At 32.5% G+C, this 121,896-nt stretch overlaps 1 protein-coding gene across 1 annotated transcript; it reads left to right on the top strand.

Moving 5' to 3' along the window:
• Nucleotides 1-826: 826 nt before the first annotated feature.
• Nucleotides 827-99,666, top strand: LOC126885274 (retinaldehyde-binding protein 1-like). Its single transcript, XM_050651761.1, has 7 exons — nt 827-958; nt 28,354-28,569; nt 36,851-37,010; nt 62,016-62,077; nt 76,072-76,265; nt 80,689-80,805; nt 99,318-99,666. Exons 2-7 carry the CDS (start codon nt 28,371-28,373, stop codon nt 99,573-99,575), a joined length of 990 nt encoding a protein of 329 aa, XP_050507718.1. The 5' UTR covers nt 827-958; nt 28,354-28,370; the 3' UTR covers nt 99,576-99,666.
• The last annotated feature ends 22,230 nt before the right edge of the window (nt 99,667-121,896 follow it).

The following is a 121,896-nucleotide window of genomic DNA, read 5'->3' as shown; positions in this document are numbered from 1 at the left end:
TGCATATTTGCATGTTAATTGTGCATATTCAGCTTGTTTTAAAATGCATATTGCATGCATATTTTAGACATTTTTTAGTGCATATTTTCCAGTCTCTATTTATAAGTCAAATTGTAAAATTGTCAAAATTCATGTAAGTCTCACTTTCCGCCCACACCGTACTTACATATGGCCATACATTTTATTTCTTTTTATTATAACCATAAGATAGCTTAATTGTTCTTCTTTCATGTCCAATTTGTAAAATTTTATTTGATCCCTTAGTTAAAGAATTACATTGACATAACTCAACCATGCACTTCGCCGAACGCTAGTTTACAGTGCGCCAATGTTTGTGAGAAGGGCGACTTTAGCGCTATAAATAAAAAATTATAGAAGCTATAGATTTAAATTTAAAAAAATTTTTATATAAGGTTTGTTTTGTAAAATTTTCTGAATTTTTCAAAGGACAAGCCAGTTTTTTTCTAAAATTTATGTTTTCGGAGTTATTTAAAAAAACATGTAATTTCGCAGTTCATTTGTTTAATAAAAAATGAAGCACCCACTTCTTGTTTATTAAACATTTCTCAATGAAATTACAAACAGTTCTATCTTGTTTGATTTTTCCGAAGTGAAAATCGGTATGCACTCCCCTAATAATAAACATAACACGTAAATAATATTGCTAAAATATTCATTGATGAAACCAAGTTGGTTTTTCTTAATATATTTTTAACTATTGTAATTAACTATATATTTATTATAATAATTAGTAGTAACGATTCATAAACTCGTAAGCCTCTTCTTTACTTTTCATATACCTACTGGTAGATATGATTAACTAGTGTTCTACTCCAACTCTGTATCACTAAATGAAACTTTTAATAAATTTATGTTACCCATTAATGATATTTGAATTAGTTTAAAATTTATTTTGTTGGATGCTACGTGTCTTTTGTTTTGAATAAGCGTGTATCAGGTAAGTTTTTCTTATATTTAAATATGTTATAATTTTTTAACGTTCTTCTTCGTGTGCCTCATGCAATGATTATGGGCCATTTTACGCTGTCTGCAGTGGTTCTAAATTGTTGTCTCCTCGGTCCTCCTTTTCCTTCCACTTTTCCTTGTATAATCAGTTTCATCGATTCATATTTTTCATTTCTTAATATATGGCCAAAGTAGCTCAATTTTTTTTCCTTCATGGTGTTAAGTATTTATTTTTCTTTTTTCATCTTTCTTAATGTTTCCGTGTTTGTTACGTGTTGTGTGCATGATATTTTCTACATTCTTCGATAATACCACAACTAAAAGCTGGTAGTAGGGGAGCAAATTATGCTAAATATGCAGTCTCTCGAGCGTTATGGGGACCTATTGGGTTGTGAAGAGTAGGTCCTAAAACCAAAAAAAGTTAAGTAAAGTTTTCCATTTTAGTGGGCGCTCGACATTTTTTAATTTAATTTTCCATTTCCAACAATCGTTTTTTCCGATTATAACGCCATCTATCCATAATTTGAAAAAATGTTTTGAATAAAAGTGACTTATTTATACGTAAAAAATCCAAATCTGCACATATTTTTTAGTTTTTCGATCTCTCATTCATTTCGCGAAATATTCGCTTTTTTCTTGTGAAACTTTGGGACTCACCCATTTCCTTACGCCCGGCTCAAATCGTCAGATTTTTGAAATATACACTCTTTTGCATGTACTTAACTTACCTTATCTTAATCTGACAATTTCGAGTTTTTTTAAGGATAGATTTTTGTTTTCGGGCCCCCCTTAACGAACTCTTCTGTGTTAAGAGCCAATATATGGTATAGGTACATCTGCAGGGTAACAAGTTTCTCCCCATATGATAATCTGACGCGCTCGAGTAACTGCAAAAATTCCCGCTTGGGCTCCCCTATCATAAGGTCGATTTGCACCGATCTGTTTAAGAGGATCGGTACGTATTTTCGGCTGCAATGCTATTCAAATGGGGATTAATTTTTTTTCGAATCTTGAGAAAACTAATAAGTATTTTTGAAAAATTTAAACGCAGAATGAAAGATTACGTTATTATCGAGGGCCGAAAGTCCCTGAGAATTTCTATAATGTTTATTTTAATAAGTTACAGGGGTGAAAAACTAAGAGAAAATTTAGTGTTATTTTTAATTTCAAATATCTCATACAAAATAAACTTTTTATTTATTCTAAGGGAATTTCGGTCCTCGGTAATAATTTAGTCTTTCATTCTGCGTTTAGATTTTTCAAAAACATTTATTGGTTTTTTCAGGATTCGAAAAAAAATGAACACAATGTCCGTGGTAATATTTTCCAAATCTATCTTTGTCATACAATGCACTCAGTCGAATAGAATATTGTCGTATATAATATCACAAGAGAGAAAATTTTGCCGGCAATATTTTCGACTGGTATGAAAGTTTGTTGCCTGGCAATTTTCGCGAATTAAATTTTGACTTAAATCACGAGACGTCAGTCGAGTGATTTTGTCAAAATTTCTTAAGCGAAAATTACCAAAAGACAACGAACTTGAATGAAACCAGGAGAAAATTTTGCCGGAAATAATTTTCTCTCGAATGATATTCGACAAAACTATTTGACGAGACAATAATTAATGCACCATATCAACGAAATATAATCTTTATTTATTTGTTATTACCATACACTTTCGTGACGGATCTGTCATAATTTTGTCGCTGAGATTTCACGTCGTTAAGGAGTTTTTTCAGTAGGAAACGAAGCGTTGCTATGCCGTTTTATCAGTTAAAAACAGTCTAGTGAAATAGTCAGGATAATCTCGGTCAGACACTGACAATCAGTGACAATTTTAAATATTTAACATGAATCGGGAATTAGTCCTGTCGCCAGGGGGGGTACAACGGCCTCTTTAATTCAGATGGACTTACTTAAGTTTTATTTATGTATTTTGACCCGTAGAACACGAATTTTTTGGGTAACAGTTGATCCGGATGTCGATAAGATTGTTATAAACAAAGAACTTGAGGAATCACATAACAGCGATTTTTCGCAAAACAAAACATTTTTTTGTATTTTTTGGGTGATTCTCAGCAAAAAATGGACTTACAACTTTTTTCGTAGGATGCATAGTTTTCGAGATAAACGCGGTTGAACTTTCAAAAAATCGAAAAAGTGCAATTTTTGAACTGGAATAAATTTTGACTAAAAAATGAAATAGCAATTCTGCTTACTGCATTTGAAAGTTCAAGTCAAATTCTATCGGTTTTGATTATTTGCATTGCTAAAAATTAAGTTTTTATTTGTTAACCAAAGCTATAAACACATACTGTTTCCCGTGCCCAATGCATGCGTTTTAATGGACGTAATATACGTAGAAATTCTGTATGCGCGCCTACTCGTTCGATTTCAAATTAGAAAATGCATTGAAAACATCATTGAATCACGATGTGTTTATAGCTTTGTTTAACAATAAAAAAAATAATTTTTAGCAATGAAAATAATCAAAACCGATAGAATTCGACTTGAACTTTCAAATGCGATAAGCAGAATTGCTAGTTTATTTTTCAATCAAAAGTTATTCGGGTTCAAATATTGCAATTTTTCGATTTTTTGAAAGTTCAACCGCGTTTATGTCGAAAACTATGCATCCTACGAAAAAACTTGTAAAAACATTTTTTGCTTGGAATGACCCAATAAATACAAAAAAATGTTTTGTTTTGGGAAAAATCGCTGTTATGTGATTCCTCAAGTTCTTTGTTTATAACAATCTTATCGACATCCGGATCAACTGTTACCCAAAAAATTCGTGTTCTACGGGTCAAAATACATAAAGAAAACTTGGGTAAGTCCATCTGAATTAAGGAGGCCGTTGTACCCCTACTGGCGACAGGACTAAATGTTTTGAGTTGTTGATTAAATAATATTGATATACAGGGTGTCCCGAAAAGATTGGTCATAAATTATACCACACATTCTGGGATCAAAAATAGTTCGATTGAACCTAACTTACCTTAGTACAAATTTGCTCATAAAAAAAGTTACAGCCCTTTGAAGTTACAAAATGAAAATCGATTTTTTTCAATATATCGAAAACTATTAGAGATTTTATATTGAAAATGGACATGGGGCATTCTTATTACATGAACATCTTAAAACAAAATTATAGTGAAATTTGTCCACCCCATAAAAATTTTATGGGGGTTTTGTTCCCTTAAGCCCCCCCAAACTTGTGTGTACGTTCCAATTAATTCATTATTGTGGTACCATTAGTTAAAGACAACGTTTTTAAAACTTTTTTGTCTCTTAGTATTTTTTCTATAAGCGAGTTTTTATCGAGATACGGCTTCTTTTTTAATATATTTACATACAAATTTTATGGGGGTTTTGTTCCTTTAAACCCCCCAAATGTTTGTGTACGTTCCAATTAAACTATTATTGTGGTACCATTAGTTAAACACAGTGTTTTTAAAACTTTTTTGCCTCTTAGTCTATTTTTGATAAGTAACCTTTTATCGAGATGTGGCTTCTTTTTCAAAATATACCCAAAAATGTACATTGTAAATAAATTTTCAGATTATTAACAGCTCTCTATAATCGTACTTAACCATATAAAAATATGTGGTGGATTCGACAAATATTCAAAATATCTCGATAAACACTAGTTTAGCGAAAAAGTACTAAGAGGCAGAAAAGTTTTAAAAATATTGTGTTTATCTAACAGTGCAACAATAATAATTTAATTGGAACGCACACAAAAGTTTGGGGGGGTTTAAGGGAACAAAACCCCCATAAAATTTTTATGGGGTGCACAAATTTCACTTTAATTTTTTTTTAAGATGTTGCTACTATAAGGATGCCACATGTCCATTTTCAATAAAAAATCTCTAGGAGTTTTCGATATATGAAAAAAAATCGATTTTCAGTTTGTAATTTCAAAAGGCTGTAACTTTTTTTGTGTGCACTATTGTATATAGGTAAGTGAGGTTCAATCAACTTATTTTTGACCCCAAAATCTCTGGTATAATTTATGACCAATCTTTTCGGGACACCCTGTATAGTGTATTTGATAAGTAATTGATTTAAGACTACGCTGGGCTAATTAGCAAAATACAAGGAAAAGTTATTTACCGGCAATTTTATTGCTGGAATCGAATCTTATTATTGTATGTATTATTAATATAGGTATGCAAAGTCCGCAGATAGTGTACTACTTTTTTTATAAACAAAATGGCGCCCGAAAATCGTGTTTTTTTCAATTTTTGCTCTAGAACTCTAAAGATGTTAATTTTACACCAAAAACACTCAAATAAAAATTCACCGCAATTAAATTCTGCATAGAGACGTGTTTTTCCCGATTCATTTCCACGAAAACTTTCCCCGGAAAAAGCGGGCTTTTCCAACAAAATCTTTAATTTTCAACTAAAATTTTAGATAAGTAATTGTTAAACAATAATTAAATAACTTGGTAATGTAAAAGCTCTTTTCACATAGATTATAATTCCAGAAGCCCATGGAAATTGAATGAACCGTTTAGCAACCATTGAATTGTTAATGAAAAATTTACGGTAGCTATAATAACGACAATATTTATGGTGCATAAGAATAACTATGATTTTTTCATAAAAATGCACTATAACTATCTAATGTACTTTACAGAATTAAAATCGGAATATTTAAGCGGCCTCAGGAATATTTTAAAGTTATAAACAATTTTTTGGCTTATAAACAAATAGAACATCTCGGGAACTGTTAAACTAAATTAAATTATAAAAACGGTATTCGAAAAACAGCGGTAGGACGCTTCTTTTAAAAGAAAAAACGTTTGATTATTACGAGTGGTTCCTGAGATACAACCGGTCAAATTTGACCGGAATTTACGGCAAAGATATAAGCAATAGGATCATAATTTTCAAACCATCACCTTTTTATTTTTATCCTCTTTCTCCACACCAATTTTCATATCTTTAAAATACTTATAACATATATTATTACAATAAAAACTATCGATAATACGTGTGAAAATTGCCAAAAATAGCAAAATTCCAATCAAAAATTAGGTCGGAGAAAATGTAACCCTCAAAGTTCAAAATCGGTATACCTTAAAAAAATGCATTTTCTCGGCTTTCCATGGAGTAATTTCCTTCATTCTTTTTTTCTTCCCTAATAACTCGAGTAGAGCTATCGAATTAACGCATTATTAAATGTCAAACTTGCTTTTGTTTTGTTATAATAAATTTATTTAATTATAAGAACAGAAAACTACATATTTTTTCCAGTTGTAGGCTTTTTTTTAGATAAACTTGCTACAAGTGTACCTTTTAAAGTTAAAAACATAAATATTCTCATTTGAAAGCTGTATACTTATTTAAACAATTTTTATTTAAACAAATTAAAATTTTGTGTTATAATAAATAAATTAATTTATTATAACAAAACAAAAGCAAGTTTGACATTTAATAATGCGTTATTTCGATGGCTCTACTCGAGTTACTTGGGAACAAAAAAAGAATGAAGGAAATTACTCCATGGGAAGCCGAGAAAATGCATTTTTTTAACGTATACCGATTTTGAACTTTGAGTTTTACATTTTCTCCAACCTAATTTTTGATTGAAATTTTGCTATTTTTGGCAATTTTCACACGTATTATCGATAGTTTTTATTATAATAATGTATGTTATGAGTATTTTAAGGATATGAAAATTGGTGTGGAGAAAGAGGACAAAAATAAAAAGGTGATGGTTTGAAAATTATCTTCCTATTGTTTATATCTTTGTCGTAAATTCCGGTCAATTTTGACCGGTTGTATCTCAGGAACTACTCATCATAATTAAACGTTTTTTCTTTTTAAAGAAGCGTCCTGCGGCTGTTTTTCGAATACCGTGTTTACAATTTAATTTAGTTTAATATTTCCCGAGATATTCTATTTGTTTATAAGCCAAAAAATTATTTATAATTTTAAAATACTCCTGAGGCCGCTTAAATAGTCCAATTTCAATTCTGTAAAGTACATTAGATATATATAGTACCTTTTTATAAAAAAATCATAGTTATTCTTATGCACCATAATTATTGTCGTTATTATAGCGACCGTAAATTTTTAATTAACAATTCAATTATTGCTAAACGGTTCATTCAATTTCCATCGGCTTCTGGAATTATAATCTATACAAAAAGGGCTTTTACATTACCAAGTTATTTAATTATTGATTAACAATTACTTATCTAAAATTTTAGTTGAATATTAAAGATTTTGTTGGTAAAACCCGCTTTTCCCGGGGAAAGTTTTCGTCGAAGTGAATCGGGAAAAACACGTCTCTATGCAGAATTTAATTGCGGTGAATTTTTATTTGGGTGTTTTTGATGTAAAATTAAAATCTTTGGAGTTATAGAGCAAAAATTGAAAAAAAAACACGATTTTCTCACGCCATTTTGTTTATAAAAAAAGTAGCACACTATCTGCGGACTTTGCATACCTATATTATTAATATATACCATCATAAGATTCGATTCCAGCAATAAAATTGCTGGTAAATAACTTTTCTCAAAAATGGCATATTCTCCGATAATCAGCCCAGACTAGACGTGAATTTTATAAAAAGTTATTTATTGTGTATTATTTATGGAAGATAGAAGCAGAGAATACATCAAGATATATTCTGTGATCCAAGTATTTTGTTGCTAAAGATGTTCAAAATTCTAAGCGTTCCATAGTAACAATATATTATTAAAAAATCACTTTAACACTTTTCCTCTTTTCTCGAGTTTTTGTTGTAGGTACATATAAACTATTACAATAACTGAATACATAGTAAGTGAAAAAATTATCATATTTATTAACTGAATTAATAATTTTGCAATCAATTTGCATTTATAACATCGTCTCTTATTAATTAGGTTATACTTACTATTTTAGGGCTTAATACTGATGATGGATTACCTGTTAATCCGAAAACGTTTTGTTTTGTGATGTAACCCTTATTGGGGTCTTTTAAATATACCTTTTACAAAGGATCTTGTATTTTTTTATTTATGTTGTGTGATTCCGCTGTCTTTATCATTATTGGTCGAGTCGCTCTTTACAAGTTCTAGATTTAACCTCTGTATTTTGGTTTATGTTACCATATTTTACTATTTAGGCAAGTTCCTTCTTGGTTTTCCGTCGTTCTCCTGCTTGCAAAACTCTTTGGACGTTTCTTTCTTGTGGCATTCATAAAACATGCCCCAACTATCTAAATCTCTGTGTCCCAATTTTCTAGGTTATTTTGGGTCTCTTGTACTTTTTCATTACTTTCTGGTTTGTTCTTCTGTGCCATTCTTTCTTACCCTCCTCTATGTTAACACCAAAAACTTTTCTTAAGATTTTTGTCTCCCAAATATCTTCCTTTTGTTCTGCTTTCTGATTCATTGTCTAAGTTTCACATATATGTTACGGTCAATGATGTAAATTGCACATTGACGTTAATGGCCGGGCATTGTCGTGAATGTCCATTTTCCTTGGTTATTACCGACAATGCCCGGCCATTAACGACAATAACCTTAAATATTGGTCAATGTTGTAAAAACCTAACGTAAAATTAGATTTTTCATCAATAACCGGTCAATAACGACAGTGGCCAGAAGCAAATGGCCAATGTTGATAAATCGATGCCTCAGAAGCCAATCGGTGTAAATCAAGTGTTTAAAATGAACTAAGATATTTCTGATAGTAGTTGCAGAAATATATAAGTAGTTATTAAAAACAAATAAAACATTTTTATGTATCATAACATGGCTAACATATTCATCAATACAAACAAGGAAATAATAATATTTTTATATACAGTATGGTGCAAATGAAAGGAATAAATTCGTTATTTCGTAAACCGGCGACTTTAAGGATAAATCCCGAAACAGGTCGATTTTTATTTTTAACTTATGATATTTTGGCATATATGACATACTAGTGACGTCATCCATCTGGGTGTGATGACGTAATCGATGATTTTTTTAAATGACAATAGGGGTCGTGTGCTTGATTTTAATTAATGTTTAAACTTCCAAGAGGCAGGTGGCTGGTGGGAGCTGGCTTGATCATTGAATTTCATTCTATAGTGCTTTGTTGTTTTTTAATACCCGGTGTTCTCAAAATATTTTTCGCTTCTTTAATTTCACTTATTCGGCTATTGTATTCGTCACAGTTTAAAAATGATTTATTGTCATCACGTTTTCACTTGACTATTAAGTTTATATAATTATTAAAACGAGTGCGCACATCGTTGATATCCATGATAACACTTATTAAATAAATTTACGAGTAATTTCAGCACGAAAACAATACACAATATACACACATGAGGTAAAAAATAGTACACATATCCTATCTTTTAGTCAAAATTTTAACATTGACCGATTAACAACGGGCATTGTCGACATTGGCCGGGCAATGATAGAAATGTTATAAAGAATTTAAAATTATTATCAATGTCCAGTTTCTATGGACAATAACGTTAATATCCGTCCATTGTCGACAATGACCAATTCAACCGGCCATTGTCGATATTGGCCGGCCAATAACGTTATTGGCCAGATTTACGTCATTGTCCGTAACATATACAACACCGTTGGTATCATTATTGTGTTAAAAGTTCGAATCTTGATTGTCCTGGATACCTACGTTTTTTGTCTTCAACTGTGCTTTTAATAACTCTATTGTTTTGCTACCTTTCAATAACCGTTTATCTATTTTACATACAAATTTTGTGAAAAAGTGTCAGATATAAGCATACCTTTACTTCTCTGCTTAATATTAACAAATCCTAAAATTCCATTACCATAATATCTTAACATTATTTATTATATTATTTTTTCATCTACTACTGGCTTATATTTGATTGTTTTTTTTGGTATGACCAAGTATTGTGTTTTTCTAGACACATTGTTTAACGTTTAGTATTTGCAAAGCAAATGAGGTAGTTGCATGGGGATCTGTATATGTATGATTATAGTGGGAACATCTATGTAATTAGTTTGCTAATGTGTTAAATATTGTTGATCATATATTCAAAAGTGTCGTAGACAAATTGTCTCTTTGTCGTACACATAAGTTTATGTTGATCTGTACCGTATTTTCCTTCCCTGTAAGACTTTTTCTACAGAGGTTTCAGTATACATAATATATTCGGCGAGGATTTACGAAAATATCTAAATAGTAGGTGCATCATATTCTAGAACTTTTTGATCAATTACATTAAATAGATCTACTGCAACTATGTTTGAATTCCATTTTCTAAAGTCCTGCTAGTATTATATGGAAAATGGAAGTTATAATAGGTTCTTTCTAGCCTGTTTGTATGTAGTGTTTAGTATTATTAACCCATTCTAATTGTTGATGGTTTTTGGTTGTTGTCTGGCTATCATAGTTACTGCTCTCTTGGTAATTCATTTTATCTGCTGATTGCAAGTAAACCTCGAGTCTAATATTACTTCAAGGTACTTTACGTCACTAACCAGATTTATATTTTTAACATTCAGGCTTATAGGACCTAATCTCTCTAAATTTAGTCTTCTGGTAAATTTCATGATTTTGAAGTTTTGAGTCTGGCGTATTCTATCTCTGACAGCACCATAAAATTTGCCATGTGCTAAGCTCACCAGGTCATCCTCATAGCCCAGAGCATACTATTTGGCATTGCTGAGAGTCGCTAGATTCGTCAGAAGTCGTCATTGCTAGATTTAAAAAAAAACAGTCGATAAGACTCCTCTCATTGGACAACTTTGGCTAACTGTACCAGGTGTCCCGATTTGCGCGGGACGTCCCGATTTTCAGGGGTCTGGGGACGCGTACCGATTTGTACCTGATCGGGACACTAAATGTCCCGATTTTCACCCACGAAAACCAATTTCAGGAGGACTTGCAGTGAATTTTATAAATATGTTATAAAAACAAAGCACTCCTAAAAGCGGCAAAATCGAATGAACAATATAATTTTAATGAAAAATAAATAATTTTCCGCAAATCGCCAGGAAATTTTGACATTCCTGTCAAAATTTCTTGAAGAAAAAGTCAGGACTTCCTTACTGTAAGGAAATGTCATTTCCTTACTGTAAGGAAATGATATTTCCGTACAGTTGTTAGTGTTCTACATAAATGATAGAATATTTTTACTCATGCGATAATCCATAAAACGTCTGTATGCATTTTCGTACTTTTCTCTTGATTTCTTTGGCAATAATTCTAATGAAGCAGTATTCACTGCCTCAACCAGCTCTGGAGGAGTCCCAGGAATGGAAATTTCATCATCACTTATCATTTTACTTTCGAGAACACCAGCAATTAAATTTATAAGCGTCAAGTTTGACAATTCAACTTCAATACGTTTCCATAGTAACCCAAGTAATTTTATTAGGAATTTCAAAGCACCATTTATTTGGGAATAAAATTATCGCGTTTTTTTTTAAATCAATCAATATCTGTCGAATTTTAAACGATTTGCGGAAAAATAGTATGTTTACCTCGTAGGAAAAGCCACATTCCTTGACTCTGTGTTGCTAAGTCTCGGCTTGCGCCTCGACTTAGCAATCTTCACAGTCGTCCAGGAATGTTAAGCTTTTCCTACCCGGTAAACAATGTACTATTACTAAATCTACGACATTTTTTTGTAATTTATTCCGATAATTATTATTATGTAGGATTAAATACAGATTCTAGAAACACCTTGAAGTCCAGTAAATGAACGGGAAATACGGCGATATCGTGTAATTTTCAGGATCAACTCCGAATTACATGAAAATTTGGACGGCTTGTGCGCCATTGGTTGTTTTTACTCGGGGGTGACAGTCACCCCCCGATAGGTATTTGGGGGTGAAAAACCGCGCGTTTAAAATAAGTCCGGAGTTGGAAAAATTGACTAATTCTAAGCAATTTTAATTCTATAGAATTTAACTTAGTTAATACTTTTTGAGTTATTTACTATTGAAAATGTTTATTTTTCCACAAAAAAATCATGTTTTCAGTAGATTTTCACAAATAACTCAAAAAGTAAGTATGTGATCAAAAAAATATTCTTAACAAAAATGTAGCATAATATAAAAAAAATGAAAAAAAATGTTAACTCGTAAAGTCTATAGAACCAACAAACGCAAAGTTGTAGCTCATGAAAAATACGTTCTAATTCGTCAAATTACAAATCAAATATTTCAACGTGAAATAACCAAGAAATGAAGCACTTTTCGGCAAAATCAATTAAACCTTTTCTAATAAAGCTTTATTTTTATATTTTAAAAAAGTTTCTAACATCAAAACTAAGCGATTTATACTCAAAATCAAGTTGACTTTTTTTTTTGGGTAAAAAAATCGTGAAAATCTCCTCTGTTTAGCACCCCAAATGAAATTAATCGTTACCGCTTTACAAACAATTTACTTACTTATATATTTTTTACATGATTGAAAGGGCCTAAACGAGCCACTAATCACGAGTGTATGCAAAATATGAACAACCAATTTTAACCAATTTTTGTCTTACAGCAAAAAAAAATAATTCTATCATATTTATAAAAGCAAAACCTACCTACTTTTTATTCCTTGAAATTTTTAATATCCCTAATAATTTTTAAATTATTTTGAAAATAGGGGATTTTCCAATATTTGAGGAAAACTTATTTTTACTGTAAAACCAATTTTTTTTTTCAAAACTAAGCATTCCCAACCGGTAAACCTTACAGATCGTATAAACAATACACATATAAAGTAAATGGTAAAGGGGAACGATTAATTTTATTTACGGTGCTAAATAGGGGGAGATTTTCACGATTTCTTTTTACCAAAAAAAGGAGCCAACTTTAATTTGAGCCTAACTCGCTTAGTTTTAAGACTGCTAGAGACTTTCATATACAACAAAATTAAAGATTTTTTTAAACACTTTAAAAATTTTTAATAGGTTTTGCCCGAAAATTGCTTAATTTTTTGGTTATTTCAAGTTGAAAAATTCGATTTGGAATTTGACGAATAAAAACGTATTTTTGATGAGCTACAACTTTGCTTTTACTGGTTTTATAGACTTTCTGAACATACAATTTTTTTTTGCTTTTTTAAGCTACATTTTTTCTAAAAATATTTTTTTCGATAAAATTACTCGAAAAGTATTGACTTAGTTTAAAAATTATATAGAACAAAAGTTTTTTAGAGTTAGTCAGTTAATCCATTTTGGGACTTACTTTAAACGTGCGTTTTTTTACCCCCGAGCAGGGGTAACTGTAACTGTCACCCCCCAAGTAAAAGCAACCAACGGCACAAGTTCAACTTTGAAGTAGACAGTAAGTACAACCTTAAACCAGATTTTCATAAAATTCGGAGTTGACTCTGAAAAGTACACTCCAAAACGGTCATTCTTGTTTATTTGTCCCGATCTACAACCATAAATCCCGATTTGTTTTTGCTTATGTACCGATTAAAAACAAATCGGACCTGGCAACACTAGGGCTGACACTGTATACTCAGTAACGTTTCGCGTATAACACGACTATTTAGCATAAAATCTATTCATCTGCAGCTTGTTTCATCTATTCTTTTGGACGAATCAGCCTTTTTATTGTTTAATGTAGATGTTGTCTAATGCTTCACTTATATCGAGAAATATACCAAACATCACGTCTTGATCTTCCAGGACGTACTCCATTCCCTGTATGGGATGGTCCATTCTCGTTTTGTAGAAAATCCTTCCTTATATACACACTGCTCCTGATGTATCGAACTTTCTGCCAATATAACATCCCTAATGTGCCTATCTAGTAGTTTTTATAGAGTTTTCCGTACAAATAATACTAGGATTGTGAGCCTCAATGACAGATATTTCCTACACTTTTTTGTCACGTTTGTGTATATAAGATAAACTGTTGAGACTGCTACTGGTATGTACGTAATGCTAAAATAACCTATATGATCATAAGTAATGTTTTTTATAGGTTACTTCCTTTCTGTAGAAGTATTCTTCGTCTTCTTGTCTGAACACACAAACACACAACTAGGGATGAGTCTTAGCCACATCTTATTGCCCTCCATGTTCTACGATCTTGTGCTTTCATTTTTAATCATTGTACCCCAATCCTAGAAATTGTAGAAATATTATCAAATACCGTAAAATTAACAAACTCATAAAAAGAAAAATTAAACAGGTCAAAGAATCCTGGCTCGGGAATTCATGTAAAGAAATAGAAGACCTCCAAAAAAAACATGACCGTTTCAACCTCCACAAGAAACTTAAATATACCTCCGGAATTAGAAAACAGAAAAATTCTCATATACTTAAAACCGCAGACGGAAAAATTTGTGATCACGAACAATGCAAAAATGGGAGAGACACATCAGTGACCTTTTTGACGATGCTTCTCGAGAAAATGCTCCAAATATGTATTACCTGTGACAACTAATTAGACAGAGGTCCCAGTATACTGAAGTCGGAAGTCATAAAAACAATGCAACAAGCCAAAAACAATAAAGCACCTGGACCAGATCAAATCCCTGTTGAGCTACCTAAACTTTTAGATGAGGGAAACATTATTTACTTGACTACTTTCTTCAACAAAATTTACAACGAAGGAAAAATACCAGATGATTGGTTGGAGTCACTGTTTATAACATTACCAAAGAAAAGCAGGCCCACGAAATGTAGCGATTTTAGACTACTAATCAGTTTGATGACTCACTCACTTAAGATACTTTTACGTATTATACAAAACCGAGTATTCCTTCTGTGCGAAACTAGAATGGGTAATAAGCAATTTGGATTTAGAAATGGTCTAGGAACTAGAGAAGCACTATTTTGTATGCACGTTCTCTTAAAAAAGTTGTGAATTCCGAAAGAACGTTTATGTTTGTTTCATCGACTTCGAGAAGGCATTCGACCGAGTTCAACATGATACACTTTTCGATTGCCTACGGGCAGCAGGACTTGACCACTACGATATAAGACTGCTGAAATACTTATATTACAATCAAGTGGCCTCTATCCAAATTGGAGACAGTCGTACTGACAAAACTACCGATAAAACGTGGAGTACGACAATGCTGTGTTTTATCACCCACCCTTTTTAATCTGTACTCTGAAGAAATCTTTAGGGAGGCTTTGGATGACAGACAAGAGGGAGTAAGGCTAGGCAGAGAGGTAATCAACAATATTAGATAAGCTGACGATACAGCCATACTAAATCTAGTCAGTGAAGCAAATTATCGGAAAGGCCTTAAAATCAACATTTTAAAAATAAAGTGGATGGCAGTTGGAAAGATTAATATAGATCAGGTTCAGCTTTCTCTTGATGGAGAGGAGTTAGAACGGGTGAATCATTTCAAGTACTTTGGCAGCTGGTTAAATGTAAATTGTGACTCTGATGAAGAGATAATAACTAGGATCAAAATATCACGGAAGGCTTTTATGACCTGGAAACCAGTATTATGTAACAGAAACCTGTCGATGAATATTCGAAAGAAGGTCCTGAAATGTTATATGTGATCTATCTTATTGTATGGTTGTGAGACATGGACGTTAAAAACCACAATGCTAAACAAAATAGAAGCATTCGAATTGTGGTGCTATTGACGAATCCTAAAGATTTCGTACACTTCCAATGAAGATGTTCTTCAAATTATGCATTCAGAACGACTGCTCATAAGCATTATAAAGAGGAGAAAAACAGAATACTTCGGCCATATAGTTCGAGGACCCAAATACCATCTGTTTCGCCTTATAATACAAGGAAAAGTGGAGGGAAAGAGATTAATTGGTCGAAAGAAACTTTCATGGCTGCGTAATATTAGACAGTGGTGTGGCTGCGCAGTAGAAGAATTATTTCGCGCAGCAGCCGATAGAGAGAGGTTTCAGGAAATTGTAAACATGATGACGGCCAACGTTTGAATACAGACACGGCACCTAAAGAAGAAGAACCCCAATCCTAGACAATCTGCTTCGACATCATCCTTCCATCTTTTCCTGAGAAAGCCTATTGATCTTTTACCTTCTGGTCTCTCAAAACTGTTTTAATTATTCTGTTGCCCTCTGAGCTTACCACACGAATTCCCTATATTTCCTGGTTAATTATTACCACTATTTCAGCATTGCGGCTTATTCTCCAATCTTCTGCTTTTTCGTCTCTTTGAGGGCCAAATATCATTCTGAGAACCTTTATTCCAAATAACACCAGCTTAATATTTCTCGTTGCTTGATAGTCTAGGTTTTATTGCCATAGATAACAACTGGGTGAATAATAATTGACATACAGTGCTACTACAGATTTTTTAGTAGCGCAGATTCCAGAAGTGTTGAAAGAGAGTATAATGCTCTGTTCCCAGCAATTATTCTTGTTGAGATCTCTTTTTCTGCTTGGTTGTCATTGGTGATTACTGCCACATATTAGATTAGATTATGACAGGCATAATTCCCCAAAAATGGCTAGAATCAACTTTTATAAGTCTTCCAAAAAAACCCAATGCGAGAAAGTGCGAAGACTATAGAATTATAAGCCTTATGAGCCATTTACTTAAAACATTTCTAAAGGTCATTCACAAAAAAATATATACAAAGTACGAGGAACAACTAACAAGAACACAATTCGGATTTCGTGATGCTCTGGGAACACGGGAAGCCCTTTTTGCTGTACAAGTGCTATTTCAGAGATGCAGGGATGTAAATTGTGATATATACGTATGCTTTATAGATTACCAGAAAGCATTTGACCGAGTAAAATATGACAAATTAATAACTCTAATGCAAGAAATTGGAATTGACAACAAAGATCTGAGAATTATCAGAAACATTTATTACAATCAAACTGCCAAAATCTAAATAGAAGACCAGTTGACTAATAAAATTGCAATAGAACGAGGAGTACGACAAGGCTGTATTTTATCTCCACTACTATTCGATATTTACTCTGAATGGGTATTTAAGGAAGCTTTAGACGGTTGTGCGAGGGGAGTATTAAAAAATGGTGAATGGTTGAATAACATTAGATATGCAGATAACACCATAGTTTTTGCCGATAATCTGAATGATTTACAGATATTAACAAATCGTATAATAGAAGTCAGCAACAGATACGGACTAGCTCTAAACATAAAGAAGACCACATTTATGACAATTAGTAAAAAACCAATACCAAACGCTCAACTTACAATCAACCAACAGAATATCGAAAACCAATATACATATCTGGGCACGAATTTAAATAGCCAATGGGACCACTCGATAGAAATTAAACAGCGAATAATAAAAGCGAAAGCAGCATAGCGAATGAGACCCATTTTCAACAGTCGAGACATATCTTTAGAAACAAAATACCGTCTGTTGAAATGCTATATATTCACAGTTCTGCTCTAAGGAATGGAAGCCTGGACACTAACTGTTGCATCTATGAATCGGCTCGAAGCTTTCGAAATGTGGTGTTATAGGCGCATCTTACGTATATCCTGGGTTGACCGAATTACTAATGTGGAAGTCCTGCTTAGAATGGGCAAAGAGTGTGAAATTCTCATAACCATCAAAACAAAATATTAAAATATCTAGGAAATGTAATGAGAAATCGAGAACGTTACGGCCTTCTCCAACTGATTCCCCATGGAAAGGCAAATGGTAAAAGAGGACCGGGAAGAAGATGCATTTCCTGGCTTCAAAATTTACGAAAGTGGTATAACACGACTACCACAGAACTGTTCCGCCCTGCGGTAAACAAAGTCAAGATAGCCATGATGATCGCCAATATCCGGAATGGATAGGCATTTTAAGAAGAAGATTAGAGGTCGTTAAGGTCCTGCAGCCTCTCCGCACTTCGACCTATTGAGATATTTTGTGCATGTTGCCCACAGATACTTAAAGTCCGTTATTATTTTGAAGTTGTGATCATTAATAGTTATGTTTTGTTTAATTCTACGCCTTCAATTTTTGATTACTCCGATGTATTTTGACTTTTCTTCATTTATTTTAAGGCCTAGATTACCTGATTGCTCCTAGAGTTATGAAAACACCTCTCGCAATCTCTTGTAGAACGACCCACTGAATGGGCTTTTGCCATTAATTTTATCCTCGACGGTCAGTTTTCTAGCCCTTCTCTTCTTCTCGCTTCTTTTTCTTTAAGTTCCATCTTCTACAGAAGGTTAGAAATCATCATGGCAATGCGGACCCTGTCAACTGCCGCTCTAAATAGCTCTGCACTACTGCATTCGAACCATTCCCGTAAGTTCTTAAGCCAGGATGTTCTTCGTCTTCCCACATTTCGGTTTCCTCGGATTTTGCCTTGCATAATAAGTTGTAATAATGAGTATTTTTGCTCTCTCATCACATGTCCCAAGTACTCAAGTTTTCGTTTTTTGATAGTTAGTATTATTTCCGGTTGATTTCCTATGCTTCTAGTTACTTCGACGTTTGACATTCTTCTTTGAATCCATGATATTCGTAGGATTCTTCTGTAACGCCAAAATTCAAAGGCGGCCAACTTATTTAAATGGACTTGTTTCAATGTCCACGCTTCCAAGCCATAAAGAAGAGTAGAGAATACGTAATACCGAAGCATCCTTAGGCGTAGTTCTAACCTTATATCTCGACAACAAAGAAACTTTTTAAGTTTAATGAATGATGCACGAAAAAATAACAGAAGAGAAGAACGAGGCATTTAGGACCATGCAACAACCGAAAACTAGGGGACAACAATAGATAGATACAAAAACTTAAGGAGAGAGGAAAAACGCATACACCGAAAAAAGAAACGAGATTCGGAAAATGACATATTAGAACGGCTCGAAAGCCATATGAGTCACGGAGAAACAAGAAAGTTCTATCATCAAATAAATATTATTAGAAAAGAATTCAAACTGAGAATCAACTATTGTAATGATAAGGAAGGTAACTTACTTACCAACAAAGAGGATATCCTGTTACGATGGGTAGAGCACTTTCGAGAGTTGCTGGAAGGAGAACCTACTAACAATATAGAGCTGGAATACCGAAATGAGGAACTCGTGGAACCCCCCTCGGTAGAAGAAGTGAAAATATCTATAAAAAAACTAAGAGACCACGAATTCCCAGAAAGCGAGGGCATCCCAGCAGAGGTATTTAAGCACGGTGGAGAGCAGCTCACCAAGGTGATGCGAGAAATTGTTTGTAAAATTTGGTCTGGGGAGCAAATGCCTGAAGAATGGAGCTTAAGCTTAATATACCCGTTACACAAAAAGGGAAACCAACTGGAATGCAATAATTACCGCAGAATAATCTCCTAAATACAGCATACAAGATATTTATTGTCAAACATTTTGTACGAGAGATTAAAACCTTATACCGAAACGTTTCGAGGAGAATATCAGGCAGGATTCAGGCGTGAACGTTTAACCTTTAACCAGATCTCTACACTACGACAGATCCTGGAAAAAGCGCAAAAGTTTAACATAGATATGTACCATATTTTTGTCGATTTTAAAGCTGCATATGACAGTGTCTTAAGACCAAGTCTCTACAACGCTATGAATGAGTTAGGAATTCCAAAAAAACTCATATGTACGATAAAAGTGACAATGGCGAAGATGATATCAGCAGTAAAAATTCAAAACGACTCGTCAACCCCATTTGAAATACATAGGGGGTTAAGGCAGGGAGATGCGCTGGCGTGTCAACTTTTTAATGTAGCGTTAGAAAAAGTCGTACAAGACGCTAATTTAGATAGCAGCGGCACAATATTCAATAGATCTGTCCAAATTCTAGCATATACAGACGACGTGGACATTATAACAAGAACCAGAGCGAAAACTGCGGAAATCCTAACCGAGCTAGTAGCAGCAGCAGAACGAATGGGGTTACATATAAATCGAAACAAAAGCAAATTCATGGCGACTAACACAAACACAAGAGCTGAAAATGTTGATGCAGATCTAATCATCAATGAACAAAACTTCGAAGCGGTCAAAGAGTTCATATATCTGAGAACATCGGTTAACCCCAATAATAACACATTGGGGGAAATAAAAAGACGAATAATAATTGCAAACAGGTGTTATCATAGTCTATCAAAGTACTTAGCTAACAAACACCTGTCTCAAAAAACTCGTATAAGGCTGTATAGAATATTGATAGTCCCCGTTCTCACATATGGATCAAATATCGATTTTTGAAAGAAAAGTGCTACGCAAGATGTTCGGAGGTGGTCTGTGACAACGGAATATGGAGGCGTAGATATAACTTTGAACTGCAGAATATCTACAAGGATACGTTTGGTGGAAAAGATATTATCACTATAATTAAGCAAAACCGCCTGCAGTGGTCAGAGCATGTAGCCCGGGCCCCTGAATCGAACATGATAAAAAAGATTCTAACAGCGCAACCCGTGGGAATGACAAGACGGGGTAGACCAAAGCTGAGGTGGATGGACGGGGTAACACAAAATGCCGAGAAGATCGGAGTCGGCAACTGGGAAATGCAAGCAAGGGACAGAACAGAATGGCGTAGAAAGCTTGAGAAGGTCGAGACCCTCTAAGGGCTGTAGCACCAAGATCATGATGATGATGAATGATGCACGTGCTACTTCAATACGTATATTAATTTCTTTGGTTTGGTCTACGTTTGCATTAAGTTCTGTAAATCATTGTTGTTATCTTCTCGCTATGTATCCCAAAAAAATTTTAAAAACGTACTCAATGGAAAATATTTGTAAAATCCTTGAGTGGAAAATTTTTATTGTGTATTGTGTAGTATATGGTTTTTAAAATTTCCAAAATTAAAATTATATTCAATTATCTTTATTATGATTCATTTTATCAACCACTAGGCAATGAAAAATTTCCGTCAAAATAGTTATATATTTTTGAACAATTACTTCATCACTATCATTAGGGACCAGGTACTAAACAAAGTACAACATATTATACAGTAGCCAAATGTAAAAGTGAATATTTATTTGCAAAACAGGATATCAATATGAAAAGTAACTTAAAACAGAAACAGACAGAAAGTCACCATAACCAGATAAAATAAGCAATTGGACTTCGTTAGTCCTAGGTTTTTAACCACCGCGACCGGAAGTCGATAGTTGAACTCTTATTGTAACTTTGTATCGATTGATATACGATTTCTCTAATTTGGAGTCATTTTTGCCAAACTTCCGGTTATAAAGTTTTAACTGGAAATAACATGTGAGTATTCGAGCTCTACTTTTCAATACTCGTCACTTTAAAAATTACTTCCGGTTGTAACTCTGGACCCGGAAGTCAGAGGTCAAATTTCTCATCTTTGATACTATCTCTGGTTTATAAGCATTCATTCGAGATCTCATTTGTCATTCTATCTGTCCTATTAACGGAGGAGTTGTGTTTACGGACGGACGGACAGATGTGGACGATTCAAGGTTTCCACATTGGAATGTTGTAAAATGGGCGAAAACAATTATGAACTATTTCAATACAAAAGTGTGGCAATAATATACGAAATCACAAAATTTATGGTTAAACTTATGATCACAAAATTAATATGTAACAATTAATTAAAAATATAATAGAGTCATAAAAAGCTGTAGATTAAGTATAGCAGTGTTCATTGTTATTGAAAAAGATAAGCACACACCTTCCAATTATTATAGAAGCATAAATGATATGAAAACAATGCTAAAGTTTTCGGTTGCAAACGATTTTTTATTAATGACAAATTGACTCACCCTCCCCAAACAATAATTGTAAAATTGATCACCATAGTGATAGTTAATAAAATAAATACTTTCACAGCTTTAATAGAATAACAAGAATTTTGGACCTAGATACTCATGTACTTAGGGAACATCCATAAACTAGGTCGTAAAAAATTTAGACTTTATCTCCCCCCCCCCCACTTCGTCGTAAAGCTTCTTCACAGTTGAGGTCCCACTCACGTGACAATTGAAACTTATGACTCCCATTTCAGTTATTTAAAAAAAAACCAATATTACCTGTGGATTTTTTAAAACTATAATATAACACTTTATTTACGAATGTATCATAACAAGAATAATGATTTAAGGTTAATAATCCACTTAAAAATAATTTAATTTAATAAGACCATACGAACACAGTGTTTAGTGACGAACGTAAATACACTTAATAATATAGCATATATAATATAAATTATTAATTTTAAAGCCTTTTTCTTTTCCCAAGAATTCGTTGATGTCATTAATAATATTATTTTGTTGTTCTTTATTTTCTACAGGGAAAGCTACTCCATAATATAAATATCCAGTAAAACCTGTGTCAACGGCCACTTGCTAAAAGCGGTCACTTGTCCAAAGCGGTCACCTGCACCAATATTTCCCAAACCGATTATGCAGATTCACTTATTTATTACCTGGTATTGACGGCCACCTTTATAATACGGATACGGCCAAATAATCTCAAATTTTAATGTCCATTTCATAGAAACTTAACTGTTAATATCGGCCAAATTTGTGTCTATATATTTGTTTATGGAAATACCCAGTAATATCGTATATACACTTGAGTCCACGAGTCTTTAACCGTGCGTCATTAATACCTGAAGAGATAAAACACATACATTTTATCTATTCTGCGTTCCGCAGTCACTTTGCAGTGTGGGCAGCATATCACAATATAAAACTTATGGGACCTTGCAGCTCAGTGTTGCCGGTTTTAAGCAGACGAACTTAAAGTCCGTCTAAATAGAATATTCCAGAAGTCCAAAACATCTTGATTTGAAAATGTGTGGGTTTTATTATTTTTAAATAATTCATAGGTAGGTACTCTGAAAGATATTTGTACGATATTAAAGATATATCATTTGAATATTAATTATAATTAGCCTGTGATTAATATTATATTTAATAGTTATTTATGATATAAGTGTTAAAAGTACAATTTTAAAGCACGCATGTGAAAGTTTGCAGAATGAGCGAAGGGAATTCTGCAATTCACATGAGCATGAGTGCCTTAAAAATTAACTTTTTAACACGTGTGCTTTGTACGCACGTAAGAAGTTATACTTCTGATTTCAACGAAATAAATATACTTTTAACAGGTTATTTGTATTTAAAGATTAAACTAATTTTTACTTACTACTTTCCAAAAATTTTTATTAAAACAATACTAAAAATAAAAAAAAGTTAGATAACACACGGATTCGAACCGGCGACCTCTCGATCTCCCGTCGAACGCGCTACCACCGAGCTAAACTTCCTTTGCTTTGACAGCTTACAAGATTTCTCATACATACTGACAAATTTAATAGACCAAGTGAGGTATAAAAATACTTACTTAAATTTATTTAATATAAATATTAATATTTCTTGGCAACACTGTTCTTCATAAGAGTCTGTACTGAAAGGTGACCGTGGAACGCAGTATAGCATCATTCTCTTCCACGCATGAAACTAATGGCAAACCAGCTACCGCCTGTTATTAAATAAAAACACATGCTATTTTTATGAACGATCTAGCCTCAGTACATTGAAAAGAGATAGGTACAAAAAAAGACGATTGGGGATAATTTTCACATTTTAAGTACAATTTCTGACGTTTTGGTTCGTTTACTTTTGTGGCTGTCAGTTTGTTGAAGTTTTTGCTGTTATTTTGTCGATTTTTGAATTTTGAAGTTTCTTATAGTATACAAACAGTTGTTTTCACAACTAATTTTATATTGGAGTTTGAAATTTTATGATAAGTTTATGTTATTTTACGATTAATTTTGACAACGTACAAAGCTAACCTCATTGACACAGTTAAGGAATGCTTGTGTTTAATGATCGGCCAAAGTGAATAAAATAACAAAAAGAAAATATGTTATTGAATTTTTTTATAAATTGTTTGCTTATTTATTAATCAATGGTATTAAAAGAAATTATTGAGCTACTTCAAATGTAGCTGTAATTCTGCACCAAAATGTTAAAGCAAAAGTTAATTTGACATTTTATTTTTTGATAACGTCAAATTTTAACCCGTGATCGGAGGAGTGCTACTTACTGTCACGTGCTGTCACTTGCTGTTGCGTTTAGTTAATTTCAGACTTATTTCGTATGCTTTAAATGATGACGCACGGGTAAAGACTCGTGGACTCAACTGTATGTAAAAAATGATGAAGTAACCTGCATACACTTGACTCCAGGATTCTTTACCCGTGTGTCATCATTTAAAGCATACGAAATAAGTAGGAAATTTACTAAACGCAACAGTAAGTGACAGTAAGTAGCTACTGCTCCTATCACGAGTTATGATTTGACGTTATTCTTTTTCTCATGATCATCTTTCAGTGCGTCACAGTTTTTCGATTTCTTTCTAACTCATTAAATTGTATGTGACAGAAAAAAAGGCACGTCCGTGATTACAGACAGTTACAACCTTTATTCTAGTTATTGTAGTTGTCGATAGATGGCGTCATAATAAAAAGAATAATAATTAATTAGATAATAATTAATTAGATAATAATATTACAAATATAATCTGTCCAAGACATACAAACATCTATTTTGACTGACATATAAACCAACATATAAACAAACAGCCCAAGATCTGCATTTTTCGGCCATAATTTATTATTTGCTAAATCGTAATCAAAAACACCGTATACAAACTTCACGGATTGTCAAAACGTTGACCTCCAACTACACTAGTGCCGCCAAGCGGGATCAAATGCGTACATAGCTGTCATTACACTTAAGTGCAGGGTTCTTTACCCGTGCGTCATTATTACCTGGCGAGATTCGCGATGAAAAACAAAGTAGCTGACCTCTGGTGGAATAAATTTAAACTACTATAAGTGGTATAAACAAACCAGAAAATTGTTGATTTGAATGGAATTTGGTCATTATTAAGAAATTTTTAGTAAATTTCAACATTATGAGTACACTAAAATATTTTAAATCAAATCGGTATTGTTCTATTCCTCAATTGAATGTCTGCTTATACGATTTATATCGGCCATTTTCTTGCATTCGACCTGTCCTCTATATTCCGTTTCAATCGCGAATAAAACACATACTTTTTATCTAGCATCATTCACTTCCACGCATAAAACTAAAGACAAACCAGCTACCGCCTGTTATTAAGTAAAAACACATGTTATTTTTATGAACGCTCTAGTCTCAGTATACTGAAAAGAGATAGATACAAAAAAGACGCGTATGTTTTCAGATTTTTGTGACGTTTCTGGTTTGTTTACTTTTGTGGCTGTCAGTCTGTTAATTTTTTTGCTATTTTTTTTGTCGAATTTTTGCATTTTGAAGTTTTTTATATTACACAAACAATTTTTTTCACAACTAATTTTATATTTGGAGTTTGGAATTTTATGATAAGTGTTTTATTTTGTTAAGGAAGTTTTGTTAAGTGACAGTTGAGGAATGTAAGTTTGTGTTAAGGTTCCGCCAAAGTGAATGAAATAACAAAAAGAAACTATGGTATTGAATTTTTTTATAAATTGTTTATTTATTTATTTATCACTAATGATATTAAAAGAATTTGTTAAGCTATACTTCAAATGTAGGTGTAATTCTGCACCAAAACTTTAAAGCAAAACTTACATTTTATTTATTTATTTGATATTGTCCTTTTCATGAGCATTTTTCAGTGCGTAACAAATGATAGGAAAAAGGGTAAGTCCGTGATAATACACATTTATGACATTTATTCTAACATGACATTTTAGTTAAATCTGACAGTTGTCACATTTTATTTTCAATTTGGAATAAAAACAAATCAAATATGTTTCTTGCATTTATAAAATGGTATTTTCTTTGATTTGTATAGTCTTATAAATTATACAGATTATATTTGTAATATTATTATCTAATTAAAAAATTATTTTTTTTATTATGGCTCCATCTATCGACAACTACAATAACTAGAATAAAGGTTGTCAATGTCTGTAATCACGGACGTGCCCTTTTTTCTGTCACATACAATTTAATGCGTTAGAAAGAAATCGAAAAACTGTGACGCACTGAAAGATGATCATCAGAAAAAGAATAACGTCAAATCATAACCCGTGATAGGAGCAGTAGCTACTTACTGTCACTTGCTGTTGCGTTTAGTAAATTTCCTACTTATTTCGTATGCTTTAAATGATGACACGCGGGTAAAGAATCCTGGAGTCAAGTGTATGCAGGTTATTTCATCATTTTTTACGTACAGTTGAGTCCACGAGTCTTTACCCGTGCGTCATCATTTAAAGCATACGAAATAAGTCTGAAATTAACTAAACGCAACAGCAAGTGACAGCACGTGACAGTAAGTAGCTACTCCTCCGATCACGGGTTAAAATTTGACGTTATCAAAAAATAAAATGTCAAATTAAGTTTTGCTTTAACATTTTGGTGCAGAATTACAGCTACATTTGAAGTAGCTTAATAATTTCTTTTAGTACCATTGATTAATAAATAAACAAACAATTTATAAAAAAATTCAATAACATATTTTCTTTTTGTTATTTTATTCACTTTGGCCGAACATTAAACACAAGCATTCCTTAAATGTGTCAATGAGGTTAGCTTTGTATGTTGTCAAAATTAATCGTAAAATAACATAATCATAAAATTTCAAACTCCAATATAAAATTAGTTGTGAAAACAACAAAATGCAAAAATCGACAAAATAACAGCAAAAAATTCAACAAACTGACAGCCACAAAAGTAAACAAACCAAAACGTCAGAACTTGTACTAAAAATGTGAAAATATCCCCAATCGTCTTTTTTTGTACCTAACTCTTTTCAATGTACTGAGGCTAGATCGTTCATAAAAATAGCATGTGTTTTTATTTAATAACAGGCGGTAGCTGGTTTGCCATTAGTTTCATGCGTGGAAGAGAATGATGCTATACTGCGTTCCACGGTCACCTTTCAGTACAGACTCTTATGAAGAACAGTGTTGCCAAGAGATATTAATATTTATATTAAATAAATTTAAGTAAGTATTTTTATACCTCACTTGGTCTATTAAATTTGTCAGTATGTATGAGAAATCTTGTAAGCTGTCAAAGCAAAGGGAGATTAGCTCGGTGGTAGCGCGTTCGACCGGAGATCGAGAGGTCGCCCGTTCGAATCCGTGTGTTATTTAACTTTTTTTTTTATTTTTAGTATTGTTTTAATAAAATTTTTTGGAAAGTAGTAAGTAAAAATTAGTTTAATCTTTAAATACAAATAACCTGTTAAAAGTATATTTATTTCGTTGAAATCAGAAGTATAACTTTTTACGTGCGTACAAAGTACACGTGTTAAAAAGTTCATTTTTAAGGCACTCGTGCAGGAGCGTCATTTGAAATTTTAATAGGGGGAGCAAGCATTATATATACAATACATTTATATGCAAACATAATACAAAATTGATCTATTTTTTGTAAATTTCAGTCATTTTTAGGGTCAGGGGGGGGCAAATGCCCCCCTGACCCTATCAAATGACGCCCCTGTACTCATGTGAATTGCACAATTCCCTTCGCTCATTCTGCAAACTTTCACATGCGTTCCTTAAAATTGTACTTTTAACACTTATATCATAAATAACTATTAAATATAATATTAATCACAGGCTAATTATTATTAATATTCAAATGATATATCTTTAATATCGTACAAATATCTTTCAGAGTACCTACCTATGAATTATTTAAAAATAATAAAACCCACACATTTTCAAATCAAGATGTTTTGGACTTCTGGAATATTCTATTTAAACGGACTTTAAGTTCGTCTGCTTAAAACCGGTAACACTGATAGATAATTATAAAGTAATAAGATAATAATACTAGAAAAGGTACCTACTTATTTATAAACATACTAAATGGAAAACATTAACAAAAACAACCAAAAAAGCTTATAAAAAATATTAAAATTTGATTGAAAAATATTGAAATGATACAACACTTTACATAATATAAAAACTTAAAAAAACAGAATCTACATCTACAAGTTGTTTAACAAAACAATATTTTAGGTTAAGAATTGGACGGAGTAAGAACAGAATAATGGTCAGAAGGTCAAGAAAGTCTTCCCAAATATTTTGTGCGCCTGTGCGAACTTAAAATCCGAAACAAAATCCTCGAACGTCGAGAGGGTATCCCGGACATGTTCAGGATTTTTTTCTGTACTGCGTGAACACTGAATTAAAAATCCGTATTCAGAGGGAAAAATTCGACCTCCGCGAACGCTCGATTTTGTAATGCGTAGGCGTTCTCCCTCTGGGTAGGTTCGGGTTATCCAGCGCGAACAAAGCTTATAATAGACTCACACCCCCCCCCCCAGCCAAGTGCCACTCCCTCTTCTCTACGACGTAGTTTACGGATGTTCCCTTCCACTGTTTTATTATGTGAAAATATTAGAAAAATCAACGAATATAAACATCAACATTTTTGTTTAAAAACTAGATTTTTCTTAGACTTAATACTACTTAGTTCAGATATTATAGTGTTTTTATTTGTTTCAGTATTAAAATAAAACAAAATGTCAGGAATATGGGATACACTTGATTACATAGCTCGAAAAAAGGAAATAGCTTTGGACAAAGAAAATTTATTGTCAAGTGAAAAGTTTGAGAAGGCAAAACATAGTTTGCGAGAAACGGATAGTGTCAAAAAAGAGAGTTTAGTTCAGTTAAGAAATTGGATACAACAAAACCGAGATATTGAAAACTGTATAATAGGTACGTATGTACTATTAATAATTACTAAGTAGGTAGTTTTTAAAATGATGAATGGGTTGCATTTATGAATCTAAAAACTTAAGGTATTATAAAAAAGTAATTGCAAGACGCCATTTTCAAAGAGCTATAGTTCCCTTAATCAGGCCGCACATCAAAGAAACATGAAACGTGAAATATTAAACGTGAAACACGAAACAAATAAATTGTAAAAAAAGTAACCGTTGCATGTGATATGCTAATCGATGAAACAAAAATAAAGTTTGTATAGTCGGCAATGGATAGTCACGTGGTCGATACTGTCGGCGCCGCTCTTTAATTGCTTTTTAATATTAAACAAACGTGAAACAATTAAAAAGTTAAGAACGAAACCGTTTCAAGTCCGGTTTTAGTCTTTTTCTAGTATATCAAGGGGCGCCTTTAATGAAACTAAACTTTTTCTTGAAAGATTTCACCCTTTAAAGGGGGTAGTTTGTGTTTTACGTAAAACACGTTTCATGAAAATAAAACACAGGTAAACAAATCTTGAAGTCCGCCTCCCAATGAAACGAGTGTGATTCATGCTCATAAAACACTTTTATTTTCGGAGAGTTTCGTAAATGGCCGGACGTCTATTTTTTTAGCAGTGTTTTATTTCCATGAAACGTGATTTACGTTTCATGTTTCTTTGATGTGCCTTAGGCCATTTATGAAACTTTCCGAAAATAAAAATGTGTTATGAGCATGAATCACACTCGTTTCATTGGTAGGCGGACTTCAAGATTTGCTTAGCCGTGTTTAATTTTCATGAAACGTGTTTTACGTTTCATGTTTCATGTTTTTCGTTTCATGTTTCGTTGGTGTGCGGCTTGCCTGAAGCATTTTCGAACTAGGTGAATTGGATTAACTTATCTTAAAATTATCTGAGGAATCTCCACTCTTCGTTTGTCAGGAGAGTTTCTTGACACCCTGTATATATAGTGAAGGTTAACGCGAATGGTGAACGAGTAAAAAAATATTGGCACATTTCGCAAAAAGGAAGAAAACAATGGTATATTTAAACTATGTTCTATGGTCCTTATCTCCATTACTATCAGCTATATTCATGGAGGATTTCGAACAAAAAATTGTACACAATGTGAAATAAATTAATTTAATTTAAATATTTCATACTTTATAAGCATTTATATGAGTTCTTGGGCATTATGCAAATCATAACTGCATTGATTATAGAATATCCTTAATTTTTCATCAAAAATGGTTAATCGTTTTTTTGAAGTTATACTTCTTTAGGCGCGATTGAGATTGAGGGTGAATTTATATTGATCTGCGCGCATGAGCACACCGACAGTATGGTATTAGTCGTTATACGGGCTCTGATTGGGTGTTGAAATGATCTGTCAATAATAAATAATTGTGAGGACAGAAACAAAAAAGTTTATAATTGTAGTGACATTTAAATAGTTTTTAAAAGCAACAGGTACGTAATAATTGTAAATGTATCATAGGTACCTACCTATTTGAACCTACCAAAATACATAGTATGTAATAGTTTTATTTACATAATTTGATTACCATCAAAATTTCTATCAATTTTCACCTAATATATTGTTTTCTTACTCTATGTTTTGTTGTATTTTTTCAATTCTAAATCATTTCAATTTAAAATCAAAATAATTTAATTTAATTCAAAAATGTCAAAAGCTTAATCCGTTTAGTTAGTCGATCTTCGCACATAATGACACATTGCCTCCGTGGCGAAGCGTTTAAGGCGAATAAACCCCAATATACCAACCGCGTTGATAGCTGGTTCGAATCCCAATAAAAACTTTTATTTTTTTTATTTTTTTATACATTTTATGAATGTAAGTATATTTATTATATAATTTTATTTTCAGAAAATACGTATTTAGTTAAGAAATTTCCGACAATTAATGTTCAGAAATCATTTGTGGCATTTTTAATGTGTTTGTGTGTGTTTTATTCTTTTATTATTTTAATTTTTTGCACTGTTTTAATAAAAATGTTTGAGAAGTAGTAAGTATAAATTAGTTTAATATTTAAATAAAATATAAATAAAAAGTATATTAATTTCGTTTAAATCATATAATAGAAGTATAACTTCTTACGTGCGTACAAAGTACACACACACACATTATTTTTTTAACTGAGCACAGTTCAAACTCTCCGCTGAAATAAAATTAGATGACTATGATATAACTCTGCTATAACTTTAGAGCAGAGTTGATTTAATGATTTTATGTAGATACTAATGTTGAAGATTGTTAGAATATTATATAAATATTAGGTTTATGTGGTTTTTATGTTTATAATAGGTTTGTTCTAGCATCAGTTTCAAACGGTTTGAAACCATCAGCGAATAGCGGACAAGCACGAGTAGAGGGGATAGCACTGGTGACTGTATTATGTTCTCTCACTGACCAACTGTTTGCTGACGGTTTCTAACTAGTTTGACTGTTTGCTAGAACAAACCTATTATGTTGCAATTATTGATGAACTGGAAATTTTATTTATAAATAACTAATGTTTCGAAAACACTGCTGAGGAAAGTCATCACATATGGGAAAGAAACATGGACTGTAAAGGTCGCTGCATATTATCATGCACGTAGCGATTCCAGCACGTAGCGATTAGTTTCCGAAAAATATGATTTATTGTTTTTAAATATAAACAATTCACACTGTCCGAAATGTATCATATCAGACACCTTTCGTTTACGTTCACTAAAATCATATTTTTGGGAAACTAAACGCTACGTGCTGGCAGGGATAACCAGACTCATGAGCTGAAGAGAAGAATCGGTCTTGGGTGGGCAGCATTTGGAAAACTGAGAGAAACTTTTAAAAGTGAGTTACCCACATGTCTAAAGAGAAAGGTATTCGATCAGTGCGTCCTCCCAGTCTTGACGTACGGATCAGAAACACTTACCTTAACTAAAGCCTCGGCTACCAAACTAAGAGTCACGCAGAGAAGAATGGAGCGGTCAATGTTAGGAATAACTCTGCGAGACAAAATCAGAAACGAAGAAATCAGGAGAAGAACAAAGGTGACTGACGTCATCGAGAGGATAGCCAGGTTGAAGTGGAGATGGGCAGGACACGTAGCCAGAATGACAGATGGGCGATGGACGAAGAGGTTATTGGAATGGAGGCCAAGAGAAGACAAGAGAAGCGTCGGTCGACCGCCTACAAGATGGACTGACGACTTAAGAAAGGTAAATAAAAACTGGATGAGGGCGGCGCAGGATAGATGGGGTTGGAAACGAGGGGAGGAGGCCTATGTTCAGCAGTGGACTTTTGAGGCTGGATGATGAAACGCTACGTGCTGGAAACGCTATGTGCATGATCATATGCAGCGACCTTAACGTAGAACGATGAAAGATTTTTGGGAATATTCGAGCGTAAAATACTCCGCAAAATATTTGGTGTTATAAACGACCAAGGGCAGAGGAACAAAAGATTTAACTTCCAATTATACCAACTCTTTAATTAACTAGACATCGTAACGTTAATTAAAATACAGCCGACATTTGATAATGGCCGCCAATTCTGAAGGAACATAGAATGGGCCACTTTTCAATAATCTTTTTTTTTCTCTTTTTCTGTGCATGCATAGAGTCATATTCATTTTTGCTGTATGTCCAGATTGTCCAGTGACTAAATACTTATGAGTGATACTGTATATGTGTAGACATAACATGCTGTCTGGTGAATGCCAGACAACACGACTGCTAAGAATTGTCGAGCCAAAGATGATGATAAGTGTATATTTATCTCATTTATAACACTGGTAAACACACAGTTTGCTGCCGAAATTTTTTTACTATTTCTAGATAATTTGGGTCTGATGAATCCAAAAATGCCACCAGATTTGCTCCATCAGATCGTTTGCAGAAAATACGACAACAGATCACATTCCTAACATATAGGGTAATTTAACACAGTACTACATACATATAGGGTGTCCCAAAAGTAGTGGAACGGTCGAATATTTCGCGAACTAAACATCGGATCGAAAAACTGAAAAATGTGTATTCAATCATTTTCAAAAATCTATCCAATGACACCAAACACCAACCCCCACTACACCCCTAGAGGTGGGGTGGGGGGGGGGGGGGTAACTTTAAAATCTCAAATGGAAACCCCTAGTTTTTCTTGCAGATTTGGATTCGTTACGTAAAAGTAAGCAACTTTTATTCAAGACATTTTTTCTAACTGTGGATAGATGGCGCTATAATTGGGAAAGACGATTTATCCTGATACCATAGGTAAATTATAGAAACGGTCTAATATCTCGGGAAATACACTTCCAAATGAGAAACCAAAAAACAGGTTTTTAATATTTTTCGAAAACCTATCGACAAACACCAAAAATGACCCTTCAACCCACCCCCTGGAGACGGGGTGGGGGGTAAATTTAAAATCTTAAATAGCAACCCCCACTTTTTATTGCAGATTCGAATTCGTCATGAAAAATTAAGCAACATTTATTCAAAACATTTTTTAAAATTGCCAATAGATGGCGCTAATAAATCGTATTTTTCCAATTAAAGCGCCATCTATCAACAATTCTAAAAAATGTTTCGAATAAATGTTGCTTATTTTTCATGACAAATCCGAATCTGTAATAAAAAGTGGGGGTTTCTGTTTAAGATTTTAAAGTTACCCCTCACCCTACCTCCAGGGGGTGGGTTGGAGGGTCATGTTTAGTGTTATTCGATAGGTTTTCAAGAAGTATTAAAAACTTTTTTTTTGGTTTCTCATTTGGAAGTGTATTTCTCGAGATATTAGACCGTTTCTATAATTTACCTATGGTATCAGGATAAATCGTTTTTCTCAATTATAGCGCCATCTATCCACAGTTCGAAAAAATGTCTTGAATAAAAGTTGCTTACTTTTACGTAACGAATCCACATCTGCAAGAAAAACTAAGGGTTTTCATTTGAGATTTTAAAGTTACCCTCCACCACACCTCCAGGGGTGCAGTGGGGGTTGGTGTTTGGTGTCATTGGATAGATCCGATGTTTAGTTCGCGAAATATTCGACCGTTCCACTACTTTTGGGACACCCTGTATAAGTAGTGCTGCTACCCATCAAATAAACAAAACAGGAACAAAAAGTAAGATATTTATTGTACAATAATATACTTACAACAATCATCACACATATCTGCCAAAAAACCTTTAACTTTCATCTAACCTAACCAGCATCGCAGCACAAATCTGTTATTCGGTGTGCTTTTATATGATTTTCTTGTAAAGACTTTACAGGGGCGGTCCTTTTGAATACTCCAGCAGTAATCCGCCGTCATGTGAGTGCCCCATCTCCCCTGGTACCTCCCTTCCATCGTTTTGATATCATGGTGGAAGCGTTCCCCTTGTTCCCCACTTAGGTCACCAAGATTTTCTCGGAAACGGTCTAAGTGGTTGTGGAGGTAATGAACTTTAATACTCATATGACAACCGTGTATATTTCTTCCACTATATCCCGGTAATTTTCCGATTTATTGTTTCCAAGAAAATTTTCCACAACTTTGACAAAAGGACACCATGTATTACATTCAATTTCAGTCATCGATTCTGTAAAATGCGAATCTTTTATAATTTGACGTATCTGAGGCCCATTAAATATTCCGGCTTTCAATTTTTCTTAACTACGTGCAGGGAATTTGCTAGATTATTCAAAATAGAATATTCAAAACAAGGACGATTCTGGTCTAGAGCGTTTACAAATGGTTTCATCAGCCCTCTTTTAATATGTAACGGAGGTAATATTATTTTCTCTCGGTCGACCAATGCTTCGTTAACTACCAGTGGCGTGCTGGAACTTTTCAAGCGGCCCGGTGATTTTATAGAAAAGCGGCCTCCCATCCTCATTTTACCTTCTATTATCAGGATGTTTTATTGGATATTTAAAAAAACAAAAAAAAAGCAAAAATATAAATTATTTTTGAATCAAACATAAAACTTTGAATTCAATGATTTTTTTCTTAATTTGCTATATTTTTTCATTTAAGAATAATAAATCTTACAAATAATAATTGGCATGTATGACAATATTGTATGCAGTAAGGCAGAAACCATAATTTCCTAAATAAATATAATATGAATTTGATGTAATTAAGGTACATGTAAAATAAAATTGAGAATTTTTCAATTATGTATGTATTAGGTTGCATTTTAGTAAATCAATTATACAAGAGAGTACAAATACAAGTACAGTGCAAATACTTTAATTTGACAATATTTAAAATGTTAATAGAACGCAATAATCTAAATATTCTTTTGCAATTATTTTATAAAATAATTACTTAACTCTCGATCAATAATTTCCGCATTAAAATAGATTTTTGAGCAAATTTGTCGATTATTTCATCATTTTTAAGCTCATACAAAGCTTATTTTTCTATAGCTATTAGCATAAAAGTGATCTTGTGTTAAAGTACTTCTTAACCGATTTTTTATGTATTTCAATGTTGAAAAGCTTTTTTCTCAAGATACTTGTGTCAATGAAAGAGTTAATAAATGCTTTATATTATACTATTTAAATTTGGATAAGCACACTGATATAAGTTAGACTTATGCAAAACAGCGTAACAGCAAGCTATACAATATTTACACATTTTAGTACCACACGGAGTTGAGGTTTTCACGATATCAACATTGTCATTTGTTACTTCATGTTCATTATCACTTGGATTAATAATATCATCCTTCATATTTTCTGTAGGCTGAACATATTCATCATTAACTCCATCTTCTATAATCTCATTATTTTGCAAAATCCTATTTTTAATATAATCCATTTATCAGCAAAATCCATAAGTTCTTCTCTAATTGCAGTCACAGATGATAATATGGTAGGATAAAACTTTCTTAATTTTTCAGTAAATGATTTAAATGCCATCAAAAGTATACCATTTTTTATTGTATCAAAATTTCTAGGATGTAGAGTGCTTATATCATTATAAAACAATTTGATTTGTCTTGATCAAATCGCTTTTAGATACTTTCAATAATTCGGTCAAAAATGAGCAAGACGTTTTTCCATTTTTTAATTATGCAGAGTACCTACATACATGTTTGACGGAAATTGGAAAACCATAAATATACTTGTATGTATGAAAATAACTAATATTATCTGTAGCAATCTATTTATGTATATAGACCATAGAATCTTACTCATTTACTTAAACTGTACTACACAATTAACAAAAAATTTGATTTTTTTAAATATTTTATTAATATTATTAGCAAAATTAACCGATTAGACATTAAAAAAATTTTTTTTGTTACATCTAAAAATTTTTGTGAAAACCTATTTGACCGGCCTCAAGAGGCCGCGGCCTCTCGGTGATTGCACCGATTCATTTATATGGCCAGCACGCCACTGTTAACTACGTTAGCTTCTTCTTGAATCAAAGCATCTCTAGAACGCCATTTTCTTCTACTCCAGTGTTGGTCCTTAGCCCTGCTATCCCAAAGACATAGGACACAAGGATATTTTGTATAGCCACCTTGTTGTCCCAGGAGAAATTTCACCCTCTTAAAATCAACACAGATCGCCCACTGATGTTGGTCATACTTGATATCTTTTAGCACCAGCGGTATTGTTTTATATTCTTCTTTCATTTTTGTAGAATGCCTAATTGGTATACTTCCATATTTGTTGCCATTATGTATAAGGGCACACTTTAAACTTCGTTTGGAACTGTCGATAAAAAGACGCCAGTGATCTGGTGTATACTCCGATACACCCATTTTTTCTAACAGTCCTTTAAAATTGTTACAAAAAACCATATCATCTTGCTGAGAAAAAAAGGCAAAAGATCTTTTTCTCTATTATGGTAGTAGAAGAAGATTCTTTTCCTTTAGTCTGGATGCAAGCAACTCGGAAGAATCCTTTGGAAGGTTCAAATTTCTGATACGATCGCTTAGCTCTTCCTGAGTAAAGCGCTTAGGACGTGTTTAATTCCCTTCTAAGTCACTGTCATGTTCCTGAAATCTATTTGTCTTAGAATTATACTGGTGGAATATACAGAAATGTTAGAATATTTAAGTATTTTATGAGTATGTTATATCTCTAAAACTAGAGCTGATACAAAGAAAAGGTTTGTATTTTTGGAACCAGCACAGATGAATTAACCAAAATCAGTTGATTATTTTTCGGCAGCAAGATAAAAATTTTTTTTTGGTGGGCTGTAATAATTGCTCACCAATGTTATTTTATATTTGTACAATTCAGAGTTAAAAAAAGCCTTAATGGATAAACATTTTAATTTTCAGATGACAGCTTCCTATTAAGGTTTCTTCGTGTCAAAAAACACAGTATTCCAATGGCGCAACAGACTCTTTTAAAGTACCTTAACTTTAGGCAAAAATTCAGGCATGTGTTATGTAATTTGGATTATAAAGAAGATAAAACCAGTGAATTATTTGATGCTGGGTAAGTATTAACCTTTTGTTTTTCTTTACCCATAACCCTATTGTTTTAGCCATAACCCTAAAGCGACAGTTCGTAACCCCACAAAAACGGACAATTCGTAACGGTGACCCTTCGTAATATCGACGGTTCGTAACTGCAAGTATTCGTAACGGAATATTTCGTAACGCGAACATTTAGTTTTTTAGCAAATTTAGCATTACCATATCGTCGCCTCAAAGCAACAGTAGGATATGTCAAATATTGTAGTTTCGAGAAAAACGCAATTGAAATTTTTACGAATTTTCCATTACTTAATAACTTTTTTATATTTGGATGGATTTTATGGAATTTTGTTTGAGTATATAACTTTACAGGCCTTACATAAATATTTATATTAATTCATAAAAAAGTGAAAAATAATTGGAAAAAACTTACTTGTCCTACTGTTGGTCTAAAAGTTAATCTGTTTTTTAACGATATCCGTAAATATGTGTTATAAAGTGAGGACGTTTGAGTTGGAATAAATTCATTATCTCTAGAATGGGAGCATTTGGAGAGAAATCCTGAGACAGGTCGATTTTTATTTTTAAATTATGACTTTTTACCATATATATCATACTAATGATGTCATCCATCTGGTGGTTATGACGTAATCGATGATTTTTTTAAATCAGAGTAGGGGTGGTGCGATAGCTCATTTGAAAAGTTATTTAATTATCTATTTATTAATATAAACGTTAACATAATTATTTATACAGGGTGCCCAAAAAAAAATTTTATTTATTAAATTAATTGAGACAAAAAGAAAAGTGTATGTAATTCATTTACTTTAAAATAGATTTGAGTGCTGTCAGAAAACAAAAAGAAATGTTTATTTCATAAATAAATATTGTTTTTCGCTTAAATGCAATGTTAAATCTGCCACCCACCTGTCTCTTAGCAGCTTGAACATTGAATTTAAGCGAAAAGTAATGTTTATTTTTGAGATAAACATTATCACCTGTTTTTCTGACAGCAGTAAAATATATTTTTAATTAAATAAATTGCTTACATTTTTTTTTGTGTCAAATAATTTAATAAAAAAAATATTTTTTGAACACACTGTATAAATAATTATGTTAATATTTACATTACTGAATAGAGAATTAAATAACCTTTCAAATGAGCTATAACACAACCCCTACTCTCATTTAAAAAAATCATCGATTACGTCATCACAACCAGATGGATGACGTCAGTAGTATGATGTATATGGCAAAAAGTCATAATTTAAAAATAAAAATCGAACTGTCTCAGGATTTCTCTCCAAATTCACCCTTTCTCGAGATAATGATAATGAATTTATTCTAACTCAAACGTCCTCACTCTATAAATAGTATAGTATAGTTGATCCAAAAGATGGCATAACCCAGACATCCAAAGTGAAAGTTATCCTTTAACACCAAATTGTTCTATATGGTCCACATAATGTCCAGAAAAAAGTCACACCATTTTGAGCGTCGGGTTTGGGGGGGGGGGGGGGAGAGGGAGGAGAAATCGGTAAATTTGTAGTTTTTTAAGTTTTTCGCCAATATTTCTAAAACTATGCGGTTTAGCATGAATAACTCTCTATACAAAATTGTTCTACATTAAATTTGAAATAAAAAAGGCTCTATGCATAATCTTTCTAAAATGAATGGTTCCAAAGTTACGGAGGTAGTATAGTATAACTGGTCCAAAAAAAGGCCTAACCCAAACATCCAAAGTCAAAGTTTTCCTCCAACACCAAAATGTTCTATATGGTCCACATATTGTTCAGTAAAAAGTTACACCATTTTGAGCGTCCGGTTTGGGAGGGAGATGGGAGAGAAGCCGGTAAATTAGTAGTTTTTTTACGTTTTTCGTCAATATTTCTAAAACTATGCTTTAGCGTAAACAATGTTACATACAGAAATGTTCTACATGAAATTTAAAACAAAAAATGTTCAACACATAATTGTTATAAAATCAACGGTTCCAGAGTTACGGAGGGTGAAAAGTCGAGGTTTTCGATACTTTTTATATTTTTTGGGCCATATTTATGATATAACTATACCAAAAACCCAGACATCCAAAGTGAAAGTTATTCTCCAACACCAAATTGTTCTATATGGTCCACGTAATGTTCAACAAAAAGTCACACCATTTTGAGCGTCGGGTTTGGGGGGGAGAGGGGGGAGAATTCGGTAAATATAAATAGTATCGAAAACCTCCACTTTTCACCCTCCGTAACTCTGGAACCGTTGATTTTATAACAATTATGTATAGAACCTTTTTTGTTTTAAATTTTATATAGAACATTTTTCTTCAGAACATTCCTTACGCTAAAGCATAGTTTTATAAATATTGACGAAAAACATAAAAAACTACTAATTTACCGACTTCTCCCCCATCTCCCCCCCAAACCGGACGCTCAAAATGGTGTAACTTTTTACTGAACAATATGTGCACCATATAGAACAATTTGGTGTTGAAGGAAAACTTTTACTTTGGATGTCTGGGTTAGGCCTTTTTTTGGACCAATTATACTATACTACCTCCGTAACTTTGGAACCGTTCATTTTAGAAGGGTTATGCATAGAGCCATTTTTATTTCAAATTTAATGTAGAACAATTTTGTGTCGAGAGTTGTTCATGCTAAACCGCTTAGTTTTAGAAATATTGACGAAAAACCTAAAAAACTACGAATTTGCAGATTTCTCCCCCTCTCCCCCCCCCCAAACCCGACGCTCAAAATGGTGTGACTTTTTTCTGAACATTATGTGGACCATATAGAACAATTTGGTGTTGAAGGATAACTTTCACTTTGGATGTCTGGGTTTGGGTCTAACTATACCATACTAAAACTTATATAGTCGAGGAAATGAAGCATTTTGGCTCGCAATTTTTTCGTCCAGCATGGATTTACTTGAAATTTTCACATAAGGTAGGGAATAGTCCAAGGATCATTTTCTATATCATGCTACTGTACGCTAAAATCTTGGGGGTAGTTGCCACCGCATCTCGGGGGTGGGAATTTTTTATTACAATTTAACCATGCAAATCGATGTAAAAAGTAATTTTAAGAAAAAAATGTTTTTTACATTTTCTTCGTAAAACTAATATTTTTCGAGTTATTCGTGGTTGAAAGTAACAGTTTTTCGACGGAAAAATCGACTTTTTTAGAGGGTTTTTTGAGAGTAACTCGAAAAATATGCATTTAATCAAAAAAATTGTAGATATCAAAATTGTACCTTTAACTAACACAAACGAGACTGTTTTTCTATAATATTTTTACGACCAATACAAACCGAGATACGGCATGGTAAAAGTTAGCTTTTTTCGTCAAATGCATAATTTGAAATAATCAAAGCCAAATAACGGAAAACTTTGCATTTTCCAGGAAAACTTACATAATGTTTTTTCAAGCATACAACAAGATCTTTCAAAAAAAAATAATAAAAAGTTTCTAGCATAAAAATTGAGCAACTTATGATCAAAAAAAAATGTCGGTACCTATTTTTCTCTTCGAAAAAAACAGTGAACACAACCCCCTAACTACCCTTGTAACTAAAAATTGGTCTTCGCCTTTCTGTAATTCCTTTTATGTTTATATTATCAATACACCCAAAAAGTTTGACCTATTTAAAAGGACTAATTTTAGAAAAATTGGAGTTTAAATAAAAATTGATTTTTTGCAATTTTGCATTTTTTATCATTTTCTTTAAAATATCTACGAAAATACTGGAGATACGAACAAAATGACAGATTACTGAATTGTAGCTTTTTTAATAGATAAATTTTCTTATGCATAGATTTTCATTACAGTGAACAGTTAGCGAGATATAGCTGTTTGAAACATCTATTTACGAGCAAACATCCCCTTATTCGAGCCCTTTAAACCCACCTCAATTAAAAATTAAGGGATCTTGCGGAATTTAATTTACACAGCCTTATTACTCTTCAAAAATCCTACGAAACTGTTATTGAAAAAACTTTTTATCGCCAAAAATGAAGGAGCTATGTTTATAAAACTATTTTTTTTTCGAAAAATTCGAATAGTCCCTTTTGGAGCATTTTCAATGTACCTAATATATAATACCACAGAGCCGGTTCGTATACTGGATGACTAAAAAACTATTTGTATGTGTATTTTTATATATCTGTAAATTCGTATTTTTGTGTAAATAAATATTTTTGTAATTCTTTAATTCTACTTTTTTTTCTGTATAGATCTATTAAATTGTCTACTTATAAAAATTGTAGTGTTATTAAGGGTGGTTTTTAAGGGTTGAAATATTATGATATTATATCCCAAAGCATAAAACAATCATTATTTAACCAGTCAAAACCAAATTTTACCTCTATTAAAATTTACAATGTTTTTATATAATTTTTGAAAATAAGAGTAGTTTACACCCCTAAAAATAATCAACACCCTTGAGCTTGATATAGAAAATGAAGTACAGGGTAAGATGATCCTAACCCCAAATTTTTATATAAGTTGATGCAAGCCAAAATTATTCTTTTAGGATAAGTAAACTTTTCATATATAGCTCCAACAAGGGTGGTTTTACGGGTTGAAATATTGTGATATTATATCTTAAAGCCCAAAACAATCATTATGTAACTAATAAGAAGCAAATGTTGACCATATTAAAGTTTGAAATGTTATTTTGTAATTTTTTACAATTAGGGGTGGTTCTCACCCTTAAAAAGCCAAAAGCGTACAACGGCTCAATATAGAAAATGAACTAGAGGATGAAATAAGCCTAATCCCAAATTTTTGTACAAATCAATGCTGGACGAAAAAATTGCGAGGTTTTGCCATTTTTCCAGCTTCATTTCCTCGACTAATAGGTATTGTACTGAAGTTTTGTTTAAAATTTTACACATTTTATTATAAAAAACAAAACAATTTTGTTGTTCAAACATTTTATTAGATAAATTATAAACTCAATATACATGTTTTCCGACAATTTTAAAATTTGACAACGAAAATGTCAAACAAAAGAGAATGAAAAATTAATCAGAATAGTTGTGGTCACATCGGATGCAGATAACGATGTGAAAAAATTATGGTGTCTCTTTGGTATTAAGTTATCGTTGCACATACTCATTAAATCATTCCTTTTTTTTAGCGGTATCGGTGGTGCTTGCTCATAGGCAAGAACTAAAGTTGGCTTTTCTCTCTGGTTTCTTAATTTCCAGGTGCGCCTTTCTTGACTTTAATCCATTTGATGTCGTTGATTAAAACTTTTTGGCCTTTTTCATTAACATTAAAGTTCGCTCCCATGTCTTTGGCTATTTTTTTTCCAATCAAAAAATTCTTCAGTTGACATCTCAGTAACTTCATATGGCTTACCTTTCTTTTTAGCTGACTTAGCAATGGTGGCCAATTCAGATGGAACATAAATTGGACCATTTTTAAGTATTCTTGTTCTTTCCTTTTCAACACAATATACTAAATATTGACTTCTACTAGATATTTTAGATTTTTTATAACTTAAATTGGCTGAGGTTGAATTATCCATTTTTATTATCACAATACAACTTTTAATATGAATGTAATAGTAGAACTGTGGTAAGATTTCTGAGGATAATAAATATTGTGGGTGCAAGCCGTTTAATATAAACAAAGACAAATATTCGCAATTGAGTAATAACTATATTAACAGTAGGATGTGCGTAAGATAACTTAGTGTTGCATTAATATTTTGTGACCAAAATTAGTAAACGACAAAATACAGTAGTAGGATATGTATATTGTCTTAGTGTTACTATATCATATGAGTTAAAGAGAATTAAGCTACACAAGGATATGTAATATTGTGAAAAAGGTATTCCACTTTTTATTTATCTTAGTGTTACATTCAACAGAAGGGTTTATTTCCAATCATTTGAAATGGTTATCCCAAAAGTAATTTTTTTACATATCCTACTGTTGCGTTGAGGCGACGATATGTAGATCAAAATATATTTAGCATACTTTGTAGACTTTACTAAAAATTATTGGAACTTTTCTCAAGACCATATTTTGTATTCACCATTTTACAACATAGGTGACATGTGTGTTGTACAACATACAACAAAAGAAATTAGATAAATAACAAAAATAAAATTAACTTCTTTACAATTTGTAAAATAAAATAAAAATATAAATCCTAGTAAATAAAATCGACGAAGCTGCGGTTCGCTATTGGTACCTGCGAGAAATAAATATTGGCGATATTGCAGCTGCTTCTTAGGCGGCGTTCATACTCGGGCGATAGCCGATAAGCGATATTTTATCGCCACGATATATTGCTAGGAAGACACAAATAGAATGGACGATAAATCGCCGCGACCATGCGATGATGATGCAAGCACAATTCACTTAAGTTAAAACTATGACCTCAAATGATAGTACGTTCTTTAACTGTAAAATATTGCAAGACCTCTAAATTCTAAAGAACCGCTCCGATTTAGAACAAATTTTGCAAATAAGCTCGTCTTGTCCTCCTCTTCAAAAGTGATATGACTACAATGTGTGCTTTTTATTTGTAATGGGTGAAAACTACTATTTTTTTACCGAAAATTAAAAACAGCCGATATAAGCGTTATTTAAATCTAAATTATGTGTAGGTATGTTAAATAGTATGTTAAATATAGGAATTTTATTGTTTCTCATATTGACATGTATTTTATAGTTTGTAACTATTTTTAAACCCTTAAAAACTACCCTCTAAATAAGGATTTGTATAAAAAATTATTTTGTAATTTTAAATTAGGTAATTATGTGTTTTGTAGTGATTTAAATTTTATTTTATGTTTGCAATTTAGTTTATTATGTGTTGCCTATTTTCAACCCGTATAAACTACCCCTACAAAGACATTTATTAGATCATTCCTTCACGGTAAAATATTGCAAAGCCTGTGAATTTTAAACAACCGCTTGGGTTGACATGAAATTTGGCATTCACATAGCTCATAAGTCAAAGAAAAAAGTGATATAGTACCGATGTGTGCTTTTGCCCTGGGGGTGAGTTTCACTTGTTATCTGGGGTGAAAAAATATAGGTCCAAAATACGTCCGGAAATGGATAACTGACTAATTTTAAGCAACTTTTGTTCTATAGAGTTTTTTCACTAAGTCAATAATTTTCGAGTTATTTGTGAGTGAATATATTCATTTTTCAACAAAAGAACCACGTTTTTAGACGGTTTTTTGCAAATAACTCAAAAAGTATTTTATCGAAAAATATTTCGAGCACAAATATAGATTATGAAAAACTGAAAAAATCTGTGTATGTATGAAGTTTGGAGACCTAGTAGAACCAGAGTCGTAGCTAACGAAGTTCCAAAATACGGGGTGTTGAGATTTTTCTTATAAAGTGAAGATTTATTGATTGCTCTAAAACCGGTTGAGATATTCAAATGAAATTTGGTCGGTTTTGGGTTACTATTAAAAATTTCCCTAATTCACCATTGGTATTTGTCACGCATACGGGTACTAGTCTGAATAAAAAAAATAGTACGCCACTGAGGTATTTCAAATTAAAAAGCATTTTTAGTTACTTATTTAATTTGTGACACAAAATACAGGGTGGTTCATCTTATTCGCCTCGGTGTCTGTACGGAAAACCATTCAATATTTTAAAAAAAGTTCTTCACAGGTATATACAGGGCCATTAATACTACAATCTAAAAATAATGTAAATTATACAGGGTGCTCCAAAAAAGAGTGGCATATCAAAGTTTTATTTTTTCTTATGGGATGCCCTATATCTGATGACGTTATTGAATTGACCTTAAAAAATAAACTATACTTTCATAAGGGTTCCCTATACCTAAATACAGAGTGTTTTGATTTATTCCAATTTTTATAAAAATGTAAGGTTTTAGAAAAAAATAAATATCTACGAATCTAAGAATCAGTAACAAATTCTTTCTTGTTATAAATATCTTCCGTTATAAAGAATAGAATATCGAGTATGTCATTTAAAATAAGCACACTCTGTGTGATTAAATGATAATGTGTTGGTGATGTGTTTGTTGTACATAACCACGACCTTACAAATTAGGAAATATTTAAATATTTGAAAAATGAAGGGAGATAGGTATAGGAAACCCTAATAAGAATTGAAAGCTAAGTAAATTTTCTACGCGAAAGACTAGTAAGATACAGCGTGTTATATTTAAAATAAGTAAGTTATTACAGCTTGAATTTGTTAATAGAAAAATCTAATATTTTGACCACCCTGTAAAAGATAGGTATACGAAATCCTAATATAAATTGAAAGCTAAGTAAATTTTCTACGCGATAGACTAGTAAGATACAGGGTGTTCCATTTAAAATAAATAAGTTATTACAGCTTGAATTTGTTAATAGAACAATCTCATATTTTGACCACCCTCTAAGAAATTTTGTTGCCGTAAGCATCTGTTTAAGTATGCTAAATAGTCTATTATTAAGATCCATTAAAGAATTTGTTACTGATTCTTAAATTCGTAGATATTTATTTTTTCTAAAACCTTACATTTTCATAAAGAGCGAAATAAATCAAAACACCCTGTATTTAGGTATAGGGAACCCTTATGAAAGTATAGTTTATTTTTTAAGTTTAATTCAGTAATATCATCAGATATAGGGCATTCCATAAGAAAAAATAAAACTTTGATATACCACTCTTTTTTAGAACACCCTGTATAATTCACATTATTTTTAGATTGTAGTATTAAAGGCCCTGTATATTTCTGTGAAGAAATTTTTTTTAAATATTAAGTGGTTTTCCGTACAGAGACCGAGGCGAATAAGATGAACCACCCTGTATATCTTCCCTTTTTTCATACGATGCGCCTTTTTCAAGAAAAAAAAAATAAAATACTTATATCAACGCTTAAAAAGTATTCGACATAAGTTTCAATATGGTTTTTTAACGATAACATCTGTAATTTTCAAGATATTTCATTGTTCCAAAGCTTATTTTGTGGGGAATTGTAAGTGCTAAAAGGTTTCAAAAGTTGGACTTTATGGAGGTCTTTGATTTTTAAAGCATGCGATTTAAAGAGCTTAGAAAACTGCTTCTCACACTTACGTGCAAACTTAAAATATAAATACCTCACTCAGGTTTTATCATAGAGATATTGAAAAAACTTAAAAAGTTTCAGTATGAAAAATACTACATTTTAGGATTGATATATATTTTTCAAAATTTTTTTACTGTTCAAGTAATTTTGAAAAAATGGAAAACATTTATAAAATATCAAAAAATAATTTAATACTAAATTGAAATTTTTTTCAATCCTAAGCACTTTAAACTGGTTAAAATCTCAGAACACGTATTCAGTTTATAAATAAACCTAATTATGTATGGAATAATGTTAATTTTTATTTTTGTGGAAAATTCACCAATTTAAGTAATTATTCTTTTGTTTTTTCAACGACATAATCGTTTTGTTTTTGTAGTAACTCCGCCATTTTTTATCCAAATTACTTTTATCGCAGCACCTTTTAAAGGTATCCGTAAAATCTTTAAAAGATGTCTCCATAATTTTTTCTAAAAATACTGATTTCTTTCGTTATTTAATGGTAAAATGTTTGATTCACGGTTAATTCGAAAAAACCCCGATTTTAATTAGGCTGTAACTTAGGTTGTGTTATTGCTATAATAATTTAAAGAATACCACTCCATTCATTAATTTAAAAGGTTTCTTTTTGACTGTAACGGCTTTTTCGTGAAAATGCATAATTTTAGATTTATTTTTGAAAATCCACTTAAAACATGGATTTTTCATGTAGGAAGTCATCAATTTTGATAGTAAATAACTTAATAAATATCAATTTACCGAAAAAGTCGTATATAAGATTTTTTACTCAGAATTGAAATATCTATCAATTTCTAAATTTATTTTGAGGTTAAATATTACCACCCCCGAGAAGGGGTGGTACCCACCTCCAGAGTAAAAGCACACCTCGGCAAAATATAACTTTTGTTCTTTGACATATTATGTATGTGTATGCCAAATTTCAAGTCAATCCAAGCGGTTCTTTAAAATTTGCCGCAAAAACCGTCAAAGAATGTACTATGACGAAGACGTAGTGGTTTATTGATTTAGGCGTAGAATAAGAAGAAAAAGAAAATACTGGGTACATCTTTATAATCTGATCAACGCTTACCATAGCTCAGCTGTTGTTTCCAGAGAGCTATATCAACACGAATTATTAAAGTTCAAAGACCTGTAGATATCTTTTATTTCTGATGCAATTTCCCTTCATACAGTGCTCGTCAGATCTGTCTTACTGTAAGCAGGAAGGGACTAGTTCCAAATGCACCGCCTAGCCACAGCATAGAAAACGCAACAGCAGTGACACACTAGTAGGCGGGAAAAGTTCGCGCACTATTACTGCGCAGATCGTCGGCCATTTTGTGCGTAGTACCAGACTGTGTAGAAAATCGACAGTGTTGCCGATTTGTACATAATTATCAGATTTACTTAACTTTTATGACATTCATATTTTTTAACATAATTTTATACGTATGCCTGTGGGAATTATGTCAATAATTGGGACATAACACAAAATATTGACGATGACTGGTGTGATGTATGCAAATATGTAGTATTCGGAACGCACTCAAGTTGGTAATATTGTAAGAGTGACGTGACAGTGACAAGGACAGTGAAGCGGAAATAAAACCATTCTGAATCTAGACACGATAGATACAAGTTGTTTCATTATAACCTATCCTCCAAAGTTAACCTAGGAACCCTACCACGTGTTACATTATAACATTACAAATGGCGATTCTATTGTTAATCTTTTGCAGAAATTCCAGAAAATATTCAAAAAGCATCTCTTACGTGCAATAACATACTGCAGCAATGCAGAAATAAAAAAAATCACGTTTTCTTAGATATCGTTGTCTGTCGACGTTTAAATGCGATCTGTGAGCAAATATTAAATTAGTGTTAGCAAAAGTGAAGGAGTAAAAGAATGTTACTCCTTTCAAACACACAAAAAATGTTAAATTATTTTAATCACATAAATATTTTCACAAGATGAGGATGAGGAAATATTATTTGAAAGCGTTCCAGATGTAGTTTTATTATAGTATAATATATTACATATAATTTTGTTACAAGTATTTTTGTTGAATAGAATAGATTTTTTCTTAATGTATTTTTATTACCCTTAGAAACAACCAAGATAAAAAAATTTAACATAATTTTTGGCAAAATCTGATCATTTAGCAGTGGCTTAATATAATTTCATATATTGACATCGGCAACACTGATGAACCAACACATCACATCACCACTGAGATGTACTACGCGAAAAATGGCGACCCTGTAATTTTCAACTTCAAAGGCGGCATCGGGGAGTGTCCTTGTTGGTCTCGTTTATTATGCTGTGGCCTAGCTTTCACTAATACTCCAGGGTAATAAGCTAGAAATAGACCATGTTCGGGACACTCAAAGATCCAGGTAGCTGACTACTTTTTTAGTTATTGTATACCTATAGGATAAAAACCTACCTATTTCCTGCCGCGTCCGTTTTTTAATTATTAACAATTTAGTGCAAAAATCGCGATTTTTTCGATTTTCTGCACCCCATTCAAAAGCTAAATAGTTGACAAAATTTAATTTTTAGAACATTAAAAAACCTTCAAAATGCCGATTTTTGAAAGTTAAAAAGTTAATTTGTTGCTACGCAAACTGCAAAATAAGTGAAAATCGTTATTTGTTAATAACTTTTACTAAAACTACCTTAGAGCTTTATTGTTTCACCCAAAGTTGGGTATTGGGGTACTTAACAAACCCTCAGAATTTGAGACCGATCCATTAATTAGTTTAAGAGTTATTCTAATTGTTTATCCCAGGGACCTTTATTTGCAATACCATAAGGCAGAAAATAATGAAGATATAGCAATTCTGCGTATGTCAAATGATAGTAGAAAACTGATACTATCAAAATGTACTAAAAAACGATAAAAAAATTATCTAATATAGTCAAAAATCCTAATGCAAAATTTGTGAAATTTTGTAGTTTAAAAACATTTAGAATAACTTTAAAAATATTGTCCGTAGAAAAAGTCATTTTACATATTAGAAAGCTGGTATTTTACACGAATTTTTAAAAATGTAGTTCAATTGGTGACTAGTCGTGGTAAGTGAAGGGGAGCTGGGAGCCGACAAATGCACGAGTTCAAAAACTAAAAAAAGCAACTTAAAACTACTATCATTTTCTATATCTCGGGATCTACTGAATATATTTTGATCGTTCTTTTTTTAATCTGTATGTAATTTTCTGTACATTACAAATATGCAATTTGTCTAGACATTTATTAATTAATAAACAGTATAATTTGTTTAAACAATTTTTAAAAAATAATTTTTTCCCAAAAATCCATGATTTTAATCATACTATCCCTATTAATCATAGAGAAAGTTAAGGAATACTTCAATAAATAAATTATCTTTAATAAATAATTATCTAATAAAAATAATTTATTTATTAAAGTGTACTTTAACTTTTTCTGTGATCAATAATAATACTATGATTAAAAAAATAGATTTTTGTAAAAAAAATATTTTTTAAAGAATTTTTTAAACAAATTAGACTGTTTATTAATTAATAAATTTATAAACAAATTGCATATCTGTAATGTACGTAAAAATTACATACCAATTAAAAAAAAGAAAGATCAAAATCCATTGAGTTGATCCGGAGATACAGCAAATTATATTCGTTTGAAATTGCTTTTTCGGTATTTTAACTCGCTGGATTTGTAGGTTCTCCCTAGTAATCGTTTGCACTACATTTTTGAAAAATCGTAGAGGGTGCAGTGAAGGTATAATGTTTGTGCAAATTTTTTAAGAAAAAATACAAATCCCATTCTTTAAAATGGCATTAATGAGATTCCTTAATTATTATAAACAAATTAGCTGCGAATTAAAAAAACATATGGCTAACTTTGTCCCAAATGAGCCCAGGCTAATTATTTTCATTTGAAAATTCGTGTAAATTCGTGTTAAAATACTATCTTTTCGAATATATAAAAAGATTTTTTCTACGGACTACATTTTTAAAGTTCTTCTAAATGTTCATAAACTACAAAATTTTAAAAATTTGGCATTAGGATTTATGACTATGTTAATTATTTTTTATCTTTTTTTAATAAATTGTGATACTATCACTCTTCTACTTTCATCTGGCATACTCAGAATTGCTATATCTTCATTATTTTTTGTCTTATCTTATTGCAAAATAAAGGTCTCTGGGATAAACAAATAGAATAACTCTTAAACTAATTAATGGAGCGGTCTCAAATTTTGAGGGTTTGTTGGTACCCCAGTATCCAACTTTGGGTGAAACACTAAAGTTCTAAGGTAGTTTTAGTAAAAGTTATTAACAAATAACGGTTTTCACTTATTTTGCAGTTTGCGTAGCAACAAATTAACTTTTTAATTTTCAAAAATCGGCATTTTGAAGGGTTTTCAATGTTCTAAAAAACTGAATTTTGTAATTTTATGTCAACTATTTAGTTTTTGAATAGAGTGCAAAAAATCGAAAAAATCGCGATTTTTGCACTAAATTGTTAATAATTAAAAAACGGACGCGAACTCTAGGCAGGAAACAGGTAGGTTTTCTTCCTATAGGTCTACAATAACTAAAAAAGTAGTCAGCTACCTTGATTTTTGAGTGTCCCGAGAAAATCCTTATAACCCTGGACTATAAATTAATGAAAAGAATCACAGAACTGTCTTCTTTTCTTCCCGACATGTTAACAGTTTGGAATATCGTAGGCAACAAATCGCGAGGGCGACGGACATGTAGCATTTCGAACGATACATCACTTGCGATATGTTATGCAATCGCGCGGAAGTGAACCTTTTTTATCGTCTCTATTTAGATTTTAAGTATTTGTTTGTGCGTATCGCCTACCGGATATCGCTTACGATAGATCGCTTATCTTTTATCGCCCGAGTATGAACGCCGCCTTATTATACATCTTAGATCTGTCTAACGTTTTGGCTCAGGTTAGAGCTTGCCTACAGCCTGCTACTCTCTGATAAGTAAAGCTGAATTAGTTATAGTTATATGGTTGAAACACAAACTACTATTAAATGATACAATACACCAGGGAAATAAGGCAAACATATACCATGTTCGGGACACTTGAGCAGCCAGGTTGCAAATGGTTTTTTGGGTACTATATACCTAATACATTATAAATATAAAAATGCCCGTCACAGTCTGGACGAGAAATTTAGTTATTAACAATAAGGGTCAAAATTGAGAGTTTTTTCGTTTAAATCGCTACAGGTAAAAATAGGGTCATTAAATGTCTTATTTATAATATTTTCCTTTTAGTAGGTAAGTCAAGGTTTAAAATACGGTTTTTTTAATTTTAGTACGATTATTTGTTGCTTCGGATATTGCAAAATAATACTAAAATTTCGAAAATAAAAAATTTGCTTTAAATTTTGCGAAAATGAATTTAGGACTTTCATATTGCACGAAAAGTTGAGTCAAACAGTCCATACAAAGCACACAAATTTTTAAGACGATGCGTCAATTAGTTTAAATTTTATTCAATTTGTTTATTCCAAAGAGCTTTTTTTCGCAATGTTATTGTTCAGAAAATAATAATGATACAGCAATTCTGTGAAAACAACATGAAATAAGAAAAGTCATATTTTCAAAGCATTTAAAAAAATCATTAAATGTTATTTTATCACTCAGAAAACATTTTACTAAAATAGAGTCATTTTTGGCTTATAAACAATTTGAATAACTTTGTTAATATTGACTATAGACTAAAACTACAATGGAATTTGAAAAACTGGTATTTTTATATGAATTTTCAAAGAAAAACTTTTCGTTTAGGTTAAGTACGGTCAAAGCTAGCCACTTTTTTTATTAAATTGGAGGCTACTTTGTTTATAACAATTAAGCAACCTAACTAGAGCCATTTTGAAGTTGAAGATATATAGGTTATGTGTAAAAGTTTGAGTAAACTTTGACCCTCAACAGAGTGGTTAATAAACCTTTAAATCTGGCGTCCGAACGGAATTAATTCGTGGTCGGTGGAGGGGAATTACTAAAATACGTGCACTCAAAAAATGAAACTGATTCTGCAAACATATGCTGCGATTAATATCGCTGGAACTTGTTGATGGATTTTAATCATAATTTTTTAAATTTGTATGTACTCGTAGTCTTATAGAGTACATTATGTACACACAACCCCACCTAACATTAGAAAATGTTAGGGGGAACTCCCCTTATCACTCAGGGATATAAAAAATAGATTACGACCGATTATAAGACCTACCGAATATACATATATAATTTCATAAAAATCGGTCCAGCAGTCTCGGAGGAGTATGGAAACTAACACTGTGACTTGAGAATTTTATAGATGTAAATATATAGATGGCTATTAACTAATAGGGGTTGGTGATAGAAGAGTGAAAATTAAGGGTTGTATGTATTTTATAATTCTACATCATATAAATTTAAGGTAGATAATTTTGTCCAAGAAAATAAAAAAAATGTCAGGGGGGCAACCCCCCTTATAACTTATGGATATAAAAAATAGATTAAAACCTCTTGAACGTCCTACAGGATATAAGTGTAAAATTTTATAAAAATTGGCCAAGCCGTTTCGGAGTAGTATGGTAACTAACACTGTTACAGGAGAATTTGATGTATATAGAAGTAACTGCGAATTAAATAATAAAAGTGGCTAACTTTGAACCTAATTAACCTAGGCAAAAAGTTTTTTTCTGAAAATTCGTTTAAAAATACCAGATTTTGAAATCCTAAAGTAGATTTACATTATAGTCAATATTAACAAAGTTATTCAAATTGTTTTGAAGCCAAAAATGACTCTATTTTACTAACCTTTTTTCGGAGTGATAAATATGACTTTTTAATGATTTTTTCAACACTTTAAAAATATAACTATTATTCTTGCATGTGGTTTTCACAGAATTGCTGTGTCATTATTATTTTCTGAACAATAACATTGCGAAAAAAAAGCTCTTTGCGATAAACAAATTGAATAAAATTTAAACTAATTGACGAATCGTCTTAAAATTTTTTGTACGTTATATGGAATGTTTGACTCAACTTTTCGTGCAATATGAAAGTCTTAAGGCCATTTTCGCAAAAGTTATAGCATATTTATTTTTGAAATTTTAGTCTTATTTTGCACTTTCCGAAACAAAAAGGATCGGACCAAAATTCAAAAAGTGAAATTTTAAACCTTGGCTCATCTACAAAAAGAAGAATATTATAAATAAGATATTTAATTACCCTATTTTTACCTGTAGCGATTTAAACAAAAAAAAAGGCCATTTTTGACCCTTATTTGTTAATAAATAAGTTTCTCATGCGAATTGTGACGGGCATTTTTGTATTTATAATGTATTAGGTATATAGTACGCAAAAAATCCATTTGCAACCTCGCTGCTAGGGCTTCCAATCCCGCAGTCTGAGTTCAATCTCGGTATTTGCGGGACTACGAATTTTCAATCCCGCGGGATCTCGGTATTTGCGGGATCCCGCATATTGAAAATAGTCATATTTATATAAGGCAAATAAAACAATAAATTAATCAACTAACTCCACATTTATTTAAGTACATATTACTATTAGTATGAGATCAAAACTGTTTTTTCTTCACAAACAGTAAAAATACTGAAAAAACAAAAAATCTATCTTCTTCAAAAATACACCAACAAAATTTTAAAAATCAACCAAAAAAACCCATTTTTAACTGAAAATTAATATAGTTTATTAATTTAGTTGCTATATTAGTTAGCTATAAGTTACTATTATTAGCTAAAGCTTTCAATTGAAAATGTTTGCAAAGGAAACACAACATATTGGATGGTATGAATAAAAACGGAGTATAAACTCCGAGTACATTCTCATGAGTATGAGCATAAAGTGTAAGTTTATACTACATTTCATATGAATAAAAATATGTTGATGTGATGAGTTTCTACTCAACGTACATAAGAGTAGATACTACCGCGTGGAGTATGTACTCCAAAATTTGGAGTATAAACTACATTCTCATTTTTATTCATACGAGCCAATATCTAAATCTAAACTGTCATCTGCCAAACTCCTGCATATTTTAGACACAATATAGCCAGCAGCAGAAATTCTTTTTAGGCTTTATATGTATGTAAATGTAAGATATTTTCCCATTGACTCTCCAGATTCATAGAGTCATTTCTATTTTTAATAATGGACTCAAGTGTATTACCTCGAGATGGCGTCGGGAAAAGTAATTACATTACATGCTGACGATATATAGGAAATTCTAACTCCTGTTGCAATGTAAGATCAAGATCGGACCCCATGATGGAACCTCTACATTGTTTCTCACGTGTTTCTTACTTGATCAGCCTCTTCGTCATCATTGCTCTCAGATGAATTTAAAAGTCTGAAGTTCATTCCCATTACAAAATCATTAATTTATTTTTGAATAAACTTTTCGGTGGGAGATGAAAAGTTTCATTGTCACACGACGCTTGGTAACTACGAGGCTTGAGATAAATTAGTAGTGCAGTCACATTTCTACGTCGTTGTAAAATACGGCGCAAAGACAGTTTTTTGATCATTTTGAGCGTAGCTACAGCAGTAATGTACGCTTTTTTCAGTCCCGCTAATACCGCGGATCCCGCTTCTGTAATCCCGCATCACGCGGGATTGGAAAATGACGCGGGATCCCGCAATACCGAGATCTCGGTATTGCGGGATTGGAAGCCCTACTCGCTGCTCAAGTGTCCCGACAAAAACCTTATTTCTCTGGACTAGTAGCCTACCGGATATCGATTAGGATATATCGCTTATCTTTTATCGCCCGAGTATGAACGCCGCGTTATTATACATCTTATATTTGTCTAACGTTTTGGCTCAGGTTAGAGCTTGCCTACAGCCTGCTACTCTCTGATGAGTAAAGCTGAATTAGTCATAGTTATATGGTTGAAACACAAACTACTATTAAATGATCCAAGTAGTATAGTATTATGCTACTAAATTACGTGTAGTAAAATGTAAACTTTACTTGACAATGTCATCATTAACTTTAAAGATGGATTTTGAATGTTCCTGAATAACTGTTACTTGTATAATTAATTGCCTTAATTATTAATTCAGTTAATTAATATGATAATTTTTTCACTAGGTATGTATTCAGTGATTGTAATAATTTATCTACTTTACAACACAAACTAATAATCAATCGAGAAAAGAGGAAAAGTGATAAAATGACTTTTTAATAATATACTATATTGTTACTATGAAACGCTTATACGCCAGTCAATGAGATCAAAAATAGGATATTACTACTACTAATAGCCTCTACTTATCTCCTAATTCAAAGTCTACCCTAAGCCGATGTGTGCTTTTATCTTGGGGGTGGTTCCCACCCCTTCTCTGGGGTAGAAAATTTCTTAGTTAAAATAACCACGGAAGTGGCTAGAGAACTTAATTGTAAGCAAAAACTGTTCTATAATTTTTTTTTGAAAACTCAATATTTTTTGAGTTATTCGTGATTGAAAATTTTCCATTTTCATTGAAACATAACACCTTTTCGAACGGTTTTTTGCAAATATCTTAAAAACTATGCATCTAACTAAAAAAACTATATAAAACATTTTTGTAGCTTATAAAAAACTAAAGAGACTAGTTCCTTCATAAATCTTCTAGTTATAATATAAAAAAGATATGGTAGGTGAAAATAGTTTGTTTTTTTTTGGTGCATGCACAAATCTTTGTATTCAACTTGAAATAGCAGACAAACGGTCGATTTTAGTTGTCTAATGTTACCAACACCTATTGCAGTGCTTAAAAAGATTTTTAAAATGGGCAGTATTAAAGGTATATTGCATTCAAATTAAGCGAGATATGCTGCAAAAAATTGATGATTAATGTATTTTAAGAAAAAATGAGAAGTATATTTAACCTCTCATCGACCAGAATTTTAATGCATCATTTTACTTCTACAATACCTTTTATTAGAGTATTATGGACGGGTGCAAAAAGTTGGACGGGTTTAAAATGAATGGTTTTTGAAAAAAAAATAAGATCAATTTATAGAGCGCATTTTTATATTTCCTTAAAAATCTTCTTTTTGTACATGTAACGTGAAAATGATAAGAGATACAATAATGAAACATAAAACAAAATTTTTACTCAACAAAATCCTACATTTTTTTGTGGTACCTTATTTTCGTATCTATTTTCGAGTTACATGGAGAAAAAGGAAGATTCTTAAAAAAAATTAAAAATGCGCTCTATATTTTGATCTTATTTTTTCAAAAACTATCCATTTTAAACTGGTCCAACTTTTTGAACATAGAAATAACACTATAATAAAAAGTATTCTAGAAGGAAAACGATGCATTTAAATTCTGATGGATGCGGGGTTTAATGTACTTCACATTTTTTTTAAATTCCATTAGTCATCAAATTTTTTTTGCAGCATATCTCGCTTAGCTTGAATGTAATCGACATTTAATGTGGCTCATTCTAAAGGTCTTTTCAATCTCTACAAAAGATATTGGTGGCATTATACAACTAAAAACGACCGTTTCTCTTGTATTTCATGTTAAATACACCGATTTCAGCATGCACAAAAAAAAAACAAACTCTTCTCACCTACCATATCTCTGTTTGTAATATAAATAGATGATATATGAAGAAACGAATCTCTTTATTTTTTTACAAGCTACAAAAATGTTTTGTATAGTTTTTTTCGTTAGATGCATATATTTTAAGGTATTCGCAAAAAACCGCCCGCAAAGGTGTCATTTTTCAATGAAAACGGCAAATTTTCAACAACGAATACCTCAAAAATGATTGAGTTTTCAAAAAAAAAAATATTGAACAGTTTTTGCTTAGAATTAGGTTCTCTAGCCACTTACGTGGTTATTTTAACCAACATTTTTTTCACCCGCGAGAAGGGGTGGAAACCACCCCTAAGATAAAAGCGCACATCGACATAGGGTAGACTTAGTTTCTTGAGCTATTCTCTACTAATTGTGAATATATCAAGTAAATCTATGTGGTAGGATGGAATTCGGAGCCAAATAACCCCATTGACTGCCCTACTACAATTTTGAACATCTTTAACAACAAAATACTTGGATCACTGAATATATCCTGGTCAATTCTCTGCTTGGATCATACATAAATAACGAACAATTAACTTTTTATTAAGTTCACGCCATAAATAAATTATTTATCAAATACACTATATATCAACATTATTTAATCAACAACTCAAAATATTCCCGATGCCATGTCATCATCATCATCATCATCATCATCATCATCATGGTGCTACAGCCCTTAGAGGGCCTCGACCTTCTCAAGCGTTCTACGCCATTCTGTTCTGTCCCTTGCCTGCACTTTCCAGTTGCCGACTCCGATCTTCTCGGCATCTTGTGTTACCCCGTCCATCCATCTCAACTTTGGTCTACCCTGTCTTCTCATTCCCACGGGTTGAGCTGTTAGAATCCTTTTTATCATGTTCGATTCAGGGGCTCGGGCTACATGTCCTGCCCACTGCAGGCGATTTCGCTTAATTATAGTGATAATATCTTTTCCACCAAACGTTTGCTTGTAGATATGCTGCAGTTCAAAGTTATATCTACGCCTCCATATTCCGTTCTCACAAACCGCTCCGAATATCTTGCGTAGTACCTTTCTTTCAAAAATTGATAGAGCGGATTCATCTGTTTTAGTTAGCGTCCATGCCTCTGAACCATATGTGAGAACGGGGACTATCAATGTTCTATACAGCCTTATACGAGTTTTTTGAGACAGACGTTTGTTAGATAAGTACTTTGATAGACCATGATAACACCTGTTTGCAATTATTATTCGCCTTTTTATTTCCTCAGATGTGTCATTATTGGGGTTAACCGATGTCCCTAGATATATGAACTCTTTGACCGCTTCGAAGTTTTGGTCATTGATGATTAGATCTGCATCAACATTTCCAGCTCTTGTGTTTGTGTTGGTCGCCATGAATTTTGTTTTATTTTGATTTATATGTAACCCCATTAGTTCTGCTGCTGCTACTAGATCGGTTAGGATTTCCGCAGTTCTCGCCCTGGTTCTTGTTATAATGTCCACATCATCTGCATATGCAAGAATTTGGACTGATCTATTAAATATTGTTCCTCTGCTATCTAAATTAGCCTCTCGTACAATTTTTTCTAAGGCTACATTAAAAAGCTGACACGCCAGCGCATCTCCCTGCCTTAACCCCTTATGTATTTCGAATGGGGTTGACGAGTAGTTTTGAATTTTTACTGCTGATAGCATCTTCGCCATTGTCACTTTTATCATAGATATGAGTTTTTTTGGAATTCTTAACTCATTCATAGCATTGTAAAGACTTGGTCTTAAGACACTGTCATATGCCGCTTTAAAATCGACAAAAATATGGTACATATTTATGTTAAACTCTTGCGGTTTTTCGAGGATCTGTCGTAGTGTAAAAATCTGGTTAATGGTTGAACGTCCGCGCCTGAATCCTGCCTGATATTCTCCTAGACACGTATCGGTATAGGGCTTCAATCTCTCGTGTAATATGTTTGACAATATCTTGTATGCTGTATTTAGGAGAGTTATACCGAGGTAATTATTGCATTCCAGTTGGTTTCCCTTTTTTTTGTAACGGGCATATTAAGCCTAAACTCCATTCTTCAGGCATTGGCTCCTCAGACCAAATTTTACAAACAATTTCTCGCATAACCTTGGTGATCTGCTCTCCACCGTGCTTAAATAACTCTGCTGGGATGCCATCGCTGCCTGGAGATTTGTGGTTCCTTAGTTTTTCAATAGATATTTTCACTTCTTCTACCGAGGGGGGTTCCACGAGCTCCTCATTTCGGTATTCCAGCTCTATGTTGTTAGTAGGTTCCCCTTCCAGCAACTCTTGAAAGTGCCCTACCCATCGTAACAGGATATCATCTTTGTTGGTAAGTAAGTTACCTTCCTTATCATTGCAATAATTGATTCTCGGTTTGAATCCTTTTCTAATAGTATTTATTTGATGGTAGAACTTTCTTGTTTCTCCGTGACTCATATGGCTTTCAAGCCGTTCTAATATGTCATTTTCTGAGTCTCGTTTCTTCTTTCGGTGTATGCGTTTTTCCTCTCTTCTTAAGTTTTTGTATCTATCTATTGTTGTCCTAGTTTTCCGTTGTTGCATGGTCCTAAATGCCTCGTTCTTCTCATCTGTTATTTTTTTGCAGTCTTGGTCGAACCAGTCGTTTCTTTCTTGGGTTCGGGATATTCCCAAGGTGCTTTTGGCTGCTAACTTCAGAGCCTCCTTGCAGTTGTTCCACATTTCCGTGCTTGACTGGTCGACTGCCCAGGTGTGTTCTAGGATTTCTTTTATATTTGACTGGAACTGTTCCTCTATGTTTTCATTTTTTAGCATATGTAAATTATATTTTACTTGTCTAGTGCCCCTTTCTTTCTTGGCATTGGAAATTCTTTGTCGTAACTTGGCTTCTACCATGAAATGGTCTGAGTCAATATTTGCGCCTCTGTAACTTCTCACGTCCATTAGGTTTGTAAAGTGCCTTCTGTCAATTATAACATGATCAGTTTGATTTGTGGTATTTCTATTTGGTGATATCCAAGTTGCTTTATAAATATTTTTATGATTAAAACATGTACTTCCCACAATTAAATCTTTGGAAGCTGCCATACTAATAAGTCTTAAACCATTGTCATTAGTAACGTCATGAAGGCTGTGTTTACCAATATAATCTTGGTAGCAAATCTCTTTTCCTATCTGGGCGTTCATGTCTCCAATGATTATTTTATTATCGTTTTTGGCACAGTTATCATATGCTCTTTCAAGGTTTTCGTAGAATTGATCTTTAATTTCTTCGTCTTTTTCCTCGGTTGGCGCGTGCACGTTGATCAGGCATATGTTGAAAAATTTTCCTTTTATTCGAAGGATACATAACCGATCATTTATGGCTTTAAAACCAATAATTAAATTTTTTATTTTTTTTGATACTAGGAACGCGGTTCCGAACTCATGTCGGTTCGGGTTGCAGCTGTAATAGATATCATGTTCTTTTTTCTGCATAATGCCGGTTCCTGTCCATCTCATCTCTTGAATGGCTGCAATGTCTATTCTATATTTTAGAAGTTGATCTTGGAGCAGCTTTAGTCCCGCTGTTGTATACAGCGTTCTTACATTCCAAGTACTGATTTTTAAATCATTGTCCATAGTTCGGTGCCTGGGTCGTCGTCTTGAATTCAGTCTGGCTTTTCTATCTCGAGATTTCGTAACAATAGTTTTTTTAAGAGATGAGGGAGTTAGCCTCATGCCCAACCCCCTTTTCGGAGGACCATTTCTCCCTTCCTCGTCAGCCCTGACCCCACCTTCCACTGGGGTTGGTTACTCAGTCTCCAATAGGGTTGCTCAGGTTTACCGGGGTTCACCCGTGTGATCCGGATCACACTTCTCGGAGGTGAGGATAGGAATTGAGTAGGAGAGGCTAGAGGTGTTATCTGGAAGCAACACCTTATGATGCGCATCACTACCCCATTTAAACCCCCCCGATGCCATGTCAGATATTTAAAATTGTCACTGATTGTTACTCTCTGAATGACAATATTAAATGCTATTCGACTGAGTGCGTTGTATGACAAAGATAGATTTGGAAAATATTACCACGGACATTGTGTTCCTTTTTTTCGAATCCTGAAAAAGCCAATAAATATTTTTGAAAACTTTAAACGCAGAATGAAAGACTAATTATTACCGAGGGCTGAAAGTCCCTTAGAATAAATAAAAAGTTTATTTTGAATGAGATATTTGAAATTAAAAATCACACTAAATTTTCTCTTCGTTTTTCACCCTTGTAACTTATTAAAATAAACATTATAGAAGTTCCCAGGGACTTTCGGCCCTCGCTAATAACGTAATCTTTCATTCTCCGTTTAAATTTTTCAAAAATACTTATTAGTTTTCTCAGGATTCGAAAAAAATTAATCCCATTTGAATAGGATTGGAGCAGAAACTACGTACCCATCCCCTTAACATTAGTTTTGCTCAGATCTTAATAACTCCCTCTCCAAGTAGTTGTTTCGTTTAAGAGGGAAAGTTCGACAAAGTATTCTTTATTATTTTCAATAGGTATGTGGAAGTTGGAGAAAGCGTTTTTATGTGCAAAACATAACAAGTGTTTATCATAACATGCTTTAAATCAATTGATGAATATAGGTCTGGATCCCGCGTATAAAAAAAAGTTGATTAATAGCAAGCCGAAAATTTGTTAATAGCTAAAGGGTGTCTAGTCGGATAAACTTTGATATATGGTAACACTGGAACAGGGGTAGTTTTAATTGTGGAACAGGTTAAAAATTTGGAACGGTCACACCACGGAAACGGCACATTTATTTTGTCCGACAGAATAGACTTAAACTCTCCGAACAGAGATTAAACTCTCATGCAAAAATCAGACTGCTATTTATCACCTGTCATAATTCCTGTCATTTGACATATTCTACATGTTCCACTCATTAAAACGCCCATTTGGTGATACATAGCAGTCTGATTTTTGCATGAGAGTTTAATCTCTGTTCGGAGAGTTTAAGTCTGTTCTGTCGGACAAAATACATGTGCCGTTTTCGTGGCCTGACCGTTCCAAATTCTTAACCTGTTCCACAATTAAAACTTCCCCTGTTCCAGTGTTCCCATATATCAAAGTTTGTTCGACTAGACACCCTTAAGCTATTAACAAATTTTCAGCTTGCTATTAATCAACTATTTTATCATACGCGGGATCCAGACCTAATAGGTTATGGAAATATTTACGCAGTTTTGTTACTAAAATAAAAACAACTTATAAACACATCGAAGTATTTCGGAATTTCCTGCTACATTTGACTCTATTTTAAGTAGTTTCGTAGCAGTTTTCAAAACAATACTAATAGTGGATAATTAATAAAATAAATAAACAATATATTTTTGGTTTATTCCAGATACATAGTTGTTAGCCCTTTTAGAGATCGAGATGGAAGAAGAGTGGTTTTTTATAATTTTAGTAAGTATTTAAAATCTTCTTTAATTTCTTATTTGTAGTAAATAAGGTTATCATACTAAGCAAGCGGCAGCAACCCCTAAAATTACGTTATAACTATCACGAAAATCAACTTTAAGGTGAATGATCAATTTTGGTGATTCTTTATGTTTTCGAGGTCGTTGGATCTGAATATGCAGTTTATTTTTATCTGGAGTTGGTCGACCATATTCAAAAATCAAATTTTATGCAAAAATGCGAAAAATCAATTTTGATGATTTTTCAATTTTACCTCGCTCTAGCTTTCGTTAGTGTAAATATTTCCTTATGAAAATTTTACTTTGTCGTCTTTGAAGTATTTGGATAACAACGAGCTTTGTCCAAAATGCTTAAACAAACTAAAAGAGGAGTTGTTGATTTTTAAAAATTTTGTCGTCAGATTTCGTTAGTTTCATGTTTACTTAAAAAATTTTAGTGACAAACTTTATAGTTTATAATTCACACAGCAATAAATTATAATTCATGAAGAAGTTTTCTGAAAAATTTTAAGTCAAAATATACAACAGAAAAAAAGTTATGAGACTTTATAAACGAACGGCATACCCCAAAATATGCTTATTTCCCAAGATTCTGTGTGGTGTGATGACCACGGTGTGGTGAACGGCTAATTTTGGTCATACTTTATGTTTATGATGGTGCTGAAAACGAAAATTATGTTTATTTTAAATTTTACGTGGGGGAACATTGGAAAAATTGAAATTTTACCCTAAATATTATCAAAATAAAATCATATTTTTTTTTCATTTAACTCGCTACAACTCTGTTCCAGTTTAATATTTTTTTTGTAATTTTTATAGTATATATTTCTTACCTTTCTGAAGACAATGTTACCTGTTTCAATCTTTCTGTGTTATTATAATAAAAGTTATGAATTGTTGAATGCAAAAGTTGCAGATTCCTGAATTTCAGAGTTTAATCGCAAGAGTTGAGTGACAAAACTTGAAATTTCATCTTTTTAATCAAGTTTATGTTAAAATATAGGGTACAAAGAATAAAATGTTTTTTAGAAAAGAAATGGCGCAACTTTTGGTTTTAAGAATAACGTGATTTCACTTTCTTTTTGTTTTTAAGGTAAAATTGCGATTTTGACAATGTTCCCCATCTAAAATTCAAAATAAACCTCATTTTCGTTTTCAGAACCATCAAAAACATAAAGTAAAACAAAAATTAGCCATTCTCGCTTAATGAATCCAAATTAAGCGTTTTTTGGGGGAGTGCCACTCGTCTATAAAGTCACATAACTTTTTTCCTATTGTATATTTTGACTTGAAATTTTCCAAAAAACTTCTTCATGAAGTATGTTTTATTGCTGTGTTGGTTAAAGTTATAAACTAAAAAGTTTGTTACTCAAATTTTTTAAGTAAACATGAAACTGACGAAATGTGACGACAAAAGGTTTAAAAATTAACAACTCCTCTTTTAATTTGTTTCAACATTTTGGACAAAGCTCGTTGTTATCTAAATACTTTAAAGATCACACAGTAAAATTTTCAAAAGGGAAATATTTAGAGCGACTAAATATACAGCGAGGTAAATATGAAAAATCATCAAAATTGATTTTTCGCATTTTTTCATAAAATTTGATTTTTGAACATGTTCCACCAATTCTAGATAGTTTTTTAGAAAAGAAATGGCGCAACTTTTGGTTTTAAGAATAACGTGATTTCACTTTCTTTTTGTGTTTAAGGTAAAATTGCGATTTTGACAATGTTCCCCATCTAAAATTCAAAATAAACCTCATTTTCGTTTTCAGAACCATCAAAAACATAAAGTAAAACAAAAATTAGCCATTCTCGCTTAATTAATCCAAATTAAGCTTTTTTTTGCCTTCACTAATATGAACTAACTTCATATTGCCATCATATTGCCATCATAAGAATGACCAAAATTTGCCATTCACCTATCATGGTCGCTTTTTCGATGTCTAAGCCTCAAATTAAGGGTGTGGCGCTCGCCTATACCGTTTCCTTCATGATACATGCGCTACATTTAACTATTTTTTTTTTTTGTTATAAAAGGCCTAATTTTTCAATTCTTTTTAACCTTCGGATGACCAAGCGGGGGAAATTGTGACCCCAGCGTATGTTTTTCTTTAATTAATTCAAAAGTATTTTCAATTTTTAACTCATTATTTTTTTATTTGACTTTAATATCATTCTAGATATCCTCAAATTTTGAAATAAAAAAAATTCCCTATATTTAACGAATAAAAAATATATTCTGAAGTTGATGTTTAGTAAAATACCGTCTATTATGTGTAATTCCAAGTAGTTTTACGCTAATGACGTCGACTTTGCAAAGCAACAAGACACTTACTCAACATACACACTACACATGACATTAATACTCACGTTTTTGACATTTTTGACCTGGGGTCATTTCCCCCCCCCCCCTTGGTCATGCGTGTAACAAAAAAGGTTGGTCATGGGAAGGTTAATTTCCATTTCGCAATCAAGATGTAAACATCAATTCGACTTGTGTGAAAGATCCCCCTAAAAGAGTAAGTGACTCTTCGAATTTCCTTTTTTAGCATTGTACTTATTCTTTTGTTTCGTAAATTTTAGTTTTGCATTTTCTCGTCGAATTAGGGCCCTAGGTCATTCCAGTTGTATCCTAGTTCAGGACTATTTTTCTAGTTTGGGACGGTGTTTCTTAAGGTGAGTGTCCACAATGAGATTAAAATCTCTTGAGATTTTGGTCTCATGAGAAATTTATTTCAGATATGTTTCTATAGAATATGAGATATATCTCTATAACACCTGAGTTTATGCGACTGGAGAGTTACTCTCACATGAGACAAGTTGTCTCTGATAGCACTTTGGTCACAGCATCATAAATAAACTATACATAACCGTTAAGTCTCTTACTGGAAATAGAAGGACTCATACGTAATGGTTGAGGGGTTGGATTAAAAAGGAAGATTAACGAAAAATCAAATAAGAATATAATTATCGGAAAAACTACAACGGAAAGATCCTGCATGTTATATAAACTTTCTTGGAATGTCTGCCGCTAATTTTCAATATTTGCTGAATAAAATAAAATTTGCATTCCAATTTCCTATTCCAATTTTCAGTCCCACAAATTGGAATAGGACTCACACAACTCTATTAACTGCCATATCATGGTTCTTATCCAGTCACATTACATTCTCTTCTTTTAACATCCCTTTGATCATTCGGTTCACTCATTTTTTATTTTTATCCCACAACACTACAGTTTGACTCACATACAGCATGTAGCATGTGCAATTAAAAATTGGGAAAGGAATATAATTTTGAGACTCAAGAAATCGAAAAAAGAATGGCTAAAGCTGTGCTAAGTGCTGGAGGTCTAAATAAGATGCTGAGGAGATGAAAGAAAATATCCACAGGAGCAGAAAGAAGAATATATGTATACAAGGGTTATCCTACCAACGGTGCTTTTGCTAACGAGATCTGGATCTTAAGCAAAAACCATAAAATTGAAGCTAAATAGAAATAGACGGGAGCGGAAGAAGAATGCAGGTGATTGATTAGTGGGGTAAAGCTCAATATATCCGCTATGGTAATAGATAGCAATAAAAGATAATAACAAAAATTGTCGCAAACTTTGAGCTTCACGTTACAAAATTAGTTAGAATGTTACAGGGTATTCGATAACACAGCGGCAGACCAAATTTTGTTTTTTTTTTAAATAGAATACCGTATATTTTATTTTATATTCGAAATCCTATTAACTTCTCCATCACAAAAATATAAAGGTTTGTTATGTTCTACAGGGTATTTACAAAGTTATAACCAATTTTGTATGAAAATCGTAACAAGTTCAACTCCCTGTATAAATAAAAATAAGCACAACAGCAATGGTTTAATAATGTCATATTTTTTTATTTATTGTCAAAATTTTCAAGAATTATTGATACTGCTAATTTTCTGCATATCAAATACAGGGTGAGTCAAAACGCAAGTACATTATTTTCTCAGTAATGTTAAATAGAACACCCTGTATTTTATCTCATTATTGAAAAGTAACATTACTGTAATTTAATTTTTATATAACATTCCCTATGTCAAAATTTATTAGTTTTCGAGATATTTTCATTTTTCAGAGCAAATTATTTTAGGTGACTAAATTTATCTAAATTTTAAGTAAGCCATGACTAAATTGACAATTGACGATTACTGAATATCAATCCGGTAATCAATGTAACAATGTAGCAAATAAAGAATTAAAAATAAAAATAAATAACCATTTTCAATTTCATTCTGGTGGGATATGTTATGTGCCATTAGAGTGAAAACTTAGTCTTTTAATTAAAAATAACTTATTAGTAATATAGGTCTGGATCCCGCGTATGAAAAAAATGTTGATTAATAGCAATCTGAAAATTTGTTAATAGCTTAAGGGTGTCTAGTCGGATAAAATTTGATATATGGGAACACTGGAACAGAGGCAGTTTTAATTGTGGAACAGGTTAAAAATTTGGAACGGTCAGACCACGAAAACGGCACATTTATTTTGTCCGACAGAATAAACTTAAACTCTCCGAACAGAGATTAAACTCTGATGCAAAAATCAGAATGCTATTTATCACCTGTCATAATTCCTGTCATTTGACATATTCTACCTGTTCCACTGATTAAAACGCCCATTTGGTGATAAATAGCAGTCTGATTTTTGCATGAGAGTTTAATCTCTGTTCGGAGAGTTTAAGTCTGTTCTGTCGGACAAAATACATGTGCCGTTTTCGTGGTCTGACCGTTCCAAATTTTTAACCTGTTCCAAAATTAAAACTTCCCCTGTTTCAGTGTTCTCATATATCAAAGTTTGTCCGACTAGACGTCCTTAAGCTATTAACAAATTTTCAGCTTGCTATTAATTAACTTTTTTTCATACGCGGGATCCAGACCTAATACATTTTACAAAAAAAAAACACAACCACAACATGCAACATTTTTGAAACAATTAAAAACTACTTTTTTATGTAGATGTAACAAATAAAGAAAGAAAATTAGTAATACATTTTACAAAAAAAACACACAAACACAAAATACAACATTTTGTGAAGACAATTAAACACTACTTTTGTATGTAAATGTAACAATGTAACAAATAACGAACGAAAAATAATTTATCAGTAATACATTTTGCAAAAAAAGAATGTGTGTGTACTTTGTACGCACGTAAGAAGTTATACTTCTATTATATGATTATATGATTATAAACGAAATTAATATACTTTTTATTTATATTTTATTTAAATATTAAATTAATTTATACTTACTACTTCTCAAACATTTTTATTAAAACAGTGCCAAAAAACACATTAAAAATGCCACAAATGATTTCTGAACATTAATTGTCGGAAAATTTTTTAACTAAATACGTATTTTCTGAAAATAAAATTATATAATAAATATACTTACAATCATAAAATGTATAAAAAAAATAAAAAAATAAAAGTTTCTATTGGGATTCGAACCAACTTACCACGCGGCTGGTATTTGCGTTGTATTGGAATTCACCCGCATTAAAATTTCGCCACAGAGACAGCTTGTCATTATGTGCGAAGATCGTCTAACTAAACAGATTAACCTTTTGACATTTTTAACTTATGTAAATCAAATTATTTTGATTTTGAATTGAAATGATTTAGAATTGAAAAAATACAACAAACCATAGAGTAAGAAGACAATATATTAGGTGAATATTGATAGAAATTTTGATGGTAATCAAATTATGTAAATAAGGGCTGGTTGTTCGAACGCTAATCAACAATGATCATTATCAAATATTTAATCACTGTCAATGTCTACTTTGTTTGGGTTGCTGAAAACATAATTGATTACAATTATGAAATTACTAAATCAATTATGTTAATAACTGTTATGTTAATTGATTAACTAATCTCATAATTATAATCAATTATGTTTTCAGCAACCCAATAAAAGTTGACATTGACAGTTTTGGTGACAGCAATTAAATATTTGATAGTGATCATTGTTGATTAGCGTTCGAACAACCGGCCCTATATGTATTACATACTACTTATGTATTTTGGTAGGTTCAAGGTAGGTATCGGAGCCCGTATAACGACTAATAAATTTCGCAATCACTTGCGTCGTGCAAAGTGACTATGTTCAAATATCATAACAAAATTTGATCAACTATTTATAAAACACTTACCAGTGAAAGATTCTTTAGCTTTGAATAAGCGAGATCTGCGGCACTCATACTAGGCACAGTTTGATGAGCTTTCACATTGGCATGCAACAATCATCTCTTCTATGTAAATAAGTCCAAAAATATAATATGAAAACTATTTAAAAAGGCAGTATAACCATTAACTAACTTTTTGTTTGTTGTTTCTCTTCCTACAAATTTTAAAACGCAACAAGCATACATTATAACCAAACCATGCACAGTCCCACAGCTGTGCCACAGCTGCCATATTGGATAATTTTTGTCATGTCATTTGAACATCCAATCAGAACAAAGTTATAATGCGCATGCGCCCGGTCGCTAGGTTTTCCCATATAAAATTTCACCGTCATTACGCCCGTAAAGAAGTATAACTTCAAAAAAAATGTTTGAAAAAATTAGAAGTTACTTTTAATAAAATATTTTTAATTTACATAACGTGTTCAAAATTATCTCCTAACGCATTTATGCACGCCTAAAAACGATCATTGAATGAGCTACTTACTCTACGAAGCATTTGTAAATTAACACATCGAAATACACTTTGTATTCTATTTTTCATCTCATACCTTGTTGTTGGAGGTATTTTATAAACTTCATTAGTAACGTAACCCCAAAAAAATCAGTCCAGTTTATTAAATTCTGGTGATTTGGGTGGCCACGCTACTTGTCAATTGAAAAATGAAAATATCTCGAAAACTAATAAATTGAGACATAGGAAATGACATCTAAAAATTAAAGTACGGTAACAGTACTTTTCAATAGTGATATAAAATACAGGGTGTTCCATTTAAAATTACTGAGAAAATATTGTATTGCGTTTTGACTCACCCTGTATTTGATATAAAGAAAATTAGCAATATCAATCTTTCTTGAAAATTTTGACAATAAGTAAAAAAATATGACATTAATAAACCATTGCTGTCTTGCCTATTTTTATTTATACATGGAGTTGAACTTGTTACGATTTTCAGATAAAATTTGTTATAACTTTGTAAATACCCTGTATAACATAACAAACCTTTATATTTTTGTGATGGAGAAGTTAACAGTATTTCGAATTTAAAATAAAATATAGGGTGTTCCATTTAAAAAAAAAAACAAAAGTTTGGTCTGCCACTGTGTTATCGAACACCCTGTAAAATTCTAACTAATTTTGTAATGTGAAGTTCAAAGGTGGCTAAAATTTTTGTTATTAACTTTTATTGCTGTCTATTACTATAGCGGATCTATTGAGCTTTACCCTATTAATCAATCACCCTATATATACAGGTATAAAAGATGGGCATATCTGGAGAAGAAAAATGAAGAATGAAATAATACAAATGTATGGATAACAAAAAGTTTCAAACATTGCGAAATAGATAGACTAAATAGATAGTGGATAGACTAATTTCGGGGCTTTCTTATGGAGTTTTTGGTTTAAAATTTTATTAATTGTTTATTCGTCATAGCCATTGTTTACTGCTATTTGTTTAATGATAATAAAAAAATATGAAAACGGGAAGATAGGGCTTGTGTCCGATCCCACATAAATTATTACTTTAATACAAAAAGTTTGTGTTATTGTAATAAAGTTTATTTGTGAAAAGTGCCGTAGTTATTTCTAGCTTAATGTTGAAAAAACCCAACATTAAATTATAAAAAAATATCAGTATTATTTTGTATTTTGACAACGACACCCTACTTGGGCGTCGAAGCGTTAATAAAATAATTTTTTTTTGTAAAATTGTGGTTTATTTCCCATTGACAATAGTTGATTGTTTAATGATGTTCAGTTCTATTTCGAAGTTATTTTTTGACATGGGAATTTCTGTCAGTCTATGTGTCATGCTATGGTAGGCTGCTAATTTGTGTTCCGTAGGATGAGATGATGAATTGTGTATAGTTGTGGCAGTATGGGTAGGTTTATGATATACGGAGAACTCATGTTTGTTGTGTAGGCTGGTAATTGCTACATCTAGAAAGTTTATGGAGTTATTCTGTTCTGTTTCTATTGTAAACTCAATATTACTATGAAGTGAATTAATGTATGATAGAAATTGGTCAAATTGTCTGTTAGTTCCTGTAAAGTATACTAGTATATCATCCACGTATCTCCACCAATATAAGAACTGTTTAAATACGGGATGTTTAGAAGTTGTTGTTTCAAGCTGGTTCATAAATATATCTGATAGCAATGGGTTTAGAGGATTACCCATAATAAGTCCTGCACTGTTGTTTGTGTATATTTGATTATTGAATTCAAAATAGTCTTGACTTATGCAAATTTCAAGAAGTCCACAAACTTTTTAGATGTAACAATTACCAGGCTACACAACAAACATGAGTTCTCCGTATATCATAAACCTACCCATACTGACACAACTATACACAATTCTTCATCTCATCCTACACAACACAAATTAGCAGCCTACCATAGCATTATACATAGACTGACAGAAATTACCATGTCAAAAAATAACTTCGAAATAGAACTGAACATCATTCAACAAATAGCAATAAACAATGGCTATAACGAACAAACAATAATTAATAAAATTTTAAAGCGAACACTACATAAGAAAGCCCTGAAATTAGTCCATCCACCACCGCAGAAAGAACCCAGTACCTTCTGCTCTATTACTGGCAAGGTAACAAAAATAGCCAGATACACAAAAAGAAAGGAATAACGCCAGCTTTCAGAACTAACAACAACTTAAGCAAATATATTAAGAACAATAAGAGCCGAAAGAGAAAACAACTACAGAGTGGTGTCTACAAACTAACTTATGGTGATTGTCCGAAAACTTACATCGGTCAAACTGGCAGAACCTTTGACAAACGGATAGCACAACACAAAATGGCTTTCAACAATAGAAAAACAGACACTTCTACGTACGCACTTCATCTCCTAGATCATAATCATTCTTTTAATGAAGAGTTTCAAATTCTGCATATTCAAAATAAAGGCCTTAAGCTATCTTTATTAGAATCTATGGAAATTAATAAATAAAAATATACAGATATAATTCTGAATGACCAACTCGAGACAAACAGCTCTCCACTCCTCAACCTCTTCAGTTAAAGACTTTAAAAAGGCAAACCCATAGTAAACTAAATCACTTGAGAAAGGCACTCTGCAGAAACAGCTGTAGTCACATAGTTATAATAAATTTTGTGGAAGTATAGAAAACAAACGTTTTCAGTGTTTTATCGTTAGATAAAATGAACTTCCATCAAATAACGGTCAAATCCATCAATTAATAAATACTGAAGCTGGCACAAAAGGGAAAAGAGAATCGGTAAAAGAGAATCTGACTTGAGATTGTTAGGAGTACAAAACTGGAAAAACCTAGCACAAGATAGGATGACATGGAAGAAAACGATTGAAGCTTTGGGCATCTAGCTCCTGTTTCATTTTCATAGAAGAAACAACAATTTACCTGTATTAATTAAAAATGAATAAACATTTTTAATTTCGGGGGGGGGGGGGGGAGGCAATTTTTGTTTTAATTTGATTCAGAGCTGTACCACCATCTACAGATAGCTATTTCTGCATCTTATGCTTCATCAGTGTAGCTTTGCAGTCCCAACTCTAAAACAAATATCAACAAGCCTACCTTTTTAAGGGAAATCACCGCGATGCAGCAATTCCTCCTTTAAGACGCAAAACAACGACATCTCTAGTAAAACTAGGAAGACGACGAAAAGACCCAGATGAAGAGTTTACTGTAATAAAACAATTAAAATAATTGAAATAAAACTATAAACAATATTTTAAATTCAAGACTTTTCGCCGAAAGAAACTGCTTTCTGGTTACATCCTGAATCTCCAGCTTTATAAGCACGGAGACCACGAATACAGAAGAAAGTAGAAAGGACAACGGTCACGTATTTACTCCCTTTTCGTCTAGGAAAAATTGCCGAAAGACAGTTTCGAGTACTCAAATATCTGAGTAAAGAATAACAAGGGGGAAAGGCAGTTTTGTTTTAACCCGCCATCACACGCGCTATGAGGGAATCCCTCACCATATTTGTTTATAACCAATGAAATTGTGTAAACTAATACGATAACCTTAAGCACCCAGGAATGCCTTTAGCATGGTTCATGAGAAAGTATGAAAAAGTTATAGAATATTTCAGGCGGTCAGTGTGCTGTGTGATAGTTGAAAGAAGAGACATCCCTCTTCAAGTGAGGGAATTCCTCACTGCGCGTGCAATCACGGTGAAATCACGTTTCTGTTATCTCAAAGAAACTTTTAGGTTTTTATTTAATATTTAGGTAGGTTTAATTAAAATATTATTGTTTGGATTAGGTTAGGAACAGTGGCACACCGAGCGGGGGGTTTGGGGGTTAAAATCCCACCCAGAGCATATAGAAATATATATAAAAGAAAGTAGGAAAATGTAACTTGTCTTTCACAAATAATACAAAAAACTTTCGGTGCCCAAGCAAGACCCCCCTCTCCCCCAGAGGAAAATTCTAGGTGCGCCACTGGTTAAGAACCCATTTTTAAATTGACCTATTCTAATTGGGAAATAAGCCACAATTTAACTTGAAAAATTGATTTTATTGACGTTTCGAATTCCACCTCGGACGTCGTTATCAAAATACAAAATATTAATAGTTAATTACATAAATGCCACAAAGAAATAGCTTCAGAACAGTTGTTAATTTTAATTTGTATTTTTAGTAAAATGAATTCGCGTAAAGAACGTTAATTTCTTCAGTGGCTTGCTGAAATTGAAAATTAAGAAAACTTGCTTTTGATCTATGTATATTATTTTTACTTTTGTTTTGTTAAATTAATAAAAAAATTGGTTTACGAGACTTTCTATAATATGTGAGTACAACCCATTTTATATTTATACATGTTGACATTCATTCTTCCTCGAAATAAGTCGAATTTATGTAGGTGAGGGCGACGCTCATACGCGTGCAACCACGTCACAATAGAAGACGCGTGTAACGGCGGGTTAATTTGATTCAGAGCTGGACCATCATCTACAGATAGCTATTTCTGCATCTTATGCTTCATCAGTTTATTACAGTAAACTTTGCATCTGAGTCTTTTCGTCGTCTTCGTAGTTTTACTAGAGATGTCGCTGTTTTGCGTCTCAAAGGTGGAATTACTGCATCGCGGTGATTTCCCTTAAAAACGCAGGTTTGTTGATTTTTGTTTCAGAGTTGGGACTGCATAGCTACACTGATGAAGCATAAGATGCAGAAATAGCTATCTGTAGATGTTGGTCCAGCTTTGAATCTAATTAAAACAAAACTTCCTTTCCCCCTTGTTCTTCTTTACTCAGATTTTTGAGTACTCGAAAGTGTCTTTCGGCACTTTTTCCTAGACGAAAAGGGAGTAGATACGTGACCGTTGTCCATTCTACTTTCTTCTATATTCGTCGCCTCCGTGCTTATAAAGCCGGAGATTCCGGATGTAACCAGAAAGCAGTTTCTTTCGGCGAAAAGTCTTGGATTTAAAATATTGTTTATAGGTTTATTTCAATTATTTTAATTTTATTTATTAGAGTAAACTTTGCGTCTGGGTTTTTTCGCCGTCTTTCTATTTTCAATCACGTTGTAACCCGAAACTGCAGCCGTATTGTATTTCTTGTTCAACTAGAAAGTACAGCAAGTAACTCCATCAGTTTCTGGGCTTCTCAGCCCCTCATCAGGAGATACATATGCTCCTCTCTCTGAATGAACCAGGATAATACACCGACAGCAGTCACGGATTGAAACGATCGAAATGATAGGGATGTCCTAGCGACATCTGCTAGAACAATTTTAAGTTTTTAATCTAATAGCACATAAAATGTTACCATTTTATATCCTACCAGATTAAAAACAATGGAAAACCTTTTCTGGTTACACCATCCGAGGCTTCTTAAAATGCAAGCTATGCGGATTGTGAGAACTATAGGAAGATGAGGGAATTTTACAATTTATAATTCACATCCCATCTGCTCAGACAGATGTAATTCAAAAGAACAAATATCGCTGGTTGCGTATGTTGAACTAACTTAGATTATACAGGGTGTCCCGAAAAGATTGGTCATCAATTATACCACAAATTCTGGGGTCAAACATATGTTGATTGAACCTAACTTAGCTTAGTACAAATGTGCACATAAAAAAGTTATAGCCCTTTGAAGTTAAAAAATTTAATTAAATTTGTTTCGATATTTCGAAAACTATTAGAGATTTTTTATTGAAAATAGACGTGTGGCATTGTTATGGCAGGAATATCTTAACAAAAAATTATAGTGAAATTTGTGAACCCCATAAAAATTTTATGGAGGTTTTGTTCCCTTAAACCCCCCTAAACTTTTGTGTATGTTCATATTAAAATATTCTTAAAGTATTATTAGTTAAACACAGTGTTTCTAAAATTTTTTTGACTTTTAGCACTTTCTCGAAAAGCCAGTTTTTATCGAGATATTTTGAATATTTGTCAAATCCACTACCTATTTGTACATGGTTAAGTACGATTATAGAGACCTGGTAATAATATGAAAAATCTATAATTTACATTTTTATAATATGAAAATGTACTAAGAGACAAAAACGTTTGTAAAACACTGTGTTTAACTAATGGTACCGCAATAAAAGTTTAATTGGAACGTACACAAACCTTTGGGGGGTTTAAAGGAACGAAACCCCCATACAATTTTTATGTAAACATATAAAAAAGAAGCCGCATCTCGATAAAAACTGGTTTATCGAAAAAGGACTAAGAGCAAAAAGTTTTAAAAATACTGTGTCTAACTATTGGTACCACAATAATAATTTAATTGGAACGTACACAAAAGTTTGGGAGCGGTTTAATGGAATAAAACCCCATAAAAATTTTATGGGGTGCAAAAATTTCACTATAATTATTTGTTAAGATGCTCCTCCCATAAGAATGCCACATGCCTATTTTCAATAAAAAATTTCTAATAGTTTTCGAAATATTGAAAAAATTTATTTTAATTTTGTAACTTTAAAGGGCTATAACTTTTTTTATGTGCACATTTGTACTAAGGTAAGTTAGGTTCAATCAACATATTTTTGACCCCAGAATCTATGGTATAATTTATGACCATTCTTTTCGGGACACCCTGTATATTATGAGGAAACAGTAGCGATCAACAGGTAGCGAAAACGCGTTCCAAGATTGCGGCTGTAATTTTGAATATTTTTTCGAGATATTTGGCACACGTATTCGTAATATAATAAAGAATGGCGGTACAGAGCCCAATTTGAAAAATATATTAATATGTGGAAATTACTCTGTAATTAAATACAATATTAAAAAAACGAGCCTGTACCGCTATTAAGAAGAACAAAAAAATACACTTTCTTTAAATAAACTTTTTTATCGGATGCCTAGATTTTGTGTCATTTTGGAAATACTAAATTTTCTTATTTCATTATTAGTTCCAAAATGACACAAAATCTAGGCATCGGATAAAAAAGTTTATTTGAAGAAAGTGTATTTTTTTGTTCTTCTTAATGGCGGTGCAGGCTCGTTTTTTTAATATTGTATTTAATTACAAAGTAATTTTCACATACTAATATATTTTTCAAATTGGGCTCTGTACCGCCATTCTTTATTATATTACGAATACGTGTGCCAAATATCTCGAAAAAATATTCAAAATTACAGCCGCAATCTTGGAACGCGTTTTGGCTACCTGTTGATCGCTACTGTATCACCTTATGCACTAGCCGCCTGTTTTTTAATGTTTGAATTTATGTTAATATGTATAAATATTTTGCTTATTACATAATGTTATGTTTACAGAACTGGTAGATCTTGACAAAATGTCAAGTTTAGATGTGCAAAGAGCTGATGCAATTACTTTTGAGACTCTGGTAGACAATGAAGAAACCCAGGTTATGGGGATTACACACGTTATATGTGCACAAGGGGCTGGAGCTTCGTGTGTACCATTGTTTACTGCAAACGAATTTGGTTATTTGATCAAATGGGGGGAGGTAAGTAATTCTCTTGATACTGGTCCCATTTCTTGAAATTCTATAAAAAAATGTTTGAATATATTGTCAGATTCAGTACCCATAATTATAAGACCAGAACAAGTAATTTTGCGTCAAATTTAAACAGAAGTTAAGATAATTGGTTTGTTCTAGCATCAGTTTCACACGGTTTGAATCTATCAGAAGCATGCGCATTTGTTTGATGGCGTTCAAGCACACAAATTACTAGTTTGAAACTACTAGTCGAGCGTTCTAACGCAAGAAAATTTTGGTTTGGAAACTAGCTTAAAACGGTCAAAAGAGTTTGCGGATTTTGTTCATATTTTCAGTATGTGACTTGCGCAGTGGAATTATTTGTTTGAGGTTTATACATTTTAAATAAAAGTAATATGCTTTGACTATAATACTTACCATTATTTACGTTTATAACATTAATTTTCAATATTTAGCATAAATCTTGAAAATTTGGATAAAGAAAAATGTGTTTCTAATCTAACCTCAAAATTATAAATAAAAACAAACAATTTGACGTTGGTTTTTTCTCCGATAAAAAAGCGTTCTAGCAAGAAACAGTTTGTTACCAGTTTGCGCATTGCACATGCGCAGTAAAGCAGTACAATAATCTAGTGTCAAACCATACAAAACTACATGCTAGAACAAACCTATTGAAAAATGTATCTAGGGATGGTCACAAGCTCAAGCCGGTTTGTTTCTTGCGTGCGAAGCTTCGAGCCGAATCAGTTTTTTTGAGCCGAGCCGAGCTGAATTCGAAACAAGCAGAGCTTTCTTTAAAGAGCTGGTCAATAATTTAGCTAATACTCTAATACTTTTTCTTCTTCAGGTGCCATCTCCGCAACGGAGGTTGGCCACCATCGTAGCTATTTTAATTTTTGAGGCAGTAGCTCTAAATAGTTATTTTGAGCTGCATCAAAACGATTCTTTAAGGTTCTTCAGCCATGAAATTCGTCTTCTTCCGATGCTTCTTCTGCCATCTATCTTTCCTTGCATTATGAGTCGCAGGATGCCATACTTCTCGCCCCGCATCACTTGTCCGAGATACTGTAACTTTCTTTCAAACTTCAACTTCCTTCTTTTTACCTATTCTACTCAATACTTCATTGTTCGTGACTCTATCTTCCCAGGAAGCCTTCATAATTCTTCTATAGTTCCACATTTCAAAGGCGTTAAGTCGTCTCATTGTGTCTAGATTTGACGTCCATGGTTCCACTTCATGGTTTAGTACACTGTATACGTATTAGGCGTACTTTCAGAGCTAATGTTAAATCTTTGCTACATAGAACTTTTTTCATTTTAATAAAATTAGGACGTTCTTTTTCGATTCTGACTTTGATTTCTGCAGTGTAGTTATTATTTTCTGTTAAGTCTTCCTAGGTAAATGTACTTTTTTACTCTTTCGATCTTCTGGCCCTCTACTAGCAAGATTTCATTAGTATTATGGTTGTTTTTACTAATTTTCATAAACTTCGTCTTTTTGATGTTGAGAGACGTATCCGAGGCTCGAAATTTCGAACCAAGCTCAAGCTTGTCAATAATTGCTCGGCTTGGATCGGCTCGAATCCATCAATAAATGTATCAAAACTCGTTTAGATATAAAAATAAAGTCACGTCACTGGATAACAAAATGTAATAAACTTTTATTTTTTAGGTCGTCTTTAAAAAGTTAAAAAACATATCTATATTTTTAAAATTCAATTTTATAGTACATACTTTGAAATATAGCGTAAAAATATTATGCGATAACAAAATCAATAAAACGTTGATGTAATTATTTACTACGTAACGAGGTTGATAATTATATTTCCTAATATTATGTAGTTTAAGGACGTAGGTGCAACATTTCGAACCAAATATCTTAAACGCATTCATTCGTTTTTTTTTTCGAATCCTGAGAAAACTAATTAGTATTTTTGAAAACTTTAAACGCAGAATTAAAGGTTACATTATTACCAAGGCCCAAAAGTCTCTAGAATAACCAAGAAGTTTTTTTGAATGAGATATTTGAAATTAAAATCACACTAAATTTTCTCCTTCTTTCACCCCTGTAACTTATTAAAATAAACATTATAGAAGTTTTTAGGGACTATCGGTCCTCGGTAATAATGCAATCTTTTTTAAAAAATACATACTTATTAGTTTTCTAAGGATTAGACAAAAAATGCATTTAAAACATATTGGCGCGAAATTTTGCTCTTACGCCCTTAAAGCCAAAACTTAAAATATACAAGGTCATTTAGGAAAAAATATGTAAATCTATTTTTAATTACAGCACCTAGAGACTTGCATCTTTTTGCATTGTGTTCAGAATGACCTTAGGAAAAATCTACAATAGAAAAATGGATGGAAATGCATAAAGGCATTTTAGAAAAGGAAAGGAATAAAGGCATTTTAGCAGTGGCGGCTCGTGATTTTTACAATAGAGTAGGCTGTACCTAACTTTAAACTATCTAGACAAATTTGTACTAAAAAAAATACGCCAAAAAATCGAATTTAAGGCCCCATTTTTGGACCATTTCCTATTTACATTTTATAATATCATCATAATTCATAATTGCATAATATCATATCATTTTAAAAATAGTTAGTCTAATTGTAAAAGTGTATTACCAAAGTTTGTGTCGTTTATTTGTTAATTCTATCTCTGTAAGTAGATATGCATATCAAAATAAATACAGATTTGAAGTGTTGTAGTCCATACAGGTTGATGGTTCACATTTTTTAAGATACTCAACTGAAGTTTTTTAATTCTAAAAGCGGCCTATTGCGAATCCAAAAACACGGTAAATTACCGATATATTGCTTTGCATTACAGATATCGGAAAAAGTAATTTGAACAAATTGTTCCAAATATTATTCGAACCCCTTCTTCTTCTTAACGTGCCCTATTAAGTCCCCTTGACGTTGGCGATTAACATGGCGAAACTGTCTCTGTCTCGAGCTATTTTAAATAGTTGTTCTGCTTTCTTTATTCCTGTCCACTCCCGGATATTCTTCAACCAAGAGGCCTGCTTTCTACCAATTCTTCTGCGTCCTTCGATTTTACCCATCATAATAAGTTGAAGAATATTATACCGGTCTCCCCTTACTACGTGTCCAAAATAGACCATCTTTCTATATTTGATGTTATCAGCAGCTCGCGGGTAGCATTTGTTCTCTTAAGGACTGCTACATTTGTTAGCATAGCCGTCCATTTTATTTTCAGAATACGTCTGTGCAGCCACATTTCAAAGGCCTCCAAACGGTTAAACCCCACATACCCAATTTAATCACAAAATTCGCACTTTTAGTTTTTTCATTATTTTTGTAGTCAGGATCCTAAAATTGGAGCGGAGGCTGCTGGCCGATTAGCCGCCCTTGCTAAATCTCCGGGCAGCGTGTGCGTTAAGCGATAATGCAGCGCTAAGGAGACCGGGTCTCCTTAACCGCTACTGGGCTGCGCGGAGAGCATTAGCAAGTGAGACTTTCCATCCAGCAGCCTCCGGTCCAGTTTTAGGATCCTGACTACAAATAATGAAAAAATTAAAATGCGAATTTTGTGATGAAATTTGGTTGTGGGGTTAGAAAATTATTTGGAACAACTTGTTCAAATAATTTTTCCGATATCTCTAACGCGAAGCAAAATAGCAAAGTCAACAAAACAGTGTAGCATGTGTAAAAAATTTATGGGGAGGCTAAGCCTCCCTTGCCTCGTCTGCCCAGCCGCGATTGCATTTTAGAAAGGAATTTTAGAAAGGAAAAGCATAAAATGCATCCAAAAGTGCATAAACATATCAATATTAGTATATCAAGGGTCAGATTTTGTTATTCGGTGGGTTTTGGAGTCAATGAACACGAATATGCAATCAGATCCGGCACCTTGCCCTGAAGCATCGGGTGCCCATGGTGCTAAGGCATGTCATCTGGAGTTGCGAGCGTTTTCGACACTAAATTGGTACCTACCTATACTATATACCAATATCATATTGCAATAATTTCTGAAATATGGTATAAATGGGCACCAGGTGCTTCGGAGGTTGGTTCTGATTGTCTATTCGTATTCAGTGAACCCAAAACCACCCGAATAACAAAATCTGGCTCTTAATATACTTATTTTGATATGTTTATGCCCTTTTGAAATGCATTTTATGCACATTAAAATGCACCCATTTCTCTAATTGTAAACTTTGTTTTTGATGTCATCCTGAATACAATGCAAAAAGCTACAAGTCTCTAGGTGTTGAATTTAAAAAATTCGGTGTTTTTGAATTTATTTCGGTGTTTTTAAACTGGTCTGTAAGGAAAGGATAGGTACTAACAGCGTGCTATTTTTAAGAACAGATTAATGAAAAACATTATTACATTAATTTATATTTAATATTTATTTATAATTGCTTTGATGCATTATTAATAATATTTATATTTTTAGCAATCTTTTCCAATGCGGCATAGACAGATATACCTTGTTCACATATCACCATTTATTAAACGTATTTATGATATTGTAAAAGGTTTAATAAGCCCCAAATTAAGATCACGAGTTCATGTAAGTATAGTAGAAAATATGAGTAGTTTATTATAGACTCGACATATACCTACTTGAGAGTCATCAATAATTTTTTTTCAAAGTTCTGCAAATTTTTAACAGTACTGCAACTATGCGTCGGCAGTACGTGACACACTATACTATAAAAAACGAAGGCACAATATTGTAATAATAATACGTATTATACTCATAGGTGCGCTATATGTTGCTAAGTCAGATTTTTGTAATTCCAATTTGACACAAAATTTGGACATGTAATAAAAAAGGTTATTTGGAGAAAGTGTATTTTTTCATATTTCTCAAGTTGGGCTCTGTACCGCCATTTTTTACTATATTACATATACAGTACGTAAATCGTTCAGCTGGACATAGGGAACATACATTGTATATATTTAGATACATAAATACATACATTGTATTAAATTGAGGTAATTGTGGCAACTGAGCTCTCTCGATGACAAGTTGGTTGTTAGCATTAAGGGGCAAAGGTCGGCCATTGGTAATGTTATAAGTATAGGCGATCTCATCACCTTTATAAAGTACACCACTCATAATCTAGAGCATATATGTATACCGAAAAATGCTTAACCTACTAACAATATATGTCGATAATTACAGCCATATTTTTGCTATCCTACCTGTTGTGTATTGTTTATAAAAAAATGTGAAAGTTTTGCTTTTTTCTCAATAAATATAAGAGCCTTTATATCTAAATTACTCAAGTATTTAAATGAATTTCATGATAAAATTCCGTCTAGCACTACAATATATGTAATGGAAGGATATAACGTTAAAAAAATGTGAATTAATAAAGTACTTTTTGCGTGGTGTACTTTTAAAATAAATTTCTGCAATTAATAGAAATTGGCATGTGAAACGTAAATATTGGACATATAATACGAATAAAGTATAGGAGTCTGTAAGAATCTAAGCTCTGTTAATGTAGCCATTATGTATAAGATGGCGCTACGAAAAATATTATATACATATGCAAAATTCAGGAGCGTAATGGCCCGTTTGAAACTTTCCTTTGGAAATTTCGGTACTGTATAGAGTACTAACGTTTTGAGGGATGCGGGTGGTTCATTATTATAGCAGGGCGTACTTGGAATAATATATTGTTTTCACCAAGTTGAAAAAATTTTCTTTGAATTATTGTTTTCACCCAATTTTGAAAAAATGTGAAAACTTTGAATTATCCACGTCCGTCTGTCTGTAATCACAACTCCTCCGTCAATATACCAGCTAGAATGACAAATGAGGTGTCAAATGAAAGCTTATAATCCAAGGATGGTACTAAAGGTGATAACTTTGATCTAGGCTGTTTGTCCGTCGGTCTGTCCGACCGCCAATATAACTTCTCCGTCATTATACCAGGTAGAATGACAAATGAGGTGTCAAATGAAAGCTTATAATCCAAGGATGGTTGGTGAAAGGTGAGAAATTTGACCTAGGCTGTCTGTCCGTCTGTCCATCCGACCGCGAATATAACTCCTCTGTCATTGACAAATGAGGCGTCAAATGAAAGCTTATAATCCAAGGATGGTACTAAAGGTGATAACTTTGATCTAGGCTGTTTGTCCGTCGGTCTGTCCGACCGCCAATATAACTTCTCCGTCATTATACCAGGTAAAATGACAAATGAGGTGTCAAATGAAAACTTATAATCCAAGGATGGTACTAAAGGTGATAACTTTGATCTAGGCTGTCTGTCCGTCGGTCTGTCCGACCGTGAATATAACTTCTCCGTCATTATACCAGGTAGAATGACAAATGAGGTGTCAAATGAAAGCTTATAATCCAAGGATGGTACTAAGGGTCAGATATTTGACCTAGGCTGTCTGTACGTCGGTCGGTCCGTCCGACGGCGAATATAACTCCTTTGTCATTATACCAAGTAGAATGACAAATGAAGTGTCAAATGAAAGCATATAATCCAAGTATGGTACTAAAGGTGATAACTTTGATCTAGGCTGTCTGTCCGTCGGTCCGTCCGACCGCGAATATAACTCCTCCGTCATTATACCAGGCAGAATGACAAATGAGGTGTCAAATGAAAGCTTATAATGCAAGGATGATACTAAATGTGAGAAATTTGACCTAGGCTGGCTGTCCGTCGGTCTGTCCGACCGTGAATATAACTTATCCGTCATTATACCAGGTAGAATGATAAATGAGGTGTCAAATGAAAGCTTATAATACAAGGATGGTACTAGGGGACAGATATTTGACCTAGGCTGTCTGTACGTCGGTCGGTCCGTCCGACCGCGAATATAACTCCTTTGTCATTATACCAAGTAGAATGACAAATGAAGTGTCAAATGAAAGCAAATAATCCAAGTATGGTACTAAAGGTGATAACTTTGATCTAGGCTGTCTGTCCGTCGGTCCGTCCGACCGCGAATATAACTCCTCCGTCATTATACCAGGTAGAATGACAAATGAGGTGTCAAATGAAAGCTTATAATGCAAGGATGGTACTAAATGTGAGAAATTTGACCTAGGCTGTCTGTCGGTCCGACTGCCAATATAACTCCTCCGTCATTATACCAGGTAGAATGACAAATGAGGTGTCAAATGAAAGCTTATAATGCAAGGATGGTACTAAATGTGAGAAATTTGACCTAGGCTGGCTGTCCGTCTGTCCGTCCGACTGCGAATATAACTTCTCCGTCATTATACTAGGTAGAATGATAAATGAGGTGTCGAATGGAAGCTTATAATCCAAGGATGGTACTAAATGTGCCAAATTTGACCTTGGACTTCCGGTTTTAGAAATGCGACCAGAAGTACTGTTTTAAAGTCACCGGAATAGTACACGTGATATATTATTCGACGCTACTTCGCAAGAAGAAAACAAATATATACTTCCGGTTTCATGACTGTCTGTTCATCTGTCTTTACATCCGCGAATACAACTCCTCCATTATTAATACAGATAGAATGACAAATGGGGTGTCGAATGAAAGCCTATAACCCAAGGATGGTATTAAAGATTAGAAATTTGACATCGGATTTTCGGTTTTAGAGTTCAACCGTATGAACTGTTCTAAAGTCACCGAAATAGTATAAGCGATATATCATTCGACGTGCCTTAGCAAGATGAGAAAAAATTTTGGTTTTGGTTTTTATATCATCTCCGCTTAAAAAGGTATAACCAGAAGTGCCGGTATAGTCGCAGAAATAGTACATGAAACACATCAATCGAAGCGTATTGAAAAGTTGAGTTGTAATCTTTAATTCCTGTTTTGAAGTCATTTCTGTTTAAACAATGATGATCCAAAGTTTAGTCAAAATGACTCAAAATTAGTAAAATCGTATATCGATCGACGCAAAGTTACACGAAGCGTTCAAATATCGACTTCCGGTTCTACTTTAGATTACTTTGGGTAAAAATCTAGGACTTACGAAGTCCAATTACTTGTTACTTTTATTACTCTCGCTTGCAAACGGTTGAAGTGTAGAGTCGATTTATTAAATGAGGACACTGCTCGCAATAAGAAATGTATGGCGAGCGGTGCCCTTATCTAATATTTCGACTTTAACAGGTAATGGATGTCTTCCAAAAAGCCGATAAACTAGTTCAGAACGCCTATTAGTTTGCGCAATATTAAAATAGAGGTACCAAAATTTATCTGCGCCAACTTATTCCCGTTTTGAACTAGTTTACGGCTTGTTGAATCATACTCAATAACTCTACGATTTAATGAGTGAAATTAATAAAATGAAGTAAAAGCTCAGACTAAATATTTGGAGTATTTGTTCTGTACCACCCAATGGGTTAATACGATTTGGAGCGAAGACTCCAAAAATTTTGAGTCTGAGCTTTGACTTCTCTTTTTTAATATCGATCACTAATTGGCACATGAAGGGCGAGGAGAATCATTTAAAGTTGTTATTTTAAATCAATTTGTTTATTAAATGTTTTAACGAACAGAAAACGCTCCATGTATTTTGTCGAACAGAACTTCCAATTGATTTGTTACTGTTTCATTAAACTCTCATGCAAAAATTAGACTGCTATTATTTATCAAAAATATAATTCCTGTCATTTGACATGTTCTTCGTGTTGGACTTATTAAAATGCTCAGTCTGATTTTTGCATAAGAGTTTAATGAAATGGTAACAAATCAATTGGAAGTTCTGTCTGACAAAATACATGGAATGTTTTCGTAATCTGACGTTCCAAATTTTTTACCTGTTCCATAATTAAAGCTTCGCCTGTTTCAGTGTTCCCGTACATCAAAGTTTGTCCGACTAGACACAGTTAAGTTACAAATTTTCAGCTTGCTATTAATCAACTTCTTTTTTGTACGCGAGATCCAGGCCCATAATTCAAATTTAATTTATAAATAAGTGATTTTTACTTCAGGCCAGCCATTAATATGAAACATTTTATTTTAGGGAATATGAAGATCATATTTATTAAAAGTTCATTTCATCTGACATTGAAATAGATATGACAAACATGATTCTCTGAGCTGAGCTAAATTTTTAAATTCACAGTCAAAGAAAGCCGCGAAACCATTAGTTTTTAATTATGTAATTTTTTATACTCCACTTTGAGGAGAGTGTCGTAATCGGGAATTGACTCATCACTTTTATGTTAATGTTATGGTATGTTATGATTAGATATTAAATTGCCATCACAAATTTCCGAGGATTTTTCTTTCTTTGCAAAGTACCTAATTTTTAAACAATACAGGGAAGTATTAAATGAATTTTAATACAAACGTATTAAAAATACCAATGAAAATAATTTTTTGAAGTTATACTTCCTTAGGCGCGATTTCATTGAGGGTGAAATTTTATTAATCTGCGCGCATGCGCACACAGACAGTATGGAGTTCGTTACTAAATGTTTTAATTTATGTATGTATCAGTCCAGAAAAGGTGTGGAAAGAATATATTAGTGTTTTTAAATATATTTTTCTACAAACGTGTTCAAAATGCTACTTTAGCATTGTCAAAAAAAGTGAATTGTCAAATTGTGAAACGTCAAAATATTTATATTTCATTCAAAGGTGGTTTGAAAGTTTTTTTAAAATCTAATTTAAACTGTATTATTGCATTTTAACACGTTTTTAGAAAAAAAAAACTATTAAAATTTGTTAGAATATACAAAAATAAAAGTATATGTTATTCTGATTTACGTATTGACAATATAGGCAGTTTTGATGTAATGTCAAGAAAAATATAAAAATGGAATGTCAGTCAAGTTCAAGTAAAAGTTTTTGTAGGTATTGTCCTGTAATTGAGAATGAATAAATTATAATTGTTGATATATAGGTAAGACGTTTGTAGAAAAAATATTGTATGATATAGGTAGGTGTTAAAAAGTATATTTTTAAGGCACTTATGTGAATTGCAGAATGAGCGAAGCGAATCTTTCACACGAAACCTTCACATACGTGCTTTAAAATTGTACTTTTAACATTTTATATCATAAATAGGTAACTATTATTAAAACTTTTGTGTATTTGGACTTGTCTACCTCGGAAATAAAATAATAAGTAATATTATTTAAAGTATTTTATAATTCACTTCGTCTGTTTGTCACTATCTCTGAGTAATCTTGTAGCCCGGATAAAGAAAATGGTATAGCTCAGTGGTAGAGCGTTGGACTGGAGATCAAGAGGACCCCGGTTCGAATCCTGGTGTTTTCTAATCTTTTTTTAATTTTTGGTATTGTTTTAATAAAAATTTTTGGAAAATAGTAAGTAAAAATTAATTTAATCTTTAAATAAAATACAAATAAACTGTCCGAAAGTATATTTATTTCATTGAAATCATATTTAGAAGTATAACTTCTTACGTGCGTACAAAGTATACACACATTCTTTTTTTGTTAACAATGTAGCAAAAATATTCAATATAATGGAAATTTCCAAAAATCACTAGAATTGGGTCTATTTTGAAAAGTTATCACTATTTCACTAAATTGTTAAAAAATCACTAGATCTAGTGAAATTTCACTAGACCTGGTAACACTGAGTCGGGCTTCTTCAGCCCTATTTAAATATAAAGTTTCTTTTGAAAATAGCCGACAAATTAAAATATTAATTGCCGCCGCCCTACCGCAAACAACTGCTGTTTAAAAAACACCGCCAAAAATCTTTAAAGAATTATCATTGATTTTACTGCTCGATCCTCGTTCCCAGTTGTTTACAGTAGGAATCGATTGTAGCGTCGCCGGTACCACTTCCTGCCAATTAGGAGTTCGCATGGCACGTGCCGCTTGCTTTCATGTAGGCCGCTTTTGGGGCAATTTAAAGAAATAGTAAAATAAATGATAATTTACAACTTTTATTACACAAGATATTACCCAATACATAAATAAATCAATTTTTAATATATTATAACATTTTAATAAAACTAGACATTTAGACAAATTTGAGTGATATAATTGTTCTTCCCTGGTATAATTTTATAATATTTGGACATGAAAAGTAGGTAACAAACTATGATGAACCAATATGCGAAATAGTTCATGTGGTGAGACCGCTCCCGTCCGAAAAAAAATATGATTCGGTTTCTTTGTGGATTCCTTATCAAAAATGTCCCCTTCAAACAAATCTGAAGGGTGCCGGGCAAAATTTTGGAGCAGAATTTGTTTAAATAATTTTTTTAAACAAATACAAAAGATTACATTTTTTTGTTCTGGAACATATATTTTTAGGTTTTCAAGGTCATTCTAAACATGAAAGGTATCTTTCAATTTTTCTTAAGAATTGATAGTTTTCGAGTTATAGGCGATTTAAAATCTGAAAAATGCGAAAATACGCATTTTCGAGGCTAAAAACTCATATTTAAATTAGTATTCTTGAAGTTACCAGATACTTAAATTGAACATTAATATTCAAGATTCTCAAGAGTGATCGCGTCTAACCTTAATTTATACCGTTTTTTTAGTTGTTAAATATGCATGTTTATCCGATTTTTTTGTCGGTGCGGCGAGCTCTATTTCAAAAATCTTCTAGTTTCCTCCAAATAATATTTTTTCTCGATTCTTTGTGATATTTTAAATAAAATAAGTTTCTCGACATTTTTCTCCAAAGTTAATGGTTGTAAAGTTATAAGCGATTTAAAATCCGAAAATGCCGAAACAACGCATTTTTGGATTTTAAGTCGCTTATAACTTTAAAACTGTTAACTTTTGAGAAAAATGTCAAGAAATTTATTTTATTTAAAATGTCCCAAAAAATCTAGAAAAAATATTTTTTGGAGGAAAATTGGAGATTTTTGAAATAGAGCGCGCCGCACCGACAAAAAAATCGGATGGACATGCATATTTAACAATTAAAACACGACGGTTTAAATTAGGGTTAGACACAATCACTCTTCAGAATCTTGAAGCTGAATGTTTAAACTTCAATTTAAGAATCTGGCAACCTCAAAAGTTCTAATTTAAATATGAGTTTTTAGGCCTGGAAAATGAGCATTTTCGCACTTTTCAGATTTTAAATCGCCTATAACTCGAAAACTATCAATTTTTGAAAAAAATTACAAGATACCTTTCTTGTTTAGAATGGCCCACTAAACTTAAAAATATATGTTCCGGGGCAAAAAAACGTGATCTTTTCTATTTGCTTATAAAAATTGTTTAAACAATTTCTGCCCAAAAATTCTGCCCGGCACCCTTCAGATTTGTTTAGAGGGGACATTTTTGAATAGTAATCCACAAAGAAACCAAATCAGAAATTTTTCCAGACGGGAGCGGTCTCACCACATGAACTAAAATAGATTTCTCCAATACTTTTGGTTTAGATTTTACCACGAGATACGAGCACAGTATTTATCCAAGTAAAATTTTCAGCGAGACCCCGTCCTTAAACCGCCTAGAAAATTAAAAGTTCGCACCTGATATATAAAACGATTTCGAGTCGTCTTAGCGAGGCCGCACCTGCATATTCTCTGTACTTAACTAAACTATCGACTCACTAAAAAGTCTGCCGTTTGCGGCCTCGCTTAGATATCTATTGCGTTATTTCTCCGATAGAGGCAGCATCTCTCGGGAAAGAATCTTTTCTCTCTGTTGCACCGCCAGTTGGGGACCTCTCTTTCATACAACGGCCGGCCTTCAGAGATATGTCAACAATAAATCAGGCTAGGGATATGCCACTCAATGCATCGGGGTGTATCGCCAATATAAAGTACAGTGGTCTAGCTATCTTTGTCTGTCGTGCGAGTGTGAGCGTATCTACCAAAAGTTGGGAGTAATGGAACGAGAGTGACACAGAGGCGGCAGCCATCATATGCTATAGAGAGAAAGCTAAGCGCCGGTAAAGAGAGATAGATATACCATCGACCCGAACTGCTCCGCCTTACCTATTTTTCGGACCTGGCCTAATCTATTGTTTTATTATATCTATGGGCATTAACCTCAAAATTGACAACTCATTTCGACTGACACAAATAAACGTCAAAATATGACAATGTAGGTAGTAGCTAAATATTTTTAGCCTAAGGTAATGGGAAAACTGAAATTAGTTTTTAAATAAAAAATATTTTAAAAATTAAAGTAAAATTATTAACTCATTAATCATAAACTTGGTTTTTAATTAATTTTTGGACAGCTTTGCTTCAAAACTCACTTATTCTATTCGTTCTAACAGCTCTATTCTATTGCACCAAAAGCTCGTACTCGAACAAAAGCTTCAACTAACACAAGTTAGCGCAGTTGCCACAATTCTCTCAATGTATATTCCCTATGTCCAGCTGAACGATTGACGTACTGTATGTGTGTGAAATATCTCGATAACATATTCAAAATTAAACCTGCAATCTTGGAACGCGTTTTCCGCACGCCGATGTAGCCTCTTAAGAATACAAAATATAAATATTACAAATAGTAAAAACATAAGTGTGGATGCAAACTAGGTCTTTCTTTGTTTATGTTATCCATTTAAGGGTAAATCCAAAGGATGCCATGGCTAGGACATGCCCAGAGACAAGAAGTTGCAAAAACAGAAAAATGCCAAAAGCCATTCTTAAATCACTAAATGTATATTATTTCTCTATATTTTTAAAAATCCTTTTATTATTTACAGTACATTATTAGTATTTATTTGTCTTTTCGAATGTCTTTCATTGGTTTTATTTACATTTCCTTTTTGTTTTTTATGTTCTTCTTCTTCTTCACGTACCATATCAGAATTATCCGACGTTGGTGATCACCATTGTGAAGGCTTCTCGATCTTCTACAATATGGAATAATTGTCCTGAATTTGATATCTCTGTCAATTCACATATGTTTTCTAACCAAGAGACTTGTTTTCGTTTTACACCTCTACGGCCCTCTATTTGGCCTTTAAGAATCAGTTGTAATATTTTATATCTATTTCCCCTCACTGCATGTCCCAGATATGACATCTTCCGGTGTTTAACAGTTTTTAACAGTGGCGGCTCGTATCACTTTAAGTAGGTCGTGCCAGAATTCGGGCAGCTGCCTAAACTTTTAGTGACGGGTTCACGATATTGTCAAAAAAGGTATAAAATAGAAATTTAAAAAGGTACGGATACTTTTACATTATGCAGGTATATACCATTTCTGGGGTGTCAAGAAATTTAATTTAAAATGCATTCAATGGTTGATTTGACATCATGCCCGTCCAGCAAGTAAAATCTCCAAAATCTCTCAATTTATCGCCCTTTACACAAATATCGGAAAACTATAACTAACTGAAATTCACCAGCGACGTCTGTCGTTTCATCGGCAATCACTGCAACACAAAGATAATTTTCAATTTATTTCCTTATTTCCTCGCGATAGGGATGGCGGTTTTTGACAAAACACCGGTTTTCGGTTACACCGGTTTTTTTTGCTTACGGTTTAACCTGGCGGTTATAACCGGCCAAAAAAAAACCGGTTTTTGGAAAAACCGGTTTTCGGTTTTTTTAATCAAATAGGTTACAAAGTTACATTTACAATACACTTTAGTTTGCGATACTCCATCCGACTCGATATCAATATGATAAAAATTAGTACTATCGAAAGAACCTGTATTACTTTTAACACGTTTGTATATTTGTAGAATACGTACATTTGAACTCATTTAATACTTTCTGTATAAGTGTATCGTTTTGAAAACGTAGCGAAATTCTTGGAGATTCATATTAGTCTGGGCTGATTATCGGAGAATAGGCCATTTTTTTTTTTTTTTTTTTTTTTTTTTATTTTAACCCCACATTTATTACAATCTATCTATACAATCTAAACCTAAATGTTTAGGTAGATAACAGACAATAAGTAATAGGACTGACAATAATTAGGAATGACATTGTGGACTTAAAAATGCAAGATAATAATAAAGAAATTTATAAGATGGAATATTTACTCAACGCAAAAATTGATGTCGAAGCCCCAAGGCTAAAAAGAGAATTAGTACAATGTACCAGATGTCAAAGATATGGTCACACAAAAAATTTCTGCTATCATCAATACAGGTGTGTAAAATGTGCTCTAAATCACAAAACAGCTGATTGCCCTAACAAAATTAGATCTGATCTAGTAAAGTGTGTACTTTGCGGTAAAAACCACCCAGCGAATTACAGAGGATGCAGTGTACATAAACAACTGCAAGAAGCAAGATTTCCAACCTTAAGAAAGAAAGAGTCACCGAATCAACTACAAAACCAACAGCTACCAGTGGCTACAACAAATATAAGTACAACACAAAGACCTACATATGCTCAAATGGTAAATACCAACCAACAAGATATTACAATGGTCACTCAGGCAAATGACATGCAGGAGTTAAAGAATATGATGAAAGGGCTTATGGAACAAATGAGCACCATGCTAAACTTATTAACAACACTTGTCTCAAAAATGAACTAATGGCTAATACACTAAAATTTGCCATATGGAATGCTAATGGCTTGACACAACACAAACATGAGTTGTATGCATTTATAGCTAATCACCAATTAGACATAATACTGATTTCAGAAACACACTTCACGAAAAAAAGTTTCATAAAATTTCACAACTATAAAATATATCACACAACACATCCAGATGGAACTGCACATGGTGGGACAGCAATCATTATAAGAAACAACATCAAACATTACCAGACAACTCACTATCAAAAAGCACATATTCAGGCCACAAATGTAGTTGTAGAAGACTGGACAGGACCTATAACTTTTTCAGCTATATATTGTCCACCAAAACATTCAATTAAACAACCAGAATTTAAAACCTTTTTTGATACACTTGGACTTAGGTTTATTTGTGGCGGAGACTACAATTCAAAACATCTAATGTGGGGATCTAGACTTATTAATACCAAAGGCCGTGAACTACAAAAAGAAATACTAATAGATAATCTGAACATAGTAACCACAAGGGGGCCAACATACTGGCCTACAGACCCTGCGAAAATTCCAGATCTCCTCGATTTTGTTATAGTGAGAGGAATAAATGAAAAATACTTTAAACCAAAGTCTTGTTACGATTTATCCTCTGACCATTCACCTGTTATCATAACTGTAAGCAAAAACATAACAAAAATAGAAAGGAGCTGTATATTACACAACAACAAAACAAATTGGAGTTATTTTAGATATCAAGTAAATAATCAAATCAATTTAGACATCCCACTAAAGACCGATAAACAAATCGAACAAGCAGTAGAACATTTTAACACAGTTTTACAGGAAGCAGCATGGAACTCAACACCATTACCTACAAATCGACATATGAACAAACACTGTTCCAATACAATACATGAAAAAATAATTGAGAAAAGAAGACTCAGAAAACAATGGCAATTATCAAGATCACCTCAAAGTAAAACAAACCTCAATAAAGCACAAAAAGACCTAAAAAAATTGATAATAGCAGAAAAAAATGCAAGCTTTCAGGAATACCTACAAAAACTAGATGCAACTCAAGCTACTGACTACTCGTTATGGAAGGCTACAAGGACTCTACGAAGGCAGAACTATACAGTCCCACCACTAAGAACACAAACAGGACAATGGGCGAGAAGTCCTCTAGAAAAGGCCGAAACATTTGCGACACACCTTAAAAAAGTCTTTACATCAAATGAGGGAAGTTACTCACTACAAACTGAAGAAGAAATTATTTCGATACTTACAAAACCTTATCAACTAGAACTTCCTGAAAAAAGATTCACAAAAAATGAGGTAAAAAATATTATACAACACAACATCGATCCAAAAAAGGCTCCAGGATACGACCTGATTACAGGAAAAACTCTTCAGCAACTCCCAGAGAAAGGCTTCCAATTTCTGACACAGTTATTTAACTCTATAATGAGACTAGGTCATTTCCCATCACAGTGGAAACTAGCACAAATAACAATGATACCAAAGCCAGGAAAAGAACCAGAAAATGTACAGTCCTACCGTCCTATTAGTCTTCTTCCCGTGGTATCCAAAGTTTTTGAAAAGCTGACACTTACTAAGCTAATGCCTATACTAGAAAACAAAAAACTAATACCACCACACCAATTTGGGTTTATAAAACAACATTCAACAATACAACAGGTACATAGAATTGTAGAGAGAATCAACGAGGACTTTGAAAATAATAGGTACTGCTCGGCGGTATTTCTGGACGTAAGTCAGGCATTTGATAAAGTCTGGCATAAAGGCCTATTATGTAAACTAAAACAGAATTTACCTACAAATTACTATATACTCTTAAAGTCATATATCACCAACAGAAACTTCCAGGTAAAGTATGAGAATGAATACACAAACATACAACAAATTCTCGCTGGGGTGCCCCAAGGAAGTGTACTAGGACCTATATTATACCTTATATTCACTGCTGACTTACCGACAGATACACATATCACTACAGCCACATTTGCGGATGATACGGCAATACTATCATCGAACAAAAATCCCAAAATAGCCTCAGAAATCTTACAAAATAATCTAAATAAAATTCAACAATGGATGACAAAATGGAGAGTCAAAATTAATGAAAACAAATCGCTACACCTAACATTTACCACGCGTAGGGAAACATGTCCGGCTGTATACTTAAACGATAAAGGAATCCCACAAGGGGATGAAGTCAAATATCTAGGTATGTACTTGGACAGAAGATTAAACTGGAGGAAGCATATATTTACTAAGCGAAAACAACTGGGTCATAAGTTAAGAACCATATATTGGCTGTTGGGCAAAAAATCAAAACTATCAACTGAAAATATAATATTAATCTACAAATCCATCCTAAAACCAGTGTGGACTTATGGGATAGAATTATGGGGAACCGCCGCACATTCCAACATTGAAATCATACAAAGATTTCAGTCCAAAATATTGAGATCAATACTAGGAGTTCCATGGTTCATAACCAATGAAGCCATCCATCGGGACGCCGGACTACCATACGTCAAAGATGACATCAAAAAGTGCGCGAAAAAACATACAGAAAAACTTAAAGTGCATCCAAACGTGTTAGCAAAAAATTTAGTGAATAAACCGCGTACTGTTCGTAGGTTAAAACGAAAAGTTCCGTTAGAGTTAAGTGAACAATAGGTACTAAATTAATGTGTATAAGTTTATGTCAGAAATAGTCAGTGTTGTAGGCTAAGTTTTAAAAAAGGGGTGCATCACTGGATGCCTCCCTACATGTCATTCCTAATTATTGTCAGGCCATTTTTGGGAAAAGTTATTTACCAGCAATTTTATTGCTGGAATCGAATTATAAGATCCTATATATTAATAATATAGGTATGCAAAGTCCTCAGATAGTGTGCTACTTTTTTTATAAACAAAATGGCGCCCGAAAATCGTGTTTTTTTCAATTATTGCTCTAGAACTCCGAAGATTTTAACTTTACAACAAAAATACTCAAATAAAAATTCACCGTGATTAAATTCTGCATAGATACGTGTTTCTCCCGATCTGCTCCATTGAAAATTTTCCTCGGAAAATGCGGGTTTTCCTAACAAAATCTTTAATTTTCAAATAAAGTTTTAGATAAGTAATTATTTGCCAATAATTAAATAATTTGGTGACTTAAAAGCCTTCTTGGTTTATATTATAGTTCCAGAAGCTGGTGAAAGTTAAACCAATATTTTAGCAACAATTCAATTGTTAATTAATAATTTACGGTCGCAATAATAACCAAAATAATTATGATACACTGATCAAACTTTGAAATCTTATAAAGATGAGATGCCTATTTAATATTTTGTCGACAAAATATAAATTTTTTATTGTTTTGCATAATCTTTAAATGTTTAAAAAAAATAGTTATAAACAAATTAACTTTTCTCAGAAAGTTTTTATTATATTATAATTTTAAAAAATAGCTAAAATGCGCATTTCAATGAAAATGAATGCTTTAAAACTTTTTTGCAACCATTTGCAAAAAAGTTATGAAACAGCAAAGTAAACATACGATTACTACGGTGTTAAATTTTTTTTTAAATTCTTTCAAAGCGTAGAAGTGAGTTTAAAGTACAAGCTAATTATTTATAAAACAATATCGATTATCAGCTTAATGGTTGTATTTTAATTAAAGATTATAAATATATTTTTTTGTAATTTACACGCGCGAAAGTAGAATAATACAGTACCGTAGCTACCCGCCCACATACACAACTCGCGCGAGTTTAAGCGTGTCAGTCGCTTCGAGTGAACATTTTATCTCCGGCTCTGTATCAAGCCTACTTTCGCGCTAAAAATTACAAAAAAAGTAATTTTAATCTTTGATTAAAATATAACCATTGCACTAATTGTTGACATTCTTTGTGAGTAATTAGATTGTACCATAGACTCACTTTTAAGCTTTGAAACAATTAAAACAACTTATAAACAATGGAGATATCGCATATTTATTTTACTGTTTCCTAACTTTTTTGCAAATGGTTGGAAAATTTTTTTAAAGCATTCATTTTCAAGACCTATGAAATACGCATTTTAAATATTTTTTAAAATTAGAATATAATAAACAATTTCTAAGAAATGTTAATTTGTTTATAACAATTTTTTTTAAACATTTAAAGATTATGCAGAAAAATGAAAAATTTATATTTTGTCGACAAAATATTAAATAGGCATCACACCTTTATAATCTTTCTAAGTTTGATCAATGTCTCATGATTATTTTGGTTGTTATTGCGACTGTAAATTGTTAATTAACAATTGAATTGTTGCTAAAATATTAGTTTCATTTTAACCGGCTTCTGAATTTATAATCTATACCAAGAAAGCTTTTATTTCACCAAGCTACATAATTATTGATAAATCATTACTGGCCCAAAAAATTTATTTGAAAATTCGAGATTTTGTTGCGAAAACCCACATTTTCCGAGGAAAATTTTCGTCGGAGCAAATCGGGAAAAACAAGCCTCTATGTAGAATTAAATTGGGGTGAATTTTGATTTGAGTATTTTTGGTGTAAAGTTAAAATCTTCGGAGTTATAGAGCAATAATTGAAAAAAATACGATTTGTCGGCGCCATTTTGTTTATAAAAAAAGTAGCACACTATCTGTGGACATTGCATACCTATATTAATAATATATAGGATCTTATAATTCGATTAAAGCAATAAAATTGCTGGTAAATAACCTTTCTTTGTACTTTACTAATTAGACCAACGTATTATAACTATTTTTTTTTTCAAAATTTAAAGATTATGCAAAAAAAAGAAAAAATTATATTTTGTCGATAAAATATTAAACAAGCATCTCATCTTTATAATCTTTATAAGTTTGATCAATGTATCATGATTATTTTGGTTATTATTGCGATCGTACATTGTTAATTAACAATTGAATTGTTGCTAAAATATTCGTTTAATTTTCACCGGCTTCTGGAATTACAATCTATACCAAGAAATCTTTGATGTCACTAAGTTATTTAATTATTGATTAATAATTACTTACCTAAAACTTTATTTGAAAATTATAGTTTTTGTTAGGAAAACCCGCATTTTCCGAGGAAAATTTTCGTCGGAGCTAATCGTGAAAAACATATCTCTATGCAGAATTTAATGGCGGTGAATTTTTATTTGGGTGTTTTTGTTGTAAAATTAAAATCTTCGGAGTTATAGAGCAATAATTGAAAAAAATACGATTTGTCGGCGCCATTTTGTTTATAGAAAAAGTAGCACACTATCTGCGGACTTTGCATACCTATATTATTAATATACAGGATCTTATAATTCGATTTCAGCAATAAAATTGCTGGTAAATAACTTTTCCATGAATTTTGCTAATTAGCCCAGAGTATATTTGTAATCAGTAATTCGATATTCTTAGTCAGAGCATTATTTTTGGTAATCAGAAAAAGTCATTCACCCACTTTCAATGTCAAGAGTTAAGTGTGAAAAATAGATGATGTTTGCGTCCAATTCAACCAGATCACTTCTTACGTAAATATTATGATTACAAATACCTTTTCAAAGAAATATTATAATAAAACTTAATAATTGTTTCTGGCTGATGCGAGATTTCACTTTCAGTTTTATTCTGTATTTTGTAAAATAAAATAAAATTTGAATTATGGTTTTATTTGGAATAATTACTTGAGAATAATAATTATGATTGGGATCGTAAATGATACCTAACCTAATCCTAATCACCGTAAAAACCTAATAACCGGTTTTTACTTTAAAAAGAAAAAACCGGTTATAACCGGGACAAAAAAAAACAACCGGTAAAACCGGTTATTGCGAAGTAAAAAAACCGGTTTTAAGTTTAAACCGGTAGGTTTTTCCCATCCCTATCGCGATAAACATCTAACATTCACTGAATAGTTCATTTTGGGTTGTTTTGAGGTACCTACCTTTAAAAGATTTGGAACTTAAAATATGAACTTAAGTCTTTGTCTAATTCGGCTAAAATTGAATAGTTCCTTAAAGATGTCTCTATTTTCTGAATTTTCCTTTTCGTCCTGATTTCACAAAACTAACTTGAAAGCTCCACAAAACCATATGGATACAATTTATAATTTGATTCGAAACATATCTATTCTTATTCACTTGTTCATTGTGTTTAATTAGACTATCACGATAAGCTGAATTTAACTTGGATTTTATTAAAAATTAAAAATTTTTCAATCATTTAAAAATATAATAATTTATAATAAAAAGTTTAATAATTAAAAATGTAATAATTATAAATACAAAAACGAGCGAGCGACCGCCTAAAGAAACTCGAAAATATAATGTACTACCCTGTACGACAATCTTTTTGGATCTACGATCCACTATCCACTATGATCATAGTAAAAAATATTACTCTAGCCAGGCAGGACTAGTCTCATTTAAACGTATATTATGCCTCCTCTACATATCAGCAGACGCGTCTGCGGATGCATCTGCCGATGTATCTGATGCCTCCTCTACATATCAGCAGACGCGTCTGCGGATGCATCTGCGGACGCATCTGCCGATGTATCTGATGCCTCCTCTACATATCAGCAGACGCGTCCGCGGATGACATCCCCGTATGCATCCGCAGATGTGTAGATGGGGTAATTTGGTCGTCTGTTGGTGGTCTGTTGTTTATTTTTCGCGTCATCAGATGCAAAAAATAAACAACAGACGACCAAATTACCCCATCTACACATCTGCGGATGCATACGGGGATGTCATCCGCGGACGCGTCTGCTGATATGTAGAGGAGGCATCAGATACATCGGCAGATGCGTCCGCAGATGCATCCGATGCTGATATGTAGAGGAGGCATTTAAAAGTGCAATATAGCTCTATCTCTATCACTTACATAGAATGCCCGTAAAATCTTTCTCTTTCTCTACATATCAGCAGACGCGTCTGCGGACGCATCTGCCGATGTATCTGATGCCTCCTCTACATATCAGCAGACGCGTCCGCGGATGACATCCCCGTATGCATCCGCAGATGTGTAGATGGGGTAATTTGGTCGTCTGTTATTTTTTGCATCTGCCGACGTGAAAAATAAACAACAGACCACCAACAGACGACCAAATTACCCCATCTACACATCTGCGGATGCATACGGGGATGGCATCCGCAGACGCGTCTGCTGATATGTAGAGGAGGCATCAGATACATCGGCAGATGCATCCGCAGATGCATCAGCAGACGCGTCTGCTGATATGTAGAGGAGGCATAAGACGAGCCACATAAGCATTTGGCACGATTATTCCGTCTGCTGTGAGTGACGATGGTTGTATTACACTACACAGTTGCCAGATTTTATATAATTTATAAAGAAAAAAGAAATACACACAAAAAATTAACAGGCATTAAAACGGTTTAAAGATAAAAAGAATATGTTTCTGCATAAAAATAAGGTAGTGCCATGCTCCATGGCACTACCTCACCGGCCGCCACTGGTTTTTAGCAGTTCTATATCTTTGTTGACTTCTTCATCAGTTTTTCTTGCTGTCCAAGGTATCTTTCTTGCTGTCCAAGCATGAGTCTATGAATCCACATTTCCAATGCTTCAATTCTGTTCATGATCGATACGTCTTATTATTTAGGCATATAAGTTAAGCTATTAATACATTATAACAATTTTTTTAGTTTGATGATGATGCTGAAAAAATCAAGAAGGACCTAGGCGCCCAGTGCCTACCTAAAGAAATGGGAGGTGTTGTGCCTTTACAAGAAATGGTGGAATTATTTAAAGAAGAATTGAAAGCCAAAAGGGAACGCATTCTTTCGTATGATAACATAAAACTGCTCAGTGATCAGGGAATTATAAGGAAGAAAAACCCTTCCACGGACAATATTGAAACTGGTAGTGTGAATGGTAGTTTTCGTAAATTAAATATTGATTAGGGTGTATTTATAAATGTGAACAGTTAGGCCTATAGGTTGTTAAAATATTTTGTAATTATTAATATTTAACAAAATAAATATATTATGAAACATGTTAATTTCCTCATCTTGTTCGTTCCGTTATCAGAAGTTTTCAGAAACATATGTATACAGGGTGTTTCATTAATAATTGTCCATATAGTAACTGGAGAAACCTTAGCACAAAATACGAAGATTTAACCTAAAACACTTAAATAAAATATGGTTCATTACTGAGTTATGTTTTATCTAAAAATTTAAAAATTATTTTTGCTCAATATTTTAAAACTATTCAAGGTATCCTTTTCATACTTGGTATAAAGTGCGACTACTATACACCTTACTAAATTATGATAAACACACGTTTCTAGCTACTACCAGAGGCGTACGACAGGGGATAGTGAATGGTTGACCCTTCTCAAATTCTACGCCACTGGTAGAATTACTATTTTAGTACCATTTTTAAATTCTCCAATATTTTCTACGTAAATAATATACTCTTCATTGGTAACGATAAAGTTATTAGTTTTCGAGATATTTGAAGTTAAATAGGAAACGGCACAGTTATTTTGATTAATTTATGATATGATTCATATGATTTAAAAATTATTTGTACCCAGTACTTTAAAACTATTTGGAGTATCTTTATCATACTTGGTAGAAAGTGTAGTTACCGTACACCCTACTAAATTAAGATAAATAAACGTTTCTAGCTACTACCAGAGGCGTACGACAGGGGATAGTGGCTGGTTGACCCTTCCCAAATTCTACGCCACTGACGAAATTGCTATTTTAGTGTAATTTTTTGATTTTTCCATACTTTTTATGTAAATAATATACTGTTCATTTGTAACGATAAAATGATTAATTTTCGAGATATTTGAAACTAAAAATGAAGCGACACAATACATTAATCAAAATAACCGTGTCGTTTCATTTTTAACTTCAAATATCTCGAAAACTAATGACTTTATCGTTAAGAATGAAAAGTATATTATTTTCATAGAAAGTATTGGAGAATCCAAAAATTGAACTAGAATAGCAATTCCGTCAGTGGCGTAGAATTCGGACAGGGTCAATCATTCACTTTCCCCCGTCGTACGCCTCTGGTAATAGACAGAAACGTTTGTTTAACATAATTTAGTAGTTGGCACAGTACCTATACTTTCTGCCAAATACGAAAAGGATACGTCGAATAGTTTTAAAATGCTGAGCAAAAATATTTTTTAAATTTTTAGATAAAACACCCTGTAACTCAGTAAGGAACCACAGTTTATTTAAGTGTTTTAGGTTAAATCTTCGTATTTTGTGCTAAGGTTTCTCCAGTTACTATATGGACAATTATTATTGAAACACCCTGTATATGTTACCGTTAAAACCCGAATTTACTAGGAAAAACTAGTTTTAACTATGTGCTTTAGACAATTCCAGTTTTAACTAGTCAAAACTAGATTTGACTGCTACATTCAGTTAAAACTAGAAACTTCGAACCGATTTCATTTAGAGTACCTAGTTTATATTAGTTCAAAGTAGGTTTTTTGGAATTACTGGCGAATATCCGTTAAAATTGTTGCAAGAGACAAGTATGTATTACGGCTTGTTCGGGGTAGTGTTAATGACGAAGGCGGCCGGTCGCATAGATAAGGTATATATAAGTAGAATAGATAGGCAACTCTTTAATACGTAAAATTGCAATGTATACAGCGCCCTCTGTCCGGTTTAGTCATGAACTAAATGGACAATGGCGGGAATTTTAAACGTCCAAATAAGCTTTGTTGCTAATTATTGTAGTAAAACAAGATTCTATAACATAATGCAAATTATAAAAATAATCGACAATTGTTTCTTACATTAGCGATTATTTTTTGTAATCTGCATTACATTATGGAGTCTTTTACTGCAATTATAAATATAGTTCATACAATAGGAAAGGTAGAAAAACAAAATTCAAAAATTAAAATATTTATTTAAAAAATTAAATGCACAATTTACAGGAAAGTACCAAAATTAAAGCTCATAATAAAATTAAAATATTTCCAGTATCTTTTTGTAACATTGCCGAGTTTATAAACACATCAATCCTGACATTAAGGCAGCGCCGAAATTAACACAAAATTTTTAAATTACATGGATGCAAAGTAACCCAAAAGAATATTCCTTACTTCTCAGTCCTGTTTGGTACACAGCATTTAAACACCATTGATTCAAAAATTTGCACACAAACTGAATATTTTACTTTATAGTAAGAGGAACAAAAGTCTTTGTTATATATAGCTAATCTATAAGTAAAAAGTAAAAAAACAATTTAATAAAATAAATCCAAACACGTATGTAAACAAACAACGATGTCATCAGATGCCATTGACAAGACAAAATAAAATGACATTTCTGCACAGCGTTGCCACATTTTATTTAGAAAATCTACTGTAAGTCTGTAAGTTTAGCTAAAATCTACTAAATCAAAAACTAAAATATACTATAAAACTTTATTAACGTATTTGTATATAATTTAGGACTTTTTATAATAAAAACAACAGCTGACTAACTAGAAATTAATATAATATGAATATTTGTAAAAAAACCAAACTTTTTTAGATTTTAACTGGGAAAAAACTATAATTAATTTTTATCAGTTTCATATTTAATATTTGTATATAATATTTTTTCATCCACTGATTTCTGCATGTCAGGATCAAATTCTTCACACAATTCTTTCGCATTTTACATTGGAAACACGTAAACACAACATTTTTTGTTTTGCAAAGTTACATTTAGATATTTTAGTTTTCCATCGTTAGCTTCTAAAGGCCGCGTCTCACCATCAAATAATTTGATCAAACAGTTTGAGCAAACTCCGGAAGTACGTCAAAGTGACGTCACAATTGCAGTTTGATCAAATTTTTTGTATTGAGTTGTCTACTTGTTTGTATTTTATTTAAAATTAAAATTTTTCATTATTATCCACAATGAACACTCAGGATGTGACGTCACTAACTGCCACTTTCAGTTTGCTCAAACCAGTTTGATCAAATTATTTGATGGTAGGACGCGGCCTTAATAGGCTCACCGAATGCCATAACTCTTCAATAACACCTGATATACTGCTTGCACTGCTACTTGAAATCTGCAAGTTTGTTGAAACTGCACCAGAATCCAGTTTCATTTCTCTGTAAAGGCCGCGTCCCACCATCAAATAATTTGATCAAACTGGTTTGAGCAAACTGAAAGTGACAGTTAGTGACGTCACATCCTGAGTGTTCATTGTGGATAATAATGAAAAATTTTAATTTTAAATAAAGTACAAACAAGTTAGACAACTCAATTCAAAAAATTTGATCAAACGAGACTGATAGTGAGAGCACAGATTTTTAGAATTTCAAAAAAACTGCAATTGTGACGTCACTTTGACGTACTTCCCGAGTTTGCTCAAACCGTTTGATCAAATTATTTGATGATGAGACGCGGCCTTTAAATTCATCATCTACGTCCTGAATTTTATTTTCGGTAATGACATTGGGAAATTGTAAAAAAATGTCTGAAAAATAATTTAGAAATGGGGTAAATACTATAAAAAGCAAATTTTATTTCAGCCATAAAAAAATGTTCAAATATACCAAAAATTTACTAAAAAATACTAGAATTTTTTAAACAATATCAAAAATCTACCAAAAAAGTAGAAATATACTAAATGTGGCAACGCTGTTGCAGTTTCTGCAGATGCGATGACATGCGCATTTGGAAAAGTCTTTAGTGGCGCCACCTTTCCAGTTTAGTCACGAATTAAAGAGAATGAACCATTGCCATTAAGGATAACAGTGCATGGCCGGTCGGTAGCAAAGTAGTGTGTGAAAATGTTGATTGTTTTGCATCGTTTTTATTGGTTATATTACACCACTGTGTATTATTCACCATTAGTTATAATATCGAAGATCAGATTGAGAGCAGAGATATAAGAACGTGAAAGGAACGTGTTTTGGAAATGATTTTACAAATGGAAGAGACAGAGAAGAAAGAAAGTCACTACAATGTTGTGACCAAAAGCATATAGATACATATTATTATAATAAATTAATGGTCGAAGTATTCGACTTAGAATTTTAAATGATTTAGAATTGTTGAAGTTGGCGAGATAAAAAAGTTTTATTTTTGGCATAATTAAAGCAGCGTTGTTGCTATTTTTTATCGAAATCGGGATAGGTTGAAGACTGAAACCGTCAGGAAATAGGCAAATATAACTTTTTATTTATATGATCAATACTTTTATATCAATGTGTGAAACCTGCCAACGGAAGAAGAGTAAAAATATAAAAACGAAGAGAGGTCTTGTGTCCAAACCTATATTGCATTCAGAAATGAATAGTCGCTGTCAGGTAGATTTGCTCGATATGCAATCACAAGAGAATCGCATATAAACTACTCTAAATGAAATCCGTTCGCGATTTCTAGTTTTAACTGAATTTAGCAGTCAAATCTAGTTTTGACTAGTTAAAACTAGAATTGTCTAAAGCGCTTAGTTAAAACTAGTTTTTCCTAGTAAATTCGGGTTTTAACTGACATCGGGTTTTAACGGTAACATATACATACATATTGTTATAATCTGCTTCTTATTAATTTTATATTAATTATTATTTATCTGATTAATTATTTAATTGTCGCAAATCATACATAAAAATGAATAAAAAATCTCAGGGTGCCTTTTTATACTATTAAAAAAAATCTAAATTATCTCACGTTATACTTATCTTCTCTCGTGGGTTCAGTACCTCTTAGTTGGTCCTAATCGGGATAAAATAGGGAAAAGAAATAAAGCAAAATATTAAAATAAACATACAGAATTGTCTTTTATTTATCAAAATCAATACTCTAAAATCTATCAAATCTAGAACCTGTGGACACAGATGTCCGAATGAAATCTTTACCACTTAAATTTATTATAGTTAAAAAAAAACAATTTATCGGTTTGTTCCCGATGACTTTGGTAAAACAAACTAAACAAAACAAATTTATGTATTCGCAAGATTAGCTATACTTCCTATTTACTTTTAGAAATATTGGAATTTTAATTCATATGCCTTTTACTCAAAATTTTAGTTTCCGAACATAAAAATATCTTTCACATAAGTTGACTGACCTTTTGCTTCACTCACTCTGATGTCTTCTCGTGACCCAAAACAGCTCTCCCTCGTTGACTATGTTAAAGGCTACTCATCAAAACCCTCTCCGTTCTCCAGCTTCAAAACTATCAGCATACCAGTACCAATTCTCCAACAAGCCGGGCCTTTTTTGAAACGTACTCAATTCAAAAAAAAACTCCAAAAATTCTCTGCTCTCCTTCTCACAATAATACAGAATCAAAGAGATATTTCGTCTCAAATTGATCTGTCTCTCGTTCCACTTTTCAACACTATTCTCCACTATCAAACAACCACTGGTATTTGCTCCTTATTATTAACTACTTATCCACCAAAACGTCGACCGCTCCTCAGCGCTGCCAAATAACATACTGACCTCCTTTTCAAATTCTCTCAATCATTCAAACCACTTTTCCCCTTCCAACTTGCCAAGAATCATAAACAATCTTTTCCATTCGACAAACAAACAGTCTTTTTCAAAATTATTCCCACCATCCTAATTACTTTCGGGGAACTATACAACATTTACTCGTGTTGAACAAAGATATTAAAATTTCAAACTTTCTTTTAAAACCACTTTTCTCTAAAATGATAATTACATCCAGCTGTGGATTCTATAGTTTCCGTAGTAAACAAACTTTCTCCATTTTAAATCTTAATACATCGTCTTTTCACTTTAATTATTCACAAAATTCTTTAATGGTTCATCGGAAAGCTCATTAAAAGAGAAATCCACTTACATCCAAACTAAATTCTAATAAATATTTACAGCTCAATATACAGGGTGTATCAAATTTATGTGCCCGCGTTATAAACTAAAAAAATTTAATTTAATTTTCATTTTGCCTTTGATTGATAAATTGAAAACACAATAATATAGACAAATACATACTAAGAATTTAATAAACTTTATAGACAATAAATTTTCAAGTAAAACTAGCTACAAATTGCACTAGAAACTATAACTTAAATAATAATGATGATTAATCTCCTTTTTTTCTTGTTGTTGTGCCTATCAGTAACAAATCGCTTACTGAGTTCTACAGTGGCACAACCGCAAAAATGAACTTATGAGATAATTGACCATGAAGTTTCATGACATCATAAAATACCATTTGAAATTACAATTTATGGATAAAAGGTCGACAGAAGAAACCAAATACTTGACAATGAAGGGTTAGATATTACATTTTTTCCAGTGTATGAATTTCGAGAACTTTGATATAAATATGCCAGTATATAATTCCAGTTTTATATTGTTTTTGGCAAAGATGGTCGTAAGTAGTGGCATAAAGAGTTCATAAAATAAATGTTTTTATTTTTTAATTTTTTAATCATGTTTTTATTCGCACTAAAGATGTACTATATGAACACAATAATATGTTTCTTACTAATAACTAAAAAATAATCTTAAAATGATTATAATTTATAGAAAAACCTTGTTTATAGAAACAATAATTAAATCGTGGAATGCAAGTTAATGTAAAATAGACCGGGCAGTATCGTCGCCCCCGCTAGCGAAATTATTCCGATTCGATTTTTTTGCACAATCTTACTCAAAAAGAGGTCCTCATAACATATCCACAGGATGCCGGGCGGTGCCGTGACTGCCGTGGTCGAAAAATTGTTTAAACAATTTTTTGAAACAAATTCACAAAAATAATTTTTTCATTTCGAACAAATTTTTTTTAGATAAATTGGCTTATTCTGAGGAAAAATGGTCTCTTGTCATTTTTTTCTAAAATTGATTGTTGTTTGTCGAGTTATATGCGATTAAAAATTTGAAAAATGCGAAAATTGCAATATTCAAGGCTTAATAACTCGAGTAAATATTATTATTATGAAATTCAAAAAGTGACCAAATCAAGTTTCAAACCCCCTCTTCAAGGTTCTGAAGAGATCTTTGTCATTATTTTATTACAAATCTGTTATTTTTAATTATTAACAATTAGCGCTATAGTCCAGGGATGTATCCGTCGCCCCCGTTAGTGAAATTATTCCGATTCCATTTTTTTGCAGACACTTTATCAAAACGAGGTCCTTATAACATATCCACAGGGTGCCGTGGTCGAAAAATTGTTTAAACAATTTTTTTACACAAATTCACAAAAATATTTTTTTTATTGCGAACGATTTTTTTTAGATAATTTGGGTTATTCTGAGCAAAAAAGGTCTCTTGTGATTTTTCTCTAAAGAGTTATAATATGGCCATTTTCGCATTTTTCAAATTATAAATCGCGTATAATTCGACAACAATCAATTTTAGAAAAAAATGACAAGAGACATGTTTTGCTCAGAATGTCCCAAATTATCTAAAAAATTTGTTCGAAGTGAAAAAATTATTTTTGTGAATTTGTTTAAAAAAAATTGTTTAAACAATTTTGCGACCAAGTCACCGCCCGGCACCCTGTGGATATGTTATAAGGACCTCGTTTTGAGTAAGTTTCTGCAAAAAAAATGGAATCGGAATAATTTCACCAACGGGGGCGACGATACATCCTGAACTATAGCGCTAATTGTTAATAATTAAAAATAACAGCTTTATAATAAAATAATGACAAAAATCTCTTCAGAACCTTGAAGAAAGGATTTGAAACTTGATTTGGTTACTTTTTGAATTTCATAATAATAATGTTTAATCGAGTTATTAAGCCTTGGAAATGGCCAATTTCGCATTTTTCAAATTTTTAATCGCATATAACTCGACAAAAATCAATTGTAGAAAAAAATGAGAAGATACCTTTTTTGCTCAGAATAGGCCAATTTATCTAAAAAAAATTTGTTCAAAATGAAAAAATTATTTTTGTGAATTTGTTTAAAAAAAATTGTTTAAACAATTTTTCGACCACGGCACCACCGCCCGGCACCCTGTGGATATGTTATAGGGACCTCTGAGTAATTTTGTGCAAAAAAATCGAATCGGAATAATTTCGCTAGCGGGGGCGACGATACTGACCGGTCTAAAATTCACTGTGACTTTTAATAATTGCATTGGATCGAATAATACACATAAGATCTTAGTTTTTTCTGGCAATTGGAATTTTATTCTGATGGACCCTATTAATTTCAATGTCTTTAAAAGAGAATATTTTGTTAGAATTTATGGTTCGTATTTCTTTGAATAAGTTGACCATTTTAAAATAAAATTCTTTAAAGGAAGTTTTATACAGGAAAATGCTAGGATTATCCTTTTCGACTTTCAGTATTGAAACATCACTTAACTTAAAGACTTCTACCTAAAGACCTAACGTAATACCTAAATAAACCGGGAGATATTAACAGAAGTTCAACCACGATTTTCTAAGTCCTGCCCTTTGCAATACTGGAAGGTTAGAGAAGGTACTTACAATTTGTGGAAAAATACACGGGTTTCCTGTGACATTTTCTTGTGAAAATTAGATTTTCCATGAAAAAAAAAATTGGGAGTTGCGACGAATTTTTTAGTCCTGCCATATCCATAGAATAACAGGATACTATCTATTTTATGAAGCAAATTTTTTGGGCAGGACGGTTGCAAAAGGACTAAGGGACTATAAAGATATACAAACATGTAATGAAAATAATTAAATTTTCATAATTTTATAAGTCCTGCCAACTTAATAAATTAATCATATTTATTTCAAAATGACCAAAAAAAAAATGTTGGCATGACGTCACCTAATGTTTAACTGCACTTGTTTCTTGGAAAATTCTGTATAAAATTTTCACTCTGGTTCCGTGATTTTCTAAGTCATAAAATAAATTTTGTTATAAAATAAATACTTTCAGTAGACATTATTCAAAATGGCAGGATGTTTAGTTACACCTTTTTTACTATATATAGTTAAAAAATTTGTAAGAAAATTCGTGGAAAATTACACGATTTTCTAAGTCATGCCATTTCGCACATATCTCAAGAAGGTTAATATAAATCTATTTTCAAAGAGGCAGGATGGTTGTATAGTTATTTCGTATAAAAAAATTAAATTGTGTTTCTGTAAAATTATTTCAGGGTGTTATACAAACATATTCATACCACAAATTTCTGAGTCATACCATGTCGAGTATGCTTAAAAAACACTAATCTAAAACCGTTTACAACTTGGCAGGATAACCGCAAAGATGAATAATACAAAAAATTAATTTGTATATCATTAAAACAATCGTATCCTATTAAATATTATTTTCCTGAATAATGTCTCGGAATTTTTACACACTTTTCAAATCTAATAGCAAGCTGTAACATCTTTATTTTAAGTGATTAGATCATATTTTTATCTAAGTAAACGCAATAAAAGTAAATAAACAATTTTTACAATTTATTGGTTATAGTAGGGAATTTACCTACCCATCATATTATACAGGGTGTCCAGAAGCTCTCATAACAAACGAAAACCGGAGATTCCTCAGATAATTTTAAGAAAATTTAACTCAATTCACCTAGTTCAAAAATGCTTCCGTGGAAAGCTAGAGCTCTTTAAAGATGGGGTCTTGTAATTCATCATCGTCATAATTCAACCCGGATCTATCCAATGCTGGATATAGGTCTCCCTCAGTCTTTTCCATGCATTTCTGTCCTGTGCTGTCTGCATCAAGTTTCTGTCGATTCGTTTGATGTCATCAGACCATCTGGTGGGCGGACGACATCTACTTCGATATGCTTCGTCTAGAAGAAGCATATAGAAGTCTTGTAATTAGTTTCTTTAAAATAGCTGCAGAACGCTTTTATTTGGAAAAACGAAAACTGGTACACTTATTTATCTTCCAGAGGTCAATTGTCAAATGTCAATTATCAATTGTCAATTTTTAGTACCGGTTATAGGGGTCCGTTTTGAGTACGGAAACGGATATTTTATCGAATAACTTTTCTGTCTAACTTTTAAGCATTTCTGACACTGGATTATTAAATTCTGGGATAGTTTTGTACTAAAAGGTACTTTTGCTTTAACTCAGAAGAATACGCAGTGTTCTAGAAAAATCGATTTGAAAAATTTTTCGTTTTTTGACTTTTTGAGTTTAAAAGATTTAAGAAAAATTCTATTTAGGAAAACGAAAACTGCTACGTTTATTTCTCTTCCGGAGATGAATCGATTTTATCAATGGTGAATTTCTAGTACTGGTCATAGGCATCCGTCTTGGGTAGATCAACGGATATTTTATCTAATAACTTATTGGTCTTTAAATTTTTAGACATTTTTGAAAGTAGAGTATTAAATTATGAGGTATTCTAGTACTAAAAGTTACTCTTGCTTTAAGTCGGCAAATACACCGTTTTTTTAAATTTTTTTAAAATTTTTTTCAAATTCAACAAACGAAAAATTTCAAAATAGTTTTTTCCAGAAAACCGTGCATCCTACTGACTTAAAGCAGGAGTACCTTTTAGTACTAGAATACCTCACAATTTAATAATCTCGTGTCAAATATACCTGAAAGGGAAAGACAAAAAAGATTCCTATGACCGGTACTAGAGATTCGCAATTGATGGAATCGATTTATCTCTGGAAGAAAAAAAGTCGGACCAGTTTTTGTAACTAACTAACGCAAACAGAACCGACCTCCGAATCACCTAGTGCTCAGAGTTGCTGCTAAGGCACGTCATCTGGAGTTTCGTGGGATATCGGCAATAAATTAAAGAAAACAGATTATTCGAGGGTTTTTGGGATGGCCGAACACGAATATGACATTACAACCGACCCTCGGAGCACCTGGTGCCCGGGGTGACTGATTTCGAATTTAGAGAGTTTTTGGAGGTCGATTCTGATGGCGTATTCATGTTCAGCAACCGCAAAACTCCTCGAGTAATCTACTTGCATCACTTTAGTGTCTGAAAGCCTCGAAATTTCTAATGTGACATTCTTGTTCAGAAACCCCAAAAACCACCTGAGTTATCTGTCTGTATCAATTTACTGCCGAAATTAATATATAAATATTGTATAGAAAATGCTTAACAAATAAAAATGTACCATAAAATATCATTTTATTATAATACTGAAATACAGGGTGCCCCATTTAAGAAAACTCAGAAAACACTCATTCTGAGTTTCAACCAACCCCGTATACTAAAATTAAACATTTTGGTATACTATTAATAATTGACAATAGTTCTAGGACTCCTGCCGTCTTACAAGAACGGTTTAACCTTCCTGCCGAGTACCGAAAAGGTATTGATTGTATTTGATTATTATAACTTTTTAAAGGCAGGACTAAGAAAATCACGGAATCAGGGTGAAAATTTTCCGCAGAATTTTCCAAGGTACAAGTATACTTAAACATTGGGAGACGTCATGCCAATATTTTTTTTGATCATTTTGAAATAAATATGTTTGGTATATTTAGTTGGCAGGACCTAGAAAATCATGAAAATTTCATTATTTTCCTTACATGTTTGTATACATATATACTCCGTTACCCCGTTTGCAACCCTCCTGCCCAAAAAATTTTCTTCATAAAATCAATAGTATCCTGTCTATCTACGGATATGGCAGGACTTAGAAATTCATCGCAAAACCCATTTTTATTTTTTGGGAAAATCTAATTTTTACAGGAATATATCACAGGAAATTTGTGGATGTTTCCACAGATTGTAAGTACATCGTCTACCCTTCCAGTATTGCAAAAGGCAGGACTTAGAAAATCGTTGCTGAACTTCTGTATAATATCTCCCGGTCTAAAACTCGAAGTGAAAAAAACTTGTACACTCTTACTGTTGTAACTTGTTTAACAAAATAAAAAGCATTGTTATTGGTTCTTCCACCACTCTTTGCTACATTAACCTGTTCCATATCAATGCCATTATGTAGTTTAGCTGCTTGGAAATGTCCCCCAAATCCCAGTATAACTTAAAAACGCTCGTCTTTCTTCTGTGAATTTCCGGTACGTGTTTGCCTGCATTTTGTGATGTCACACGGGTCTTTAACTGGTCTAGCTGGAACGTCTATCTTCCTGTTGTACATTTGATAAGATTATCCAGAGTTTCGGAGGAGCTTAATTCGGTTTTGTATCCACTGAGAAGGTTAGGTTTCCTTTTTCTCGTTTTCTTCTTACATTCTTCGTCTTCTTACATTCTAAGTGAAATATAAGAAAAAGTAAACCTATACTGACACAACTTTGTTCTTTCATGGCATAAAGTGAAGTATTTGAAGTAAAGTAAATTCTATACCGACACAACCTTATATTTTGGTGACATAAATAGTATGTTTTTGGCAAAAAATTAATTCCATACTGGCACAACTTTTAATGTACCGGTATAGACTAAAAAAGAAGATATTTTTATTGAAGGTTATAATATTTCTAAAGTGGCATAACCTTAATTTTAATAAAATGTGCCGGTATTCCACGTACAAGCAACACAAACACACCGAAAGTCAACGGCATACCAAATATGTGCCGGTATTTACAGTACTGCTGCTCTAGAGAAATGGAGGGAAATATGCACGTGGTACAACTCTATCTAGGGGATTCTATGCAAACTACCTTTATGCAGGTTTCGTTCAATTATAAAGTAAAATTTCGCGATTTTTAAGTAGTGGTTGTTACAAAAAACCATTTTATGAAAATGTGCCACTATAGAACTCAGTGAGCGAAATGTTGGCGATCATCATGGTATTCGTTATCTTGTCTACAGTAGCACAGAAAAGCTACACAGATGTGTTGAACCAGGGTCTAAGGTTTTTTAACCAGGATGTTCTTGTTCATTATGGACCTCGTCTTCCAAATATTTTTAATTTCATGATGGCTTGTAGGAGAGCATCTGGATTAATTTTGCATAATGTGTTCGAAGTAGGTACACGAGATTTGATGGTGGTCAGTACCTCTTGGTACCTCATAAGCTACAGTCATTTGAAATATGATGCTACAGAAGGATGCTTAGAATAGCAGAAGGTCATATCAGGTACCTAGCAGAAAACTAACACGGAAGTACCTATTGCCAGAAATGAGACAATAATACTAAATAATCGACACAATAAAAATAAGAAAGTATGAGTAAGACAGTATCTACTGCTAGGACTGATAATGCAGGGAAAATAAGAGTAGACAGGAGTATAGGATGAAGAAGAGTGTCATGGTTGAAAAATTTTAGGGCCTGGTTTGAATGCAGTTTTATAGAACTTTTCAGAGCAGCTGTAGATAGAGTAAAGATAGTGATAATGATATCCAACCTCCGATTGAGAGACGGCACTTAAAGAAAAAGTACCTATTGGTTCTTCTTCATTCTTTTGAGGACCTCCTCACCTCATTTGTGACTCACGGTCAGTCAGTCCACGGCATCTCAACTATTTTCCGTAATAGTCACATCTCAAATGCTTCCAATCTCCTGCATATACCTTCGTTCAAGGTCCATAATTCAACACCATAAAAAAGAGAGAAGACATAGCACTACAAAATTCTTACTTATATCTCAAGAGAAAAGTTGTGGCTTTTGCAGAAGGCCCTCATCCGGTTGAGGGTGGATCTACCTTTCCTTGCGCGCTCTTATCTATTGGTTGTTGATCCCTTTTTTATGTATTATGATTCGGAGGTAGTTTATAGTGATATTGAAAAAGTAACTATTCGTTCCAAAGTACTTGTTACTTACGAATACCAAAAGTAACGATTACTATACAGAGAGGCAAATCGTTACTTTGATTACTCTGATTACTTCGTACCAATCGTATCAGAGCTAGTAACGACTATTGTATCTACTTTGATTACTCTGATTACTTCGGTACAAAATACAAAAGTAATAAAAGTAATCATAGTAATCAAGTCATTTTTATCACTTAAACAGATCGGTGAAGGTCGTTGTTATATCGGAATACCTATACAAAATACCTACCTACTAAGAAATACGATTCTCGATAATATTACCGGTACTTAAATACAAAAGTAATCATAGTAATCAAAGTAACGAATACTGTAAATGATTACTTTATACAAAATACCTACCTACTGAGAAATACGATTCTCGATATGATTATAGTAATCAAAGTAACGAATACTGTAAATGATTACTTTATACAAAAGTAACGATTTGTAACGAATACTCGAAATTAACTATAATCAACATCACTAATAGTCTAAGAGCTAGTGAACCTTTTAACTAACGGTCGTCCTGTAAGGCTAAAAATTTGTAGAGTGATAATTCATAGCACACCAAAACTAAAAACCATGACCTGGCAGGCCTCAGTGGTGCACGTGTATCTACCAGGTGAATCGAAAAGTGCAAATTTAGGGGGTAAAATAAACTTTCTCCTGTAAGGTTTAAATTTAAGTATGTGTTTGAGTAAGTCATTTAGAAGAAATGTGTACAATGACAGGCGATTCTGAAGAGCATAAGACCTTGCCAGGCGAGGGGAAAGATTAGGGGTTTTTCCTAAAATTATTCTTTTTGCATCGAACAAATTTTTTTTAGGCTTTTTGAATCATTCCAAACAGAAAATGTCCTTAGTTATTTTTCTCTTAAGTTAATAGTTTTTGTTAATATAAGCGATTGAAAATTTTGAAAATTGCGAAATCGCCCATTTTTAACCCAAATCGGACATTTATCTAAAAATTTCAATATTGGCAAGGTACGCAGATATTCCTTAAACATTGATTGATGAAATCCCGAAGAGTTTTTTCAATAAAATATCGAAAACCGCTTTGTTTTTTTAATTGCTAATCAAGCGGGCGCTACACTGTAGTATAATTGAGGACGTTTGAGCTTGCATAAATTCATTATCTCGAGAATGGGCAAATTTGAAGAGAAATCCTCAGACAGGTCGATTTTTATTTTTGAATTAGGACTTTTTGGTATATATATATAATACTAGTGACGTCATCCATCTGGGCGTGATGACGTAATCGATTTTTTTTTAAATAAGAGTAGGGGTTGTGTGATAGCTCATTCGAAAGGTTATTTAATTCTCTATTCAGTAATATAAACATTAACATAATTATTTATACAGGGTGTACAAAAAAAATTTTTCTTCTATTTGTCAAATTTAATCAAAGTTAATTTAATAAAAAAAAATTTTTTGTACACCCTGTATAAATAATTATGTTATTGTTTATATTAGTGAATAGAGAATTAAATAACCTTTCAAATGAGCTATCACACAACCCCTACTCTCATTTAAAAAAATCATCGATTACGTCATCACGCTCAGATGGATGACGTCACTAGTATTATATATATGCCAAAAAGTCCTAATTTAAAAATAAAAATCGACCTGTCTGAAGATTGCTCTTGAAATTTGCCAATTCTCGAGATAATGAATTTATGCCAACTCAAACGTCCTCACTTATACTACAGTGAAGCGTCCGCTTGATTAGCAATTAAAAAACAAAGGGGTTTCCGATATTGTATTGCAAAAAACTCTTTGGGATTTCATCAATCAATGTTTAAAGAATATCTACCTACCTTGGCAACTTTGAGATTTTTAGATAAATATCCGATTTGGGGTTAAAAATTGTCGATTTCGCAATTTTCAAAATTTTCAATCGCTTATATAACAAAAACTATTAACTTAAGAGAAAAATCACCAAAGACCTTTTCTGTTTGGAATGATTCAAAAAACTTAAAAAAAAATTGTTCGATGCAAAAAAAATAAATTTAGGAAAAACCCCTAATCTTTCCCCTCGCCTGGCAAGGTCTTATGCTCTTCAGAATCGCCTGTCATTTTACACATTTCTTTTAAATGACTTACTCAAACACATACTTAAATTTAAACCTTACAGGAGAAAGTTTATTTTACCCCCTAAATTTGCACTTTTCGATTCACCTGGTAGATACACGTGCACCGCTGAGGCCTGCCAGGTCATGGTTTTTAGCTTTGGTGTGCTATGAATTATCACTCTACAAATTTCTAGCCTTACAGGACGACCGTTAGTCAAAAGGTTCACTAGCTCTTAGACTATAAGTAGTTTGTACTCATTCTACTGTAGTTTGGTTGATATAACGTTAACCTTATGTTATCTTGTAAAACTTCTAGGTTATCCACAAATCTTGTGGTGTCATAAATGTATATCTGATGTTTAACCAGTACCCTTTTAGTAGAATGCCTTTTTCAGTTTCGTGCAAAGCTTCGATAAATATTCTTTTACAGTAGAGATTCAAGATTTAAAGGGTCAGAATATAGCCTTGCCCCACTCCGCATATGCTTTTCACGTATGGGGTGTGTTCACCTTCAATTCTGATATTTGCGGCCTGATTCCAGTAAAGGTTTCTAATTACTTTCAGATTTTTGTTGTTAATTAATGTTTCTTTGGGTATTTTAATCATCTTAGGGTCCTGTACTCAATCAAATGCTTTCTTGTAATCAACCACTCATGCGTATCGTATACGTTGTAATTGACGTTTCTGCTTCTCTGGAATAAGACTTGTACTGAAAAGAGAGCCTCTCTCGTACCAACGGCCTTTATGAACCTGAACTGATTGGGGGACATTTGAATTTCATACAGCTTGTAAGTTCTCTTATGGATTATCTTTAGGGACAGTTTAAGAAAGTGACTTATGAGGCTTGTCATACGGTATTCTTATTCTTCGCATTTGTTGGTTGTTTCTTAGAATTTTTGGGTCGTTTTAGTTTGGAACTCGAATAAACTCATATATTTTCTCTGGGTATTTCTCCAGAGTTGGATATAAACTGCTCGTCAAAAGTTAGGGATATAGAAAATTATGCTGATTTTCATAGTTGATTTTTTCGCGAATAGACGGATTCCGCTATTTTTTATTTTAGCCTTTTCTTTAGTATTTACACAGTTGTGCAAAGGTTTACTCAAACTTATTTTTTGTGCTTATACCGGGGGAAGAAAAAAATATGTTTTTCTTGTGTTAAGTTTGAGACACCCTGTAGAGAGAACGAACTACAAATGTGAGTATACATCAGAATAATATTTTAGTCTTATGTTTTGTGAACATGCTGTTGTTTGAATGTCCCTGATTTCTTTAGAAACAAAAAAAATAGACGGTTTTGGAATTTAACATGTGTTTTAATCGAAACAAAAGTTTGAGACACCTTCTTGTAGGGAGAAAAAGGCACAAAGGTGAGTATACCCCAATATTATGTTGTAGTTTCATATTTTTTAAATATTTTATTTATTTAGTTTCTCTGATATCTTTAATAACAAAGAAACTAGACGGTATTACTCTTTAATATGTTTTTCTATGTTTCATATGTGTGATGTGACGCATGTCGTCAGTTAAAACACATATAAAAGAGTAATACCGTCTAGTTTCTTTGTTATTAAAGATATCAGAGAAATTATAAAAATAAAATATTCATAAAATATGAGACTACAACAAAATATCGAGGTATACTCACCTTTGTGCCTTGTTCTCCCTACAAGGTGTCTCAAACTTTTGTTTCGGTTAAAACACATGTTTAATTACAAAACCGTCTATTTTTTTTATTTCTAAAGATATCAGGGACATTCAAAAAACAAAATGTTTAAAAAACATAAGACTATAATACGATTTCGATATATACTCCCATTTGTACCTCGTCCTCCCTACAGGGCGTCTCAAACTTAACAGAAGAAAAACATCTCTTTTCTTCCACCCGGTATAAGTACAAAAAAAAAGTTTGAGTAATCCTTTGCACAACTGTGTAAATACTAAAGAAAAGTCTAAAATAATAAAAAAAAATTAGCGGAATCCGTTAATCTGTTCACGAAAAAATCTACTATAAAAATTCAGCAGAATTTTCTATATTTCTAACTTTTGACGAGCAGTTTATTTTTGAATATCTTTGTGATTATTTTTATTAACTCGTTGCATATTAGTTTGACTGGTTCTGCTAGTATGTTATCAAGGCCAGCTGTTTGACTTGGAATACTTCCAGCAGTGGAACGTAGTCCGTCTCCAAGTCTGCTCTTGGACAAGTCTTGATAGATATGAAGCTGTTTTAGAATCTTTCATGTACTAAAAAGTAATCTATTTGATTTATAATAGGATTTATAATAATTCCCGGGTCTGTCTTGAGAAGATTTCCACATATAAAGCTTTCGAGGTAGAAATTGGAAGGATGTGTTGGGGATAACTAGTCCTGAGTCTTCTGCGAATTTTTTTATATATTTTAAATGGGCAACATTAATATATTGCATACATATCAGGAGGAGAACGATACACTTTTCAGCAACATATACTCGAAGGAAATATAGAGGGTAAGAAAGGTCTAGGAAGTAAAAAGGTGTCATGGTTGTGTAATATTCGACAATGGACTGCTTCGCAATGCCGATAAAAACAGAATAGTTTAATCCTGACTATCTTACATCTCACCTTACAAGACAAAGTACGGTGGACGCCTACGCAGAAATACGCGGCACCTTAAAAAGAAGAAGATATTTTTCAAAAATTATAACAAAATTCTCAAATTTTCTTAAATAACTTGGAATGGTTAGATTATATAATCGGCTGATTTAACTTTCCTAAAGAAAAATAATTTATCTAAATATCACTGTAACTTGTCAGATCATCATTGCTTTCTAATAGATTATTAAAAGAGCAAACAATGTACGCGAATATAAAAAACTATTATTTAACTAAATCATCAGATTCTGTTAACAGTTCTTCAAAAATACATATTGAAGGCGTCATTGTATCAGTGAAATGGCGTATGTGAGTTCGCACAGATATAAAATGGTGAGTTACTAAAAATGAATAGTTTTATCAAATATTATTAAGAACAAGTCATATTGTGGTTGAAGTCGTAACCATGTTGATGATATTTTTCCTAATAGTTTAAGGGCGTATGCGCAAAATTTCGGCTCCAGTGCTTTTAAAATATTCACGGATTTTAATTATTTTCGAATCCTGAGAAAACTAATAATTATTTTTGAAAAATTTAAACACAGAATAAAATACATATTACATTATTACCGAGGGCCGAAAGTCCCTTAGAATAAACAAACAGTTTCTTTTGAATGATGTATTTGAAATTATAAACCACACTATATTTTATCTTTTTTTTTACCCCTGTAACTTATTAAAATAAACATTATAGAAGTTTTCAGGGACTTTCCGCCTTCGGTAATAACGTAATCTTTCATTTTGCGTTAAAATTTTTCAAAAATACTTATTAGTTTGTTTTCTCAGGATTCGAAATAAATGAATGTAGTTAAAAAGCATTGGAGCCGAAATTTTGCGCCTACCCCCTTAACTCCCTCTTACCGCCTTTCCCAGAAATTGGATTTTTCATTTTTAGTGCAGTACCTATATTAAATATTACGTTTTTTTGTATGGTTGATAAATAATTTGCTGTTTGACATATGAATGAACAGAATCTTTATTATATTGCTTTTAAACTATTAGGCCTGGATCCCGTGTACCAAAAAAATTTGATTAACAGCAAGCTGAAAATTTGTTTATAGCTTAACGGTGTCTAGTCGGACAAACTTTGATGCACGGGAACACTGGAACAGGGGAAGTTTTAATTGTGGAACAGGTTAAAAATTTGGAACCTCAGACTACGAAAACGTCCCATGTATTTTGTCGGACAGAACTTCCAAAAATCAGACTGCCATTTATCACCTGCCATAATTCCTGTCATTTGACATGTTCTTCATGTTCCACTCATTAAAATGCCCAGTTGGTGATAAATACCAGTCTGATTTTTGCATGAGAGTTTAATGAAAGGGTAACACGTCATTTCTAGAACAGCCTTGTATTATGCCTTCTAGTTGTTCGTAGAATTCTTCTTTTTCTTCGTCCGACTTATAATATTTCACTCCCATTATTAAGCAAAAAAAAGTTTGTTAATTTTTGATTATTTTCTTGTGAAACAATTTCAGCAAGAAAATTGTTAATTTTCCTGAAAATCAAATTAATATATATAAGTAGTGGGGTTCCTACAGTCTCTTCCGCATCCCACATTTCGCTCGCCATCGTTTTCTATCCACCCATTCGTTTTCGTCAATAGCTCTATCTGCCATAGACTGTTCTATGCCTTTCTTCCATGTTTCTGTAGGATTTCCTCTTCTTCTTCTATTTATGGGTGTGTAATTTAATGCTCTTTTTGGCCATCTTTCCTCTGACATCCTCATAACATGACCATACCATAGCAATTTCTTTGTTTCTATATGGTCAACCGTGGAATATAAACTCTTTGTCCGTCGTCTTATTTCCTCATTTGGTACATGTTCTAATTTAGATACTCTGCATGCTCTACGTAAGTAATCCATTTCCGCTACTTCTATATTTTTTCTTTCGTTTCCTGTGAGTTGCCAACACTCTGCTCCATCAGTTATAATAGGTTCCACAATTGTTCTGTAGATTGTTAACTTTGTGTTCAGCTTCACCTTGTTAGACCATAGTAGACCATTTAAAATACGAGTTGCTTTCCTTCCTTGCTGTATCCTATGCTCTATGTCTCTTTTTGTAGTTCCTTCTTCGGATAATTTGCTTCCTAAATATCTATATTCCTTACATTTCCTTATATTTCTTAACTCTAATTCCGGATCTTCCCTTTCCTCTCCTATTCTCAAATATTCCGTTTTCTCCATGTTCATATATAGGCCCCATTTTTCATATTCGATCTGTAACTTTCTTAGCATATAATCCATATCATGTTCATCCTTGGCAAGAATTACTTGGTCATCAGCAAAAAACAAAGTTGTTAAGCAGTTTTCTTCAATCATTATTCCCATCCCAGCAACTGTTTACCTCCATTGCTCCAGAGCTTTCTGGATGTATATTTTAAATAGTGTTGGCGATAAGCAGCACCCTTGCCTTAAACCTTTTGTAACAGGGAATAGTTTCGACATAGATTTTCCCTGTTTAATACAACTTTTCGGATTTTGATACATATTTTGAATTGCTCGCACATATGCTTCGCTTATGCCTATCGTGGTCAAAATTTCAAAGAGTTTCTTTAAAGGCACCGTGTCGTAAGCTTTTTCCAGATCAATAAATGTTAGGTGAGTAGACAGATTCCTTGCTCTTCTTTTCTCTATTATTTGTTGCAACACGAATATGTTATCTGCGCACGATCTACCGGCCCGAAAACCACTTTGTTTTTCCATGTCCTGAATTTCTAATTCCACCCTTTTCTTTAATACTCGGCCATACAACCTCCCCATTGCACTGGTTATACTTATACCTTTGTAGTTTTTGCACAACGTTTTGTCTCCTTTTTTGTAAATCGAGCTAATGTATGCACAATTCCAGTCTTCTGGTATTTTTTCTCCCTGCAACATGCATTTGGTGAAGAGATCCGTCATTATTTCGTGCAATATGTCTGGTCCATATTTTATCAGTTCGATGGGGATATTTCCAGGTCCTGATGCTTTCCCATTTTTTGATTCTAATAAGGCTTCTTTTATTTCTTTTGTAGTTATTCTTCTAACTTGTTCATTTACATTCGTCTGCATGTCCATTTCATTTACCACAAATTCGGGTCTAGTTTCTTTCAGTAGTATCTTATAGTAATCTTCCCATTCTTTGGTACTTATTAAATTTAAATTACTCTGCCCTTTATTTTCTTTTCTGATATTTTTTTCAAATCAAATTAAATATTTTAAAAATCAAGTATCAAGTGTTTTTATTTTTAATAAAAAGGAAAATGAGCAAATCCAAATAATAACTATTATAATATTTAATATAAATACATGGAAAATATTTTTATTGTTTATTTTCATTTAAAAGACAAAAACATCATTATCGGGATAAGAGAATAACATTATCTAATTACTATCTATAATGGAAATTAGCCACAATTATTACAGTTGACAATACTTTTATTTTGAGTTTTGGTTTCCGTGAAGTGAACGTTAAGCACTATAATATAGCACCAACATAACGACATATACAGTGATGAGCGCACTAATAACCGGCAGAATAACGCAAAAGATGGAAAACATATTAAGTTGTGAGATAAAAAGAGATGAACCTAGTGGAGGTGTTAAATTTAGCGATAGTAACTTATAGATTGACATTATATTGATTGGTTTCCACCTTTAGACGTATCGGACGAATTTGAGAAATGCCACTGTCACAGTGACAGTTTTAGTTGACATACTACTCTGATACGTCTAAAGGTGGGAAACAATCAATATAATGTAAATTTATGTGTTACTATCACTAAATTTAACAACTCTACTAGTTTTATTTCTTTTTATCTCACAATTTAATATGTTTTCCATCTTCTGCGCTATTTTGCCGGTTATTAGCACGCTCACCACTGTATAGAGAAATTCGATTTTTATTTTTAAATTATTATTTTTTGGCATATATA

Source organism: Diabrotica virgifera, chromosome 5 (genome assembly GCF_917563875.1).
Source record: "Diabrotica virgifera virgifera chromosome 5, PGI_DIABVI_V3a".
NCBI lineage: Eukaryota > Metazoa > Arthropoda > Insecta > Coleoptera > Chrysomelidae > Diabrotica > Diabrotica virgifera.
This window is presented reverse-complemented; position numbering and strand designations above follow the sequence as displayed.

What these genes read in the sequence shown, in the direction of transcription:
- LOC126885274 (XM_050651761.1), top strand. Translation starts at nt 28,371, where the DNA reads ATGTCAGGAATATGGGATACACTTGATTACATAGCTCGAAAAAAGGAA. An exon ending in AGTGAATTATTTGATGCTGG is followed by an intron (nt 37,011 to 62,015) that starts GTAAGTATTAAC and finishes GGTTTATTCCAG; the next exon opens with ATACATAGTTGTTAGCCCTT. An exon ending in AATTAAGATCACGAGTTCAT is followed by an intron (nt 80,806 to 99,317) that starts GTAAGTATAGTA and finishes CAATTTTTTTAG; the next exon opens with TTTGATGATGATGCTGAAAA.